We start from the raw sequence: 139,274 nt of genomic DNA, 5'->3' as shown, positions 1-139,274 counted from the left end.
GAATTTACAACATTCTAAAGTGGTCCAACCTCCACATGAAGATCTTCAGTGAAGGGAGAACTCAACCTCCAGAGAAAGTCCATTCCACTTAGGGAGAATTCAATCATTAAGAGAATTTTTAGGGGGCGGCTAGGTGGCGCAGTGAATAGTGCACCGGCCTTGGAGTCAGGTGTACTTGGTTCAAATCCAACCTCAGACATTAATAATTACCTAGCCATGTGGCCTTGGACAAGCCACTTAACCCCATTGCCTTGAAAAAATCTTTAAAAAAAAATAATTTTTATATTTAGACTAAAATAGGGGGTGGGAACTTCCATATAAGGCCTACAAAATCATTTGGTCTGATGCTGCCATAGCAACTGCAGATGGGATTTGAGATTCAATAAATCTAGGAGCTTTTTAGGGGTGAATCAATTAAATGTTTGACCAAATATAGCAGCTAATTTTTAAACTGATAATTTCATATGGCCTGTGAATGATGTTATAAATATACAAATGACTCTTGCAGAAAAAAGGTTCCCCACCCCTGGTCTAAAGAAATAAGGTATAGAAGTTAGGGGACAAGGTGAGGTATGGGAGGTATGAGGTATGGACTTAGTTTTAGAAACTAATAAAGGTTCAAAAAATGAAAGGAGATAAAAAGAAGTAGGACTTAATTGGCTCATGTAAGTAGCATGACAGTGGAAAAAATATTTGAAAGTCCTACATTTGAATCCCAGTTACTTGACCAACTCTATGACTTTGGGCAAGTCATTTCACCTCTTGGAAGCCTCTGTTAACAACCTCATATATAAAAATGGTCGTGTGAAACAATATGATCTCTAAATGCTGTTTGTTTTGTTCCATGGATGTCTTGTTCTCTACATCAAAGTCTCTTCCCAGTACACTCCATTCCCCATGGAACTTTCTTTTGAAACAGAAAAAAATTAATGAACACTAGATCTGACACAATAGGCAACATTTTCCACTCATAATTTCCAATCTCTACCATTGAATAAGGAAATAAATTTCATCATCTGTGCTCTAAGCAAAATTGCTCATAACATTTAATCTGAGTTTAACTGTCTTTTAGAGTGATTCTTGTCTGTAGTGTAGCCATGATGATAGTACTTTTGGTCCTTTTCAATTCACTCTACAACAGTCGATATACAAGTCTTCCCTTTTTTTTTTTTGAATTCCTCATATTTGTCATTTCTTTTGGTACAGTAGTGTTCCATTATATTCACATGCCAACATTGGTTCATCCCTTCCCCAATTAACAGCCACTTTGTTTTCAGTTTTTCATTATATTTTCATTATAGCAAAACAATGCTATAAATATTTTGGTACCAGGTGCAGGAATTCTCTTCACAGGTGCACTTGCTTTACATAAGCAATAAAGATGGAACTACAAATGGGGGGGGGGACTAGAATAGCTTTTCAGAATGCAATCCATGATCTCTGAGTTGAAGCTGCCCTAGTTGCCAGACCCCCTTTTAGCCCTTTTCACATGCATTGTAGGAACTGTATATATTCCCACCACTTCCAGTTCAAGTTGTTTCTGTCCTTGTGCATATATAAAAGAACAAGGACCTAAATTTCCCACAGATCTCAGCCTTAGAAAACAGACCAGGTTCTATTTTATCAAGTTAAAAAGAAAATTAGTATTATAATTTATTTTATAACTATAGAAATAACTGATCCCAACAAGAGTCTTATCTTCTTCACAACTTCATATGATTCAAAGGTCATATTATAGACTAGATTCTAGTTTTGGAAAAGAATGTTTAAAAGATACCCTATTAAAGTGAACTAAGTACAACTATTCTGAGACTACCACTCATCAGGGCTGGTATTCAATTTACCAAGGGAACAGCCTAGTCCATAAATTTATTAGAGAAGAAGGCTATCAATCCTGTCCCCCAATATCAAAGTTTTAAAAATAAAAAGGAAACCATCTCACTACATATTAAATAGAAATTCCCATCCAAACTTCTGTAGAGATGTTGCTTCTCAGCTAATCTCCAGCTAATACCTGGAAGCTCTCTAATATCATCTTGTAGTGCCTTTCTCAAGTACATCCCCAGGCTCTTCTGATGTGTCTCTTATAAAGCAATCAACTGCCTTTATTTTAAATTCTCTTCATAAAGTATAATATTACATGACCTTTTAGAAAATTCCATTTAGGTTAATCTCCTGAATTTATTTAAGCCACATACATCATTTTAGACATCTTCAGACTGAAAATAATGCAAGAAGACAAAAAAACTAAAACAAACAAAATTTGCTTTAACCATGGAGTTTTTGTTGCTATTGAGTCATTTCAGTTGTGTCCACCTCTCTGTGACCACATTTGAGATTTTCTTAGCATAAATACTGGAGTGATTTGCCACTGTCTTCTTCAGCTCATTTTACAGATGAAGAAACTGAGGCAAAGTGAAGTGACATCCCAGAGTCAGTAAGTATCAGAGGTCAGTTTTTGAATCCAAGTTCTCCTGTCTCCATGGTCCTCTTTCCACTGCACCATCTAGCTGCCCAAATATGGGATACAATGGTACAAATAAAACTCTGTTTTTTTTCCTTTGGGGTATATGTCCAATAGTTGCATCACTAGGTCAAAGAATATGAATAGTTTAGTGACTTTTCTTGCCCCATTCTAAATTTTTTTTTCAGAATGTTTGAACTAATTCACAGTTTCACCATCAGAGATTAGTTTGTCTGTCTTCCCACAATTCCCCTTTGGATTACTCTTCATCTTCAGGTCTGCTGCCCCATTGATTGTCCATTCTATATATTGTTTTCTTTAATAATAACAAACCATTACTGGGCTGAGGCAAGGTAGGGAAGGACTAGAGATGCCCTCTCCTACCTCTGCCTCTACCTCTGGGTTCAGCCTGATCTCTTACTTATACCTCTACCTCAAAGCCCCAAAGGACAATGCTTCAAGCTAGTTGAAGCTCATGTCTAATATCTCAAATTAGTTTAGCTCATGTCTAATATCTCCCCAAAGGGAAACATCAGTTATAGGATAACCATTTATTTCTTCCACACAAAAAGACACAGAAGACTACAAAGCTTACATTGATGGACTGAAAATATGAAAGTTTTAATGGGACTTTTGAGAACCATCTTGGCTCTGCATTGTCTATACCAGTCACTCAAGATCTACGTTATCTGGATAACCAAGACATGGATGGGCTTATCCAGCTGTCAGTGATCATCTTTAAGAAAGGTATTGTGGGAAACTCTTCCTGCTTCTAATCATCTCCAGATGAGAGATGCAGAAGCTCTCCAAAACTCAAATTTACCAGATTACCTCCAAAGCTGGATAGATCCATGCTAGTATCTCTATTCGGTGGCCTACATTCAAGGGATGAAACATAAAGAGAGATTCATAAAGGAGTTGAAATCCAGGCTCAAGTTTGCCTGGGTAGCATTTGAGCTCATTAAAAAGTGCAAGCAGGGGTGGCTAGGTGGCGCAGTGGATAAAGCATCGGCCCTGGAGTCAGGTGTACCTGGGTTCAAATCCAGTCTCAGACACTTAATAATTACCTAGCTGTGTGGCCTTGGGCAAGTCACTTAACCCCGTTTGCCTTGCAAAACCTAAAAAAAATAATTAAAAGTAAAAGCAACTCTATAATTGCCTTGGGGGTTACCCTCATCCCCAAGGAAGTCACAAAGGAGTGCCATTCCACACATTCAGAAGAGAGATAGAAGAAATCTAGAGCAGGATTTGTTCTTCTCTGGCTCATTGGCTAATCCTTTTTGATGCAGCCCCCCTCCCCCAGCAGCTGTCATAAGGACCAAGGTATTACTAGCATCCCAGAGTCCTCCCACACTAAGCATATGTGTCTTCAGAAGCAGCCAAGGGGATCTCAGTTTACCTTCACTTATGTTCTAATATTTTTCAATCATTTTTCACTTGTGTCCAGTTCTTAGATGGGAAAGTATATTTTGTTTCTTTGTTTTTTGTTTTTTTAGCAAAGACACTAGAGCAGTTTGCCATTTTCTTCTCTAGCTCATTTTACTGATAAGGAAACTGAAGCAAAAAGGGTTAAGTGACTTGCCCAGTGTCACATAACTATTAAGTGTCTGAGAGGCTGGTGTTGAACTTAGATCTTCCTGACTCCAAGGTCATTGCTCTATCTAGCTGTACCATTTGGTTGACCCAATGAACCCAATATTTGGTTCTAAATATATGGACAGGTAGGTAACAAGCATTTATTAAGTTCTTACTATGGGACAAATACAAGGAAAAAGACATTCTGTGGCCTCAAGCTTACATCCTTTTTTTTTTCAAGTTTATATTCTAAAGGCAGAACATAATCTATAAAAGGGGGGGGGGTGAAAAGGGAGTAGGTGGTTTTAAGGTAGGCCATGGAGGGAGTCTTTAGAACATTGCTGTGAAGGGGACTGAAGCCTGGCTGCTTTGGGCCAGTTCCCCAGATGGAGACCCTGGAAAGAAATCACCATTGGCAGAAGGGGGGCAGGTCAGATTCCTTAAATGAGCAAGCTCCCTGAAGCTAAGGGAAGTTCTAGGAAGTCCCTAGAGCAGAAGTATAACCAGAGAGAAGACTCTAAATTGGGCTTCTGCTCATTCTACTTTTCAGTTCTAGAAGTAAGGCAAGGAACATGTAGCCTGGTGAGGTTTTTCGGGGGGGCCACATGAGCCAAGAGGAATGAATCCTAAATCTTCTTCACTTGGCAAAAGCATCAACAGCAGATTTTCTATCCATGTAGTAGCATCCTTTACATTTTATATTTTCTAACTACTTATCCATGTGTATGTATATTGTTTCTGCCAATCAAATAAGAAACTTGCTTGTCGATTGTATTTATTTCAAGTTCCTTGGTTGGGATAGGGGAAGAGAGTTTCCACAGCTTAGTAAAAAGCAGCAAGTTGGGGACTTATCTAGACCCCAGATCAAGAAATATTTTAGCCAAATCACACAAAGACTCCTTGCTCTCTCCCTTAGAGTATAAATTTCTCCCTATTCAGCTTTTTTCCCAATTTGGGCCTCCAGGCTACTGGCTACGTACTCTCTGTCCCAAAATGACCGGCAGTAATCAATACTGATCATCAAACACCAAGGGGGAGAGACAAAACAGAGATCTTCTCCCCTCCTCCTCAAAAGAAGTCTGACCAGTGTTCCTGAGGTCATCTCTGGTAGCCGTCAAGAACGAGAAGATTAAAATACAGAGTAAAATACCAAAACATTTATTCCTTCCAAAATTGCTCTCCTAGCAATTATAAGGCACCCCCTCCCTACTTAGTGCAGATCTGTTCTTGTTCACATTGTGGTCTTATTGCTATTCTGGAAACTCCCTTCCCAGTCATTCTGCTCGTCCAGGCATGAATAAGTAAGCCAAAATAATGGTGCTAAGAAAAGGCCTATAATAAGGGGAGGACACACCCTGCCAAGGGAAGGGAGGTTGCTCCAAGGTTTGGGTTTCAACAAGGTGGGCTGCTGGGCTCCAGCACCCTTGCTGGGACCTAAGGCCAAAAAATTCAAAACTTGTCACAGCTTGTATCAAATTGTAGAAGGAGCATATTGATGTGTAAGTTTAGGATTGCTCTGGTTTTGTTTTTTTCTCCTCAGCATCTAACACATTTTACACAGGAGGTGCTCAGTAAAAATGTATTAAAGCAACAAATATAGATAGATAGAAGTATAGAATGAGACAAAGAATAAGACAGTTTCTCATTCTCAAAGAGTTCTTATAATATGACCAGGGAAATGAGAGACACACACGGTAAATGCCAACTGAGCATCTAACATTAAGATTACATTCCTTAACTAGTTATCTTGGCTATCCTGGGACCCTAGGGAAAAACAAATTGCTTAAGGATCATTGGGAAGTAAATTGGGGGGTAAAAATGTACTTTATCTAAAATATGAATTAGGATTTCCTACACACAAAGATGATAAAAGATAAAAAAAAGACTAACCACCATACATAACAACACTTAGACTAAACAAACAGCAGTATTATTATTATTACACTCTGTCTGGAAGCTAATACTTAAAACCATCTAAACATGGAGTTGTTGACAGGGCTGCCAATTAGTCATTTGATATTTCACCTCACCTCAGTTCTGCTCTAGCCACCTAAAAGTCTTTAACTTTAGAAAAGTGAGTCAGAGATTTGAATTTTGTCATCTTCTCCAAGAAGGATGAGTCATTGTATACCTTTTGTCACTAGGTAATTCCAACCAAAGTATCTAGGACCACACTTTTTTTTTTAATTTAAAAATTTTTTCAGTTATATATAAAGATAGTTTCAAAATTCTTTTTTTTTTTTTTGGTTCTTGCAAGGCAATGGGGTTAAGTGAGTTGCCCAAGGTCCCACAAATGGTTGAGTATTAAGTGTCTGAGGTTACATTTGAACTCAGATCCTGCTGACTCCAGGTTAAGTTCTCTATCCATTGTGCCACCCTATTGCCCCACAATATTCATTTTTGTAAGATTTTGAGTTCCACATTTGTCTCTCTCTTCCCTCCCTATCCCCTTGACATTGAGTAATCTGAAATAAATGTACAGCTATGTTAAACATATTTCCATATTAATCATGTTCTGAAAGAAGAATCAAGACAAAAGGAGAGGAAAAACAATGAGAAGGAAAAAAACATAAAACCAATTTTTAAAATGAAACTTGTATGCTTTGGTCTGTATTCATACTCCATGGTTCTTTCTCCAGAAGAAGATGGTATTTTCTTTCTTTCTTTTTTTTGCTTGTACATAATTTTTTTTAAAGATTTCATTTGAGTTTTGAGTTCTACAATTTTTCTCCCAAACTTAATTCCCTCCCCCCACCCCACCCCACAGAAAGCAATCTGTCAGTCTTTATTTTGTTTCCATGTTGTACATTGATCCAAATTGAGTATGATAAGGATGGTGTTTTCTATCATAAATAGGACCACTCTTAAACTCACAAGATGACCTCTAATCTAGGACACATCCATTTCATGGATACTCATTCACTCAAAATTCAGACTTGGCTAATCAGGACATAGGATTTAACTGATATTAGCTCATTCAGAAATTTGCCCCAAAGATCTATGATGCCACATTAAAGACAGAGAGAGAAATACAGAGGTAGAGTCACAACCTTGTGAATGATCTACTGAATTGTCAACTTTTCCCTTTCAGTACCCATTAAAGGGGGTTGCTATGTTATCTCCAAACACATCTCTTGAGCACTGGTTCATACATACCAAAAGGCAATGGATTTTTTTACCCCAAAGGGTCAAACCCCTACAGCAATGAATGGATCATGCATATGTCTAGAAGCAAGTAGAGAATATCCATAAGTTCTCCATACAAACCAAATCATGAGTAGTATAGACAATAACTGTGTGTAATGATGTAGGACCTAGGATATAGGAATTCAAGGAGACTGCGTGGTATGGATTACATTGACCAAAGAAAGTTGTTTTGGAAAACCCAAGCCTTGCTGGGTAGATAGGATCTGAAGGGGTGGAGGAGTTCCAGGAAAGAGGAAATAGGTAAGAAAAAAAAACACATTGGAAGGGATGAGGTGGCTATAGGGGAGGAATTGGATGTAGGGGGTGACAAAAAAGTGTAAGATCAGGAAGAACACAGTAAAATGAACCTAATTATATCAGAGGTATGCACACCATATCTCTGTATATATGCTTGAGTATGTGAACACATATATATCTACAATATATGTGCACACACACATATAGATATATAGATGATAGAGATAGAGATAAGAGATAGAGACAGAGAGATAGATAGAGATAGAGATAGATGGAGACGGAGGTGGAGATGGAGATGGAGATGGATATGGATATGGATATGGATTAGAGATAGAGATAGGGATAGGGATAGGGATATATAAAGATATAGATATAGATATAGATATAGATATAGATATAGATATAGATATAGATATAGATATAGATATAGATATAGATATAGATACAGATACAGATATAGATATAGATACAGATACAGATATAGATATAGATGATATAGATATAGATATAGACATAGACATAGACATAGACATAGATATAGACATAGATATAGATATAGATATAGATATAGATATAGATATAGATATAGATATAGATATAGATATAGATATAGATTATATAGATATAGATAGATATAGATATATATATATACACATACAACCTGGAGGAAAAAGTCTGGAAGAGCACAGTAAGCCTAATCTGGCAGTGTCTTAGGTATACCTATATTTATTTTGTACAAATTCATGTGGGTGTGTGTGTGTGTGTGTGTGTGTGTGTGTGTGTGTGTGTAAAATGAGGAAGGCCTGGACTAGGGCAGTGGTGGCAACAGGAATAGAGAGAAGATATATGGGAGAGATTTTAAGAAAAAAGGATGGACAAAAATCTGGTGAAGAGGAACTGTAAGATCCAAGCATTCCTGCCAGCCCATAGGGGCCTGAATTGTGGGGAGAGGGTCTTGCACCAGGTGGGTTTGAAGGATGGCCCAAGGGAGAGGCTCTCTGATTCCTGTGTAAAGGCCTGAGGTAATTTGTCTGATGTTATCCATACCATAAAGCCCATGATAATGGAGAGTCATTGCTCGTGGCCAGTTGAGTCAGTTCCTAATGTGACCAGTAGGTGGCAGTCTGCCCCAACAGAGTTGACAGTCCTAGGTTTAAGGATGCTTACCCTTTTTCTCCCTCATCCCTCCTGCCTTTTCCCAGGCCCCTCAGGAGCCAGCCTTTTACTAGGTCTGTTCGGGAAGCCTGGAAGATTAGAGTGACGGTGTTTGAGGGAAGTGAAGGAAGAATGAGGGGAAAATCAGGAAGACACCTGCGGGCAGGTAGACACGCCAAATGACCCTGAACCTGCAAGAGGAACCTAGAAGAGACTGAATGGCCTATATCCCTTGAAGGATCAGTCTTGAGGCCCCATGTTGTGGTCCAGAAAGTTGACAATGAGGCTTGAAAGACACGAAGAATAATGGGGAGCAGGGACAAGGTGGCTAAGAGATAGGCATAGGGGAATGGATTTGGAAACAGGAATGACTTGTATTCAAATTCTGGGTTATACAACCTTGGGCAGACAAGTAATTTTTTTTTTTAGGTTTCTGCAAGGCAGTGGGGTTGATTGGCTTGCCCAAGGCCACACAGCTAGGTAATTATTAAGTGTCTGAGGCCGGATTTGCACCACCTAGCCGCCCCGAATAAAATCTTTCTTAAAAAAAAGGGGGGGTGGCTAGGTGGTGCAGTAGATAGAACACCGACCCTGGAATCAGGAGTACCTGGGTTCAAATCCGGCCTCAGACACTTAATAATTACCTAGCTGTGTGGCCTTGGGCAAGCCAATCAACCCCACTGCCTTGAAAAATCTCAAAAAGAAAGAAAGATTTTATTTATTTTGAGTTTTACAATTTTTCCCCTATTCTTGCTCTCCCATCCCCCACAGAAGTAGTCTGTTAGTCCTTACATTGTTTCCATGGTATACATTGATCTAAGTTGAATATGATGAGAGAGAAATCATATCCTTAAGGAAAAAACATAAAGTATAAGAAATAGCAAAATTGCATAATAAGATGATGGCTTTTTCCCAAAATTGAAGATAATAGTCTTTGGTCTTTGTTTAAACTCCACAGTTCTTTCTCTGGATACAGATGGTATTCTCCATCAAAGACAGCCCCAAATTGTCCCTGATTGTTGCACTGATGGAATAAGTAAGTCCATCAAGGTTGATCATCACCCCCATGTTGCTGTTAGAGTGTATAATGTTTTTCTGGTTCTGCTCATCTCACTCAGCATCAGTTCATGCAAATCCCTCCAGGCTTCCCTGAATTCCCATCCCTCCTGGTTTCTAATAGAACAATAGTGTTCCATCACATACATATACCACAGTTTGTTAAGAACATTCACTTAATTTCCAATTCTTTGCCACCACAAACAGGGCTGCTATGAATATTTTTGTACAAGTGATATTTTTAACCTTTTTATCATCTCTTCAGGGTATAGACCCAGTAGTGGTATTGCTGGATCAAAAAGTACACACATTTTTGTTGCCCTTTGGGCACAATTCCAAATTGCTCTCCAGAAAGGTTGGGTGAGTTCACAGTTCCACCAACAATGTATTAGTGTCCCAGATTTCCCACATCCCTTCCAACATTGATCATTGTCCTTTCTGGTTATATTGTCCAGTTTGAGAAGTGTGAGATGGTACCTCAGAGATGCTTTTAGACAAGTCATTTTCCCTCTTCAATTTTCCCATTTGTCAACAAAGACGATGAGCTCCATGGGCAGCTCTGTGCACCACTATTTTAGGAAAGTTCATTGATAAACTAAAGCACATTCAGAGGAGCTTAGAAGTAGGACATACCAATAACAGTTGAAAGATCTGAAGATCTTTATCTCATTTTTTATTATCTCAATAAATTATCTCAATTTTTTTTTAGAAAGATTGCATCCTATTCAAACCAAAGAGCTCTGAAACTGAGATCGGAAGGCACAGTATGAGCCTTTTGCTTGGGGATAGAGGATAGGTAATTCTTGATAAGAGGCAATCAAATATCCTGGGAAAAACAGCTTGGTATAATGGAGACAAGCTAACTTTGAAGCCAAGAGTGATACTATTCTTATTTAAATATGGGGAAACAGAGGCTGACTTGAAGCAGCTGATTTGACCAGGACCTCACAGTTACTAAGCATTGGAGTTGGATTAGAAATGAACTTCAAATTCATTGCTATTTCTGTTGCACTAAACTGCCTTCTCTCAAGGAATTCCAGGCTGAGAAAAACTGTAGATAAAGCTGAGCATTAATTACTAAGGGTGGAGGCCTCAATCGTTCCAACTCTCCTAGTTCTCCATGGTCCTGCCTTCTCTCCTATGGGTTTTTTCCTCTCCTGAGAGGACACTGTACAAGCTCCATGTCAACATTATGTGAAGATACAAACAGTTCTCAAAGCCAAGACACCTGGCTCCTGGGATTGTCATGTGATGCCATTTGTGTGGTGAATTACCTGAATACAGAGAGGATTCCTTTGACCAGGAACTGACCCTCCTTTCTGTACCTGAAGGTCTGTGGGCAAAGCCCAGGCCTAAACTTCATGGGACAAGATATTCAGGTGCAAGAAAAAATCCCTAGTCAGAGCATGGAGTTAATTTATACACATATATAAACACAACAAATTAGAGAAATACAAGAGGTTAAAAAAAAACACATCCACAGCATTCTGCAGCTGCAACCATTGTGGGTACCACAATTCTTAGTAGTTGTAATTACCAGGTCCGGTCCCTTTATTAGAGATCATCTAATCCACTGCCTTCATTCTACTGAGGGAGAAAACTGATGCCTAGAGAGGGGAAAGGGCTGTCAGCCACTTTCCAAGGTAAAGTCTTCTAGCTGTATCCAGTGGCATCTCCATTCATCCTGATCCACATCTGGCCACTGGACCCAGATGGCTCTGGAGGAGAAAGTGAAGCTGGTGACTTAGCACAGCTCCCCTCACTCAAATCCAATTCATGTGCTTGTCATGGCTCACCTCCCTGATGTTATGGTGTGAGATGGTACCTCAGAGACACTTTCAGATAAGTCACTTTCCCTCTTCAATTTTCCCATTTGTCAACAAAGGCAATGAGTTCCATGGGCAGTTCTATTTTAGGAAAGTTCATTGATAAACTAAAGCACATTCAGAGGAGCTTGGAAGTAGGACATAGCAATAACAAGTCCACACAGTGGACTGTGATCATTGTCATGGGGTATAAAGTAGTAGATCCAGACTCTAACACAGATTTACCTCCAATTTTTTTTAACTCTACAACTGTTTATACCTAAGGCCATGTCTGCCACTGAGATGATTTATACTAGTGACCTCAAGGTGGCTTTTTTCCCCAACCTTCCTTGAATTTCAGGTTATGTTGTTAATCCTTTGTTTTCTAAGAGGCACAATGACATCACCGAGTAAAGAGCTAGCTAGTAAAATTGGATTTAAGTGAGGCAGCGTTACACCTGCTCCAGCCACTTCCATGGCCACTAGAACCATTTGTTCTCACCTGCCCATTCCACCAATAGATATCTTCATGGGCTAAACCTGCTTTAGTGGTAGTTTTACCAGGTTGCGGCTACTGCTCACAGCTTCAGCCTCTTGGATAGCAGATAGACACCTAAGGTGGATGAGTATCTCTGCTCTCACTATTCACCCTCACCTCAGCTGACACTTCTTATCCCTCTTCTCCACTTCATTTGTCAATTGTTAATCTAAGTTTGTCCTCCCTCTCTCTGTCTTTGTCTCTGTCTCTCTGTCTCTCTCTCTTTGTCTCTGTCTCTGTCTCTCTGTCTCTCTCTCTCTGTCTCTCTCTCTCTGTCTCTTGCCTATCTCTGTGTGTATGAGGGTGTGTAAATGTGTATCAGCCCCAAAATCTGTGTGTATCACATATATGTCCAGTGCCCAGCCCCATAATATAAAAGAACCCCCCCAAAAATAGAGCTACCCTTTTGGAATAAACGGAAAAATGGAGAAAAGATAGAGTCATTCAATTTGTTTTGTTTCTGTTTTCTTAGCCTTAGAAAAAAAAACAAGAAGAAAAATGACTAATAGTTGATAACCAAGAAAAGAAATTGCTAACTTAAACTTCCCAATGAGTTCACCTCCAGTTCAGAATTATATCCTAGATGTCATAGGACAGGCCTGCTTCAGCCCAGTCTAGTAATGCAGGTTGGAGATCAGAATGCAATGAGTCACTAATAGTACATCTAACAGTTTAACCCCAGCAGACTTAGCCACAACATGGAAAAGATACTCAACAAAGATATAGCACTAGTTGAGATAGATATACTCCTCTATCCCCTTTTCACCATACAGTGTCAAGTCTAGTCTGCAGGGTAGGATATGGTGGCTCAAATCACAGTGGTCTACCCACCAAATCTGAGGGGCACTAGCTCCTCATAAATCAATTTTTCTCTTTTTAAATTTTTTAAAAACTAAATTTAATTAATTTTAATACATTTTCAGTTCTGAAGTCTCCCTCCCTCCTTCCCCTCCCATTAAAGAAGGACACCATTTCAGTCAGACATACAAACATATGTGTATGAGTGTGTGTGTGTCTGTGTGTATGTCTGTGTGTGTGTGTACTATGCCTATCAGTCTTTTCTTTGGAAGTAGATCATATCTATTTCCATTATCAGTTCTTTCTTGGAGGTGAATAGTATTTTTTATAGGTTCTTTGTAATTGGTTTGAGTAGTTACAATACTCAGAGTAATTTAATCAATCACAGTTATTCTTCTAACAATATTTCTGTGACTGTATAAAAGTTCTCTTGTTCCATTCATTACATTCTTCATTATTTCACCCAAGTCTAAGATCTGGCACTCCTTTAACCCTCCTTCCCTTATATTTTCTTCATTAATTCCTTTGCTATGCTTGATCTTTTTCAAATGAAGTTTTTTTTAGTGCAATAAAATAATATTTAGTAACTTAAGATGGCACTCAATAAGTAGAATAGTTTAGGTAGAATTGTCATTTTTATTATATTGACTCTGCCCACCCATGAACAATTAATATTTTTCCAATAATTTAAGTTTGACTTTATTTGCATAAGAGATATCTAGATAGAACAGTTGAAAGAATGCCAGTCCTGGTCAGGAGGGCCTGAGTTCAAATGTGACCTCAGATATCTGATATATATCAGTGTGACTCTGAGCAAGTCATTTAACTTCAATTACTTTGAAAACAAACAAACAAAAACCAAAATAAAAGGTATTTTAAAATTATGTTCATCTAGTTTTCTGGTTTTTTTAATGCCATCTATGACTATTTTAAATGGAGTTATCTCTTACGATCTCTTTTTGCAGGATTTCATTGATGATATATAAAAATGCTGATGATCTATGTGGGTTTATTTTAAATATTGGTACTTTGCTAAAATCATTAATTGCTTCAACTAACTTTTTAGTTGAATCTCTAGAATTTTCCAAGTATATAATCATATCATCTGCAAAAAGTTTTATTACCTCATTGCCCATTCTAATTCCTTCAATTTCTTTTTCTTCCCTTATTGCTATAGCTAGCATTTCTAATATTGGAAATATTAGAGATGATGAGCATCCTTATTTCACTTCTGATTTTATTGGGAAGGTTTCTAGCTTATCCCCATTATAGAAAATGCTTACTGATGGTTTGAGGTAGATTCTTCTTATCATTTTAAGGAAAGATTCATTTATCCCAATATTTTCAAGTGTTCATAATAGGAATGAGTGTTGTAGTTTGTCAAAAATGTTCTCCATCTATTGATATACTCATAAGATTTTTATTACTTTTGTTTTTGATGTAATCAATTATATTAATAGTTTTCCTTATATTAAACCATTCCTGCCTTCCTGGTATAAAGCCCTTTTGGTCAGAATGTGTAATCTTTGGCTATATTGTAGTCTCCAAACTAGTATTTTATTTAGAATTTTGAGATTCATAGTTATTGGTCTAGGTTTTCTATAGTCTATAGACTAGTTTTCTTTCTCTGTTTTTACTCTTTCTGGTTTATGTATGTACACCATATTTGTTTCATAAAAGCAGCCTAAGATTCCAATAATTTGTTTAATATTGGAATTAGTTAATCTTTAAATATTTACTAAAATTCACTTGTGAATCCATCTGGTCCTGATGCCATTTTCTTAGGAAGATCATTTAATGGTCTGTTCAATTTCTTTTTCTAAAAAAAAGGATTTATTTCTAAAAAAGAGTTCTGTTCATCTAAGCAGTTTATGTTTTTGTAAGTATTCTTCCATTTCTCTCAAATTGTTAAATTTATTGCATATAATTGGGCAAAATAACTCCTAATAATTGCTTTGATTTCATCTTCAATAGGAATATATTTGTCCAAAATTTTCATTTTTAATACTAAAGATTTGATTTTTCTCTTTCTCTTTCTTTTTAACTCATATTAACCAATGATTTATCTGTTTTATTGATTTTTTCACAAGATCAATTCTTAATTTTATTTAGTAATTAAATGTAAGAAAACATTCAATTTTATTAATCTCACTTTTAATTTTTAGCATTTCCAATTTAGTATTTAATTGGGGATTTTAAAAATTTGTTCTTTTTCTAGTTTCTTAAATTGTATAACAAATTTATTGGTTTATTCTTTCTCTATTTTATTAGTATAAGCATTTAGAGATATATATTTTCCTCTGATTGCTACTTCTATTGCCTCCCACAAATTTTGGTATGTTGTCTCATTGTTATCATTCTCTTTAATAAAATTATTTATTTCTGTGACTTTTCTTTAACCTATTCATTCTTTATGAATTAGGTTACTTAGTCTCCAATTAATTTTTTTATTTTTTTTAGGTTTTTGCAAGGCAAACGGGGTTAAGTGGCTTGCCCAAGGCCACACAGCTAGGTAATTATTAAGTGTCTGAGACCGGATTGGAACCCAGGTACTCCTGACTCCAAGGTCGGTGCTTTATCCACTATGCCACCTAGCTGCCCCTCCAATTAATTTTTAATCTGTTTCCATAGTCCCTAATTAAACATATATTTTTTATTGCATTAAGATCTGAAAAGAATGCATTTAACTATAAAGTTTTATGCCCTAATATATGGTCAATTTGTGTAATTTTGTACCACTAAGGAAAATGTACATTCCTTTCTTTTCCCATTCATTTCTCTTCAGATATTGAGTATATCTAGCTAATCTAAAATTTTATTCATCTCCTTGATTTCTTCCTTATTTTTTTGAGGGGGAGTGGGTTTATCTAGTTCTGAGAGAGGTTAAGCTCTCTCAATCTTATTGTGTTGCTATCTATTTCTACTTGTAATTTATTTAGCTTTTCTTTTTAAAATGTAGATGCTATATAGCATTTGGCGCATAGAGAATTAGTAACACTATTACTTCATTATCTATGATACCTTTTATCATAATGCAGTTTCCCTATTTATCTCTTTTCATTAAATCTATTTTAGCTTTAACATTGTCTGAGATCATGATTGTTACTTTTGCCTTTTTTGCATCAGCTGAAGCATAATTCCACTCTAGCCTAGCTTTTCTCTTTTTTAACACCCTTTGGGATCTGGGAAACCATGTCAATAGCTCTAGCTTTAGTCCCCTGGGCCAATTAAAGTTTCAAGGATAGTTTCAATGCCTTTTAAGGAAAAATTTAGGCTGCACAGGATAAGAGTCCTAGAAAAGGGAGTTCAATCCATATGACATAAGAGCCCTAGTGTTATGATGTTAGACTTTAGTCTAATGAAGTAGATTTTTTTAATGACCCTAATTTGAAGCAATTCTGTCCTTGAAAATGTCATTGTGAAACAGTTTGTGATTATGTATACAGTTGGAGAACAAAAACTATCTAACAATCCAGTGGGGGGTTGAGCTCCCAACCCTTCCCAGGAAGGGTTATTCCCTTTTATGTGGCTCCCACAGCTATTCCACACCCTTATACTCCAAACAAAGGGAATCAGGGACAGAATTAATCACAGCAATTTATGAGAAATAAAATTAAATCTTTCAGTTGTAGTCTCTAACAGAATAAAAAAAGATAGCCTTAGAAACCGGTGAATACAAGTCATAGAGGAAATTGATATAACCATGAAACCAAAAGTCTGACAAATCCCAATGGATCAGTGGCTAATGGATTTTTTAAAAATATTTTCAGAAGAAATTCTTAATTATCAATTACTACTAAAAACATGTTCCAAGTTAATATTAACAAAAGATATGTATTTTTAATTATCTCTCAGCTTCGTCTATAAGCTGGAAAACATAAACAACAAACTGAAAGTAGAAAAAATAGCCTATTAATAATTCATAATCTCCTTGTTGGTAGAGCTAAGATTTGGTCTCTTTTTTTTTGTTAAAAAATTTAGAAAACAGTGGAATTTTATAGGAACAATGATGATGCCACGGTTCGTATCTTTAACGCATTGATGCCACTCATTTGCACTCATTTTAGTGTGGTCAAAAATAGAAAAGAAAATCGATTATAAACTAAAATATTTATAGATGCAGTTTGGGTGGTAGCAAAGAACTGTAAACAAAGGGAGCATATAACTTTTTAGTCTTAATATTCATTATTCACTATTATATGTACCTACAGTTTAACCAAACTAATCTTTCTGCTTTTCCTTGAAGATAATATTACATCTCCAATCTTTGCAATTTTGCCCAAGTTGTTTCCCAAATCTAGAAGGTATTTCCTCCTTATCTCTACTTTTTCGATACAAGAATTCTCTTGATGCCTACCCCCCCCCAATTGTGAGTCTCTCCCCCAGAATTTACTTGTATCTTTGTTTTTTTTTAATAGACTAGAAGTTCCTTATAAACAATAACTTGTTCATTTTTATCTTGGTATTCTTCCCCCCCCTTCCCCTTCCTCCTCCCTCCCCCTCAGATCCTAGAATCAATAAATGCTTGCTAAAGCAGCTAGATAGTATAGTGGATAGAGGGCCAGGATGGAGTCAGAATGAATTCAAATCTGGCCTAAGACTCTTACTAGCTATGTGACCCTCAACTAGTCACTTAACCCTCTTTGCCTCAGTTGTCACATCTGTAAAATGAGCTGGAGAAGAAAATGGCAAACTACTACTCTAGTATCTTTGCCAAGAAAATCCCAAATGGGGTCACAAAGAGTTGAACTTGACTGAAAAGAATGACAACAACAGATTGAGTAAATGAATGAACAAACTGCAGCTTATTAATGTGAATTATTTATTATAATTATGCAGGAGGAAATGTTGGACATGAGGAATTCAGAGAAACATTGGAAAATTCATATGAACTGATACAGAGGAAATAAATAGGTGTAGCAGAACAATATTTATGGAATTGCCCTTGCTCAAGGATTTGTGTCTAACTTATCCAGTCCTATGGTAAGCCAGACATGCTGTCTTTAAATTGCCAGAATGTGGCAAGAATTCAGAGACCAGTATTGCTCTTCCCTTTTTCCCCCTTATGCTTCTTATGGAATAAAGAACTGGGGAAGATTTCTCTCTCACACTCTTTTATAAGTTGCTTGAGCAGAACCTGAAATTCAACAAATGCTTTCTAAACTCAGTCTTCCATACAAAGGATGGGGGTTTTTGAGAGAGTTCAGCAAATCCAATGTTGGAGTCAAATCAAGAAAGTTGATAAGTTGAGTCAGTCTGAGGCCTGGATCCATCTCTGGATTTGGGGATACTCAGATATGAGACTCCAGATGGCTTTAAATGTGTAGGTTCTGGTTCTTTCTAAAAGGGGAGAGCAGTCCCTATTCTATTTTGTCATTTGAATGAACTCAAGGATTAAAGTTAACAATTAAGTAGCTTCCACTAGAGCAACATCAGACAGTCCTATAAGACCAAAGTCAATGGGATCAAGACAAAGATATCAGTAGGCCTGAAACCCTACATCAGAGGTGTGTTACCCCTATTGGTATGTGTCTTGGTTACACATCTTCCCAATGATGTTTGTGAAAGAGACTATTCCAAGTCTATAGGGGACTTGCCACTGCTGCCATTTTAATAAAGGCCTTTGCCTTGAGCTTAATTTTATCTTCTTACTAACTAAATATGATGATGATGTTTCTCCTTCAATCTCAAAGAAGACCAGGCTGGATCTCTCCAATCAGATGTGTTTATCACATTATAAATTCCTTAGAGGCCCTATCTTCACATTTCAATATTGTATTTTCCACTTCATGAAGCCAAATTCTTCTCCCTATGCACCTCAACATGTAGGGTCTATTTTGTTTATTTATTAAACAGGAGAAAAGATTGGAGGGCAGAACTAGGAGTACCCTTTTACCTCCAGGCTATGTTTGGGGATCCTGAGCCTTCTCTGTCTTCCCTCAGCAAACATATTTACCACAATCACATCGAAATCATGCTATTTAAACACAACTCAGGATGTAGAGCATGTTGTAACTCTCAGGTCCTTCTGGGTCAGATTTCTCCCTATTCTGCTAACCCTGGCTCTACTTCCAAATCATATGATGATGTTGATGTTTGTCCTTCATTCTCAAAAAGACCCGGGTATCAGGGAGGCGATGCCAGTACAAGCATGTGAAATGGATTTGAGTGAGAGGGTGCTGTGCTAAATCACAAGTCTCACTTTCACCTCCAGAGCCATCTGGGTCCAGGTATGAATTAGGGTGATTAGAGATAGCCCTGGATTTGAGGCAATCAGGTTAAGTGACTTGTCCAAGGTCACAATGTTAGTGTCTGAGACTGGATTTGGACTTAGGTTGTCCTGACTTTAGGGCCAGTGCTCTACCCACTATGCCCAGCTGCCCTAAATCATAAGACCTAGAAAGGATCTCTGAAATCACGTAGTCCTTTATCAGAGGAAACTGAGCTCAGGAGAGGTTGTGATTTACCTAGGGTCATATAGGTAATGAAAAGAAAAAATAGACTTCAGACTCAAAGGTGTGGCTCCAGATTCAGTGCTCTTTCCAACATACGTGGTTTGCTCTCCCTCATTCGCACTCTGTCCCTCAGGAAACATTGGTAGATCTTTCCAAAGCTCCTGGACACTCCTCATGGACCTAAGCCCTAGATTCTGATTTGGAATTGGAAAATGCTGGGTCACCAGAAGGTCAGTGCCCTATGGATAGTCAATGCCCTTAGCTGCCCCGGGGATCACACAGGGACATGAGTAGGCTTGTGGCCATGTAGGAGCCTGCAGCTTAACCTGTATGGGAGGCCATCCATGTTCAGGATCCCAACGGGAGTCACGTGTAAACTGCTTGTGTGACTTAGGAGATTTGCTTAAGCATGGGTCCCTTAGAAATCTAACCTGTGTCCTCTTTATTTCTTTCTTTTGTGGTTTAATTATTACCTCAATTAGACACATGATTCTTAGGTCTATAGGTCCAGCTCAAATCTCTTAAAATCACAGAATCTCAGAGTTAAAAGAGAACTCCAAAATAATTTAGTCTATCCTATACCTGAACCAAGACACTTTTATATCACTCTCCAAAAGTTGTTATCTAGTTTTTGCTTGAAGGACCTCATGTGAAGAAGTTGACCCAAGGCAACCTGTTTCACTTCAGCATAGCTCTATAATTAGTGGCAGGTTTTTCCTGCTATGCCTCCTTTTATCTCTCTGGAACTTTTGTTCTGCACTTCATCTCATCAGCTGCCTGTTAAAAAACCCCATGTTGGATCTCAAATTCAATCTCTTGAAAACATTTCTCATTATTATCTTTCCCCCAAATCTGCCCTGACCCCAAACTTCTGTATTTCCTTTAGGACATTCCTATCTTTCCAATAATAGATTCAGCCTTGATTCTTTTCTTTCCCCCATTTCAGAATCCAATAAGGTTAATTATAGCATTCAATAATTATGTTAAACATTCTTAACATTTCTCACCTTAGTCTCCTCTCTATTCTCACAGTCACCACCCTAAAAGTTATCATCACTTCTTAGCCTAATTCCTGCCAGTCTCTCCTCCCTCTCCAATCCATCTTCCACACAACTTCAAAAACAAACTCCCCCTCTCACTTCTGGATTCATAGAACATTATTAGTACTTGCCTTTTGTCTCTTGGACAAAATAGAAGCCCCTCATTTTTTCATTTCAAGTTTTTCACATTCCGGTTTCATTGATAGAAAATCTCTCTCTAAATCAGTCTAAAGGTAACTTGTTTTGGTTTTGCATCCAAAGTCATCTCTGGTCTTCCTAATTTATATCTGGTCATTGAACCCAGATGGTTCTGGAGGAGAAAATGAAGCTGGTGACTTAGCACAGCATCCCCCCCTCAATTCAGTTCACCAGCATGTCATAACATCACCTCCCTGATGTCATAGTCATCTTCTGGAACAAGGACAAACATGTAGTCTGTGTGTGGTCACTCAACTTCTCTGTTATAGTCAACTTTCTAAGACTCTGAGTGTCAAAGTGATGCAATTTGGGGCCCTCATGGTGAGCCAGGGTTCCAATAGTGAACGGATTTTACAAAAACCTCTGACTCAAGAGTGCTAAGGGAGAGATAAGTTTTATTTTTGAGGGTGCAAAGTTATTGCATGCAGGCTCTTCCCCTTAAAAGCTAGAGTTTATACATGCCAAAGGTCGGTGGTAGTTTAAGTATTATATCAGTGTTCAGGGTAACAAAGGCTCATTTAAGGTAACAAAAAGCTAATAGTTTGTTATCATGCTGGGCTTCTGCCCATGTTTGTTATCATGCTGGGCTTCTGCCCATGTTTCCCTGTCCTTGTAGGATCCTTCCAGTAGGGTATCCCATATAGTTGGTAAGATACAGGGTGACAGAGCTTTTATTAGTTCAAGGTTGGGTAGAGGGAGGCAAGTTTCTCAGAGAGGATGGTAAGTTTTTCCCATGGAGGTAACATCATTTTTCTATAATCCATTTTTTACAAGGTCAGCATAGCTCATGATGAGATCTGCTATAGGAAGGCACAGAATTTACCTATTTGCTTTCTACCTAGCATTTCTGTGGTAACAAAAGGGGTGGCCAACCTATAGTGGTAGAGGGAGCTTCCTCACCTGGCAGTTGCCAAGACACCAGAGTCCCCAAGTTCAGTTCCTAACCCTCCCACACCTTACATTTAAGGTTGCCCCCCCCACACCTAGATCACATTCCCCCCACTTCTGCTTTTTGTAATACTTAACCTCATTCACCAGCTCTATACAGATATCCTTTCTTTTGAATTCTTTTCCTGATCCACCTAATAGTCATTGCTATCTCCCTCGACACCCTCCCAAAAAATTAGTTAATATTGTAGTATTACATTTATTTAGAGTCCAAAACTTAAAAATTAGACTGCTACATTTGGTCAAACATTTATTAATTTCCCCCTAAAAAGCTCCTAGGTTTATTGAATATTGAATCCCCCCCCCCCCCAATGCCTTGGTAACAGCAGACCAAATGATTTGGAGGACTTTAGAGCTAGATGTTCCCTACTGAGTTTTAGTGAGTCTGTAAAATCCCCCATAGAAAGACTCAAGTTCCTTTGGGTCAGGGTTTATTTCGTATGTGTCTATGTGTATGTGTCTATTGTGTCCAAATACTCCTGCTAAACTGAATTTTAATAAATTGTTTCTAGATGGTGGGAGGGCCAGGAGGGGCTAAAGGGCACTCTTGAATATTTATCAAATAGAGGGCAGCTTCCAACTGAGAGAGATGTTGTTTTCTTTCTTTTTTCTTTTTTTTTTTTAACATTCTTTAGAAAATATTTTTGAGTTCTAAATTCTTAACACTCTATTTACCCATCTATTGAGAGTCAAGTGCCTCTCAATATCAATTATACATGTGGAATCATGCAAGAATATTTCCCTTATTAGCCTTCTCAAAAAAGAAAAGTAAGAAAAATAAAGTGAAAAAAAAATAAGACTTCCATTTGCCTCACTCCTCCCAGATTGGTCAACATGACCAGAAAAGATAATGGTCAATGTTGGAGGGGACGTGAGAAATTTGGGACACTAATGCATTGTTGGTGGAGCTATGAACTAATCCAACCATTCTGGAGAGAAATTTGGAATTATGCCCAAAGGGCAATAAAACTTTGATCCAACAATACCACTAACTGGATCTGTATCCTGAAGAGATGATGGAAACGGGTAAAAAATGTCACTTGTACAAAAATATTCATAGCAGGTCTGTTTGTGGTGGCAAAGGATTGGAAATTGAGTGAATGTCCATCAATTGGGGAATGGCTGAAAAAACTGTGGTGTATGTATGTCATGGAACACTATTGTTCTATTTGAAGTCATGATTTTGGAGAGGTTTGGAAAGACTTGAATGAACTGATGCTGAGCAAGATGGAGCAGAACCAGAACTGTACAGCCCCACTTCAACATGGGGTGATGATCAACCTTAATGGAGTTGTTCATTCCATCAATGCAACAATCAGGAACAATTTTAGGGGGATCTGTGATGGAGAGTGCCATCTGCATCCAGAGAAGGAACGTGGAGTTTAAATGTAGACCCAAGATTATTATCTTCAATTTTTAAAAAAGTCCTCTTATGTATTACATAATTTTGCTATCTCTAATATTTTCTTTCTTCCTTGAGGACATGTCTTTTTCTCCCAACACATTCAATTTTTTTTAGGAAGGTTTTATTTATTTTGAATTTTACAATTTTCCCTCTAATCTTGCTGTTAGTCTTTACATTGTTTCCATGTATACACTGATCTCAGTTGAATGATGAGAGAGAAATCATATCTTTAAGGAAGAAAAATAAGGTATAAGAGACAGCAGCAGAATTACATTTAATTAAAGGCAACTCCCCAGTTCTTTCCCTGGATACAGACGGCATTCTCCATCGCAGACACCCCAAAATAGCACATTCAGTGTTGACCCCTGCCCATCATGGCAACGAATGTAAAGACTCAGACTGCCTTCTTTGGGGGAGGGGGGTGTAAAATCCAAAGCCTTCCCCAATCTAGCCGGATGGGGCATTTTTAAAGGGGGCCGGGGCGCTCCCGAGGGGGGGGCGGCCTCCCTCAGGGCCGCCCCGGGCCGCCGCGGCCCAGATGCGCTTGTTTTCTTCCGCCTCCCGAGGCCGGGGGCGGGGCCTGGGGCGGGGGCGGGGCCGCCCCCGCGGGGCCGCGGCCGGGACGCGATGTTCCCGCTCCGGCCCCGCCCCGGCTGCGGTCAGCAGGTCCCGGGCGGGGCCGCGGGGGGGCACGGGGGGGGGTGGAACACTCTCCCGCCCCTCCCTCTTCCCGGCGGCCTCGCGGACACTAAAAATAGCCCGGAGGGGGCGGGGAGGCGGGGAGACGTGCGGAGGGGGAGGGGCGGGGACAGAGTCCTCGCGGGCTGGGCCCCGAGGCGCCGCGGCACCCAGGATGCGCCGCGGCACCCAGGATGCACCGCGCCGCTTCCGGCCTGCCTCGCTTTCCTCAGCTGCTTTAATGGAGATAAATAACGACTGTTTCCGTTCCAGCAGCTAAGAACCCCCGGGGCTTCCTCCGTTGTAGCATCCGCCCGTTTTAGAGACGGGGAAACTGAGGCAGCGAGCGCGCACAACCTGCCCAAAGCCCGGCAGTTTAGTGACGGGGCCTGGGGAGGGCACTGGACGCCGCAACGCCCCCCTACTCCGCATCCACTGCGATGTGAGAAAGGCTCACCCTTAGGGACGGTTCTAGCACTTTCCCTTCCCAGACCGAGCCTACCGCGGCTCCTCCACGCGTGGGGCCTCTTGGGCGAGGCAGGCTTGGCATCCCCGGCCATGATTCTCCTCCTCTAGAAGAGTCAGGTGTCATCTCCTCCAGGTCAACTCCCTCAACCCCCAGGGCCCGGGAAAGTGAACTCTGTCTCCTCAAGTCCTCACAAGTTCTGGTCTTTCTCCTTGGCTCCGGTCTGAATATTTGTTTTTTAAGTGTTTGCAAGGCAATAGAGTTAAGTGACTTGCCCAAGGTCACACAGCTAGGTCATTATTAAGTGTCTGAGGCTGGACTTGAAGTCAGGTACTCAACCCAGTAGCATAGGGAAAAGAAATATACCTGAAAACTCTTAAGAGCAACGATTGGTTCATGGGCTTAACGAATTAACCTGAACACTTTATAGAAACAATCATTCATGGTTTTATGACGGACCAAGGCATCCTTGTTGAGATGGCAGCCAAGGTGGAAGGAGGTCATCCTCTGGTTTTGTCAGCAAAGTTGAACACAAGTCCAGTCTGGGGTGGAATCTGACTCCTTTGTCATGTGGTCCTGATGCTCATGAAGTGATTGGTGAGAATGCTGCCTTCACACTGATGAGCCATAGTGACTCTCCTTTCCTGGGGTGGTCATGGAGATAGAGCACCCTCTGGAAGCCTGGAGCAGCTTCTGCGTCAGATGGATGCAAGTAGCTTGCCCCAGGTTAGAAGAGACCAGCCAGGATTTCTTTCATTTCTTACTTGTGAAGCCAAAATGAAGCACCCCTGAATATTCCCAAACCCTAATACCTTCTTTGGTTCTTTCCACAGTAACCTGGGATTCTGTAATTTTGATAGAGAGGAGTTGAGGATAGTTGCAGTTGCTACTCTTTACCCAGCACCCCTTCTTGATAACTGCAGTTCATCTGTAGGTGACAGAGACACAAAATGAGGCATAAAAAGGGCAAATGAATAAATCCAATGGGAAGATAGATCTCCCTTAGACTAAAGGTTGACAACTGTGGAAAAACTAGAGATGATTAATTTTTTGCCCCCCCCCCCAAGGCAAAGAGGTTAAATGACTTGCCCAAGTTCACACATTAAATATCTGAGACTGGATTTGAAGACATTATTGATTACTACCCCAAACCAATCCATTCTCTGAGGAAATGGTGACTTCTTTTCAAGATCAACCCCTTTGTCTTTAATACCATTTCCCCAGCCCCTTGGTTATTGCCCCATCCTTTATTCATTCCATATTTCTCCTATCCAATTTCCCCTTATCTATTGGCTCCTTCTCTTTGACCTACAGGAATGTTGATTTCTTCTCATTTTTATTTATTTATTTATTTTTTTGCAAGGCAAATGGGGTTAAATGGCTTGCCCAAGGCCACACAGCTAGGTAATTATTGTGTCTGAGACCAGATTTGAACTCAGGTACTCCTGACTCCAAGGCTGGTGCTTTATCCACTACTCTTCTTATATATTAAAAGGAAAAAAAAAACCCAACCCTTTTATTTAGCTCTGCCTAAAACTATCATCTTCCTCTTTTGTTAAAGAAAAAAAACCCTACTGTTTCTCCCCATTTATTCCATTAATTAATTCTTTCACAATCTGACTCATGACCCCATCCACTCTCTCCAAGGTTACCAACTGCTAAACCCATTGGATTTTATAATCCTTTTTGGCCTCTATTCACATTACTCTATCCTGAATCCTCTCTCTTCTCTCCCCACTGATCTAAATAGCTCCCAAAGGCTCAATTATAATCTCTGTGAAGATGACTCCCAAATCTATATATAGAGAACCCTAACCTTCTCCTACATCATCTTTCATATCTTAAACTTTCTGTTGGATATCTTTAATCAGATATTTTAATATATTTCAAATTCCTCTTTTGTCTATACCTTAGAGGCTCTATCTTCATATTTCATAATTATATCTTCCCTTCATGAAAATTCTTCTCCCCACCTTAATATTCACTCCCTCTTTGTATTTATTTAAACATATGTTATCCCCCTGTACTACATAGCCTGGTGACTTAGCACAGCACCCTATCACTCAAATCTAATTAATGAATTTATTTTGGCTTCATCTCCCTGATGTCCTCTTTGAGAATGAAGAACAAATAACACCAACTCTTTAAACTTAGAACTGTTTTGTTTTGCCAGCACAAATTATTAAATAGCAAATATTAAATTGAATAATCTCCAAGTTTGGAGTCATTACCTCTATGAATCTAGAGGGTAATCTAAGATGAGATGTCTCTTTTCTCAACTCCGACTAAAGTTTAGATAACTGACAGCCCTTTCTTCCCTGCCCTATCAGATCCGACAAAATTTAGGGGCTTATAGATCAAGTACTACACTAATTTACAGATGAGAAAACTGAGACTCAGGTAACTTACAGAATCTCAGAACAAGGAGAGACTTCAAACAGCACATTAGTCAACTCAAATTTATGTAGACTGGATTGGGGTGGTGGTGCCTATGTATGTTATGTGTGTCCACATGGGTCTGTTTAGATGTGGCTTGAAAGGAGGTTCCACCCCCTTCCTACTGGAAAGAGATTAGGGCCAGAGAATGACCATTTTGCTCTTTTCAGAAGGGAGGAGTATCAGGCTGGATTTTATCTGCTTCTTTAAATATTGATAGACTAGGGGAAGTAATTTTTAGGTTCAAACTCTATTGCTGATTGCTATCCCTTAATGAGAAAAGAAGCCCTCAAGTTTTATATCCAAAGCTCCCATCAGATGCCTGTTGCATAATGAACAAGCAAAGCAACTGCCAAATTAATTCATTAAAAAAAAATTGCACTTCTCAGAGTGCATGAGCTCTCTCCCATTGGGGAAAGAAGAGGGGAGGGAGAGACAGAGGGAGAGAGAGAGAGAGAGAGAGAGAGAAGAGAAGAGACAGACACAAAGAGACAGAAAGAAAGGGAGGAGGAGGAGGAGGAGGAGGAGGAGGAGGAGGAGGATAGAACACCAAGGTTTCACCCAAGGAAAAACTCTCTGAAGTCTAGTGCAGTTAAACTCAGAATAGTCATGTGATGTACATGTCAGTTGGTCCCTCTAGGGACCTGAAGAGAACAAAGAATGGTGAATCTTCTTTCTGGAAACTGGAAGACAGAAATTGAGGATCTCTCCTCCCTAGTTCTCTCAACCAGGAGGGGAAAGCATTGCGTAATCTGTCTTCACTGATGAGGAGAGTTCCATAAAAATTAAATTGAGGGGGTATACCTCAATAAGATGTTTCTTAGTGGCAGGCATTATTTTGTATCCTTAGTGCTAAGTATAATACCTCACATATAGTAGGTGCTTAACATTTGCATTGAATCCCTTTTACAACATTCCTAACAAGTTGTCTGATTTTTTTAGCATTTTACAATTGTGGTGAACTCCCTCGTCTTCCCTCTTACTTATCTCATCACTGAGATGCCTTCAGTCTTGTCTCACTGGAGGAGGTAGCCTTACCAAAGTTAATCTCTCAACTATTTAAATGACCCCATTCCATCTCATCTCCAACAGATTGCTCCCTATGTCATCCCCACTTTTATCATTTATTTTTAATTCCTTCCTGCCTCCTGGTTCCTTCCCTACTTTCTAATAACATGCTCATCTTTTCCCCATCTTGAAAAAAGGCACTTGATCCTTCCATTTCTGATTTTGTCCTCTATCCTTTCTGCCCTTTGTGGTTAACCTCCTTTAAAAGGCTGTCTATAACAGATACCTCTATTTTCTCTCCTCTCACTCTCTTTATTCTTTACAGTCTAGCTTCTTCTTTTTTTTTTTTTTTTTAGGTTTTTTGCAAAGCAAATGGGGTTAAGTGGCTTGCCCAAGGCCACACAGCTAGGTAATTATTAAGTGTCTGAGACCAAATTTGAACCCAGGTACTCCTGACTCCAAGGCCGGTGCTTTATCCATTACGCCACCTAGTCGCCCCTAGTCTAGCTTCTTAACTCATCATTCCTCTCCATAACTATTAATGATCTCATTATTGCCAAATGAAGTGACTTTTTTTCAACTTTTATTCTCTTTAGACTTTTTTGCAGCTGTTGATAGAGGATTACCCCCTCTTCTTGATACTTTCTTCTATGTTTTCAGGACACTGTTTACTTTCTCTTGATTCTCCTACATATCTGACTACCTGTTTAGTTCCTTTTGCTGGGATCTTCATCCAAATAGTGTTCTCTAACTCCCACGGTGTTCTGTTCTGGGCTTTCTTTTTTCAGTTTTATTTGGTGATCTCATCAGCTTCTGTCTCTATGCTGATGAATCTCCATTCTACTACCTCGAACTTCTTTGCTAACCTCTAATCTCAAATTCTAATGGCCTCTGAAGCATCTTACACTAGATTTTTTTTAAACCCAACATGTCCAAAAGGAAGCTCATTATTTTCCCTCCTAAACTCTCCTGGCTCCTACCTTCCCTTTTTAAGGACAACATTTTCCCAGTCCCTCAGGTCCCCAACCTAGGTCCAATCTCTGTTTCCAAGGCCTATTTCACCCTTGCCACATCATTATCACCTTTGTAAAATCTCTTGAATATACCCTCTTCTGTCCTCTGACACTGCCACAACTCTGTTGGAAGCCCCTCATCACCTCACACCTGGACCCTTACAATAGCAGGCTGGTGGGTCTATATGAGTAGTCTCTCCCCATTCCAATCTATTCTCCAGCCACCAAAATAATTTTCCAAAAACTCAGGTCCAACCATGTCTCCCCTCTACTCAATAAATTACAGTAATTTCCTATTGCTTCCAGAATCAAAGACAAAATTCTTCTATTTTGACCTTCAAAGAATTTCATACTGTAGCCCTGTCCTACCTTTCCAGGCATCTTACATCTTAGTCCCAGTCAGAGAACATAACATCTGTCTTTTTCCTGTTCCAAGAACAAGATACTCCATCCCTGAGCCCTGGGCATTTTCTCTGATTGTCCCTTTTGCCTGGAATGTTCTCCTTCCTAATTTTGGTCTCAGAATTCCCTAACTTAAGAGTCCTAATAAAAATCTAACTACAGGAAACCTTTCACAACTTCTCTTTTTAATTTATTAATGATTTATTTAGCCTATATAAATATCTTGCTTTGTTTATATTTGTTGGCATAGTTGAGATTGTTGACTCCTTGAGGGCAGGGACTATCTTTTACCTCTTCCCCAGCTCTTAGCTCAGTGCTTGAACATCATAGGTTAATAAATATTTACTGACTGATTGAGGGCTTTCCTGATTCTTATTTCTAGTAATACCCCTCTCTTAATTACTTTCCATTACCATACATATGGATGTTTGTATATATTTGTATAATTATTGATTCTATTGTATTGTCAGCTCCCAGAGAGCAGAGACTGTGTTTTTCTTCTTTTTGTGTCCCTTAACATACTATTTGGCAAATAGTAGATAAGAATGATTATTGAGTACCTCCAAAAGCCGGGAACCTGATTAACAAAACATTTTACTTTGGAATAGCCCTATTTGAGCCAAAATCTGCCTCCAGGCAAGCTGCCAAGAAGATCAAATCAAACCCTTGCTCCCCTTGTGAAAACTTCAAATATCTGAAAACGAATCATGTACTCCTAACATCTTTTCTTTCTGGTCTAAAATTCCCAATTTCTCCCAAAGATCATTGATAGTATTCTCTAGTTCTCTCCTGATTGCTCTGGACATTCTACAGTTGGTCATGTCCTTCCTAGAACATGAAACCCAGACCAAACAGAATAATCCATATGGCTGCCACTATAGTGTTCATTCAACCTTGAAGGAGTTTATACTCTAATAGAGAAATACAATATTTGTATTAAACTATTACAAGGAGAATTGATGTAGGAAGTCTACTGGAAGGATTCAATTTGGTTTATTTTCTGGGTGGTGGGCCTTTGTTTTGGAACAGTTGATAAACACTTTCCCTCCAGCCCTAATAAAAACATGAGATGGTCATTGGCATTTTGTGGGGAGGCACGGAGTAGGTGTGTAGTTTCATTGCTGAAGGAAATTCCTGGTGTGGAAATCCCTTCTAGCAAAAAAGATGAGCAACTGTTCTCTAACTTATAATCTAGGGAACTGAGAGGTGACTTTCCCATTCATGTAATAAGAATTTACTGGTATGTTTTAGGAGAGGGACTTGGAACCATGTTTTCTTAAATTATTTATTTTTATTTTGTACAAATAATTTTTTATACATTACTAAAATATTCCTGTTTAAGAGTAAACATAATACCCCCTCACCCCCAAAAATATAGACCCGCATGAGTGATGAAGACCATGTTTTCTGACTGATTTTCAGCTATTCAATATTTTGTCAGAAAGACAAAACTCAAACCTTTATTCATACCAAAGTGATTTGGTAGACCTAGATGAATTCTCATCTAAAGGTCTAGCCTATAATAGGTGCTTAATGTTTATTGACCTAGAACTTTCAATGACAGGAAACTGATTACCTAACAACTCATTTTACTTTGGAACAGCTCTAATTGTTTAGAAATTTTACTTTCACCACTTTTCCTACTCCAGGCAATTAAATAGAATTTCAACACTTCCACTCCCTCCAACCTCTCCAACCACCTCTCCCTTTTTAATAAATTTCATTTTCTCTTTTAATTTCTATTTTTTTCTCCGGGTGTGTAAAAGTGGCCCTAGGCAAGAGGATTTCCTATTAGATTGATCTCATTTGATCTGATCTCGTTCTATTCTGGTAAAATTCGGAATCCTATTTCTCTTATCTTTGTACAAAGTAAATATGTTAAGAAATTATCCATGAGTTTACTTACAAAATAAAAAAAAGATAATGGGGACCAAGGATGGAAGGCAAGGAAACCCTTCCTGCTGACATGGATACTCCAGTTTGGGTCTGGTCGGTGTTGTTCTAATTGTTAGAACTAGGACAAGGGGAAGCCCTGGATTCAGGAGGACCCGAGTTCAAATCCAGCCTCTGACATTTACTAACTGCCTGTGACCTTGGACAAGTCACTGAACCCCACTGCCTTGCAAAAACAAAACAAAAGAAGTAGGGCTCGGGTCTTCTGGCTCCGGGGCCCGGGCTCTCTGCCTCCCCGTCAGCAGCGAGGGATCTCCGAGGACGGGTGCTCCGGGGCGGTTAGGGAGAACACCGCCACTGCCGCGGTCACGCCGTGGGAGGACCGGGGTGCGCCTGCGGGAGTGGCCGGGAAGACAATGTGGGGTGACGTCTGTGGGCCCCGGGGCGGGGGACCCTGGGGGCGGCGGGCCTGCGCCTTCAGCGTGGAGGATGGAACGTTCGGTGTTGGCGGGGGATGGGGGCCACCGGAGTGCGGGGCGCTCACCGCAAGGAGGGGGGACCTGAGGAGCGTGGGGGGCCGCGGGAGCGGGCGGGCACCGGGTGACGTCACCAGCCGGCCTCAGGCTCCGCCTCCGCCTTCCCCTCCCCCTCCACTCCAGCTTCCCTTCCCCCGGCCTCGAAGCCTCCCAGCCCGGTCACCAGGCACCTTAGCAACAGCGTATTTTGGGCTATCCAATCAGCGAGCGTCTCTCTCGCCCAGAGCCAATGAGGCCCTTCGCTGAGAGCGAGGGTACCCGGCGGGGGGAGCCCGCGGCGGCGGTGGCCGCCATCTTGGCTCCGGAGAAACAATAGAGCCGGAGCCGCCACCGGGGACCGCACGGGTCTGAGCCGCAGGTAAAGTAACGTCCCTCGCCGCGGCCTCGCCTTCCGCCCGGGCGGCCGCCGGGCCTCCCCGCACCCGAACGCTGCCCCCCCGCGCTCCCCGCTTCGGCCCGGGCCCCGGGTCCCGGCAGCGCCTTGGAGGGCCCCCGGCGCCCCTCACCGTCCCCCGGAAGCCACCCCCGGCCCGGCCCTGTCGGCCCCGCCCCGGGCCGGCCGCGCTGGGCTCGGCCCCGCGCTCCCTCCCCTCCCCTCCCCTCCCCTCCCCCGGGGCCGCTCGCTCTGCCCCTCCTCCCCCTCCTTCCGCGCGGCCCCGCCCCCGCGCGGCCCCCCGCCCCCGCGCGTCCGCGCCCGGGAGCGGGCCGGCGGCTGGTGTCCCCGCGGTGGGGTGAATGAAGCGCCCACTGTGTGCCAGGCGGGACCCCAGCCTGCCCCGCCCGCGGTGCGCGTGCCCCCGGGGCCCTTCCGGAACCGATGAGAAGGGTCGGCAGTGCCAGCCGGGGCGGCCCTGCGCCCCTCGCCAGGGCCGCCCCCTCCGGTGCTCGCGTTGCATTCCTGCGCTGGTCTCCCTATGCCCAGCGAGCCTGGACGCGTTTCTGATGGCATTCATGGCCTATTTTCCCAATGGGGAGGCGCCACACAGCGCTCCGAACCTGGGACTTGCCCTCCCCCGGGGCCTTAGGGGCCGCAGAGTTCATGAAATGTCAAATTGTAGAGTCCCTCATCTCAGGAACAAAGCCTCCGTTTCACATGGCTGAAAATGGAAATGTCATGGCTATTTTATTTTTTTCGGGTACAGAATAACAGCTTCATAAACTATTCAGTGTGTACAAGCTTTTCGCATTTTTCGGGTTCTCCCCTTTCATTAAGTACTTTCTCTAAGCCTTTGCAGTAGTTTAAGGGCTGTGATTGGTCAGATAAAACATAAATAAGGCTCACACCTCACAGTACTCATTGTGGGAGAATAAGATAATTATGATACTATCATAATTTAGGGCAGAGTGACCTTATCTGTGAAATGATGAAATTAGACAAAATTATCTCAAGGTTTTTTCAGCTTTGATAAATTCTCTAATTGTGAGGTTTATGCTTTAGAAAGTAGAGAGGAGAGGCCTCTCTTTATTCTTGCTCATAAATACACTCACTGTTAAAACTGAAAAATATTATTTTGCATTTATTAATTATATATTATGTGCCAGACATAGCATCTTTATCAGTAAAAAATTTTTTGGCATATATCATTATGCATATTATTTTAAAACTATGTTCATATTGTACTAACAAATTATATATTTTGTAAAAATCTATTAAAATGAGGTGTACAGATAAGCTAATTTTATTAATACTTACAAACACCATTTTGTTCTCATTAAAGTAACACTTTTAGTGTGAACATTAGTTTGAGCATATTTCCTCATATTTTGAAATACTTTGTGATATAGCACATTTCTTAGTTCATTTTTATTTTGTATTTTGTATTTGCTTGTCTCTTTTCATTAGTTCAGGGATAGTCCAACCCCTTTTGACAGAGGAGGAAACCTAAGACCAATAGGGGAATTTCTGTTGAATTCTTATAAAATCACATCTCTGTCATCCTTTTCACCTCACACCTTTAAACAGTTTTTATAGCTTCCTAACTTTTGCTGGTAAGCTTGGGGGCAATAGAACAAATTTAAGCTTGGAAGTTTTTTATCTGAGGTGAATGCAAATTGTTATTCAGAGATGATTTTTGATAGTTTTTTTGAATGGCCTTTCTGGGATAGCTCTGTGATGTCACCCAGTCAGTGCTAAAGGACAGTGCAATGTAAGGTTCTTCCCCAATCCCCCCTTAGCTAAAGTCACTTGAAAAGTTTGCAGGTTACGTTTGAAAACTGGAAGGTATAAATTTTAGAATCCGCTAATGTAATTTGTATTTGTGATATGGATCCCTTTGGTGGTGAATCTGGCCTTTTGGTGAATCTGTGGATCCCTTCTCAGAAAGTTTTTTGTTTGTTTGTTTTTTAGTTTTTTGCAAGGCAATGGGGTTAAGTGGCTTGCCCAAGGCCACACAGCTAGATAACTTTTAAAATTTATTTTTATTAAAGATTCTAGGTAACTATTAAGTGTCTGAGGTCACATTTGAACTCAGGTACTCCTGACTCCAGGGCCTGTGCTATATCTCTGCGCCACCTAGACGCCCCCAGAATGGTTTTTTTTTTTTAAATTTTTTTATTATTTTAATTTTTTTAGGTTTTTGCAAGGCAAACGGGGTTAAGTGGCTTGCCCAAGGCCACACAGCTAGGTAATTATTAAGTGTCTGAGACAGGATTTGAACCCAGGTACTCCTGACTCCAGAGCTGGTGCTTTATCCACTACACCACCTAGCCTCCCCTCAGAATGTTTTTAAATGTATAAAAGAATACCTAAAATTATAAAGGAAGCCCATTCTATAAAAGTTACAAGTTAATGTGTTCTTGCTTTAAAGATAATAAAAGATTTCCTTATGGACCTAATTGTGAAAATACTGGTATTAGTCTTCTTTTTATGGTGTTAAAATAACTTCACAGTACCTCTGGAAAGTACTTTGCACTTAGGGAAGTCAGTAGGCCTGAGTTCAATTGAATTCTAGTTCTTTGACTATATGGCTTAAAACCTGAGTCTCAGTTTTTCATTTGTAAAATGATAGAATAAACCTGCTACAACCTATCCTGAGAAATTGTCCTGGAAGGAACTTTGTAAATCTTACTAGGTACACAGATGCAAGGAAATTTTTTGCAGATGTGCACAATGTACAAGATGAGATTTTATAATATTTAAAAGTAGAAGGGATCTTGGTGATCACCTAGTATTTTATTCTCAGACTCAGTTTTATAAATTCGATAATTGAAGTCCAAAAGTTAATTGTCATTCTCAAGTTTAAAAAAAGGTAATCAGTATTAGGCTTTTACAGTAGTTTACTCCCAGATAAATGTATGTAAATCTTTCATCAAAGCACCTTCTAAAACAATAATGGCAGTGGTAGTGCCCACTACAGTACAATTTCTTAAAAGGATATCCCTTTCACATTGAGACTTTCCCTATTGAGGGTTGGCATAAGAAATTCCGTGGGAATTTTGGGGGAGTTTTGTGGAAGTTGCAGATGACATACAAAGGCCAACAGATGAAGAAAAAGTTTAAAAATTCAGAAGAGTATCATATATCAACCCAAATTTCACAGTTTTAGGGTACTGTAAACATCCCATAAAAGAAAAAAAGAAAAAAATTCAGACTTCTTAGGTTTGAATGGAGGGTCAAGAGATTTTATGTGGATTTTCCAGATTGCTGGGGTGCTGCACCCTTAACTCTCTCAACGTGGAAGGGATAGCTTTAATAGGAAAATAATCACATATACTGCCTGATATGGTTTTGTGAACTGCCTTAATTTAAAGCATTTGTCATTTCATAGATCTAGATGGTCCCTTCATTGGTATCCCTTGTACGCCTTAGTATATAGTGATCTAAAAAAAAACCATTTTGACCCTGCACCTTTTTTATCAGTAAAAATATTTTGAACTTGCATCCCTTGTATAAACATATTAATCTATTTTAAAATTATGTATACCTAATATATTAGGAACATTTTAAAAGAAATTTAAGAGGATGAGGTAAGGATGACAAATTGTTTTATTCATTAATGGTACAAAGCTCATCTTATTTGCATGAGAACCATATGACTTACTTCCTTCTTCTTAAAAATGACATGAAACATTGTGATTCAGCATTTGGAAGATGTAATTCTGAATTTACTTTTTTTCCCTCTCTGTTCATCTCTCCATAGAATGTAAATTACTTGAGGGCAGAGATTGTTTCTCTTGTCTTATATCGCCAGTACCGAGTATATACATACTGGTACTTGGAAAGTTCTTAGTGATTGCTATCTAATGGCTGTTGCATGGTGGAAAAATGAAGACCTCACAAACATTATCAGTAGATCCAAACGGAAGAAGTATCATTCACTGGCTTTACTTTGTAAATCAGAAAACTTATTTTTCAGTTCAACCAGTTATCTAAAAGTGAATTTCTTCTAGTTAATTTCCATCTAATATCAACCAATTTTTGCAATTTCAATGGAGGTATTTCATTTTTACATTTTTAATAAATGAGTCCATTGAAACTCTTAGTTTGAAAGATTTTAAACAGATGAGAAAATTTTGTTACCAATTTTAAGGTAGTTTTTTTGGTCAGTAACTGAGTTTTAAAATATTTAATTATGATGGTTTTATAAGCTAATAAAGCACAGTATGCATTTAGGATAAAGTTTTTTAAGTACTCTGGTTGCATCTAAATTGCTATTTCAAATCATTTTGATAATTTCAAAATATTTTGGGATTTATTTTTTAAGATAAAAATAAGTAAAAATAGAAATTTCGATATTTTCATGTCATAAATGTTAGACCCTTTGGAAAAGAGTATTTTAATAGACTGTGTTCATAAGTTGTGGTGGTTAGTGGTTACCTGGGGATCAGTTTGTGGTGTTCCATTTGCCTCTCCACTTTTCAGTGGACTGGTTCTACCAGAAGAGATGATTCATACAATTGTTGACACATAAACAATTGTTTCCAAGTTCATAAGATGTATCAGAACTCAAGCTTTCCAGACATCAATTTCAGAAGCCTATTATCAAAGCTTCGTGGCTCAGTCAGGCAACAGAAGAGGATTGTCAATGGATTGTTATATCAGGTAATAAGAGAAAACATTTGGTTATGCCTTCAAAACCTAAAATTTGATAAGAGGAAAAAGGAGCTAGTAGTAATGGTAAATTTGCTTCCATTGTATTTACTGTCACCAAAGGCATAGTTTTGGTGGAAATTTAATTTAATATCACACTTAAAAGTTTTATTCTGCATCCCCATACTCTTTTGAATGATTGGTAACAAAGTTTTATTCATGTTGACAAGGAAGATAGAATCAAGGAAACTAAGGACATTTAGCATCTGAAATTGTAAATTAAATATAACTGGTTGATTCTATAACACGCTCCTTTTTTATTAGCAAAATGTAGAGCCAGTGGAAAGCAATGAATTAGGTTTTATAGAAAGCAAGCTAACAAAAGTTTATGGAAAATTGTAAAAACTTTCAAATTCCTTCCTGTTTGGGAATTTTCAAAGACTTGCTAAGATATTTTTAACATAAAACCCTATTATGACCATTTTGGTGTAATATTTTAACAGTTATATTCCATTTATTATTTTCCATTCATTTCATCTAAGTGCCTGCTTACTGTGCCCAACACAGTGTGCCAGACTCTGAAGGTTATTTCAAGATATAAAAGATTCTTTTCTTTGCTCTCAAGGAGCTTGCACCCTGTAAATAGAATTGTAAATTGTTAATTAACATAAAGTCTAGTGTTTAATTTGACACACAGGACAAAGTCGACTTTTGGATAACTTTGGCCTTTAAACCTTAATCTTAATCAGAAGTTAGATTTTGTTTTGACATGAGTCCACTTGGGTATTGGAAATTCAGCAAAATATGAAACAAAGTAGTCTTCCTCTGGTTTTCTTAAGACTGTTAGAGATGCTTTAAGACTGTTAACTGTCATTCTAACTGGATTAACAGTTGTTCTGACTGATACAGAATTCACAGAATGTATTTTATAAGCAGAATTTTTATTATGGACAATAATATTATGGGCCATGACCATACAATTCATCACCATTACTAAACTAGACTGGTCCTTAGAGAGCAGGTATATCTGAGAGCAGATATCACTGAGATAATTTTCAAGGCTTGAAATCTGCCATCCTTGTTCCACTCTGCTGGTATAGTTGTAGAGAACCACTCCTTGACACAAACCCCATTTTTTATTCTTCATGCTCTATTACTGTGAGTCATGGAACACACTAAAATCCATGAAGCATCACAATTTCAAATGATTCAAAGGCCAGTGGAAGGATCTATGGTAGGTAGAGGGCTATACTGTGATTGTCTGCATATAAAAAAATTATAAAACTTGGACGTTAAGAAATGTAAATGTATAAAACTGAAGTAGTGGATAATGAAGGAACAATCTGAATGATGCACTGCTATCCACAAAATGTACAAAAGACTTACATGAAAGGTTTTGGTGCTTTGAATAGATTTTGTTTTTAATAGATATGAACCAGAATCATACAGTTTGGAAAAAGGTGTGATTAGATTGCAATTTTTGCCATTGGAGGGATGTAACTCCTGAGAAGTGTTGAAATTTATTTTTTAATTATAAACATGTATCTCTCAAAAATGTAATAGAAATAGACAAAAGCCAAAATTAAAGCAAAAAATGCAGAATATGCAAAAATAAAACTATAACAGTTTGAGATTGAAAGAGTAATAAAGGTAAACAAAATGGTTGATAATTTTCTTGTTTCTTTAATATAATTTTCCCTCTATGCAATTATAAAGTTTTGTTGCTATTTGTTGCATGTGTGTATAAATATATGTGCATATAAGTGTATGTATATAGTAGCCTGTGAATGTTTTACAGCATGTTATCAGAAATATGATTTGGATGTTAGATTTATCACATTATGCTGTAAACCTATTGATGTAAATATTCTCTTTGGTGATGCATATTACAAACCATTTATGCCTACCTATCCTGTGATGGGCTGCCTAACAGACTAGGGTCGTCTTCACTTTCTCATGAATTCCAGAGCACACCAGTCAAGCCCTTTGGCTCTCTGTCACAACATGACCTGGTTGTCTTCCTTTTCCTGTCCATTTCTCTGATGGCATCCTTCACACAGCTTATTTATAATTCTTTGTAATGTTATGGTTCGTACCTATGGAGCTCTGAAGTGGCAAAGGTAACAAAGTTTAGAATATAAACTTATTTATAAAATACTGTAGGGAAGGATGGCTAAAGGTATTGAGTAGTGTGTTTCAAATAACATTGAGCAGTGCAAGGAAAAACAGGTTCAAAGAAAGTTTGTCAAAAGACCTTGCTAAGTAAAGTAATTCTAAGATAATTTAAGGATGAAACTTAAAGAAGGATAACAGGTTGACAGTTGTGCTCTGAAGTATGCAAAACACTTTACATATATTATCTCATTTGAACCTCATAACAGTTCTTTGTGATAGTTATTTACAAAGCATTATCTCCATTTTACAGATGTGGAAATAGGCTCAGAGGTCAAATGACTTGCCCAAAGTCACACATCTAATAAGTGCCAAAGGTAGGATTTGAACCTATATCTTTTTTATTTTTTTTTATTTTTATTTTTTTTAGGTTTTTGCAAGGCAATGGGGTTTAAGTGGCTTGCCCCATTGCTAGGTAATTATTAAGTGTCTGAAGCCAGATTTGAATTCAGGTACTCCTGACTCCAGGGCCAGTGCTCTATCCACTGTGCTACCTAGCCACTCTGAACCTATATCTTCTTGACTGTCTAGCCCTCTATCCATTCTATTTTTATGTTAAAGTTATTTCTCAGTATACTCCCATCTTCCCTTCTAAATTAAACCCTTTCTTAAAAAAACAAAAGTTGAGCAAAAATAACCAATAAGGTAACAACATGGCAGTATATGCAACATTCTGCTCTCAGGCTCTTCTCTTCCAAGTGGAGGGAAGTCAAGCTTTTTTCACCAACAAGGGCAATGCATTCAGACTTTAAATATCAGAAGTCCAAGATATTTGGAGAGGAGGTGAACATGACATTGAAGGAAACAAAGATGGAAAAAGCAGTTAGACTAGATCAGATTTAAACAGAGAAAAATGTTTGTTGACGTAATTCTGAAGCCTTTGAGGAGTCAATTCTCAAAGTATATGAAGGTGGAGAGGAAATTGTGAAAAATGTAGAAAAAATCTTGAATGTTATTACCACTAAAAGGACAATAGAATGACAACTAGTGATGCATGTGCCTATTTTATAAAAAAAATTAAAATAAAATTAATCTATGCATAACAAAGATACCCTTGATGAGGATATTAGAAGAAAACTGGAAAGCTTTCACAAGTCATATTCTGTAGTAGACTATCTTTATTATCGTGTAGTTGACTGAAAGTAGAGAATTGTACAAGGATCTATTGTGTATTGTTTGGGCACTAGAGAGAGTCATTTGATTCAGTAGAATAGTGGTTTTCAGAATGTGGTCTGGGAATTTCTGATGGTCTCCAGGCCTTCTCAAGGGGTCCACAAGGTCAAAGCTATTTTCATAATATTAAGATATTTTATTCTCTAATAAGGTAAATATCATGTAACCTGCACAAACACAAATTCTTGGGGAACTTCTTAATAATCTTAAGAGTATAAAGGCGGGGAGGCTAGGTGGTGCAGTGAATAGAGAACCAGCCTTGGGAGTCAGGAGTACCTGGGTTCAAATCTGACCTCAGACACTTAATAATTACCTAGCCGTGTGGCTTTGGACAAGCTACTTAACCCCATTGCCTTGAAAAAGAAAAATCTAAAAAAAAAAAGTATAAAGGGATTGTGAGCCTAAAAAGTTTGAGAACTTTTATATATGATGTGTATCATATGTCTTGCCTTCTCTGTGGGTTGGGGAGGGAATGGAGGAGGGAGATATTGTAATTGAATACGAAAAATTAAAAAGTTTGAGAACTGCTGCAGTAGAGAAATTGCCTTTAAGGTTCTCCATCAGGGATTTCCCATGCACTTGGGAGAATTATATCAGACTCCTTGGTTGAAAAAGCAAGTGAATGTAATTATTTAATGATGCTTGATCATTAACATCAGGCAAGAGATAGAAGGCGTTAGATAAATGCTAACCAAGTCTCTTTGTAAATGTTAGAGGAAATGCCCTACAAAATTCTTAACTGGAGGTCTAGGAATTTGAATGGGAAAAAAATTACATCTTTATTTGCATTTCCTTCAGTTATGAATGTTAACAAACATTCTTAAAAAAGGGGGTCCCTAAGACTGTCAAAAGGGATTCAGGACACAGAAAAGTTCACCTCTGTAGACTTGATGAGGTTGTCCAGATATTCTTTGTTTATGGATTATTAATTGGTACCTATTTGAACTAGAAGAACAGTGGAATTAGAACTTTAAATTGTCACCCACTAGTTTATTTCATCTCCTTGTCAGTATATTTCTATGCTGAAGCTGAAATCTTTATTAGCCATAGGATGTCATTGGTATCTAGGCAACACAGGTTTTGCTAAGCATCTCTGCTCCCTACATACAGAACTGAAAATTTTCCATTGTGTAGTTTAGTTTATTGAGACTACAAGAGGAGGATTTTTCCTTTGATTTTTCTGTTACACTCCACTAAAGGTTAATAGTTTAATTTTAGTGAGCTTCTCAGCTATTCATGAAATATATAGTGATGTATTTGGATAGCCCAGCAAATTACCTGTCAGTCAGTAAACATTATGTGCCTACTGTGTGCTGGGCCTGTGCTTAGTACTGAGGACACAAAGAAAGGCAAAAACCAGTCTGATCTAAAGGAGTTCATTGTCTAATAGGCACATAATTACATATAAACAAGCTACACACAACAGTGATGTCAAACTCAAATAGAACTAGGCATAACAGTATATAAGGATCCCATGGGCCACATAGTAACTTAGAAAACCACAAATTTACATTGTTTTTTATTTTACTAAGTATTAAAGTTTTTTCTAATTACACCATAGATGGAAGGCACTAAAATTCAGGGAGATTAAGAAAGTCTTCCTATAGAAGGTGGAATTTTAACTGAGACTTGAAGTCAGTAGGCAGAGGTGAAGAAATTACATTTAGATTTTTTTTCTGTCCTAAAAAATTCATCCAAATAGTTCCTTCATTGTTCAGTTAGAATAATATCTAAATATTTAAATGAGAGAAAATTGTGTCCTATATTTAGTATCAGAGCTATTTTTAATATTTTTTCCCCAATTATATATAAAGAATTTTTAACATTAATTTAAAATTTTTTAAGTTCAAATTTTCCCTCTCTCTCTCTCTCTTGAAACTGTAAGCAATTTTATATAGATTATATCTGTGCAATCATGTAAAATACATTTTCATATTAGTCATGTTGTGAAAGAAGAAACAGACCAAAAAAGTTCTTAGGCTATGGAGAACATTTTCAGCAAGAGTCCTTTTGAATTGACACAGCAATTTTTTTTTCCAAAGACAGCTGTATCTTAGAACCTACCTCAAAAGTTTTTAGGTAGAGATGCTTCATTCACCCAGCTCTTTGTTCCTTTTGAAGAATGAGAAAGTTAGAAAATCACTTCTGGTCCCCACTCTGCAGTGAAATCTCTGGGATAGATGATGACCCAGAGAGCCCCACAGGTAGCCAGGGATTTTTCTTCTCCTTGGGTATTGTTTAAGGACAAAACCTAGCTTTCTGGGTGACTGACCACTTGAGCACTCGCTCTTTTTATTGGAAAATTACCTTAACAGTGGGAAGTTTGGAGTGCCTTTTTCATACAGCACACATGTCCTAGTTCTGTAAAGGGGGAGGGAGTGTGGTGTCATAATAGCAGCTAACATTTATAGGACCCTTGACTATGTGCCAGGCACTTTGTTCAAGGTTTTACAATTATTAACTCATTTGATCCAGACAGTAACCCTGGAAGTAGGTGCTGATGCAGATGGCAAACAAAGGTGATGTGATTTGCCCAGGGCCACAGGGTTGTAAGTGTCTGAGGTCCCATTGGAACACAGGTCTTCCTAATTCCAGACTAGCACACTATCCACCTAGCTTTTCCTAGTGCAGTGTGAAAAGGAGTACTGGTTTTAGTCTGAGAAGACCTAGGTTTGAGGCCCAGTTCTGACACTAATTGTTACCTTGGGCAAATTGCAGAATTTTAGAGATAGAAAGGACATCAGAGATAAATAGAATTCAGTTTTTTGAGTGCAGGGACCAGCACACCCTCTTCACTTGTATCCCCAGTACCTAGCGCAATATCTGGCCCATAGTTGGTATTTGATCAGTGATTGTTGATTATTTAGACCAGGGATAAGGAACTTTTTTTCTGCCAAGGGCCATTTGGATATTTATAACATCATTCACCTGCCATATTTGGTTAAACATTTAATTTAACCCTAAAAAAGCTTCTAGATTTATTGGATTTTGAGACCTACCTGAGGTTTCTGAGACAGATCAAACTTCTTGCAGACCTGGTCTAGACCAATCCCCTTATTTTATAGAAGACTGGAGCCCTGATATTTACTGTAATTATTACCCAAGGCTATCCACTTTGGAATGTGGTTCAGTTAGGACTTGGACCCCAGGGCTTGTCACTCTTTAAGACTAGTACAGGATTCCTGTGCATAGATGACCTCTATGGTCTCTCTAGCCTTGAATCCTTAAAATCTTATTTGGTTTCCTTGAGTTAGGTCTCTCCCTGTTCCCACCCTTTGATCCTGTACATAGCCAAGAATAAACTTCTTAAATCACTTGTAAATAACTAGACATTATATTGGACAAAGAATACATTTTCTTCTATAGCTGTTAAATTGACAGTGAACAAATGATTCTCCATAGGATGAGACTAGCACCTAGCACCAGGCCTTCAGAAGCCCCAGCATCACTGGTTGGCTGCTAACCTATTAGGACAGACTCTGGGGCCAGCATTATGACTTCAGTCTCATCACAGTGGCTTTGGCATCTGCCTCCTCTCTTGATATATACAACCTACAGGTGAAAGAATTTCCTGCTTCTGAATTGGTTGTGATGGGCATTATCAGTGACATGTTGGCAATGGCAAATGCTAACCTTAAGAATGAAATATACCAGGGTCATCCAGGGGGTGAGCTAGAATAGCCTTATGCATGTCCATATGGATGCATAAGAATTTTCTTTACTTGGTAAACTTGAAAATGCTTTATACATGTGATTGGTTATTTTTATAACTTGCCTTTTAAAAAGAGTAATTTTTTTCATAAATAATGATGGTTGGCATGATTATTATCCATATGGAGTGCATAAAGATTTTCTTTTGGTAAACTTGAAAGTGCTTTGTAAATGTGATTGATTATTTTTATAACTTCCCTTCTAAAAAGAGTATTTTTTTTTCATAAATGATTACGGTTAGTATAATACTAAGAAGTTCCTTTAATTTAAAGTTCCATTTTTAGGAGTCCCCTCATTTAGTTTTGACTAAGTTACAGTTGCAAAAGGCAATTGGCATTGTGGGTAGAGAGGGCTGACTTTTGAAACAGAAAGACCTGGTTCAAATCGTGTTTTGACGCAAGTAGAAATATGAGACATATGGACATGGACAAAATAACTCAATCGAGCTCTCAAAGGTAAGAGATTGGGTTAAATGATCAGTAAAGTCTTTTCTAGCACAAATATTTCCAAATAGCTATGATTCTATTGCTCTTTAAGATTTACTTACTGCTTATGTGGCCTTGGGCAAGACAACATATCTAGGCTCCAGTTCTAATTTGTAAAAGGAAGAGATTGGACTTAATGATCTCTCAGGTCCCTTTAACTCTAAATCCTTGATCCTGTACTTATAAGAAACCTGTGAAATAGGTAGTATAATTCTCATTTTATCATCAAACCTATGTTCAGTGAAATTGAGGGTCATAGTCACAACTCCTGACTTCAAGTCCTGCTCCCTTTCCATTATGCTAAGATTATCTTCTTGAGTTAATTTCTCCAAGTGTTTTGTATTCTGTGAAGCTGATCTGAATTCAGATACTGTTTTAGTCTGGTGCTGATTTGTAGTACTATAATTTTCTTAAACTATTATGTGCAATAGGCTTAACTCAAGAAAAAAATAACTGATAATAGACACTTAAGTGGAAGGCTTTCTTTAACTTCCATCTTGTAAAAGTTGAATAGAAAACAAGTAATGTCACCTGGTAAGAGATGGTTTGATATTGGATTGACTTGAAACCATCTTGAGGGGAGCAAAGAGAATAGGCATTAAATAATTTATTATACACATTCAAAATGTATATTAAGGTTTTAGTATTGCCTTGACAATATGTTTAGCATTGGTTCCTCTCAAGACATTTCAGAGAAGAGAGATTTTGCTGAGATTGGTTGAAACCATCCTCATTTACCTATCTTTTGCCAGAACAGGGAAACCACACTTTGGGAGACAGATAGGTTTTGGTTGGCTCCACTTTTGTTTATTTTTGATCTAATTGGTGGAAGTTGTTAGTATCTATAAAATGCTTTGTACTCAAGGGAACCAGAGCCTCAGCCTCCACTGGTTCAATTCACTTAGGAGAATCAGAATAGAATTCCCTTGCATCATCCCCTATAATAACCCTTTCCCCTTTTTTTAACTTTCATTGTGAGCAAGTGTTTCCTTAAACTGAAATTGGTCTTTCTTTCACTTCCACCTTTTGCTTCCATTTTTGTCCTTTAGATCAGGTGGAACAATTCAGTTCTCCCTTCCATATGATAACACTTAAATTACATGGAGAGACCTCTTGTGTCCAGCCCAATGAACCTCAATTTCTTCAACTGATTTGCATGATGTTAACAGATCTCTTGTAAGGCTGCTTCCTTTTTCTTCTTTCCAAAAGGAAGACTTATTATTGACCTCTTTTCATTTTTTCCCTTCAGTTCATAAACATCAATTAAACTTCTCTGTGTAATATTTCATCTTTATGTAAAAGGCACCCAAATTACTTCTTCATTAGCTGCCCTGCCACCTATCAAGGTGACAGCTGACATAGTCACAAGGGGGCACAGAATCCGTTTTATAGCTAAAATTAACTTGATTTTCCTGCCTTGCTTTGTGAATATTATAGCTCTTAGTAAGTAATATATTTCATGACAGGAAGTCCATTTGGCTAAGAAAAGTCTTTTATATAAAACTTTAGTTTGGTGAGTTTGCTCAGTGTATATAGAACATTATGGAAAATATTGAGATGACTTAACATTAAGGTGCCCACCTTCTGTTCTAGTCAAGGACATGAGTCATATACACAGATAAATACAGAATACAAGATAGTATTTATACTATTAGAAAAGTAGAGGTGAAGTGTCATGGAAACTTAAGACAGAGATAATGTTATGACAGGTAGTAGTCTTAATTTGACTATTTCCCCAATGAAACAAGACAACCTATTGGGGCTATAAATGTGAACTGCCAAAGTATCTGGCAAAGCAGTTGTAAAGAAAGAAAAGGTATTCAAAAGTTATCCTTTGAGTTTTTTCATCAATGACCAAAGTGTATTGAAGACTCAGATTTTCAGCATATAGGGGTTGAATATAATAAATGAACCCGAACCTTTAAGTGAATGTAAAGTGGAGTGGGTAGGGTATGCTGGCAAGTTGTGGTGGGAGACATGGAAAAGGAGAGGAATTATCTAGTATGGTTCCTTAAAATGTGGTATCATATTTAAAATTGTTTGGAGGTAGAAACTGGTTTGAATTTGATTATAAAGTGATATGGTTGATTTTTTTTTTATGCCTCTAGTGGAGTTTAGAAGCTCTGGGTGGAATGGTAAACTCTATACTTAGGGATAAGAGTAAGGGCACCTTTCACCTCCCCTGCCCTCTAGCCTTGCCCACCCACTTTGGGTAATTAACATTCTGGTCATTTGAATTTGCTGCAGTCTGCACTTCTACCCATAAAGTGTTAGGACATGCTCCAGGGAAAAGAGTAAACTGCATGACCAAGGAGACTTGTTTGTGTTAAGCTGCACCTTATTATTGTGGCTGGGGTGGGGCTGCGTTTCCTCTGGAGCTGAACTTTTATTTTAAGAAGAGCTTGTATGGTTCAGTGAAAAAGTACTTCAGTTTATAATTAAGAGAGGCCTGGGGAGAATAATACTAACATCATTGGATTGTGAGAAAAGGGCTCTGCAGAGATGAAAATTGTGAGTGTGAATTATTAGTACCTTACTTCAGCATGAAATCGACTCCTGAAAATGAAACTTGAAGAGAACTTATGAGAATAATGATATAACAATAACAAGCTCATCTTTACATGTACCGTGCATGGTGTTAAGTGCTTTACAGTTATTGACTTATTTGTTCTTCACAACTCAAGGAAGTGAGCACTGTTATCATTTTTGTTTACAGATGAGGAAACTGAGGCAAACAGGTTGTCATTTTTTGAAGATGGGTCACAGCTAAGTGAATATCTGTGGTCACATTTGAACTCAGGTCTTTCTACTCTGAAACCTGCTCTTTATCCATTGGGCCAGAAACTCCCAACTGTCTCCCTGCCCTCACTTCACAGTTCACTCAAGGATCATCCCTTCCAAAAGAAATTGACTATAGATTATTTAGCCCAGCAAGCTGATTTTAAAGATGAGCCAACTGAGTCCAAGAGAGTTGCAACTTGCCCAAGGTTAAAAAGCTTTAATAAGTATTAATCTGGGATTTGGCATAAGCCTCTCTGACTCTATAATGAATACTCTTTCCACTAAACTGAACTGTCTTTTTTGTTCCCTTGACATGAAAAGTATTTTTTTTTATTTGTGGTTCTTCCATTTTAGTTTATATACTTTGTTTTATTGTTTGTGTTATTAACCAAGTCAAGATTTTTTTTATTTTTAATGTTTTTTATTTTCATGTAAAAATGATTTTCAAAATTCATCTTTTTGTAAGCTTTTGAGTTCCACATTTTTCCCTCCTCTCCCCTCCTCCCAAGGCAGCCTGATAAGAGATTTTACATGTACAATTGTGTTTGACATTTTTATATTATGTTGTGAAAGAATTAGAACTAGAGGGGGAAAAAACAATGAGAGAAAAAAACATAAAAGGAATTTTAAAAAGTGAACTTAATATGCTTTGAGCTGCATTCAGAGTCTATAGTTTTCTCCCTGGATGTGGATGGCATTTTCCATCATCATACTTTTAGGATTGTCCTTGATCATTGAACTGATGGGTCCATTGTAGTTGATCTCATGTTGTTGTTACCATGTATATGTTTTCTTGGTTCTTTCTCTTCACTCACTAAGTATCAGTTCATCAAATCAGATTTTAAAATAGCAAAACTGGCCTTCATTGAGTGCCTACCATGTACTCAGTAATAGATACTATAAAGGGGGATGTATAGCAATGTTTTATTGCTTAGTTTGCACCACATAGTCTCTAGGAGAATGTAAGCAAACCCCTTGAGGATACTTTGCTGTATAGTACCTAGTTGAAAAGTATGTTGTTATACTTGATTCATTGTCTCTAAAAGTATCTTTCTTGTCTCTCTAGCCATCTTGCAAAATCTTCTCATTTGGTAAATTGATTCTTTTTGTTTTTTTTACATAGGCTGTCAGTACATTCATAGTGTTTTTCTTTGAAAAACTGCTTCATATTTCAGTAAGCACAAAATTGTGTTTACTTAATATTTTCCTAGGTGGCACATAAAATAATTTTGGGGAAAGGATTGGGCAAAGAGTCAGGATAACATTGGACCTGTTCTCACTTTTCTACCCTGTACTGACTGTTGCATGGGTGGATGGGTGGGAGTGGAACAGGAACTGGGTTTCTGCCCTTGAAGAAGAGCCAGTAACAAAGTAGCTGTGAAAAGAGAATATCTTGATAATACAGGAGAACAATTTGGGCTATAGAATTTTGAATGGAAAGATTTTAGAGGTTATCTAGTTAAACCCACATTTATGGAGGAGGAAACTTAAGTCCCAGAGAAAATAAATGACCTTGGCTAAGGTCACACAGCTTGTCACTTGTAAAGCTGGGATTTGAACCCTGGTTTTCTGACTTTAAATTAGTGATTTTTTTAACCTAGTCAGCTCCAAGAACTTAATATGTCATTGATCAGCAGGTAAAAACTGAGAGTGGGGTATTTCCCATCATGCTTTTGAGCCGAGTGATATGAAAAGAGGTCATTTTGTTGGGAACATTTTTTTTCTTGCTACAATTTAGAGGCTCTCGATCAAATGAATTGTTTGATGCTAATGTGAACATTGCTTATTAACATCCTCAATTCTCTGAATTGTGGTAGCACCATCCTTATCAAAGTTAAAGCATCTGAATAATTTGGATCACATTCTGGCATTTTTTTAGTTCTGTTTGTTCTTTTCCCATGGGTTGCACATATAGTTGTTACAGTAATACAACTCAGAGAGCTGAGAATAAAGATGGAGCCCACATAACTGTGAGTGTTGAAGTTTCTTGCCTTAAGTTAGGCCCCAGTTCAGGCATTTGGAACCATCAACTCTGGGACAGGTTGCAATGTCTCCTGGAATTCCTTCCATGTTCCCAGCCATCTGAAGTGGGGAATGTTGCCCCATTCTCTGTAAGAGCAGGATTTAGGTACATCAGTAACTCCTGCCTCAATGTGGGACCCCAGAACTAGGTGAAGAAGATTGGCATGGGTCCGCTACAAGATCTTGAATTGCTAAGTGGAGAGAAACCAACTTTGTCCATGTTAATTCCTCTGCTAATAACTGATCATGCAGTTTATCACTACCCTGGAGCCTTGGGAAGAAATAACCTTCCATTGTAATTGATGCAGTAAGGCTTACTCCTGTTCTTGTTATAGAAATGAGAGGAAATGGAGACTCAGACTAGTCAGGCTTAGTAATAGCGGTGGGGCGGGGGGGCAGGGAGAATAGCATGGTACCTACACCAGTTTTCCACCACTTAGGTACCTCAGGGATAAAGAATGTCTCCTACAGAGAGAACAGCACCAGGTTTAAAGAACACCAGATTGGAAACCAAAGATGAAGACACTGAGGAAGAATGGGAAGATGAAGTAACTGCATTTGGAGACACTTCATGGTTCTCTCCTCCAGAGAGTTTGAGCTGGGGAGGCCAAAAGATTGGTTGGCATCTGCTACTATTGTGATAGAATGAGGAGAATCAACTAAGAGCCCTTTATTTCTTTTACAGAACAGTTTGTACAGGACTTGAGAGTTTAAAATACCATTTCATATTATTTTTCTTGAGACAAGGGGTCCCTTCAACATGAATGATTTTGTGTGTGGGGGGGTATTTAGAAGGATGATCCCAATTCCTAAAGCTACACTAGTTTGGGGGAGGTTTTCTTCCTTTTCCTTTGTTAAAATTGGAATGAAATGTTACTAAATTGATAAAAGTGAATTACTGATGTATCTATAGCTAATCTTTTTGAAATATGTTGCAATTTTTCTTGCTTATTGTCTTCCCCTATATCTAGAGTATTAAAATCACATATCTAGCAAGGTATTGTATCTTGGACTTAAACCTCCAAACCTTCTGGCTCTGATGTACTTCTTTCCAGTATGACAGGTGTATCTGTTTTAAGTACACTCTTTAAACTTTTTATTTTCTCTGAGTCCTGAGTGATTTCTTACTCTACCGTTCTTTGAAGGAGTCAACTTCAATGTTTAAATAGTGAATAGAATTATTCAGATGACCATAACATAATATTCACTCTATACTTTTTAGTCAAATTTTACATTAAAATTTTGCATAAATTTGCATAATTTTGATAATATTCTCAATGTTAGTTCTTATGAGTTTAGAACTTGAGGATAGTAGCATAGCTTTAGTAACTGTTAAACAAATTAGCAAAACTAAGGAGAAAAACATTCAGGCATTTAATTGGGTATATTTTTCAGTAGTGGTTTTTCTTTGGATAGATTTAAAATTATAAAATTGACTGAATTGTATAGCTAAAATACTCTAAAAGACCATTTAAAGTTGTGTTACTATTTATATTTACTGTGATTGCTGGTCTGGGTTGATTTTGAAAAGTCAGTTGGTTTTGCTCTTATCATAATGAATATGATTTGGGGAGAGGCCTTTAAAGAAGCTTTCAATTTTTAGGGCAGCTAGGTGTTTGTTTTTTTCTCCTAGCCTCAAGGAATTCCTTCATTTCTAGAAAAAAGCAAACTCTTCCTGTCTAAATAATAGCTTAGTGCCCCTGAAGTGTGTGTGTGTGTGTGTGTGTGTGTGTGTGTGTGAGAGAGAGAGAGAGAGAGAGAGAGAGAGAGAGAGAGCGAGCTTTTTTTAATATGAAGCCTCTGTACTTACATTCACAGTATTTTCTTTATCTCTTCTCCCTGGTGTTTGGTAAACTCATTCTCACTAAGAACTTTATAACTGTTCTTGCTTGGTTTGTTAAAGATGTTATTTCTCTTCAGCAGCTCTAGGTTTTCAGTAAGGTAATGAGCTAGTTTCTCCCTGAGTGAGCATAGGATGTAGAACTGGAATGGATCTTAAGAGACATGAAGCCTAGGTCACTCGTTTTACACTTGGACTCGGATTTTGAAAGGAATTTCTCCCCCAAAATAGTAGAAGCCAAGGACCCAAACCTAGGGCAGAACTGAGACCTTGCATTCCACAGTTAGTTGATGTACAAGAGAAATTAATACAGATTATGATTATCTAGTTTAATGAATGTAAATTGCAAACTTAACTGCAATAATATATTTGAAAACAACTTGAAAATCTTGTGTGGTTTAAATTATCTGGAAAAAATGTGAAGTGACTCCTAAGTGATTTTTTTTCACTGCATAGCTGATCCTTGCACAGAGCCTTGAATTTCCCAGGACTTTATGATGAGGATGTGCTTTAAATATATCCATAGCCATCATCTCATTTGATCTTGACAATAGCCTTTTGAAGCAGTCTGACCAGACATAAAAACACTGTGGCTGAGAGGGAAAGTCATTTGTATGACCTGTGTGAAGGTCACACAGAACATGGTAGAGGTGGGATTCAAACCTAGGTCTCTTGTTTGGTGCTATTTTTACTATGCCATATTGTCTTTCCATGATAACAGTAAGTACTCAGGAAATATTTTTGGATTTGGTTTTTATTTGACTCCTGCTGAGATTTTAGGGAAAGTACAATTGGATTTAAAAACTTCTATTTGTTTATACGTAAGTAATATATGTTAGCTTCAGTAGTATTAAAACCTGGGAGCCACTCAAAGCAAACTTGTGATGTTTGGAAAGTAATAAGGTTTTTCTGCAGTATTTAAAAAGTTTTTAAAAAATATTAGATGTTACAGTTTTATTTCTGTCCCATTCTGTCTCTATTATTTTTTTTCCCACCTAGGTATATAGCAGTTGGAGTTAATTTTTTCCATCAAGGTATATAACAGTTGGTACTATTAGCATGAACATTTCTGTGCTCAGATCAGATTATATCAGCATGGAGATGGACCAGAGGGAAACTAGAGATTGACTCAAGCTTTACATGCATATTTTGGATCTCTTTTTAAAGTTAGATACAGAACTAAATTTTTTTTTTTTAGGTTTTTGCAAACGGGGTTAAGTGGCTTGCCCAAGGCCACACTGCTAGGTAATTATTAAGTGTCTGAGATCGGATTTGAACCCGCTACTCCTGAACTCCAGGGCCGGTGCTCTATCCACTGCACCACCTAGCCACTCCCAGATACAGAACTAAATTAACATTAACTTTTACCTTTTTTAAAGATTCTGTTAATGCTGCCAGTGAATTAAATATAATGTGTTAATAGAACTATTCTCAAAGATTAGTGAGTCATTAATATGAAGGTATAAGAAATGTGGGATAGATACTGAAGTGTATAAAGATTATGTCGGGAGAGAACAGTGTACAGGTGAAGACCAATGGTTTTAGTAGTAGTAGTAATAGTAATAGTTTATTCTTTAGAGATCACTTCTTTGTCTCTTAACTTTTGTCCTTCTTGATCCGCAAGGGTACCTTCCAGAAGGGTTTTAAACCTTTTTTATTTTTAACTTAAATGATCCCATTTACTTCATGATATTCATTTATAATTTCTGTGCATAGGATTCTATGTGTGTGTGTTTGTCTATGCCTGTGTGTATGTGTATGTAATTTTTCCCCCCACCCTGATTGTACTTCCTGTTCAGTCTTTTTTCTTCTCCAGCTACTTGTTGCAACAAAATAATTTTAGTAAGATAAAAGCAGGGATGATATTGAAGGCAACTGCCAATCTTCATTTTAGAAGGCTATCTGAGACCTCAGTGCAATTAGAACCTGCTAGTGGTTAACTATAATTTTGTATCTCTTCAGTATCTCAAGGGAACTCTTTATTATATGTCAAAAACTGAATTCATCTCCCTTTCCCAAACGCCCCCACCTATCAGCATTCCTTTTCTGGAATAATTTTTTTTTCTTATTAGCTCAATAAATTTTACCACAAACATTTAATATATAAAGAACAGAAAATAAAATGGTATGATAAAAATTTTTATATACAGTTTAGGTCTTTTTAAATGCATGTTAAGTTTAACTTGGTAATAACAAGACTGTCCTTTTTATTATCTTTGTCCCATTTTGAACTTCCCTATGCTCTTTTCTGTGTTTTATCAACATTTTTCTTAAATTTTTTGCATCTCTGACAATTGACATCTTTTCCCTCCCCGCAACTAGCCCTTCCTTGTAAGTAAACAAATTATTAACACTTTGACTTTTCCCCCAAGATGTGTCTCATTCTGCAACTCTAGTTTATTACCTTTTGCCAATAGATGGGAAATATGCTTCATTGTCAGACTTCTGAATCAGTTTAATCCATTGAAGAGAGATCTGAAATCTTTTGCAGAAGAACAATTTATTATATTAATAGTATTAAAAAACAACTTTGAAAGATAGACTATCTGATACAACTCCTTCATTTTACAGATGAGAAAACTGAAACCTGGAGAGGTTAAAATCAGTGGTAAAGTTGAGCCTGGATTAGACCTTTGTGACACTTAGAGTTTACCACTATATGTTAATTGCTTTAATTTCTAAAAGTTTGAAATAGCTTGAAATCACTTTAGTCTTTTAGTACTTCAGTGAGTCTGTGATCTTACTGATGTGGGTCCTCTTTCCAAGGATACATCTTTTTATGCTTGTTACTGGTCCTTTCTAGAAATCTTTCCTGGGAATCAGTATATGTGCTGGAGGCTTTACATCTCCCTGAAACCTCCCTCAACTTTTAGTGGGGCTTTTTTAATGAAAATTTTTTTTTTTTTTTAGGTTTTTGCAAGGCAGTGGGGTTAAGTGGCTTGTCCAAGGTCACTCCTGATGCCAGGGCTGGTGCTCTATCCCCGCTGCACCACCTAACTGCCCCCATTAGTATTTTTAATCTTATATGAGTGCCAGGGTAATATGAAGACTGTCCCTTTGTCAACTTACTGACCCAATTCTTTTTTTCGATCACATGCTTCTTTGATATCTTTTATGCTACTACTTGCCAGCACTCTGTCTATGGTAATAATATTACATCTGTTTATTTCTAGCATAAGTTTCTCCTTTGACCTCAGATTGTTGGTAGCCACAATTTTGATTCTTTGGAGATTTTGACATTCCATTTTTGTTACCATATGGCATTACCATAAGAATAGTTGGGTTAAAAAGATAGGGTTTTTTTATATGAAGGAAAAGCTTGGCATTATAGGAAAATATATAATTTCTCAACAATAATCTACCCTGGGGCGGCTAGGTGGTGCAGTGGATAAAGCACCAACCCTGGAGTCAGGAGTACCTGGGTTCAAATCTGGTCTCAAGACACTTAATAATTAATCTAGCTGTATGGCCTTGGGCAAGCCACTTAACCCCATTTGCCTTGTAAAAATCTAAAAAAAAGGGAAAAAAAGGAATACCCTGTTTTCTTTTCTCCACTTCGGGATTCTGCATTATTGTTGGTGTCTCTCCAAGATAAGTGTATTGATTGCTCAGCTAACTGAAATCTCTGATTATCTTAAGCAGAACCATAGGCATCTTTAATCTATATGACTTTGTAGATTGATTGAATTTTTAAAATTTTGTGGAATTTTAAATGAACACCACAACTTATTATCTTCAATTTTAAAAAAAAGTGATAAGATTTCATTTAGGAAACTTCTTGGTGTTGTAGGGCTTGATGCAGTCAGCACAATGTCACTGGTTCATTTAAAGACTTTGTACGAAGAGATCAAAAAATGAAGAAAGGAGACCACATATATTCACAAATATGACTTTATTTTGTGGTAATCAAAGATCTGGAAAATGAAAGGGTTGCCTATAAATTGGGGAATCACTGAATGTAGATGTGAATGCTATGGAATACGTTTGTGCTATAAGAAATGTGGAAGGGGGGGTGGTTTCAGAAAAACCTGGGAAGCCAATGCAAAGTTAGTGAGCCAAACTAGGAGAATAATTTATATTATAATAATAGTGTTAAAAACAAATAACTTTATCTACATTATATTTCAGAAAATGGTTAAATTTAAATTTGCTTTTTACATCTGGTTTGGTTTTTTTTTTTTTGCAAAGCATTGGGGGTGCTAAGTGATTTACCCATGGTCACTCAAACTAGGTAATTATTGTCAGGCTGGATTTGAACTCAGGTCCTTTTGACTCCAGGATCACTGCTCTCTCTATCCATTGCACTATCTAGCTCCCCCTACTTTTAACTTCTAGTTCATCTGAAGCTAAGTAAAATGTCAAAGTTGATGTCAGAAACTAAGTTTATTTTTTAAATTGGGGTGGTCAAGGAAGGAATATAATATAGTAAGTAAGAAAAATGACCAATATAGAAAGTATTATAAAGTTGTCTAGTTGACTATGATTAAGATAAGAATGGGAAAGATTGTCTTAAGTTGTAAATGGTGGCTGATTGCTGTGTAACTGTGTAAATGTTCTGTGGGATTGCTTAGCAGTCCTATATTTTTTATATTGGAGCAAAAATTTCTAAAGTATCTTTAAAGGGTGAATATCCTTGAGTCATATGGCCTCTGTCTTTTAATTCTTATTTTTGAAAGATGACTGGAGGCATGTGAGCTTGGGAGACAGGGACCTTTAGGAGCTGTATTCATATGTACCTCATTTCTTCATTTCCTCCGATTCTCAATTTGTTTTTTTTTATGTCCTTGATGACAACAGTACAAAGATTTCACTTTCAAAATATACTACTTTTGATTCATTGTTTAATGAACAGATTCTGAATCAGCCTGTTCTTCAGCATATCAATTGTGACCTTGGGCAAGTCACATAATCTCTCTGCTTCATTCTTCCTATCTGTAAAATGGGACCTGTCCCTATTTACCTACCTCACAGGGTTGTGATGGGGAATAATTAGATTTAAGGTCTGTAAAACATTTCAGCTCCTTGGAGAATGGTTTGGTATAAATACAAAATAATCTATTGAAGTTGGTTTATTTATACTGAAGAAAAAAAGACAAAAGAAAAAAACATAAACTTTGAAAGATCGAAGAACTCTGATCAGTAACAAGACTCCAGACGGATTCCAGAGGATTAATGATGAAACACTCTTTCCCTTCCTGATAGCTAGGTGATAGGTAATAGGGATTAAAACTTTTTTTTTATGATCGATGTGGAAATTTTGTTTTGTTTGGCTAATACACATTTGTTAGAAGGACTTCATTACAAGCTGGGATGGGGTAGGAGGAAGAGAAGATAAATGAATTTTGATTAGGAAGAGAAGATAATAGATTTTGATTAATTGAAAAAAATTCAATTAAAAAATAAAAATCCTCACCACCTTTAAGGAATCTCTTTTCCATTTGAATGCTGTGATAGGCATATCTTTCCTTGACAGTGGCAAACATGTTTGGTGAGCCTAATTTTCCTGTTTTATGACTTGCGAGATATTAATATTTAAGTAAATATTGAATAAAGTATGTTAATGAATTTATCTAAGAATCTTCTGTATCCATAGCATCAGTCAGTTAATCCATGTTTTTATTTATTTATTTGCTATGTGTTAGGCTCAGTGCTAGGCACTAGGTATCCAAGTACAAAAACTGAATAATCCCTACTCCCTGTGAGCTGACAGTCTAATGGGAGAGGCTGAAAGTAAGTACATATAGAAATATAGACAACGTCAGTACATTATATTACCAGAAAAAGTTAATTCAAATTATATACACACAAAATAGTTTTATGCAAGATACTCTGAAGGAACATGTGCAAAGGAAAGTTTTCTGAAGAAGGTGACATTTGAGGTAGGCCTTAAAAATGAATAGAGCATGAGCCCTGGAGTCAGAGTACCTGAGTTAAAATCCAGCTTCAGACACTTAATAATCACCTAGTTGTGTGGCCTTGGGCAAGTCACTTAACCCTATTTGCCTTACCAAAAAAACCCTAAAAAAAATACTTAGTTTGAAATTACTTTTAATACCATCAATCAGTGAAAGGCAGTTTAGCTAGATAGGCCAGTGACTAGAGTATTGGACCTGGAATCAGGAGGACTTAGTTCCAATTCAGCCTCAGATACTTGCTAGTAGTACAGTGCTGGACAAGTCACCTAACCTCTCTATCTCCTGCTATTTTCATTCTAAAATGGGGATGGTCATAGCATTTCCCTTACGTGCTGGTTGTGAAGGCCAAATGAGATCATATTTGAAGCCCATGGCAGGCCATTAACAAGTGCTTGTTTCTTTCCTTCTTCTGTCAGCAGACTTAACTCTAAGCAGAGTTAGACATATTTTTTTTTTTTTACCTATAACTTTAGATTCATTTGACTCTAGTGGCCTGTTACACAGGTAACAAATGCCCCACAGACTTGAAGTGTTGTGTTGTCCCTGGAACTGAGCCAGCTGCTGAGTGATTAATGAGCACATTGGGGATGTGGAAATGTGTGATCAGACATCCTCTGCTAGGATAGAGTCACTCCCCAAATCTTAGAAATGAGACAAACTTCAGAAGTCCCGAGGCATCATCCTCCATGAACAGGAATCCCTCTTTAAACATTGCTGACAAGTGGGCAGATAATCTTGCTGGCAGGTCACCATAGTTAATTATACTAGGTAGAATAATAGTAAGAGCTAGCATTTATATAAACTGCTTTAAGGTTTGCATAATATTTTATTTGATCCTCAACAAAAACTCAATGATGGTAATTTTGTTATCATTCCTAAAGGACCAGGTATTGGAGGACTAAACAGGCAGGATTCAAAATCAGTTCTTTTTGACTCATTGAACTTTCTATTATATCATCTGGTTGCCTCAAACATGAAGTACTCTTTAGTGTCGATGCAAAGGTTTATTGCTTCACATTTCGGTGGGTGGGTAGGGATGAACTTAGGAGGAAAAAGTTGAGGTAAATTTATGTCTGTAGGTCAGAAACAATTTTGTGGTATTGAAAAAACTTAATTAATGGATTTTTTTTAGGGTATTTGAAAGAATCAGTTTTACAGCAAGAAGAGGCACAGTTGGGGCGGCTAGGTGGTGCAGTGGATAAAGCAGTGGATAAAGCACCAGCCCTGGAGTCAGGAGTACCCGAGTTTAAATCCAGTCTCAGACACTTAATAATTACCTAGCTGTGTGGCCTTGGGCAAGCCACTTAACCCCATTGCCTTGAAAAATCCAAAAAAAAAAAAGGCACAGGCCCTCCATTTTTTATAGATCAGAAAAATGAGTTGGAAGTGGGGAGGGAGGATTTGGAAAGAATTGGAGCTGTTTCTGAATCTATCTTTGATGGAAAACTATTTTAAGTGGTGTAAAACTTATAAAATAGAACTCTCATTTCAGGTTTTAGTAATTACTTTAGGTCATTATCAAAGTGATTCCTGACTGAGAATGAGTAGGCAAGTGGCTTTCCATGGACTGATCTTTACAGTAGATCCATGTAAATCACATGTAGATAAACAAGAAAAAGGGACAAGGGATCTGGCATCACGTCCCCTGATGGAATTCAAAATGAGTTGTACTGCCATCTTCTGGACAGTTGGGCATGGTATTGATTTGCTGCTCCCTTAGGGCTGCAGACTCCTTCAGTGACTCTGGCTCTTCATGCCTGAATCAACTCTTTGGAGTAACTGAGAGATAACTTCTAAAATACTTAAAAATATACCTGTGAGGAAGGGAATTCAGTTCTTGCCAGTGTTTCTAGACCCTTCCCTTAAAATACAGCATAGTTATCACAGTGTGATGCCCAGAGGTTCTAAGGTAAGAGCATCCAGACCCCTAGCAATTTGAGATAAAGGGAAATTCAGATGACTGGCATTTTTCTGATTGATGTTCTTTTTAGTTTTTGCAAGGCAATGGGGTTAAGTGGCTTGCCCAAGGCCACACAGCTAGGTGTAGTAATTATTAAGTGTTTGAGGCCGGATTTAAACTCGGATACTCCTGACTCCAGGGCCGGTGCTTTAATCCACTGCGCCACCTAGACACCCCCCCACACACACACACTTTCATGTTCTATTGTTAACAGGGAGTAGAAGATATAGAGGTTAGTGAAACACTTAAGGGAAGAATATGCAGCTGATTTTAATTAGGTTCGTAAGTCTTGAATCCTTTGAAGAAAAAACATCTTTTATAAAAGAATAGGGGTGGCTAGGTGGCACAGTGGATAGAGCACCGGCCCTGGAGTCAGGAGTACCCGAGTTCAAATACGGTCTCAGATACTTGATAATTACCTAGCTGTGTGGCAAAAAAACAACAACCCAACCTAAATCTAAAAAAAAAATCACATTTGATAATCGGGTCATTTGTTAGGTTTAATGGATATTGATTGGTGTAGGTTATAATTTATTTATTCCAATCTACCCTCTTTTATTAGATTAAAAAACAGGTCCCATTGCAAGTTTAGTGGTAGATTGTCTCTCGTATTTTCCAAATAGAGCAGCCAGTGGGTATACCTGTACCTTGAAAGGTAGAGATTATTTTTCCTCTGGGGAGGTATTCATGTCTTCCTTGTTCTTCCTTATCTTTACTTACATAATGAGAACGATCAGACAGATTCACCCTTAGGGCTGTAGAAATGCAGAGAAAGACTTGTATGTGGCTCTTCTAACAGCCCTAGAGAGTTACATCATATCATTGTCAAAAATCTTTTGCCTGGAATTTGGGACACTTATGAGAATTTCAGCTATGTCTAAGAATGAAGTTAAATTAAAGGATTTAGATTGGGCATGTAAAGTGCTTAATCAGGTATGGAAATGAAATGGGATCAGATCTGTATTAAACACTAAATAGCTTACCATTCTCATGTACAAAGTGTTCTGTGCTCATTTATAGTGCTCTTGCCATCATTGCAGATCAGCACTCTTCTGCACTAGACCCTGTCAGGTTTTAATGCTATGCTAAAGCTTTTGTCCATCAGGATAGACTGATTAAAAATAGTCCACTGACCTAGAACACTTTATCTTTTTAAATCAAGCACCTTATTTTGCAGGCAACCTTCTTTCAGATGGAGCAGGGGGTTCAAGTTGTTTTTAGATACAGAAGTTAATGATTGAAGTGATTCAGTTTCATCACCAGTAAAGCAATTTCATTTTGGTTTTGGGCTTCTGTAGCCAGGGGTGTTGCTGTCAGCCAAAGTAGCACACTTGGGGAAAAGATGGAGAGCTTTCCGGGGTTGTGGCACCCCAGGGCTTTGGGAGAGGAGAGCTACACTATATCTTAGGTGGCCTCCATCTGTGTAGTGGTTATGAGTACAGGTTTTCTTGTGTTGAAATTACTTTTATACCATCAATCAATGAAAACCAGGAGAAATTGTCACTTGATTTCTTCATTCCTCTTTAAATAATGGCATGGATTTAAGCAGAATTTAATTTTAAAATTTTATAATTTGACTTTGAGGGAGAGAAATTGGGGGGGATGGACCATGGCTTTGACTCTTAATAGATGAATTCTAAACTCTCATCTTTTTCTCCAGATTAGCTCCCAGTTCTTTTGTTTACCTTTGTACAAGCTACGAAGCAGTACTTAATTCTAAAATTTTAGGTACTTTTCCTTTATGAAAATATCTTGATAATCACATATATCTATTGTTTATTATGTGTCTGACAAGGATGAGAATCTGGCCTCTTTTAAAAAATTTTATGAAAAAGAGTTACAAGATAAGTTATATACTTTATTATTCTTTAATATCAATGTCTAGTATATACTCTCAAAGCCACATGTACTGAAAAATAATGACATAAAATTATAACAATATTTATTTCAATTTGAGTTAAAGATATTTTATTCACTTCCATTCTTTGTTTTTCTCCTGGAATATTAGATTGAAGTTAGAAAATCTGAAACAGATTCCTGGCTCTGTTACTTCCTAGCTTGGTCAACCCTGGCCAACTGACTGTCCAGGGCTTCAGTTTCCATCTATGAAATGGAAAGTTGAGCTTCAGTGAGACTCTTGCTCAGCTGTAGATTTGGTTCCTAGAAGAACCCTTCTAGCTTTAAATCTTATGATCTTCTTAAATCTTTCTGGTTGTGCATTAAGTGAGATTTGAGGGTAAAAGTACAAGCTGTATTTGGACCAAGATGATAATCCATTGGGATATGGAAGGAGTGTGGGGTAGATCCTGAAGTGTTGCTCCAAGTTCAGGGAAGGGTGAGGCTGCCAGGAGATGCTGTAGCCAAAATCAACTGGGAGTAGCAGGTTATGTTTTTCTGTGTTATATTTCTCCTAGACCTTGCCTTGTTTTCTCCTCCGCCTCTGCCTCTGAAGTGGTACAGCCAGCCCAGCAGCTAGCTAGCTGCAGCCGAGCTAGCTCCCTGGCCTCTAGTTGGCTGCTTCTTTGGAGGGGAGGAGCCTTTGGCATTGTTTGTCTTCCCTTGCATGAGCTCATTCTTGTTTGTCTTCGTGCTGGAGACTCTTAAGAACCATTTCAGTTTCTGCTTCCCAGAGAGAAGGGTGGAGCCGACTTTTTCCCTGGCTTGAACTTTGCCTAGGATTCTTGACTGGCATTTTTACTCCAAGTCCTGGATTTCATTGTGTTTATTTCTAACAGAACTTCTTGACTGCAATCAGTAGCTTTGGAGGCACGGAATTGGGGGATCCGTCTGCTTTTGAGCTGCCTTTCTTCACACTGCCGCATTGTTCTGTCTAATGTGCTACAAGGATGAGCCCAGCATTCGGAGCTATGGAAGTGGAGCACTATGCCAAGGGAGTTCTGCTGGAACCTTTTGTTCACCAGGTGGGAGGTCACTCCTGTGTCCTCCGATTTAATGAATCAACCATCTGTAAGCCCCTCATCCAGAGGGAACACCAGTTCTATGAAACCCTCCCGACAGAAATGCGTAAATTTACTCCTCAGTATAAAGGTAAGCATCCAGCTGGTGAGAGGTGTTGGCTTTCCATTTTGTGCTTCATTCTGCTGTTGTCTTATCCTCCTTAAAGCCTCCTCAGCCTGGAGGAGGTTTTAGGGGGTTTCTCTTCCCATATTTTGCTGTTGCTAGAGCCGGGCTGTGGTGATGCAAGGGTGGACATGGCTTGCTAACAGCATTAGAGCTGAGCAGTTCTGTTGGGTAGTCATATCTTCCTTAGGCGGGGCCAGGTAAGTATTTGCTGGGAAATGTTCCCAGTCATAGACTGCTTTTATTTGACTCTCAGAGTTTGTTCTCTCTACTTTCCCTCTCCCTACTCCCCTTTCCAAGTATTGGGTAAGATTGCTCAATTGTTTTGTTGTGGAGGGTTGGGGGAGGGTTGGCTTGTTTTCTGTCTGGTACTGTTAGAAGCTGAGCTTTTTTCTTTATATTCTGGGATTCTTTTGAATTGTATCTTAAATATTTTATCACAGTGTTGGGAATAACAGGGAAGATTTTGAAAGTATTTTTTTCTTAAATATTAGCAGCCTATATTTGCCCTTGAGACTCAAATGCAAGAGTGCTAGGTAGGCAAGGATCAATAGAAATTGGGCTAAGGCTGAGTCAGAGAACTGTGGAAATGGAAATTCCCATTCTGCAAGGTGAGAGCTAGATGGCTACAGCCTGCTGCAGTTCCCAAATATTCCAGAAGCTGCTATCCAGTGGCACTCCATTGAATCAGACACACCGAGTTGTTTCTTCATTTTTATAAAGCGTTACTTTGGAGACTTTAATAGTCGCCATTATTGTGTGATCTTAGAGAAAACATTTGTAAAGGAGGAGTGTGCTAAGACTGTCAAAATTTGTGTTCTCTTATGTATGAAAGACAGTGGAACACCTCAAAGTCTTCTGGAGATGTTGAAAATGTTGCTCTTAAAAGCAAAATTGTACTAGACATCTGTACTACAATGTGTAAATGACGGTTCTTTTTCAGTGAAGGGGGAAGAATTAGGGGACTTCACTTGGTCCTTCCTTTTGTGTTGTTTTTTTCCAGGACAAAGCCAAAGGCCTATGTTAGCTGGCTCTTCCCCGCCCGGCCCTTTCCCTCTGTAGTTCTTTCTTATGTGGCAGCAAGCCTGTCAGGCCAGGATTCTGAACTCCCTACCCCAGCTAATCCCTAACCCAGGTCCCTGAATCGCCTGCCCACCTCAGAAGTCTCTCCCTGAAAACTCTTTCCCCTCCGGCCAATTGAGAGAGCACACGACAAGGACTGAGCAGATTGAGTCATTGATGGGGGGCAAAGAGAGAGGACTGTGAGAAAAAGCATTCAGCCAGTTGTAACGACGCTCACTCTTCGGTAACTGCTGAAACTTTCTCATCGGGCACTGGGGGCAGCCCAGTCAGCACTTTGCTCAAAGACTTATGACCCCCTCCCCTTGCAGTGCTCTAGAGACTCAGAGGAGAAAAAAATGCTTTCACCATGTTTCTGTGTATCCCAATACAATTTGCTGTGTATTGCATTTTGTTCTTTATTTCATGGGACTTCAACCTCAATAAAATCAGTCATTGCTGGACAAAAAGGCTTGTCCAGTTCGTCGTAGACATAGGGTGCCCAAAGATGCTCAGGGCAACCTTTGCAGAGGAGGATCTGTTGTACTGTGTAATTTGTTTCCAATCACCCAACCCTTTGTTTTGCTCTTGTAAGTCTTTGCTTCTCTCTAAAACTCTTTAACCCTCAGTCAAATCTTTGTCCTGGTGGATGCTTTGGGTTTTGCTGTCATGCAAAACTTAAAAGCTTTTGGTGTTTCTCAACAGGATACTTATTTTTTCCATAACAGGATACAAATAAAATAATAAAAATGTTTTTACATCTTGCCAAGGGTTAGACCAGTCACTTTTTTCTTCTTTAAATTAATAAACATTTTTAATAATGTAAAAACGTCTCCTGTAATTATTTGGTCCTTATATTGTTCAGTGCATCACCAAGAAAAGACTGATCCAATGTTTGGTCCATGATAAATTGTCTTCTCTGTGAGGTGTCATTTTGTCAAGATGTTTTGATATTTGTTAGGTTGGCAGATGAGTTTTGGGCCTCTGGCAACATAGAAACTAAGGAACAGGGTAAGAAAAAAAAAACAACGTTAAACTCATGTTATATAAACTGTGTTTTTCCTATTATGTTAAATTATTTTCTTCTCCTCCTCCTCCTCCCTTACAGGTGTTGTATCAGTAAGCTTTGAAGAGGATGAAGATGGAAACTTATGTTTAATAGCATATCCATTAAAAGGGGACCATGGTAATTTAGACAGTATAGATAATTCAGACTGCGAACCCAAAAATAAGCTCTTAAGGTGGGCTAACAAAAAGACTCATTTACTAGAAACGGAGAAGATCACCAAGGAGTGGGTCCGACAGCACAGAAAAGAGGAAAAAATTAAAAGGTTAGTATTAAAAAGTACCCTAAATTCAGCTATCACACCTGCAGAATGAAGTTGATTTTTTGAGTTTTATATTTTGCTCTCACAGGTTACAAAGTGGGATACTTAAGGAATCTGGTTCAGTTTCTAAAGTTCTCTATCATGAAAGGAGGACATTGCTACTTAGAAGGCCAAATTATGTCCCCGCTGTTTATCAGCAAGTGATTGAAACTTAGAATCATATATATTTTTAACATAGTAATATTTTAATAGATAACACTTTGTAGAAGGAATGTGGCTATCTAAATAATGCAATATAAGTAACCTTGAGATGCTAGTTCTAGTTTAATTCCTTTGTGCTAGAACACCATCATTTGGAACAATACCATGGGATCAGTTGTTCCTGGGTGTACCTTATGATAAATGTTCTTCCTTATTGGGAAACATTTAATGTAGGGAATTTAATTTATAGGGAATTTTCATAATGGATTTGCTGAGCAATAAAACATGATAGTTAATTGTCTGCTGGCAAAATTATTGTGAAATGTGGCAAGGGAGACTACTTAGATGATGAATTTTAAAAATGGAAAGTATCTCAGTGGATCATCTAGTCCAGGTATCCTTAACCTGAAGTCCATGGATAGATTTTAGGAAGTTCATAATCTTGAAAGGGGGAAAAAAATTAAATTTTGATTTCCATACAATTGGTTTCCTTTGTAATGCTAGATATTTTACACATTTAAAAAAATAGGGATCCATAGTCCTCACTAGACTGCCAGAGGGGGTCCTTGACACAAAAAAAGTTAAGAACGCTTGATGTAGTCCCATCCTCTCATTTTATAGATGAGAAAATTGAGGCCCGGAGAAGTTAAGTGGCTTCCAAGGTCACCCAGCTGGTAAGCAGCAGCAGAGCTAAGACTTCAGGGGACTTGGGGCTTCTATTGGGGTCAGGGCTTAAATGGGCTCAGCCTGTGAAATCAGGAAGGACTCAATAGCCTGGTGTTCTCCTAAGTTTATAACCTTCACCAACATCCTTAAGGAGAAGGGGGACCTACATGTGTAGTCCAACCCTCTCGATTTAGAGATGAGGCCCAGAAAGGGAAAGACCACATAACAGCTGGTATTTGAATTCAGATACCCTGGCTCCAAACCAAGAGGTGATTATATTAGTATCTTGACTGTTTTAGTCACTTTTTTTTTAGTCAGAAGCCACTCCTTTCCTCTAGTTTTTTTTGCCTTAAAAATGGTGTGATATAGTTTTGTTTTAATAGGACATTGCCTTTGGTGGAATGCCTTAATGCTTAATGCTAATTGTCTGTTTTCTAGTCATAAGTTAGAAGAAGAATTTGAGTGGTTAAAAAGCTCAGAAGTCTTATACTACAATTTAGAGAAAAAGGGGAATGTGAGCTCACAGATGAAACACCATAACCCTTGGAGTATGAAATGTCACCAGCAGCAGCTACAGCGCATGAAAGAAAATGCCAAACATCGGAACCAGCACAGTATCCTTTGCCAGAGATAACAGAACTGCATGTGTTCTATTCAGGCATTGTTCAAAAGTTGATTGGTCTTGAGACTCATGGAATGACTCTGATGTGAACATGAGACTTATTGCAGTTGTCTGTTAGGCTTTTTATCAAAGTACTGATAACTTATCTTATTCTAATGGAGGAGCTTTCTTAGTTTTGAATTCAGGCTTTTGACCACTATGTATATAGAAAAATTGGTTATTTTTTATTTCAAATGATCATTCTCCCACAACATCCCCCCCCGCCCCCATCCAAAACAAATCAAAAAACTCCTACAATTTCTAGAGTTTTTAAGGCAAGGACTAGTAGTTGTGGGTAGGAACCCATAATAACAATAACAGTAACTTGCATTTGTGCAGTGATTTAAGGTTTGCAAAGTGCTTAACATGTATTATGTTATTTTATTGTTGTCCTTACTCCTATGAGATCAGAAGCATTATATCTTAATAGGATTTTGAAATGAAAGTCATCTAGAGACAACTGGTTATAGGAATTGTTTTTTTTAATTTAGTTTTATTTTACAGTTTCTTATTCTCTTTCTCATCTCATTCATTGAGAAAGCAAGAAAAACAAAACTCATTACATATATGTATAGTTCATTTCTAACTCATTACATATGTGTATAGTTCATTCTAAGTCTCTGGAATTGAAATAGCCTCATACTTCATCATGAGCTCCCTGGAATTGTAGTTGGTCAGCTTTACTAAATCTTTCAAAGTTGTTTATCTTTATAAACAAATCGTTATAATATAAATTGTTTTCTTGATCATTTAACATCTGCTTATTATAAGTCTTCACAGTTTTCTCTGATACTATCTCCATATCATTTCTTACAGCACAATAGTATTCTGTTGCTTTTATTTATCACAATTTGTTCAGCCATTACCCATTTTAAGGTTACCATCTTAGTTTGCTACTGTAAATATTTTTGTAGTATAGATCGGTAACCTGGGGTTTGTGATCTTGTTTTATTTTTAAAAATATTTTGATAATTGTATTTCATCATAATTGTTTTTTTATAGTTGTTTTGCAACATATTTAGTTTTCTTTGCAGTCCTATGGATGTTATACTTTTAAAAACATTACTTTTAAGAATTGGTTCACAAGAGGTGAAGTACCTCTAATCTTGTACAATACTGCAGGATTTTGTTGTGCCTTTTTTTTTAATTTTGGTTTATTTTTATCATTATTTTCACCCATTATCTCTTTTGAGCCTTACATATACTCGAGAAATTGTCTCCATTTTGCAGAGTGAGGAAATGGACTGAAGTGGGATTTGGTGATTTATTGATGGTTAAATAGTTAGGAAGTGTCAGACCTTGTTACTCCTGACTCTTAAGCATGGGAATATACCCATAACACTAAATAAAAAATGGGACCAACCAAATCATACATCAGAATCCTTTTGAGTGTATGTTGACTAAGAAAACTATATGTTAATATCTATATTTTAATATATTTTTATTTATTTTAACTATTTCCTAATTATATTTTAATCTAGGCTTCACTTGGGAATGTTGTGGGTCACATGCAGACATGCAAACTCTGCGGTTGACACTTCTGCACTGTACCAGGCTGCCTCCTTTGCTCCTTATTTTAAATAAAGGGAAACAAGCTCCACAGAGAAGTGACTTGCCTAGGGTCATACAGACATTAGTAACAGAACCAGAATTCAAACCCTAATCTTTTGAATCCAAATCTATTGATGATGAAAAATTCATAATTGGATTTGGACTCTCATTTCACTCTCAGGAGACCAGACCATTTATTTATTTATTTATCTATCTATCTATCTATCTATCTATCTATTTATCTATTTATTTATTTATTTTGGGAAAAGAAGTCAATGGTACAAGCCTTTGTTCTAAAATAAGGTTATATATTGAATGCCCATTAAATGAGTCATATTTCTTTCCATTTCTGCTTTGAATATAGTAGCTCATTTAGAACAATTCCTTATTCTCTGCACTCGACATTTTGTTTCACTGGGCCTCAGTAACCTTATTTGTAAAGTGAATCATAACTGAGGGCAAAAAACTAGATCTGTTGACCTTTTGAGATTTCTTTCATTTTGTGACTAGATCACTCATTCATAATCCTAAAGCTTTATTGACTCCTTGTTGCCTCTCGTATAAAATATACTGTCCCCCTCTGTCATTTAAAGTTCTTCCCTATTTGACTATAGTCCATCTTTCTAGTTTTCCTTTTACTCACCCCTGTGTTTAGCCAAATTGGGCTTTTTACTAGTGTCCACACAGAACCTTCCCCTCATTTGTACTATCTTTGGAAGAAATGGACTTATGTTTTGTATTTACTGATTTCTGGATCATGGTGCCAAGAAGATATCTGTCATAGCTCCTTGAAATTAGGGCCTGACTGCAAATAGAAAATTCTGTTGGAATTAATTTTTTCTGATTTTATTTTTACCAGATCTTGATTGATTGATGTAGAGAACTCCTAGGGTGTTCTATCTAGCATTGCTGATTGGCAAATTAGATCTGAGAAAGCCATCTGGTCTTCACTGAGCAGCTGAGGGACTAGCCCAGAATCACAGAGACAGCATAGGGCAGAATTGATGCTTGAGCCCAGGTCTTCCTCTGTCTTCTATACCACACTAATATCTTTCTCTTTAAATGACTTGCTATGTAGAAAATACTTTTTTTTAAGTATTGAGGGAAAAGGTAATCTCTCTAGAGGGCAGTGACTGTTTTCTGTCCTTAGAATTTATTAAGTTGCCTTGAATATGAATTGAATTGATATGCTCTGTTCTTTCTCATGAAGCTTACAGTTTAACATAGGATTACAAATGACACATAGGATGATATACACAAATCCATGTCCTGCTGTACAGTAAACATAGTAACTGCCATGATTTTGTATGCCTGTCACAGAGTTGTTGAAGTTATGCTAAATATGCTCTTTCAGGGCCGTGTTTGATAGTCTGAAGGACAAGTTTGGGAGATACATATAAGCTATCAGAAATGCCAACCTTATTGAGAAGTTGCCCTTTAAAACAGCAGAGTAGCATTAGGGGATAAGATCTCTGGTTTTGTATTGTGTTTAGTCCCTCAAACTCCAGCCCCCAAGGGAACTTGCTGGTGTCCCATGTTCATTTCAGAATAAGTCACCAAGCCCTTCTGTAACACCTTGTTATTTTAAGTGTTTATTTCTTGAGATTTTTCCCTTAACTATCTAGAATTTATCTTACTGGAAAATTTAACCTCTCGCTACCAAGTACCCTGTGTCCTGGACCTGAAGATGGGAACCCGGCAACATGGGGATGATGCATCAGAGGAGAAGAAAGCTAACCAGATCCGGAAATGCCAGCAGAGCACATCTGCAGTCATTGGGGTTCGCGTATGTGGGATGCAGGTAAGATTCCCAATGCTTTAATGCTCCAGGTAAAAAGGAAGAGGCATCAGGATGTCATAGAACTTAAGTCTGAATCCAAGCTCTGCTATGTGATGCCTGAGATTTCAGGCAAATCACTCTCCTTCTCTGGCCCTCAGTTACCCATATGTAAAATGTAGAGGATAAACTATAATAATCTCTTAAAGCTTCATCTTAAATCCTGTTAGCTTATCACCTCTACCTTGGTCAGTATCCTCACTGACTTTTTGTTCCTATCCTGGGATCTTCTATCAATGAGGTAATTGGGTTTTAGTTTTAGAATAGGTCAACAAATACTGAATTATATTATGATACTCCATTTCCTGGAAGCCAAAGTGTTTACAAAGCACTTTCCTCACATTCATGCTTTGAAGTAATGTTAAATGTTATATTTCTGTTTTACAAATAAGTACCTGAGACAGAGAGACAATATGATTTGCTGGTGTCACATAACTAGTGAATGCCAGAACTAGCATTTGTACTCTCTTGTCTCCTAATTTCAAGTTTAGCTCTCTTTCCCACTCCACTGAAAAAAGACCTATGTGAGATTGCGTGCTTCCTAGTTTTTGCATCCTAGGGTTAGAGCCCCTTCAGCTATTTGCACACTGGTGACAAGTAAACTGGTAAGAGGGCAGAACTGAAAAGAGTTCTCTTAACAGAGATCTGGAGGACCTGCTCTGAAGAATTAAGCAGTTGTCTCTTCTTCTCCCCACACCCTTTGGCCAGTATCTTTTATCTGCCAAAGAGTGATTTTCCTACTTGGGTTCTTCCAACTCTGCCTAGAGACAGAAAAGAAATTGATCAGTAACAGGTAATTGTGCTTGGAATAAAATTAGAATCATTCATGATTTCAGTGAGAAATTTTTACAACAGGGAGATGGTCTCTATAAAGAAGAAATGAGCTGCTCATTCATTTGTTTTTTGTTTTGTTTTGTTTTTGCAAGGCAACCGGGGTTAAGTGGCTTGCCCAAGGCCACACAGCTAGGTAATTATTAGTGTCTGAGACCGGATTTGAACCCAGGTACTCCTGACTCCAGGGCCAGTGCTTTATCCACTATGCCAACTAGCCGCCCCTGCTCATTCATTTGTTAAGTCATCATACATATATAGACTAGCTCCTCATTTGTACAGAAACCTGAATTGGATTCTGGTAGAAATAGAAATGATAAAATTTCTCCCATCTTAGACTACCTCACAATCTAGTAGTAGAATAGATCATATAGCTATAATACATTAATAAATTCATTCAAGAGGAACATAGTATTATATGAGGCGGTATTTGAATTAATAGGAAGATAAGGGCAGAAGGAGGGCATCCCAAATAGCTTAGGTTAATTTAGGGCCTGTGATAGCCTACACAGGCTATCACATAGGGTACACAGGCTTATAAAATTTTCGTGGTCTCTGTACCATGTTGCCTCTTGAAGACCATGGCTTTGCCCTTGGGCCTCCATATTCTCTGATGTCTGGACATTACTTGGGAAAGATTGATATTTCTTCCCATGTCCCTATTCACTTCCATTATACATTTGTGAATTATTTCTGTCATTTATGACAGCTTAAAAAGCACTTTTCCTCTCAGGAACTTTGGGAAGAGAGTTATGATCATCATTTTATAAGGGACACAGCAGACTTGCTCACAAATATCAGAAACAGGATTCAAACTCAAGACTCAGATCCATAACCAGTAGTGTGAGTAGATAAGTGTTTGCTTAGTTCAGTTGAACCTGTAAAAGACAGGCCAGAGAAGGGACCCAAGGATTCAGGGCAGTTGAGAGGCTAGAAAAATAACTGCCTCATTTAGGTTGGGAATTTGAGGACTCCATGTCTCCTTCCACAGTCTGAAATTTCCTTACCTAATATTCCTACAGTCTACATTTTCCAGTAAAAAGACTACTCTCTGACACTAATCTTGTTCTTAAGTTTTCTACTACTTTCCTGTTTTTGTTCCTATTTTCTTGTGCCTGGAATATTTTCCCTTCTTTCTTCCACTATTGTATTTCTTCTATTTAGTTGCTACCTCCAGAAAGTTGTTCCTGATCCCCTCAGTAGTGACATTTTCTTCTTGAGCCTCAACATGGAACTTTGAACTTCTCTAATATATTTTTCATGTAATGTGTATTATAATTATCTTTGTTCATGTTATCCCCTTAGTAAACATAAGCTCTGTGAGGACACAGTATCTTTATCTAAAATATCACATTTCCCCTGGCACCTAACAAGATGCTCTGCACAAAGCTGGTGTTTAATGGTTGGTATGTTGTCTTGCTAGGATGCAGAACAAGAGAAGAGATGTAGTTCTTAAAAAAGAGGTTATAGTCATTCCTTTGCCTTTTCTTTGGATCACATATAGGTAGATCATCCACTGTCACATTCCCATTGCCTGCCTCCTTGATGTCTGCCTCTGCAAGAGGAGGGGTTTTCTGGTCATCTGGCTAGTTTGTGGAGCAAGCCCATGGGTCCTTGCACAAGTCTAGGGTTCTAAGTTCTCTCTTCCAATGGAAAAGGCCAAGGCCAGAAAGTCTTTTAAGTAATTAAGATTCAAAACTCAGGGAGGGGTAATGTGTCTCAGGACACCTGCCCTCCCTTGTGCAAGACTTTTCTCAGGGAGGGGTAATGTGTCTCAGGACACCTGCCCTCCCTTGTGCAAGACTTTTCTTTAATCTGGGGGGGGGCTTGACATTTTTTCTCCTTTGCAGGTTTACCAGACAGGGAGCGGCCAGCTCATGTTCATGAACAAGTACCACGGGAGAAAGCTCTCTGTCCAGGGGTTCAAGGAAGCCCTCTACCAGTTTTTTCATAATGGCAGGTACCTACGCCGAGAACTCTTTGAGCCTATCATAAAGAAACTGAAGGAGCTGAAATCAGTGTTAGAAACCCAGGAGTCCTACCGATTCTACTCCAGCTCCCTGCTTATCATCTATGATGGCAAGGAGTTGCCAGAGGTGGCTGTGGACTCGGACCCTGAGGACCTGGAGGATCTCTCTGAGGAATCATCAGATGAATCGGCAGGTGCTTATGCCTACAAACCAGCCGTCAGCACGGTGGATATCCGCATGATAGACTTTGCCCATACTACCTGCAGGCACTATGGAGAGGACAGCATTGTGCATGAAGGCCAGGACACAGGCTACATTTTTGGACTTCAAAGCTTAATAGATATTATTACAGAAATAAGTGATGAGAGTGGGGAATAAACCATTTGAACGCATACCTGTTTGCAGAGAGCACTGTTGCGACTCTTTGTATTCCAGAGTATTGACTGCTCTGGGTTGGGGAGGAGCCCCAGGGAGTGTAGGGGAGGGGCCACTGGAGCTCACAAACCTTGGAGTCTTTATTTATTTTACCTATTTCTTAAACATTCCATATTTGATGATGCAGATACCTCTTTTCTTCCCTGTGTGTATATGTTCCAATAAAACATTTTTGTTCATTGTAAATAAGCGGCTGTCATTCCTGATGGGGTTTGTATTATTAGCAGCTCCCCAGAAACTCTGGATTATGGTTCTGAGCTACATCAAGGTTAAGAGCAAACATCTCTCATCAACAGAGATTACTCTGGTATAAGACTCAAAGAACACAATAGCAGCAGTCCCCAAATCCTGGGCCCACCAAGGGGAGCTCAGCTTGGATCCTGAAAGACCTAGAACAGGCATGTGTAGTTAGTGCCTGAACTATTATTCCATATTTCCATTTCTTTGCCCCTGCTTGTTCTCTTGGACTCTCTCAGCCTGCAAAGTTTTGTACAGTAGGGCTGATGAAAGATGTCAAAAACAGGTGCCCCATGTAATTCAAAACATTCCCAGCCCAAACAAATATTGAAATAGAATAATTTACATTTTAAATAAATTAAAAAAATAAAAACAATTTACATTTTAAAACTTAAGTCACTGGTCCACAGGGATCCTGATGTAGTTTAGTGGCCCTGGTTTGTTTCTAGTTTTGACATTCCTAGTCTTAAGGACTGTGGGTGGCTGTAATCTGAAATGATGGTTTTAACTCTTAGGTAATTTGCCTGTTTGGGGCCTCCTAGCAGAAACAGGTCAGTGCTGATGGGGAGGGAATACTAAGGGGTTGAGGAGGTGTGCCAGAGGGTTAAGCCAGGAATGGTATGTCACTTTGTTCATTGTTATTATTTCTCTGAGTCACTTGTGGTATCCACCTAATGATAAAAGCAAATATTTCTCTGGAACTTGCTAATGAACTGATAAGCACTTTCCTCTCAACCCTGTGAGGTAGACAGTGCCAGTATTAATAGTTTCATTTTACAAAGAAGACCCAGAATAGGGCAAGTTTCTCAGGTTATTTAAGTGATGCAGCCAAGGCTCAATCCCTTAAGTTTTCTGTCTCCAAGTCAAATACTCTTATTCCTACACCATGTTCCTACCTTGCAGGAAGTCTGAGGGTAGGGACCTGAGAGTATTAATGAAATCTGGTCCCAGCATATATAAACTGGGTATCCTATGAATCTTACCCAGGGGAGCCTTTTTCACAGAACCCAAATTATCCTACACTTGGAAGAATTATCCTTTTCTTGGACAATCCAGGCACCAGAAATCTTAGGGAGAGTTCAATATCTTTTTTGAATCTCATTCTTGAACCAAAGTACTGGAATTGGGCCTATGACATTAGGCTAACTCAAAAGATTTATATATAGTTGGAAGGAACCTGAGAGATCACCCAACTTTTTTGAGGATACACCTCATCAACAAAACATTTTTAATAATTGCTGCTAATAAATGTATGCTTAAAATGTACTGACCATCTAACATTTATATAAGATGTGCACAAAAAAAGAAACCAAATGAGATAAAAATATTTTAATTATTTTATTAATACAATAAAATACTTGCTTTTGCCAAATATTTTTAATATTACTTCATTGTTTAAAATCTTTGTTTAATACCACAATAGTCACATAACTACTTTTTTTTTTAAATCTTAGTTTAATACTATGATAGTCATTTAAAGGTCTAGTTCAAAGTTTGACCTATTTTTGATTCTTGGTTGTAATGTCATGTTTGAGGAGAAAAACATGGACATACATAGATCCAGATGGAGCAAGTATATTGCCTATGATTATGCCTACTAATTCATGGATATACAGAGATTTTTGGTAAAGCTTAGTAAATCCCCTTCTTCTCCTGTGTCCATCCTTTGGTTCTTTCAAACTGGCCAGAAGAAGGAATTGCATTTTTTTTTTATTTTTAACAAAGAAGCTCAGAACTCACTAACTCTTCATTTAAAAGATTCTGAAATAGCTTATAAAATTCTAATAGGTTTTTCATTGGCAGATGAGAGTGTAGGTAACAAACATACTTAGTATGTTAATAACAAAAACTTAGTTTAAAAACATCTTACTAATTAAGATGGTTTCATGTTATTAGCCAATACCTCAAGGTATGATAAACATTTAGGGCAATGATTCATTTTTAATGAGAGTGGAGGTAAATACATTTTTCTAATCTTGATAATTTTAATTTGGGGTGTTAGATCTGATGAAATATTTTTAACCTCATAATATGGCAGAGAGAAATATTAGAAGTGTCAGCTCTGTCCTTTTGTTATCTTCAATCTGCAATTTCTTAGGAAACTCAAGACATTTGTTGAAAGTTCATTCAGTTAAAACTACATAATTGATTTGTTAACATGCCCACTTAAACTGCTCAAATATAAATTATAATTTTGAATTACTTTGTAAGGTTTTGAATTCCACATTTTTCTACCTCCCCTCTCCCCAAGACAGCAAGTATTCTGTTATAGGTTAAACATATCCAACCTTATTTATTTCCAAATTAGTTATTATGTAAGAAGAATCAGAACTAAATGGGGTAAAAGGAAAAAGGAAAAAACCCATAAAACAAGCTTTAAAAAATGAAAATAAAATGCTTTAGTCTCCAGATTCCATTTAGATTTTTCACATGGGAGTGGATGGTATTTTCTATCCACAGGTCTTTTACAATTATCCTTGGAAAATAACATTTAAAAAAATATATAAGCTCCTAATAAATACTGTGATCTTTAAAAAAAATTGTACTTGTTCAACAAGCTGCTGAGAGGAGCTAAGTCATCATAGTTGATGTGTACAATGTTCTGGTTCTGTTCATTTCAATCAGTCTCACAAACTATAATGTACTGCAATACAGTGAAAGTGTATTCCAACTCAACCTTTTCCTCTTATGAAATTCCCAACTCTCTTCAGCATACCTCACTTACCTCATGTATCATGGGACTGAGGCCATCATGACTAAGCTATATTAGTAAAGACTAGTTTCTGATTTCTTAGCCAAAAATAGAAATAGTTTTAATATTTTCTTCCCATGCCCTAATTGATCATCTTGTGATACACATCCACATATTTTGGAGACCAGTGAGCCAATGAAATTCCCTTATTTTACAGATAGGAAAACTATCTGTTAAGACCAGAGAGGTATTATATAGTATTGGGAAATTTCACTTTGGATTCCTGCTAGCTATGTGAACCTGGACAAGTCAGTCTTTCAGAACCTTGGTTTTCTAATCTGCAATGAAATTATACCTATACTACCATACTACCTACTTCATGGAATTATGGGAAAAATTCTGAAAACTTTATAGTTCTATAAGAAAATAAATGACAGAAGTGGGAGTTATTATTATTACCCCAGGTACAGAACCCAATTTTGAGCCCAAGTCTTTCGCCTCTTCTATACTGAATCTTCTACATTAGATATTCCCTTATTCCAGGAGATGAGTTGGTCTAGACATTTGATCATTGACACAATTGGCATTGTAGGTCTAGGACAGATACCAGCCTGTATTTGTCCTTCCTTGGAACAGTTAACTTTATGCTTGTCCATTTCTGGTACTCTTTACCAATCTGTCCATCCGTCTACTTACAGGGAATCATATCTGTCCAATTCTATAAGTATCTAGAACATAGAATGCTTGGGCCTGCTGAGACTGGCATGACACTTATGGGGTCTGGTGGGGAAGGAACCTGGGGAAATAAAAGGAACCTTGAGGTCAGATCTAAGACTTGGCCTCATTATTGGAGGATTTGACAGAACCACAGAGGTCACTCAGATCTAGGTGTTTAGATGCCTACCACATTAATTAGATGCTGGCAAAAGGCAGCATTGAATCATTAAAGTATTTCTTTGGGATTAAACTGAACAGTTGAGAAATCTTAACACTGATAACCTATTCTCTAAGTAGTTTTGGAAACAAACTCCATGGAGACACATGACCTGAAGGGTTGGGGCCTTTGGTACCAATAGCTGCTGCCACTACTTTTAAATTGCTCCCAATGGGGTCTGCCCACTCACCAGCACTTGTGTTCATAGTTCTTGAATTCAAGCATTATTTAATATCCTGGTGATGGTCATCACTATAATGTCTCAGCTAATTTTTCTCTCCCCTTGGAATTACAGACTGCAGTAGGAACCACCATTATTCCTCATTGATCTCACACTTTGAGGAAGATTGATACACTGGAGAGTTCCAAAGGAGGGCAAATAGAATAACGAGGGACCTCAAAGTCATGCCATATTGTGAATTGGTTTAAATAAACAAGAATATTTAGCCTGGAGAAGTGTGTAAAAGTCATCTTTAAGTATTTGGTGGGAGAGGGGAAGTTACATGAAATGAGCAATGGATGGATAAAGCACCGGCCCTGGAGTCAGGAGTACCTGGGTTCAAATCCGGTCTCAGACACTTAATAATTACCTGAGTGGCCTTGGGCAAGCCACTTAACTCCATTTGCCTTGGAAAAACCTGAAATGAGCAATGGATAACTTGTTCTGATTGGTTCCAAAGGGCCAAACTTAAACCAATAAGGTAGAAGTTCCAAATATGGCATCAAGATTCTAGGCCCATTTTCTTGCACTTTTAGAGAGCTTGATATTACTGCAAAGGACTATGTATGGGCTAGATATTAATATCCTGAAGGACTTATAAGGTACTGTTCCTTAGAGAAACATTTCTACTGAAAAACACCCATGCTTGACTGATAATCAATTACCAGTTATTTGGAACCTTTTCTCAGGAAATTCCAAGAAACCACATCCAGTTGTTTAGCCTCAGTGACTTCATTTTGTTTTTCTTTGTAATACTTTCATTTAATTTTATTATTTCCTCACAGATTTTTTTAAAAATTTGAGTGCTTTCTCCATTTGACTTCAAATTTATCTAAAGAGAAAATTGAGAATACTGACTCCATTTTTCAACAGTTCTGGCTCCCTGATTTGGATTATTGCTCTCTGATTTTGAGTTTGGTTTGAGATATCTTGAAATCTTGGAATGCAGAAAAAAATGTTAATTATATGGGTCCTGAATCAGAGAAAATGAAGACCTAAAGTAAACAGAAAGATTACATGATTAATAAAGAGATATTTTTTGGAAAATCACCCCCCCCAACAAAATTTTTTTTAAACTAATGAACAGATAGCCGAAGGGGAGAAGAGGAAAGGAGAATCTACTTGACTGAGAGGAAAAAAAAAGGGGGAAGAATTATGTAACCAGATAAAAGCAGGAGAGAATAAAGGAACAAATAAATATGCCTCATTCAGTACTCTGAGTCCATTATCTCTTCATCTGTTCTCCACCCCCCTCCCCCATGATTATTTGATTTTTATTCAATTGAACAGATTTTTTTAAAGAAACGGTTTTTAATTTAATATTTTATTTTCCCAATTACATGCAAAAACAATTTAAACATTCTTTTTCAAATTTGTAGTTCCAAATTTTCTCTCCCTCCCATAACCCCCCCACATTGAGAATGCAAGCAATTTGACAATTTTGTAATCATGCAAAATATATTTCCATGTATGTCATGCTATGAAATAGAAAACACCAAAAAAAAAACCCCAAAGTCCATCAATTATGTATTCATGCTTTTTTTTTCCTTCTTCTAGGTTTTCCTTTGCTTATTTTGCATTCCCAATCTATAGTTCTCTTTTGTTTCTTGGTTGAAGCTTGCCATTGCAGATATAAATTTTTCTATTCTGCTCCTTATTTTGTTATTCAGGACATACATCCTGCTCTCATAATTCTCATTTTTCTTTTAAATAACTCTGGCATAGTATGTTGTGGTTCCTCATTCTCCTCAAATTCTACAAGACCTCTGGCCTCAAGTGTTGGATCATTTTCCTTTTTTGTTTTGCAGCAATTATTCATAGATGTCTGAACTAATTTATTAGATCTAGAGGTCGTATTTCCTTTGGTTGTTAATATTTTCCTATTGATTTATCTATCTCTTTATGTTCAAGGATCTTTGGTATTTCCACTCTTTCTTCTCCCTTATTTTATTATTCACTTCCTGACTCTCTCCCCTCTTGTTTCTTTGTCAGTTGGATGACAAGTATCTCAGCCTTTTTTATACATGGGGCACTCCATAGTTCACCAGACTATATTTCTGACTCAACTGACTTTTGGGCTCATTCCCTCAGACTTGGTGGAGTGCTACACAGCCTCTCCCTCCCACATTTTACCCAGTCTGGGTGATTTGTTCCACTCCTTCTGTTCCTTGGATCTCTGGCCTGGCACTGGTACTTCAGAGCCGGCTGTTTTCTCTGGTACTGCCAGTTTGCTTGTAACACTGGTGCTTTTGGGTTGCAGTCTCTGGCAGACTTACTTCTGAAGGGCTGTGGTCAAATTGGCTATTGAGGCCTGAGCAAACTTGGGCAACTTAAAGCCAACATCTTTAAGGGGTTGGAAAGGAGGTGGGGAGGAATACAGGGCAGTTGTTGTGGCCTTGGTCCTACTAATGCAGACTTGAGACATGGGGGGGAGCAATGCTGAGTAAGATCAAGGTTAGTGATGTCAGATCCTGGGTTTGAATTTTTTTCTTTTAGATTCTAGGTGTCCTAGGTCTTGGAGACAGTTGAAGTTGTTTTATCTTTGGTGCATAATTTCTGTTTAGGAAAAGTTTGAGAAGCCAAGAGAATAAAAAAAAATGTCCAGTCAACCATCTTGTTGATCACATACCCTCTGGTAGTGTCCATTTTATTTTGTGATCCTCTCTTTGTACTACTTAGTCATGAGCCTTTCTCTCTCTATAAATCTGAAAGGTAATTTCTTCCTCTCCTCTAATTTGTTTATGATGTGACCTCCTTCTATAGCTAGATCATGTATCCAGGTGCAGTGGATAGAGCACTAGCCTTGGAGTCAGGAGGACAGGAGTTCAAATCTTGCCTCATTTGCTAGCTGTGTGACCTTGGGCAAGTCACTTAACCCTCATTGTCTCCTTATGCAGTCATCCTGATTCATATCTGGCCATTGGACCCAGATGGCTCTGGAGGAGAAATTGAGGCTGGTGACTTAGCATGCCTCCCCCAACCCACCCACCCAAATTCAATTCACATGCTTGTCATGGCATCATCTCCCTTGATGTCATGGTCTTCTCCAAGAATGAAGGACAAACATTATTATCTTAGCATATGGCCTGAGGTATTGTTCTAAACCTATTTTCTGCCAGATTACTGTCTTGTTTTCACAGAATTTTTTGTCAAATAGTGAGTTCTTATCCAAGTGGCTTGGGTCTTTGAGTTTATTGAATTCTGTCTTTATGTGTTTGTTTTCTTCTGTATATTGTGTACCTAATCTGATCCACTGAATAACTTCTCCAATTTTTAATCAAAACCAAATTGTTTTAATGATTAGAAAGATAGGGTACTCATAGATTCCACCACATCCTTCCTATTTTTTCATTATTTCTCTTGAGATTTATGACCTATTGCACCTCCAGATGCATTTTTAGAATAATTTTTCTAACTCTATAACACAATTTATAGTTTGATTGGTATGATATTTTACAAAAAGTAAATTTTTTTTAGATAGGATTGTTATTTTTATTATATTGATTCAACCTATCCATGAGAAATTGCTAGTACTCTTCTTTAGTTCTATTTCTACAAAGAATGTTTTGTAGTTGAATTTATATAGTTCTTGGGTTAATTTTTTTTTAGTTTTTTTTTTTTTTTTTGGCAAGGCAAATGGGGTTAAGTGGCTTGCCCAAGGCCACACATCTAGGTAATTTTTAAGTGTCTGAGACTGGATTTGAACCCAGGTACTCTTGACTCCAGGGCCGGTGCTTTATCCACTGCGCCACCTAGCCACCCCATCTTGGGTTCATTTTGATATAATCACAGATACTTTATGACTTCTCTAATTATGTTCTAGATAGATTTGGGGGGGTAACATTAAGGAATGTTCCTAATTTATGTGGATTTATTTTATATCCTGTAACTTTACTGAATATGTTTTTTTTTTTTGTTTGACTTTGGAGTTTCTAAGTAAATTAGTGTAACATCTGACAAAAAAAGGTGATTATCTTCTTTTTTCTTTGTCATTGCTTATTCCTTCATTCAGCCAGAATTTCTGGCCCAAGATAAATAGGAGTCATGTTGTTTTACCTCAATCTGATTTTTTTTTAAAGTTTTTGCAAGGCAATGGGGTGAAGTGGCTTGCTCAAGGCCATACAGCTAGGTAATTATTAAGTGTCTGAGACCGGATTTGATCTCAGGTACTCCTGACTCCAGCACTGGTGCTCTATCCACTGCGCCACCTAGCTGCCCCTCAGTCTGATTTGAAAGGGTTCTAACTTTTTTTTCCATTATATATAATGTTTGAATTTAAATTAATAGTTATTTGTTATGTTGAGAAATGGTCCATCCAATATCATTTCTTTTTTATTGATCTTATTTTATTTTTCCAATTACATGTTATGAACGTATTTCCGTATTCATCCACTTGCAAATATATGTTACACAATTTTCTTCCACCCTCCCTTCCTACCTCCATTTCCTCAGTGAACAGTCCAGTGAATGTTATACATGTACATTTATGTTTAACATACTTACATATTAGTCGTTTTGTGTACGAAAAATTAGGATTAAGGGAAAAGAAAGAAAACCGTGGGATAGGAAGCAAAAACATAAGAGAAGTTTTTTAAAAGTTAACATAGTATTCATTCAGATTCTGAAGTTTTGTTTTTTTTTTTCTGGCTGGATGTTATCCATAACAGGTTTCCTAGGTTGTCTTAGATCTCTGTACTGCTGAGAGGAGCTGCATATATATAGTTGATTAACTCACAATGTTGTTGTTAATGTGGACAATGTTCTCTTGGTTCTGCTCCCTTTGCTCAGCATCAGTTCCTGTAACTCATTCCATGCTTCTCTAGAGTTCCATAACATTCACATACCATAACTTGTTCAGTCGTTTCCTAATTGATGGGTGTCCCCTTAATGTTCAATTCTTTGCCACTACAAAAAGAGCTCTATAAATATTTTTGAAATGTAGTATTTTTTCAATTTTTATGATTTCTTTTGGATATTAACCTTGAGTCAAAGGGTATGATCAGTTTTATTGTTCTTTGGACATAGTTCCATATTGTGTTCAAGAATGGTTGGATCAGTTCACAACTCCACCAACAATGCATTAATGTCCCAGTCTTCCCACAACCTCTTCAGCATTGATCATTTTCCCTTTTTTGTCATCTTAGCCAATATGGTAATTCATAATTGTTTTAATTTGCATTTCTCTAATCAATAATGATTTGGAAAATTTTTATATGATTTTATATATAGCTTTAATGTCTTTGTTGAAAATTGCCTGTTCAATTATATACACCACCAGCAAAATGAGGTGGTGATCAATTATGATGGATCTGTTCATTTCAGCTATACAATATTCAAAGACAATTTTAAAAGACTTGTGGTGGAAAATACCATCCATATCTAGAGAAGGAATTGTGGATTTAAATGAGAAGTCAAAGCTTATTATCTTCAATTTTTAAAGTTGTCTTATGAAGTATGTCATTGTTTTTTTCTCTAATGTTTTCTTTCTTCTGTTTGGATTTGATTCAGATTGTTTTCTGTCAGGGGAGGGGGGAGGAAGGGAGGTAGGGAGAAAAATGTAAACTCAAAACCTTGAAAAAAAGTGATTGTCAAAAAAATTACCATTGCATGTAGTTGGAAAAACAAATAAATAAAATGTAAAAAAAAGAAAAGAAAACTGCTTATTCATATCCTTTGACCATTTATCAATTCGGGGGTGATTTGTAAGCTTATAAATTTGATTCAGGTCTCTATATATTTTAGAAATGAGACCTTTATCAGAATACCAGTTGTGAAAATTGTTTCCCAGCTTTCTCTTTTCCTTTTAATCTTGGCTGCATTGGTTTTATTAGTGCAAATTTTAATTTAATAGTCAAAATCATTCATTTTGCAATTTATAATGTACTCTGTTTCTTGTCTAGTTTTAAATTTCTCCTCTCTCCTTAGTTCTGACAGATAGATTATTTCTAAATTTTTTTTTTTTTTAACAAGGCAGTGGGGTTAAGTGACTTGCCTAAGGTTACACAGCTAGACAATTGTTATGTGTCTGAGAGCAAATCTGAACTCCGATCCTCCTGACTCCAGGGTTCTCTATCCACTGCACCACCTGGCCTAATCCACTAGTCCATTACTCTGTTTTTTTAATTACATTTTTTTAAAGTTTTTACAAGGCAAATGAGGTTAAGTAGCTTGCCCAAAGCCACACAGCTAGGTAATTATTAAGTGTCTGAGGCTGGATTTGAACTCAGGTACTCCTGATTCCAGGGCCGGTGCTCTATCCACTGCACCACCTAGCCGCCCCCATTACTCTGTTTCTTAACCAGTATCAGGCAGTTTTTGATGATGGCTATTTTATAATATAGTTTTAGATCTGGCACAACTAGGCTACCTTCCTTTATATTTTTTATTAGTTCCCTTGATATTCTTGCCCTTTTGTTCCTCCAGATGACTTTTGTTACTATATTTTCTAGCTCTGTAAAATAGTTATTTGGTAGTTTAATTAGTATAGCATTGAATAAGTAATTTAATTTGGGTAGAATTGTCATTTTTATTATATTAGCTCATCCTAACCATAAGCAATTGACATTTTCCAATTATTTAGATCTGACATTATTTGTGTGAAAAGTGTTTTGTAATTCTGTTCATACAATTTCTGGGTTTGTCTTGGGAGGTAGATTCCTAAGCAATACCTATTATTTTTATAGTTTTTCAAAATGTTTTTATTAATGTCTTTTTTATGTTAACATAGTTCCTTTCCCCCAGCATCCCACCCTTCCTTTATCTAGAGTACCATCCATCCTATATAAAAGTATTTTTAAGTCAAAAAAGAAAAAGAGGAAAAAAATGAGAACAACTGACCAGTATATTGAAAAAGTCTGAAAACATTTTCAGTATGCAACATTTGTTGATCTCCCAGCTCTGCCAAGGTTTATTGTGGGTGTGTCTTTTCATATCTTCTCTTTCAAGCCATACTTGTTTTTTTATGATATTGTCACTTTGAAGCTATCTCTATTTGCTGATGTTATGGTGTTATATTTGACTTTTTTTTTTTGGTAAGGCAATGGGATTAAGTGACTTGCCTAAGGTCACACAGGCAATTATTAAGTGTCTAAGGTCAGATTTGAACTCAGGTCCTCCTGACTCCAGGGCTGGTGCTTTACCCACTGGACCACCTAGCTGCCCTTATGGTGTTATATTTGGAAAATTCTAGAAAATAAGCAAAACTACCAATTGAGACAATAACCTTGGGTTGTAAAATAAACCCTTAAATATTGATAGCATTTCTAGTTGATGATGATGATAAGAAAACCAGAGAAGCAAAAATAGAAAGGGAAATCCCATTCCATATCACTAAAAATACAGAAAATATCAGGAGATAGGTCTACCAAAGCCCACAAAATACTGGTATAGATTTCATTACAAAGTGCTCCTTAAAAGAATAAAGAACAACTTAAATACCTGGAGGAATATTCAGTGCACATGGCTGGGTCAGGTCAGTATGATAAAAATGTTAATACTAACAAAGTTAATTTATACTTTTAATGATATTGCAATCAAATTACCAAGTTGGAGAAACAAAAGGTCTGGGAATATCAAGGGAAATGATGAAATGAAATAGGGATGGGGGAATAGCTCTTCCAGACTTCAGACTACTTTATGAAGCAGCAGTCCTCAAAACTATCTGATAGTGGGTAAAAAAACAGAGATAGATAAATGGAAAAGACTAGACAAGGGAGAATCAGAAATATTGGAACTCAATAACCTGGATTCTGCTAAAGAGAAAAACATGCATTACCTATGAAAAAACTATTTGATAAAAACTAATGAGAAAATTAGAAAGCAGTCTGGCAGTTATTTAATTTAAATCAACAATACCTAACTTTCATTACATGAAGCTGAAAATTTTCTGCATAGATAAAATTAATGCATCTAAAATAAGGAAAGTGTTCAAATGGAAAAAACTTTGATCCAAATTTCTCTTGTAAATACATACATATGTATATGTATGTATGTGTGTATGTATGTGTGTATATGCATATTGATAAGCACTAATAGCTATTCCCCAGTAAATAAGTGATCAAAGAAAAGGAAGGAGTTCTCAAAAAAATTACAAAGTATTCACAATCACATGAAAAAAATCTTCCAATTCATTAATAATAAGATAAATTAAAATCAAAATAACTCTGCGTCTTACCTCAAAACATGCAGATTGGCAAAAATGACCAAAAAGACCAACAATTAATGTTGGAAGGGTCTAGCATGATAGACACTTTGGTACAATCATTGTAGAAAGTAATTTGGAATTATACAAAGAAAGTGATTAAAATATCCATCTCCTTTGATACCATATTAGCCATCATTACAGGAAGTAATTGATAAAAAAAAGTTTTCATATTCCAAATCTAGACAGTATCATTTTTTTGGTAGCTAAGAATTAGAAACAAAGTAGCACCTATAAATTGAAGAATTAATAAATAATTGTGGTATAAATGTAATGGAATATTACTGTGCAGTAATAAATGATTTGTGTGATGAATATAAAAAGGGAAGGAAAGAGCTACATGAACTCAGGTAGAGAGAAGTAAATATAGTCAAGAAAATATACATCACAACTACAACAAAAGTAAATGGAAAAAACAACCACATTCCAAAAAATCCAAAGTAAATGTAGCAAAATTATAAACAATCAAGTAGGACTTGAATAAGGAGAGACAAGATGTCCTCAACCTATCACTTCATGGAAGATTCACAGGTGTTATTCAATGCACATGTTTATAGACTTTTTTAATTTATCTATTAGTTATGCTCATTTTTTTCTTCCTCAAAGGTACTATATTATAACTCATAGAAATATGTTAAACATGATTGTACATTTACAACTTTTAACAGATTGCTTGCTGCCATGGGAAGTAGGAAGGGAAGGGTGGGTGGTAGAAAAATGTGGAAATCATAAACTTGCAAATAGATGAATATTGAAAATAACCTTTGCATATAATTGCAGAGGAAGAGGAAGGATCCTGGTAATGGAAGACATCAATAAAAACTTATTTTAAAAAATTTGCAGCTTTCACTTTTGATTTTTGTGTTCATGCTAGATTGTTCTTTTTGTTTACATTGTTTTAGTCATTGTATATATTATCTTCTTGGCTCTGCTTACTGGTACACGGATATGAACCTTCCAAATAACATCAGATTTTTTTGATATGTAAATTGGCTTTTTGAAATTTTTTCTTTTTTTTTAATAAGAGATAGTTCTCTGAGAGAAGGTTGAAGGAGGAGATATACTAAAAATGGGGATGACATAAAAAGGTATCAAACATTTATAACAAAGAGGAAGATTTACAATGGACTATGGAGAATTTCTGGAACAATTTTGAATAAGAATTGTACAGGATAAGAAGTCGTGAATAGAGGTGTCAATTTATACCTATGGGGAAAATACCCAAACAAATGAGATATCAGATTCAGTGAAGTATCTTAGTATTTTTATTAATTAAATAATTCACCCAGGAAATGATCAATTAGAGAATACAGTGTCCTGGAGAAAGAAGTTATGGAGGGGGAGTAACTCTCTCATTAGAAAGGACACAAGATACCAGGGGACAGCAGCATGATTAAGCATGAGGGTGGGAAATGATCCCAGTAAATAACTGGAAGGGAAGCCACAGAAAGGGAACACAGAAACAAATGATACACAGAGAAGAAAAACAGAATGTTGGCAGGACATATAGTAAAGAGAAATAGAGGACTAGATTACTATTTTATAATATTCTGTCGGGTATTCTAGGTCCTCTTCAGTCTAGCACCATTTTATCTGTAAAACTGGGATTCAAAATGCCAGTAGTGACAATATCAAGAAAAGTATGGGCCATGTCATCTGTTTCTAGGCTACAAATAATGCTGAAAGGTATTTTCAGGGATAGCCATGTCCTCTTTTGGTTTTTTTTTTTTTAGGTTTTTGCAAGGCAAATGGGGTCAAGTGGCTTGCCCAAGGCCACACAGCTAGGTAATTATTAAGTGTCTGAGACCGGATTTGAACCCAGGTACTCCTGACTCCAGGGCCGGTGCTTTATCCACTACGCCACCTAGCCACCCCATAGCCATGTCCTCTTAAAGGGTTCATCTCCTTGTTAACGTTCTCTCAGGGTCAAAAGTCAGGCTATTATCAGTGCTCAGGAATATACTCAGAAATTACCTCCTCCCAAATTGAAATTTCTCTAATTGGATCAGGTCAGATTGGCTGATTTTTTTCCCCTTCTCAAATTCCTAGATTTGTGATACAATGTTATTGGGTGTATAATTTTTTGGTATCACGTAGCATAGAATAATTAATGATGATGATGATTATAATTATAATAATAGTTAACATTTGTGCTAGGGATATTGAGTTTTCACTCATTTGATCCTCACAATAACCCTGGGAATCAGGTCTTTCTGACTCCATGTACAGTGCTCAATCCTCTTCACAACCTAGCTGTATATGCAAATAGACATTAAAATAAATAGCAAGTTCCTATCATGTTATGACTTGGTTGTTATCTCTGTCTTTTGTATCTCCACCTTTCCTCAACTATTAGAAGGAGAAAGAGAAAGAAAGAAATTGGGCAAATAAAGGGAATAGGGCTTCCCTTAGTCAAGCAGTTTTGGGAAATAAAGGAAAAAGAATCCACAGTTTTGATTTGATTCACTCTCATCAAATGAAATTGCTAATTTATCCCAGTCTGCTCTTGCCCTTCTGTTTGACTCTAATCTGTTCCTATGTATGTATGCTCTTATTTACTCTCACCTCCTTGCCTCCATGTCTGTTTTATAAAGAGTTGTCAGTTTGCTACTTGGCTTTCCCCTCCTTTCAGGCACAAGGGACATAGTGCATCAAAAATTCCTTGCCAGGTTCATCTAAAGAATCATGAAAATTGAAGTAATATATAGTCTTTTCCTTTCTCTCTGTCTTATCTCTTCATCTATGTAGCCCCCAAAAGTTTGGATGGAAATTCCTTTCCAGGACAATGAAACTAGGAACCTGTATCTCTCCCATGTGCGTGGCACATTCTAATCCAGTAAATTTCTTAGCTCTGTGGTTTTCCTTTGTATCTATGAAATGTCTCTGGGATCCATGGGTGCATTTTGGAGGGTAGAGGTAGGAGAGGGAAAGAAGCATAATCAGGGATAAAAATATAAACAAAACAATAAAAAGACTGAATGATATGTCATTATAATGACCAAACTTGGCCCCAGAAAAGAGTTGAGAAAATAAATGTTCCTTTTACTCTTGTTACGTTGGTGGATATAAATAAGACCACCAAAGTAGCAACAAGAGTCTTTAATCAAGCCTAGAGAATTGTATTTCATGAAGCTGCACAGCACTAGAAAACAGGAGAGCCATATATATATATAGATATAGATATAGATATAGATATAGATATAGATATAGATATAGATATATATATCAATTAGGAGGGACAGCAAAAGGGGGCAGTTAAGTTGTTTTGCAAAAGAAATAAAAGCTGGTGGGGGGGAGTGATTGCCATCTGGTCAGAACAACAGGTTCCAGGTGGGATGAGTTTCCAGCAATATTTCTAGTCCTTATCCAACTGTGAGTCCAAGGAAGTCCAGGCAGCTCTTTGAGATCAATAGACTTCTCTAGGTTTTGGAGATTATTGTTGCAAATTGATTAAGAACCTTGCTGTTAAAGAAAGAACAGTCAAAATGACAAAGCAGAAAAAGCAGTGGTGTTTAGCTCTCCTGACAACTACACAATGATCAGAAATGTAAAAGAAACAACAGTAGGTCATCTCTCCCACACAGTCACAAATTTGAACTGAGGCAAGGGACTTGGGTTTGAACTGAGAAATAAGGATTGGATAGGATTGGGGAGCTAGAATCTAGTAGCAGAATCTTTGCCTCAGCATTGGATCAACCAGACAACAGATAAGTCAGAATAGGGTCACAGAAGGCCATAACAGCCCTGTCAGAAATTCAGAGTCAAGCCTTTATATCCTTACTAGCTGTGTGACCCTAGAAAAGTCATTTTTCCTTGTTTGCCTCAGTTTCATCACCTTTAAAATGAGCTGGAGAAGGAAATGGCAAACCATTCTGGTATCACTGCCAAGAAAATCCTAAACGGGATAATGAAGAATCAGACACAACTGAAATGACTGAACAACAATCCTAATATAAAGTCCCAATCCAGAAAGTAGAGCTGGGGAGCAGCTAGGTGGCACAGTGGATAGAGCACTGGCCCTGAAGACAGGAGGACCTGAGTTCAAATGTGGTCTCAGACACTTAAAAATTACCTAGCTGTATGACCTTGGGCACTGCCTTGCAAAAAAAAAATCTAAACTCAGAAAGTAGAGTTGGAAGAGTAAGCAAACAATACCCCAAACCCAATTTAGAAGAGAATGACTCGGGGGCAGCTAGGTGGTGCAGTTGATAGAATATGGGCCCTGGAGTCAGGAGTACCTGAGTTCAAATGCGACCTCAGACACTTAATGATTACCTAGCTGTGTGGCCTTGGGCAAGTCACTTAACCCCATTGCCTTGCAAAAACCTAAAAAAAAAAAAAAGAGAATGACTCCAAAATGTCTACAAGCAAAGCCTCAAAATAAAATATAGCTTGACCACATGACCAATTAGAATTCCTAGAAGAAATGAAATAAGAATTTTGTAAAGCTTTAAAATTACGTTTTAAATGAAATTGGTAGAAGAGTGAGGAAGAATTAGAAAAGAAATGGAAGCACTGAAGAGACTTGCAAAGAGAATTAATAGCTTAATATGAGGTATAAAATCCTATATAAGAGATTCCCTAAAAATTAAAGAGGACCATCAGAAGTCAATGACATAACAATATATATTAAAACAGAGTCAAAAAAAAGTGGGAGAATAGAAGAAAATGAAGGTATCTTTCATAAAAAAAAATAACTGACCTGGAAAACAGATCAAAGAGAGATAATTTAAAATCCTTAGATTATTTGGAAAGTATGATTTTAAAAAGTGCCTCAATATCAGTTTTTAAGAAATCATGAAAGGAAACTACCTAGACATACTAGAATAAGAGGGCAAAATGACAATAAAAAGAATCCACCAATCAATCACCTACTGAAAGAAACCTCCAAATGAAAACTGGATTTTTCACCAAAATTCAGAACTTCCAAGTCAAAGAAAAAATACTCCAAGCAGTCGTCATAAAGAAGAAATTCAAGCACCAAAGAATCATAGTTGGATTAGCAACTACTAATATAAGGTAGCAGAGATCACGGCACACAGAAGACAAGATATAGGCCTGCTATCAAGAATAATTTAACAGTAAAATTGAATATAATAGTACTGAGGAATATTGGACCTGCAGTGAAATAGATGATTTCCAAACATTCTTGATGAAAAGACAAGAGCTGAATAGATACTTTTTAAATATAAACTCAAGGAAAGGAAATATTAATTCAAGTGAGCAATCAGAAGAGATTTTTTTTAGGTTTGGTTTTTTTTTTTTGCAAGGCAAGGAAATATTAATTCAAGTGAGCAATCAGAAGAGATTTTTTTTAGTTAGTTTTTTTTTTTTGCAAGGCAAATGGGGTTAAGTGGCTTGCCCAAGGTCACATAGCTAGGTAATTATTAAGTGTCTGAGACTGAATTTGAACCCAGGTACTCCTGACTCCAGGGCCGGTGCTTTATCCACTACACCACCTAGCTGCCCCCAGAAGAGATTTTATAAGGAAGAATTGTTGACATTTTAGTGGAGGGGAAGGCTAAAACTGGGATCCCTAATCTTATCAGGAGTCATAGAGCAAGTTAGATTAGACAAAGGATCTAGTAGTTGTTTTGTTGATCCTGAATGAAGAAATAAAAGAGAGGAGAGAAGGGGAAAAGGGTTTAGGAACTTATTTCACATAATTAGGATGGACAAGCAGAAGATTATATAAAAGTGGAAGCTTTGGAAAGAGTAAATATGTCACTTGAATTCCATTTTTATCTGAAGTAGTCAAAAGGAGGATAGAATATGTATACATACATACATACATACATGCACACAAAAAAGTTTAGTATAAAAATATATCCAACTCAATAAGAGAACAAGAAGTTAACAGGGAGAGGAAAAGGGGAGAAATAAGAAGGGTAGATTCAGGGTTGGATTAGTTATAAACAAAACAAACCTTAAGCTTGGAGGGGTGATTGTGAAGAGAGATCTAAAAGGAAATAGAGAAAAGTTGAGGAGAAGGTACAGTATAAAAAGGGAGTAGGAGAGAAAGAAACATATTTGATAATAACTGAATGTGAAAGGGATGAATTTATGAAAAGAGAAAATATGTTATTTATAAGAAATGAAGTCTAAACATAAAAATAAACTCATAGAGTTGTAAAGTATTCTGGAAAGATGGCAGAGTACATCAGAAAATTCCAAGCTCTCCAGATTTCCTCCACAAAGAAGTCAAAAAAACTACTCAGGATGTAAATTAAACAACCAAATAAAATAGCAAAATAAACAAGTTGTGGCAGAACAGTGATTCTCCTGGGATAACCAATCAAAGATCTAAGAAAGATCCCAGGACTAGATTTGGACTCAGTGAAGTATAAACACTTCCAGGCTAGCTCCCTGAAACAGCAAAAGAGGCATCCCTAGGGGCTACTAGGGTGAGAGGGTAAAAGGAAATACACATTTGATAATAACTGAATGTGAATGGTATGAATTCATCCATAAAATGTTGCTTAGAGGAGAGTGCAGAGGTTGGGCCAAGGACAAAGCTTCTAAAGCCAAACTTACCATCCCCCATAACCCAGTACTGGAGGTGAATATAACAATAAGCTGCTATAAAACTTTTGTTTTTTAAATGAGCAGGCAAAAAAGAGAAAAAACCCAGTCATAGGCAGTTACTATGATAATAGAGAAGACCAGGATTTGTCTTCAAAGAAAGATATGAAGCAAAAAAAGTATTTCCTACCCCAAATAGTAACTTCAATTGGCTACCTGTTCAAAAAAGAATTCATTGAAGAATTCAAAAAAAGACTTTAAAAAAAATCAAATGAGAGACCGAGGAAAACTAAAAAAGAAAAGAACAATCCAGGAAAAATCAAAAAGATTATGAAAAGAAGGTAAACCAATTAGAAAAGGAGATCCAGGATCTCAAAGAAGAAAATGACTTTTTTGAAAATTAGAATTGGACAAGGGGAAGTCAGTGAAGTTATGGGGTCAAGAAATAATAAAATATAAAGAACAAAAAAATAGAAGAGAATGTAAAACAATTCACAAGAAAAACAATTGATATGGAGAAAAGATCAGTAAGAGAAAATAGAAGAAGAAGAATTGCACTATGTGAAAACTAAAATCAAAAAAAGAATCAACACAATTATATAAGAAATACTTCAAAAAATTATCCTGAACTGTTAGAAAAAGAGGGAAAAGTAGAAATAGAAAACATTCAATGATCACCACTTAAAAAGGATCCTAAGAGGAAAATTCACAGGAATATCATAACTAAATTCCAAAACCCCTGGTTTAGGAGGAAATATTAAGAACAAGAAAAACAAATTCAAATATGGCAGAGTCACAACTGGAATTACTTAAGACCTAGTAGCAGCCACTGCAAAAAATCACAGGTCTTGTAACACTATTTATTGAAGAACAAAAGAACTGGAGTTGGGGCTGAAAATATACCTAGCAAAATTAAGTATAATCCTGAATGGAAAAATAATGTATTTCAGTGAATTACCAAACTTTCAGGATTTTGTTGCAAAAATATCTGAACTTAATAAAAATGTCACCTACAAGAACCATGAGAAATATAAGACAAACATCAAAGACTAAATAGAAGGGACTCAGTAAGGACAAATTATTTACTATCCATACATGGAAATGTAAACTATATGTTCCAAAAATTGGGATAGAACTGAGCAGGACTGGGGGTGGGGGGGGACTCTTAAGAGTAAAATGGTATAAGAAAAGAAAAAAGAGTTATCATCTTACACAAATGAAGAGAGAGAAAGAATTGATACAGAGGAATTAGAAGGGAAAGAACAGCTGGTAGTTATGGAAACCTACTCTCATCGAGAATAGTTTAAAGAGGGAAAAATACTTAGATATATGTAACTATACATGTGTGTATGTGTGTGTTTGTGTGTGTGTGTGTGTGTGTGTGTATAAAAGTCTTTTAAATTTAGAAAGAAATAAGAGGAGGGGATAGAGAGGGTACTGAGTTACAGGATGAAGGAATAGGGCAAGAAAGTAGAAGGATGTATGGATCAAAGGGGGTGGCAGGGGTAATAGTAAGGGAGGGATTTTGGAAGAGCATTAGGTTAAGAAAGGACAAGGTAGTGAGTAGAAGTAAAGTAGAGTAGTGAGGAGGGGTTATTGCTTTTAGGAAATGTTATAAAAATGAGATATACACACAAACCAAATATGTATGTGTATATGTATCTATAAATAAATGAATATATATGTGTATTTATAAATAAAAATCACAGAATTAATGTAAAGAGTTGAAGGAAAAACTATTTTGCCTTAGTAGAACCCAAAAAAGCAAGGTAGCTACCATGATTTCAGATAAGGTTACAGCAAAAATATACCTAAAATAAATAGGGAAAATATATTTTGATGAAAAAAATATTAATTAATCTAAACACTTAACATATACTTAAAGAAAAAAGCTGGGACAGTTATGAGGTGCAGTTGATAGAACACTAGTCCTGAAGGATCTGAGTTCAAATTCAGCCTCAGACATGAATAGCTTGGTGACCCTTGGGCAAGTCATTTAGCTCCAATTGCCTCAAAAAATAAAAAGGAAGAGAGAAAGAAGGAAAGAAAGAAAGAAAGAAAGAAAGAAAGAAAGAAAGAAAGAACTAAATAACAGGAAGAAATAAAAAAATTATAATAGCAGGGAATTTGAATGTACCTCTTTCAGACAAATATAACAACAATAAAACAAACAAAACAAATTGTGGCCCTGAATAGAACTGTAGAAAAATTAGATATGATAAATCTCTGATAATAATTTAATAGGAATGTAAAGAGGGTCATATATCCTTAGTTATACATGACATCTTTCCAAAAATTGACCATGAATTAGGGCATAGAAACCTCACAAATACAAACAAGCAGTGATATTAAATATGTTCTGTATTGACCACAATAAAATAAAAACTATATTAGAGAGATATTGAAGAAAATCTTTAAAAATAAGTAACTAAGTAACTGATTTCTTCAGGAGATTAAAGAACAAAGCACAGAAATGATAATTTCACTAGCAATAATGACGAGATAATATAGCAAAATTTTGAAGTTTCAGTCAAAGCTTGTCTAAATACCTTCATCAACAAAGGAGAAAAAGAACAAATAAATGAATTGAGCATGCAACTAAAAAAATAGAGAACCAACAAATTAAAAACTTCAATTAAATACCAAAAATAGAAATCCTGAGATTAAAGAGATTAATGAAATTAAAAATAAAAAATGGAATTAATAAATAAAACTAAGGACTGGTTTAAAACTATTAGTCATTTTTATTAAAAAGAAAGAAGAAAACCAATTTATTAATATTTTCTTTCAAAAAGACCAACAAATGAAGAATAATTAAGGATATTATCAAAGTTATTTTATCCAACCACATGCCAAGAAAACTGACAACTTAAATGAAATTGATTTGTAATGAATATTTACAAAAATATCAAATAGTTGGATTAAAAGAACAAGTAGACAATTTAGACAACCTAATATCAGAAGTAATTGAACAAATATTGAACAAATTAAACAAATAAATTAACTCTTAGAGGAAAAAAAATCCAATCCTGATGGATTCACAAGTAAATTCCATCAAACATTCAAAAAATTTATACCAATATTATAGAAGCCATTTATAAAAATAGTGAAAGAAGAAATACTACTAATTTTTTATATGATACAACTATATGATAGTTAAACAGGGAATATCAAAAATGAGAAAGAAAATTAGAGAACAAAATCTCTAATGAATAATGATACAAAAATTTTAAATGGAATATTAGCAAAGAGGTTATAAAGATTATACACCATGATCAGGCTCTATTTATACAAGAATTCAGGGTTGGTTTAAGATTATGAAAACTTAACTATGATTGACCATATTGATAATAAAAATAACAAAAATCATATTGTATCAATATATGCAAAAACGTTTTTGATGAAACACTCATTTCCATTTAAAACTACTAGAAAATGAAAGTAAATTGGACCTTTCCTTAAAATTTTAAATAGTCTCTATATAAAACCAAATCCCAGCATTACGTGTATCAGTAATCAACTGTAATCCTTTCCAGTAAGATCAGGGGAGAAGCAAAGATATCCATTGTCACATTACTATTTAATAAGAGTACTAGAAATGCTAGCTATATCAATAAAGGAAGAAAATGGAATTGAGGGAATAAGCACAGGCAAGAAGAAACAAAATGATCACTTTTTGTAAATTATATGATTCTGTACCTAGAAAACACTAGAAAGTTAATTAAAAGTGAATTGAAACAATAACTACAGCAAAATTGCCTTTATTGTAAATTAAAAATCACATAAATCATCAGCAACAGGGAGAAATATGGAAATTCCATTTAAAATAACTACAGAATACTTCAGAATTTACCTACCAAAATGTATATGGAAAATATGTGATACAAAACTAGTCTTCTAGGGTGAGATAAATCCAAAGGCCACAGCCACACTTTACAAGATCATTATTTGGAAAAAAAATCTGGGAAAAGTCTAGAAGAAATTAGATTTAGATTAATACCTCACATCCTATATCAAAAAAACTCGAAACTGATAAATTTAAAAGATCACATCAAAACAAATTAGATGAGCAAGGAAGAAATTATTATTCAGATTTATGGATGAGGAAGAGTTAATGACTAAACAGAAATAGAGGACCAAAGAAAGTAAAATGAACAATTTTGATTACATAAGTTAAAAAAGTCATGTACAAACATAACAAATAAAGCTAAGATCAAAAGGAAAATGTTAACTAGAAGAAAATTCATTGTTGCAAATTTTTATGATAAAGGTCTCATTTCCATTTAATTAAGGAATTTATTCATATTTAAAGGAATAAAAAGCATTCCCTAATTGATAAAACAAAAAATATGGACTCAAAAGAAGAAATTCATACTATCTATAGCCAGATGAAAAAATTCACCAAATCAGTAATAATGAGAAAAGTATAAATTAAAGCAATGCAGAGGTTCAACTTCACACCTATCTGATTAGCAAAGTTGATAAAAGGAAGGCAGCCACATTGCTGCATTGTTTTTAAGGCTAGGATTGTTCCTTCTGTAAAGTCATTTGGAACTATGCCCCCAAAGTTACTAAACTGTGCATAGTAGATGGTATTATGTAACCAGGAATTCAACTATAACCTCAGACATTTATTAGCTATGTGATCCTAGACAAATCACTTTGCCTACATTTCCTCACCTGTAAAAATAATAGTACCTTTTTGCCCCCCTGGGTTTTTGTGAGGATCAAAACAGATAATATTTGTAAAAAAAAAAAAAAAAGTCTTTAGCACAGGATCTGGTACCTCGAAGGCATTTTAGCATATACTTAATTATCTTTCTTCTCCTTATTGTCCCAGTGATATCATTACTAAATTCAATACCATGATGAGATCAAAAAAAAGGAAAAGGACATATATGTGTGTGTGTGTGTGTGTGTGTGTGTGTGTGTACAAAAATATTTACTGCAACTTTTTATAGTAGGAAAATATTGAACAACTATATAAATTTGTGTCCATCAGTTGGGTAATGGATGAATGAATTGTGGTGTATGTGTATGTGTATAATGGACTACTGTTGTAGTATAAGAAAGGAAGATAAATAATTTCAGAGAAACATGGGAAGACTTGTATGAACTGATCCAGAATGAAATGTGTAGAAAGGAGAACAATTTATTCTATAATATTAATATTGCAAAATAGAACTCTTTTGAGAGATTTAAGCATTCTGATCAGTACAATGACTAATTATGATACCAGAGAACCAATGATTAAGGATGCTACACATCTTATGACAGAGAAGTGATGGACTAAATGAACTAACATGTAGACTGAGAGACAGATATTTAAATATGGCTAATATGAGAATTTGTTTTGTTTGACTATGTTGGGTTTGTTTTATCAAGGAGGCTAGGTTAGAGGAAGAAAAGAATTATTTACCCCATACCTGATTCATATTGTGCAAAGAATATTTTCTTTTTTTAAAATTTCCTGCTCCATCCCCCTAGGGATATTTAGATATGAGCTAAAACCTAAGCTTTAAATAATAGCATCTGAATGGAGGTTGAAGAAACGAGAGAGGGTGATAACAAGTTTGCTCTCATCTCATTAGAGGTCATGGCTCTCCAGGACTGGACACAATTTTGACTGTGTAGAAAATTCCTTTTTTTTAAGGGTTTTTTTTTTGCAAGGCAAACGGGGTTAAGTGGCTTGCCCAAGGCCACACAGCTAGGTAATTATTAAGCGTCTGAGACCGGATTTGAATCCAGGTACTCCTGACTCCAGGGCGGGTGCTTTATCCACTATGCCACCTAGCTGCTCTAGAAAATTCCTTTTTAAGTTGGAGTGGGTCCATGGTCCTAGCAGCAGGAGTGGACCCTGTTTGATTTTAGATAGTATACATGGAGGTAGAATGTGGCTTCCAAGACACAGAAATGTCCCTAGTGATAATAATAATAATAATAATAATAATAATAATAATAACAATAATGGCTAACCTTTATATAGTGCTTACTCTGTGGAGGGCATTATGCTAAGTACTTTACAATTATTTCATTGGATCCTCACAGTCATCCTAGGAAGTAGGAGTGATTATTTCCCATTTTACAGATAAGGGCACTGAGGCAAACAAAAGTAAATGACTTGTCCAGAGTCACACAGCTAGTAAATGTCAGAGGTTGAATTTCAGCTCAGGTCTTCCTGACTTCAGAGACAAAAAGAAGTTAAGTAACTAGTCCAGAGTCACATAGTAATTTTCTGAGGCTGGATTTGAACTCAGGTCTTCCTGACTCCAGGTCCACTCTATTCGCTGCCCCATCCACTGATTTCTTGGGATGTAATTGCCAGCACCCCCAGATCTGGACTTCTATTTAAAATGATGAACATGCTCTTTCAGAGGGTGTGTGAGAAATAGGGTTGCTAGACCAAGGAACTCATTTGCACCACAGATTATTTTTTCTACCCTGGCTCAGTCATACCCAAACATAACCAATCACTGGGCATGTTCCCAGGGTGATATGTGCAGAAATTACCATACTCTCAACCCATGCCTAATTTCACTATAATGCTCCTTTTCTTAACCCTACTATTTCTGTTAAAGGCACCACTTTCTGTTCAGTCATAACCTCAGAATCATCTTTAATGCTGCCTTACCCCTCACCAGATCCATCCAAACATTTCTATTTTCACATCCTTCATGTCCATTGCCCTCATTCTACTCACTTAACTCACAACTTTAATTCAATTTGTGTGGAATTAAAAATCCACTTAAAAAATATAGAGACTCCTCTAAGCAAAAGAAAAAAAAGTTTATTTTGGATTTTCTTGAGAAAAAAGGCACACTCCAAGTCTCACAGAGGTAGTGAAGATCAAGCAGTTGCCCTGAACTGAGTCAAGCAGGTTTATATGGCTTAACATGATCCCCGCCCCTTCCCTATCCTCTCTCTCTCTGTTGAATCATTGGTTAGTCTTCAGAGTTACATTCTACTTGTGAAAATCTACCCCAGCAACAAAGAAAAGAATGAAAAGTTTTCATAAAATATTACCTTACCATCCAGATGGTGAGAATAAACTTCAGGATTATAACTATCTTATTGAAGTAATGTGACCGGTCTTGGAAAGCAAGGTCTAGGAAAAGTCTACTATACCCTAAGAGGACTTCACTAGGAATATTAACCCTAAGAAGGTTTTATTGGGAAATATTCCATTCAATCCCTCCTCTTATTTTTTTTTTTAACAATTGAAGTCCTGTCACATTATCCTTGATATCCCCTCATGTTCTATTCTCTTGTCCTGTCCACTTGGGACTCATCTTCTTCTTGGAACCCCCTGACCAAACAACCTATACACACACACACATAGTCACAATGGAGGAAGATGAACTCGTCTGGTCTCTCTCTTTCCCCCCTGGAGATATTCAATATTTTTCTGTATCTCCTGAGTCCATTCCAATTTCCAAGTCAGATGACTTGTTGAGATGTCTTCTGGTAAAGGAACTTCTTAAAATCTTATCAAACAGACTCCTATTTTCATTATTAGACCATAAAATTCTAGTGCTATTACAATTCACATTTTGACTTACTGTCACATTGATATACATACTTTAACAAAAATACAACTTCCATTATTGTTCACTTCATAAATGAATGTGTTAAAAATTGTCATTAACTTGAGTTTATAACATTTACATTAGATGATCCTCTTAGTGTCTAGCAAGTTATATACAAACAGTCTTAACCTCTTGTTCTTTATCAAAAATAATAACTCTGGGGCAGCTAGGTGGCAATAGTGGATAGGGCACCAGCCCTGGAGTCAGGAGGGCCTGAGTTCAAATCTGGCCTCAGACACGTAATAACTATCTAGCTGTGTGACCTTGGGAAAGTCACTTAAAACCCAATGCCTTAAATAGAAATTTAAAAAATAATAATAACTCAAGCATCCTTAACTATAATAATTTCCTTCTTTCCCACAATGTTTCTAACTAAACTATAGGTGATTCTTCTCCTGATATACTCAACTGATTTATATTCCTTTCCTAAAATAGAACTTGCTACTGCCACTGCACAGAAGAGTATCTTGAGATTATATAAACCTTTTTATTCTTTTTTACCTAAATATCCTTTTTCCTAGCATTAAATAAAATGAAGGAATCTTAATTCTTCTCAAAACATTTAGCTAACAGCAGAGGTTAAAACCACATGCTGGCCCATCTAGCTATTAAACTCCAATTGACCTAAATTTTCTATATTAGATTGACTTTTAGCAATTTACTATAAAGATCCAGGACATCAAAGGAAAATTCCTTTACAGATATAATTTTGAGTGTCAGTTTCCAGGCAGAGGTCATGTGGATAGTCAAATGCCTTAAGTTAAATTTTAGATTTATCAGGTGAGACATTATTCAAATGTCACATTTGGGAAAGTCAAGTCAAAAGGGTTCAACCTCAGGTTGCACTGAAAAGCTGCTCCTTCAGCTTTTTATCCCAATAAAATGGCACTCTCTTTGCTGGTCATACCTGATATCACTCAAAAAAGTCAATTAAATGTCCCATGATTTAAAAAACATTATTCCATCTAATTAGATCTCCAAGTGAATCCACTTCACAAGGACTACTGGATGAGGGGGGGTTCACAATCAATCAGCCCCCTTTCCTACACATATATCACATATACCTACTCTGAGTATCCCTGTCATCAGAATACATTAAATAGGATTACTTTCTAAACATTCAAAAAGCAGTCAAGTTCCCTCAGCATCTGAAGTATTCCTTGACATACAAAAATACTTTTCATGGTTGTGTTCCATAGTTTAATTGCATGGGCTGTCCTGGTGGCACTAACTTCTAATCTCTGGACCCACATCCCTTTGTTTGAAATTATATCTGGTTTATTTCTGGATAAAGATGTTATGTTAGAGGCCTCTTGGCTAGCATGCTGTATTACAATAAATAAACACTTCCTTTGGCTAGGAGATTATTCTCAGAATTGTCACATAACAATTAGTCAGAGATTGTCACCAAAACACCCCACAAATTATTATAATTATTGTCTTTCCCCATGTTGCTCAGTACTTTTACTTCAAAGCAAACAACCACAACTTTTATATATACATATATATATATATATATATATATATATATATAGATAGATAGATAGATAGACACACACATACACACACAAATATATAAATATATCTATATATATATGCACAAAAGTTTATCCCAGCAACAAAGAAAATAATGAAAAGCTTTCATAAAATATTAACTTGTCATGCAGATGGTGAGAATAGCCTTCAGGATTATAACTATCTTATTAAAGTAATGTAACTAGTCTTCGAATGTAAGGTCTAGGAACAGTCCACTATCCTCCCAGTTAGTTCCTCATTGAGAAAACAGGTGGTATTACAGATCTCATTTGGAATGCAAGGTCTTTCTTCTAAGAATAATGGTTTGGTTTTCTTAATATTTCTTAACCCTGAGAGGACTTCACTAAGAATATTAACTTAAGTTTTTATTGGGGAATATTCCACTCAATTCCTTACCTGCATTATTGTAATAACCTCTTTCTGCTTCAGTTCATCATTTGATGATGATGATGTTTGTCCTTCATTCTCAAAGAAGACCTTGACATCAGGGAGGTGATGCCATGACAAGCATATGAGTTGGATTTGAGCTGGGGGGAGGGACTGTGATAAGTCACCAGCCTCATGTTCTCCTTCAGAGCCATCTGGGTCCAGTGGCTAGATATGAATCAGGAGAATTGGAAAAGGTCCTGGATTCAAGGCAATCAGGGTTAAGTGACTTGACCAAGGTCTCATAGCTGAGGCTGGATTTGAACTCAGGTCCAGGGGTAATGCTCTATCCACTATAGAACTTCTAAAATAATCTTCCCAGTATATGTGTCTGAATATGACACTTGCTTTGGAATCCCCATTGCCACTAGGAATAAACTATGAATTCCTTAGATTGGCTTTCAAGGCCTTCCATTATCTACTCCAACATTATTTCCATATTATTTACCTGTTCAACTACACTACTTCAAATTCTCACAATCCATTTCTTCTTGTCTTGACTCCATATATCTGCCATGCTTGGAAACCACTGTTTCCTCCTCTCCTCAATTGAACAAGCATTTATTAAGGATACACTATATGAAAAACATTGTATAAATAACAAGGATTTTTTAAAAAAGTCTCTTCCTTCAAGAAGCTTATATTCTGGTGGCAGAATGTAACATGTTGAGAGATGAGTTTAAAAAAGTCCTTATGTAGGAGGTAACATTTGAGGATTGGAGAAAGCTAGGGATTCCAAGAAGCAAAAGTGAGGAAGGAAAATGTTCTAGGCATGGGAGATAGCAAGGGCACAGGAAATGTATTCAGAGTATATTCAATAGGTTCTTTCTGGAAAGATAGTAGGTGAAGGGCTTAAAGTGTATCCTTTCCTAGAAGCAATAATGAGTCACTGAAGCTTGTCAAGTAAGGATGACACAGTCAAACCTATGTTTAAGAATACCAATGTGGGGTGGCTAGGTGGCAGAGTGACTAGAGCACCAGCCAGGAGGACCTGAGTTCAAATTTAGCCTCAGACACTTAATAATTACCTAGCTGTGTGGCCTTGGGCAAGCCACTTAACCCCATTGCCTTGCAAAAACTAAAATAATAATAAAATAATAATAATAATAATAATACCAATGAGTTGATTGTGTACATATAACCCATACCAGATTACTTGCTACCTAACAAAAGGGGTAAGAAAAGGTGGGAGGAAGGAAATTTTACAAAGATGAATGTTAAAAATTATACATATAATTGGAAAAATAAGTAAATAAATGGGAAAATAAAAACAAAATAAAAATACCAGTGTACTTTTTGAATCTGCTCTTAAAATCTTTTCAAGATTCAGTTTTGGGGGCAGCCAGGTGGTGCAGTGGAGAGCACCAGCCCTGGAGTCAGGAGGACCTGAGCTCAAATCCATCCTCAGATACTTAATAATTACCTAGCTCTGTGACCTCAGGCAAATCATTTAATCCCATTGCCCCAAATAAATTTTTAAAAATTCAGTTTTGGTGCCATGTCCCTGTGAAGCCTTGTGGGTATAAATTGGATTTTACCTTGTTCTTAAGAGTCAAAAAGACCTAAATTAGAATCCTGTCTCTTATTAGCTTGTGTTGTGTTTTTGTTCAATCATAGCATGTCAATATGTGGCAAAATTACTGGAGTGGCTTGAATTAAAACAAACAGAGGTTAAGTGACTTGCCTAGGGTTACACATATAGTGTCTGAAGACCCTTGGAAACTCTTCTGGAGCAATCTAGCTTTCTCACCAGCTGTGTAGCCTTGGGCAAATTCCTTAATCTCTCAAATTCAGATTCTGTCTGCAAAATGGGGGTGATAAATTTACAGTCTGTGGTAAGGATTTAATGAACTAATATTTGTAAAATACTTTGCAAACCTTAAAAGTGTTATATAACATTCTGGAACTATGCCCAAAGAACACCAAAACTAATCATATCCTTTGACCCAGCAGTACCAATACTAGGTTGATATCCAAAAGAAATCATAAAAATTGGGGAAAGTCCCACATTTCAAAAGTATTTATAGCAGCTCTTTTTGTAGTGGCAAAGAATTGGACATAGAGGGGACACTTATCAATTAGGGAATGACTGAACAAGTTATGGGATATGAATGTTATGGCTACTTGAGTTTGGTTTTGCCTATGAGGAATCATTATTCAGACTCGGGAAAGCAAAGGTGGAAATAAAACAAAAATTTATTAAAAGAAGTTACAACACATAAGGAAATGGTAGGTAAAGTTAAGAAGAGGTTAAGGAAAAGTTCGTGGATTTGGCAGGTCTGTTGGCAGGCTCAAATGAAGTTTGGAAAGAGAGAGAGACAAGCAGGCAGCTATGAGGCTTGGGTTAACCAGGCCACATGGTGAAGCCCATGGAGCTCCATGTGGCTTAATGAAGAGCCAGAGGAAGGCACATTCTTCTGGATGGGAGGCCAGAAGAAGCAAGAGAGAGCTGGAAGGGTCAGCTTTTTCTGTTAAATACACTTCCATTGTAGGCTGGACAGAGGTGGTGCTTGGGGTGTGGCCTTTCACCTCGGAGTCAGGTAACTTCCAAAGGCAATCTATGTGCTTGTCCTTCCTGTCTCAGGGTACTTGAGGTCTAATTCTAACACATTATTTCCTGTCCACCAGTGTCCAGGTCAAAGATAAATCAAGGTGGAAATGGAGGATAAGATACAACAGGGTCAAGGGGAGACAGGATACAATCAACAGCATCCAAGGGAAGGCAGAATCTCAAGAGTAGGGACCTGCACACATCTAAAAGATCTTTTGGGGCAGCTAGGTGGTGCAGTGGATAAGCACTGGCCCTGGAGTCAGGAGTACCTAGGTTCAAATCTGGTCTCAGACACTTAATAATTATCTACCTGTGTGGCCTTGTACAAACTACTTAACTCCATTTGCCTTGCAAAAAAAACTAAAAAAATAGATTTTGTTTCTGCTAGTTCACAATTCTCATTATTTCCTCTGCCTCACTATTGTCCTATAAGAAACCAGGAGTGATGGGGGCAATGATCAACCTTTGATGGACTCAATCATTCCCTCAGTGCAACAATCAGGGACAATTTGGGGCTATCTACAATGGAGAATACCATTTGTATCCAAAGAAAGGAGTTTAAACAAAGACCAAGGACTATTAACTTTCATTTAGAAAAAAAAAAAAACTGATATCTTGTTGTCTGATCTTGCTATCTCTTATACTTTATGTTTCTTAAGGATATGATCTCTCTCTCATCACATTCAATTTGGATCAATATGCCATGGGAACAATGTAAAGACTGGCAGATTGCCTTCTGTGGGGGGTGGGGGGAGGGTGTAAGATTGGGGGAAAATTGTAAAACTCAAAATAAATAAAATCTTTAATAACAAATTATTTTTAAAAAAAACCAGGATGGTTGGACTTTAGAGAAGCAAGGAAAGAATTATAAGAACTAATGCTGAGTGAAGGGAGCAGAACCAAGAGAACATTAACAAACATTGTGTGTGGCCTTGGGCAAGCCACTTAACCCCATTGCCTTGCAAAAACATAAAATAATAATAATAATAATAATAATAACAACAAGAAACATTGTGTGATGATCAACTATGATGGTCCTCTCAGAGATCAGGGACAAGCCTGGGTAACCCCTATGGACAATGCCAATCACATCCAGAGGAAAAAGAGACCCATGGAATCTGAATGCATATACTATATTCAGTTTAAAAACTTCTCAAATTTTTTTCCTTTTTATCTTATGGTTTTCTTTCTTTCCCATTAGTCCTAATTCTTCTTACCCAAAATGACCAATATGTAAATATGTTAAACACACTTTGACCCACTGTTAGCTAACAGGGTGGGGGGGAGGAAGGGAAGGTGGTATAAAAAAGTGAAACATAAAATTTGCAAATAGAAGAATGCAGAATTGAAAAAATAAAACAAAATATCAGTTTTAAAAAAGTGTTACATAAGTAAACGATTATTATGTTGCTCTTTGCCTAGCGGGAGGCGGAAAGTTGGGTTCAGATTCTGTCAATTTTGATACTTGGATGGCTGTGTGTGCTTGTCCAGTCCTGGCCGGACTCTCCGTGACCCCGCTTGGGGTGTTCTCCGCGGTGATGCTGGATGGTTTGCCATTGCCTCCTTCGGCTCATGTTCCATGTGAGGAAGCCGAGGCGGGCAGGGTGAGGTGACTTGGCCAGGGTGGCACAGCCGCCAGCCCCCGGAGGCGAGCAGGGTGAGGTGACTTGGCCAGGGTGGCACAGCCGCCAGCCCCCGAGAGGCGGCGGCCTAGGAGTCAGTCACAGGCTCCCGCGGTGTTCCATCGCGGGATGTGTCGAGGAGGCCTCGGAGGGGCTCACGCTGCGTTACCCGGATGGGGAGACCCGGATGAGGAGACCCCGGGGCCGCTCTCCGGAACCATGGGGGCGGGGCTATGAGGGAGAGTGACGTTTCAGCTCTGGCCGGGAGCGCGCGCGGCGGCCGGCCTCAGGCCCGCGCCGGGGGGCGGGGCTCCGCGGCGGGGGCGCGCACGCGGCTGCGTCACGGGGCGGAGCAGGCGCGCGGCAGCCCCCGGACCCCGGCGTCCCTGGCACCCGGCTCCCGGCTCCCGGACCCTGCGGCCCGCGGCGGCGGCGGCGGCCAGGCCTCATGTACCGCTCGGTGTACCCCTTCCGCTCGACGGAGCCCAACTCGCTGCCCTTCGGCGAGGGGGAGACCTTCCTGATCCTGGAGCACAGCAGCCCGCACTGGTGGCTGGCGACCCGGGCCCGCAGCGGGGAGACGGGCTACGTGCCCCCGGCCTACCTGCGGCGCCTGCAGGTCAGAACTGCCCCGGGGCCCGGCCCCGCTTCCCGGCCAGGCTCGGCCCGGCCCCCGCCTCACCCCCCTGGGCGCTCTCCGGAGCCGCGCGTCCTCCTCCTCCTCCTCCTCAGAGCCCCGCCCCCTGCGACCCCCCCCGCCCCCTGCGACCACCCCCTGCCCCCTGCGACCCCCCCTGCCCCCTGCGACCCCCCCCCCCTGCCCCCTGCGACCCCCCCCTGCCCCCTGCGACCCCCCCTGCCACCACCCCTGCAGCCGCCCGGCTGCCCCAGCCCGCTCTCCCTTGTCGGGCCGGGGGGGAGGGCCCGGGGCATCCGATCTCCTGCCTCTCTCCTAGGTACCTCCGCTCTCTCTGCACTGGCAGTGGCTGGCTTCACCGAATTGTGGGGAGGGGGAGACTAGCCTAGCGGGGCTTCACACTCTCACCCTAGCCCTGCTCCCTCGTTCCCCTCCCCCAATCCCTTAGGAAAGTGATGATGGCAGCCCCCCCACCCCCTTCCACACCCCCAGTCTTGTAAGGCTTCAGTTCCCCGAATCCGAGGTAGGGTCAGGAAAAGGGTGCTGGTATTTGAGGCGGCTTGTGAATAGACCCGGGAATGCCCCTTGTCTGTAGCAGACATCATCTTATTCCCAAATCAGCCCCCAAGACAGAAATAACCCTTTACATTTAGAGAAATAGCAGCTGTGGCTGGCTGTAACTCCAGCCTCCAGTCTGAGGAACAAACCTTTCTCCATTGGGAAGGCTCAAGTCTGGGTGGGAGACACAAGCCCTGGTTTGAGGAGGAAGATGATTCTGGCTTTGGGAAAGCCTGGGCCTTGAACCTTTAAGATTAAGCTTGAACCTGTGTGGGTGGGAAGAAGTAAATGAATGGGGCTGTTTGTGTGTGTGTGTGTGTGTGTGTGTGTGTGTAATCAGGGAAGGCTTCCTAGAAGAATGTTGATGTTTGGCTTTATAGTGACAGCGACAGAAGTAATCAGTAAGTTACCTCTGATTGAGAACAGTCTTGGCATTCTGTCTGACCTATTCTTCATTTGGGGCTTCTCATTAACAGTTATTAGGGTCACCCCCTTCATGTAGCTCCATGGGTTGTGAAGGGAGGAGGAACTTTTCACTCTGGCCTCCTGTAGTATACTTTTGGGTATATCATATCTTATCTCTAGGCCTCAGTTTCTTCATTTTGTGAAATGAAAGACTAGATGATCTCTAAGGTCCTTCCAGTTGTAACAGCTCCCCATAACTGTCAGTGGCTACATGCAAAGTCCCTCTCATGATTGACATGTCGTATTTGTGAGATCCTCTTAGTTCATTTCATATTTCTGAGTGTGGCTTTGCTTAAATGCGACAGAGTCCCAAAGCAGCTCTGGCAAAGGAATGTCACACAGCAGCCCCTCCCTGGTTAGGGATTTGGAGTTCTTCTGTTTGTCTGTGTGGGTCTTGGTCCATGAGTCCATTTGGCGCCATCTGGGGAAAGCTGGGGTGGGTGGGGAAGGTCAGGATATTCTCAGAGAGCTCAGAAAACAAGCAGACACCCAGATCAGTGGTGATGAGGTCAAAATAGCTGGGAAAAGGAGTGAAGTTGGCCAAGAAGGTCCAAATTACAAGACCCTGGTGCTTGTGCTTCCTACTTATGTGGCTCCCTGGGGGAGGTCAGGGCAGAGGTCCAATACACCTGGTGACTTTCTTTCCCTTCCTCTCCATCTCTTATTCTCTGTGTCTCTGCCTCTTTGGGTATTGACAGCCTTTAATTGTAGGTAAAATTTTGAGGCTTGCCTTGGAAGGAGGGGAGTGGATAGAGGAAGAACAAAAACCACTTTTTATTGACATCATTTAATTTGAGTGTGTGTGTGTGTGTGTGTGTAAGAAACCAGGTTTGATTAGTAATGGGGATAGAGTTATTAGAAACTGTAATGGAGGACTAAGAGTGGGATATAAGAACCTCAAAGGGGTGATAGAAAGTGGCATCATGGAGGAGGTCTTTTTTTTCCAGGGCTCATCTGTCTTCCTATTGGCAGTATCTCCTGGGGGGTCCTAGGGAGCCTTTTAGGAGGACTTCAACCTGGTCATTGCTCTGGGTGTGGCAAGAAAGAGGATTTCTGCATGTTTTTTTCTGACATTGGTTCTAGCCTTCTGCACTCCTGCAGACCTGACGTGTGCTGTCGCATTCAAGGCTCTGCTCTGTAACATTTTAATAATCATGATGATGATAAATGCTCTAAAAATGTGATTTAACATTAACAAAGCATTTTCTTCTCAACAATCCTAGCCATAAGAATGTGCCTAGTGATGTTAACCTTTCCGGACTCTGTGCTGTGAGCCTGCTCTGGTCTTGTTCTGAGAGATGGGCAAGACTCAGCACTCTCCTCTGTCCCTGGCTCTCCCCATCCTAGTTTTGCCCCTCCTCTACCAACCTTAGCTCCTTGGAGTCTTCCAGGGCTTCTTACTGTTTTAAGCTGGATCAGCCACTAATTCCACTGTCCCAACTTTCCTCAGGATCTATCTGACCAGATCTGTTCTTCTCCCCTCAGTATGACCAGGGCAAGACTGTCATAACCTTTAGAAGGCAGCTTCTTAGAATGTAATAGATGTAATAGAAAGAACCCTCAGCATGGGAGTTAAAAGGAATCAAGCTCTGTTACTTAATATTACTTACTAATAGAGTGACTTTACTAAATTACTTCCCCTCTCTGGGCCTCAGTTTTTTCCTCTGTAGAATGGTAGAGATGAACTTTGGGCTAGATGGTCTCTAAGGTCTGTTCCCCTTGAAATCCTGTGATCCCATGAAGAAGTTCCAAGATAATGAAACATAAACTAAAGTCCAAAGATGATAGGCTGCTAGACCCAGGAGAGGCCTTTGTCCTATTTCCTGCCAGCCCCTGGGTCCCAACCTCATTCCAGCCTTGCTTTAACTTTGTCTGGGTGAAGGCCTCTTAGAAAGTGATTATGGTGCTGTGAATAAGGGAGGGGTACTTGCCTTCATCCCTCTCTGACCCATACTGATTCTACAGTCACTCTGGCCCTTCCTGGATGATGAAGGTCCATTTATATTTGGCTATAAAGACTTCTCCCCTGGGTTTCAGACCATCTTTTCTTGACCTTAGAGTCACTTCCATTTTCCTGTGACTATGGCTCTTCCCAGGACTCTAAAAGGATCATCCTTTACCCTTGTCTCAGTCAGTTTGCTTGATATGCATTTATCAGCCCATAATGGAAAGATGATTGGACTTAGAATCAAGAGCTGGGAGGGACCTCACAAATCACCTACAAGAAGAAGATCCTGATAATCTCCCTGACAAGCAGTCATCCAACTTCCACTTGAAGGCCTCCAGTGATGAAGTGATCACTATTTCCTGAGATCACCCATCCCACTTTTAGAAATCCCTATTAGAAATTTTTTCCTTATAGTGGACCTCTATTTGGAGACCTTTCTACCAATTGCTAGTAGTTCTATTCTCTGGGGTCTGGTAGAAGAAATCTAATTCCTTTTCACTATGTAATCTCTTCTGATACTTGATAGTAGATATCCTGTTGTCCCTAAGTCTTCTCTTTCCAGGCTAAACATCTCCATTTCCTTCAAGTCATCTAGAAGGCCCAAGTTCAAGTTCTTAGTAGGTGTGTGACTTTAAGCAAGTCATTTAACTATTCTTTGCTTTATAGGTGTCCTCACCTATAAAAAAATAAGAATAATGCTTGCAATCTGTTTTTAAAATGTTTTATTGATGCTTAATAAAACAACAATATTATAACCGACACTTGTTTGGAGCCTCTCTTGTAACAATTATAATGAAATTGAACATGAATGAATGAATGTCTATCATTCTTCACCACTCTACTGAAAGTGGGGAGCCATGCTTCACCATGAGTGCTCTGAAGTCATGATTGGACATGCATAGATCTGAGTTCTTCAATCTGTCAGTATTGTTTTTCTTTACATGATTATTATTATACAATAAATTGTTCTCCCAGGTCTGTTTAGTTCCTTTCAATCAATTCATGTAAATCTTCCTAGTTTTTATGAATTCTTCATATTTGTCATTTCTTTTTTTGTTTTGTTTTTTATTTTTAGCTTTTTGCAAGGCAAATGGGGTTAAGTGGCTTGCCCATGGCCACACAGCTAGGTATATTTGTCATTTCTTATACCATGATATGCTCTATTATTGGTGAGCCCATCTCACCATTCTTTATCTTCTTTCCTTTCAAAACTTGCCTCTCATATCACCTTGAACTCCCCCCCCCACTCAGAGTCTAGTCAGAAAGAAGGCCTTGAACTCTTAGAGGTAACTTGACAGGTCCTGAACCTCAGCTCTGGTCACCAGGGACTACCTACTTTCCTAAGTCCTCTTCAGTGACTCCCATTCATTTCTCCAACCACTTCAGATCGAAAGCATCGAAGTTCATTTCTCATCAAGGGCCACAACAGGTGAATTCCATCAACAGCACTTAGATTTAAATTGAAGGAATTTAAATTGAAGGAATTTAATACATTACCCTCCTTTTTTTGGAGGGGGAAACTGAAGCCCACAAAGAGGAAGGAACTTGCCCAAGCTCACACAATGAATTGACAACAGACCTGCCACTAACAACCAGGATTCCCAACTCCCAGATCAGGCTTCTTTATGCATTATGTCACACTACATCCTTGGGTCCCTAACTAGTTTTGGTCTATGACCTTGAATGTCAAGGACATTATCTCCTCATCTAAGTACCATTTAAAGGCTACCTCCAAATAACAGGCTAATTCTAGAAGTAGCAGGACCACTTCATGCTGCTTCATCCATCTTGGAAGTCATCAAGCAGATGACCACCCCTTGTGAGCCATCTCCAATTGTCCTGATCTATATCTGGCCATTGGACCTATGTGGCTCCAGTGGAGAGAGTGAGGCTGGTGACTTTGCACTGGCCCTGCCTCACTTAGATCCAATTCACTTGCAAATTAAGTCATCTCCTTCCTGATGTCTATGGTGCTCTTTGAGAGTGAAGGAGAAACAATAACAAGATAACCTTTTATTGAGTGCATTGTAGTGTGGGGCTCTTTCTTGTATGGGCTGGAATTGATGGTCATTGAAAATTCCTTTCAAACCTTTTATAACTCCTTCAGGAATATCTGACTGTTTCCAGGCAGTTTGTAAAATTGAGGGCCTTCTTGGACTCACTGGAAGGGTGAAGAGAAAGGGACATGGGGAGAAGTCAATATTGAACCTTCTGTAGAATCAGCTAGACGTTACACAGCACATAAAATGTAGAAGCTAGAAGGGATCTTAGAGATCATCCAGACTGATATCTTCATTTCACATGGAAAAAAACCTGAGATCGAAAGAGGAAGAGGGTCTGAGGATACATAATGAACCAGTGATAAAGCTGGGACTTGAACCCATGATCATTCAAGGGCATGACCATACTTATTTCTTCTGAGGCAGAGCTACCCTTCTCTTCATTATACAGCAGAGATTATATGGAAGAGACCTTGCAATATCAAATATCCTATCTATGAGGCATCTTCCACAAAACATCAAATACCAGAGTTGGGAAGGATTTAGAATGTAGAATACCCTATATTCTGAAACTTGAAATAAAAAAAAAACCTAAGAGCCTAGACTAGATAATCTCTTCTATCACCTTTGTTTTTCAATTTATTTTATTGATATTTTTGTCTTTACTACATATTTTAAAATCTATTCCTATCCCCTCCCCACCTAATGAGCCAACTATTGAATAAAGATGTAAAAAGAAAAAGGAAGAAAAGACCTTTATAAATACCAATCCTCTGATTATCAGCTGTACCCAAGAGTAGATGTAATATTCCAAAGTCATAGTCCCTTATGTCCACATAGAAGGGGGTGGGGGTAAGGGCAGTGCATATCTTTCCAGAAGCAGAAGGGTAGTTAGGTGGTACAGTGGTTAGAATATCAGACCTGGAGTCAGGAAAACTTGATTTCAAATTCAGCCTCAGATACATTAGCTGTATGACTTTGGGAAAGTCGCTTCACCCTGTTTGTCTTAGGTTCCTTATGAACTAAAGAAGGAAATGACAAATCACTTTTCTTTATCAAGAAAACCCCCAGGGTGGCTAGGTGGCTTAGTAGATAAAGCACCAGCTCTGGAGTCAGGAGTACCTGGGTTCAAATCCAGTCTCAGACACTTAATAATTACCTAGCTGTGTGACCACTTAACTCCCGTTTGCCTTGCAAAAACCTAAAAGAGAAAACAAAAACAAAAAAAAAGAAAACCCTAAATGGGGACACAAAGAATTTGACTGAAATAAACTGAATAACAACCAGGAACACTTGGTCATTAAATTATAGAGTTTTTTTTTTTTATTCTTTTCATTCACATTGTTATGGTATATATAATTGTCCTGGTTTTCCTTACTCTCTACTCTTCATTTTATAAAAATCTCAAAAATTATCTGAATTTTTTGTGTGCATTTTTTCTTCTGACACAGTAATTCTCTTACAAGTGACTTGGCCATTCTCCAATGTATTCATTTTATAAATGATGAAATTGAAGCCCACAAAAAAATGCTTTGCCTAAAATCATATACTGAGCTAAGACGCAAATCCAGTTCTGTTCCTTTCATTGGACCCTTTCTATTACTTCTGGTATTAGATTCTAGTAGGACCAAGAGTCCACAGCTCAGGCTACCTTTTTCAAGGGGAAATTTAACAGCATATATGATTCCCTGGACCTGGGCTTAGGTTTACCACATCTCTTTTCCCTTCCCCCAGGGCTTAGAGCAAGATGTTGTACTCCAGTCCATTGACCGGGCCATTGAAGCTGTGCACAATGCAGCCATGAAGAATGGGGGCAAGTACAACCTGGAACAGCGAGATGTCCTGCAGTGAGTGGGGGCCCAACCAGCACTGAGGAGGGAGGGAAGGAATTCTGGAAGTGTCTTATTTTCTTTTTCTTTGTTCCCGATTCCTTCCTTCCTCTTTTCTTTTCCTTTCCCTCTTTTCTTCCTTCCTTTTCTTTCTTTTTTTGGGGGGGATTGGTCTTGGTTTATTCTCTTTCCTAGTATCAGTCACTAAAGGGTTTGATTGGCACAGGAGCTTTGATCTGCTCCATTTTTCCTACTTGGGCTGGTTTGTCCCTCCTTAGGTAGCCTGGTGAATCTTCTGATTGGTTTAGTCCACTATGGCCCAGAACTCTTGAGCTCAGACAGTCCACTAACCTCATGCTCTCTAGCTGTGGGGGTTACACCACACCTAGTATATATCTATTTCTTTAATATTTTCAGGGTTATGGGTCATTTATTAGGCACATGCTGTCTTCAAGGACCCCGTGAGGCAGGCAAAACACATATCATTAGTCTTATTTTACTAATGAGGAAGTAGAAGCTTTCAGAGCAGGGAAATAACTTTCTTGAGGAGATACAGCAAACTACCAGCAGAGCCAGGATTTATATTCTTTTTTGCAAAATTTCACTTCAGTCCAGAAAACATTTGTTAAATACCAGGCCCTGCCCTGGAGATGAAAGCTGATTTAAAAAAAAAAAAGAACATAGTGTCTACCCTCTTTGGGGGAGGGGAAATGACATACACTATATACAAATAACCATGGAAGTGGGATACAAGATAAATTCAGACAAAATAATTTGAGAAAGGAGAGATCACTAAGTGGGAGAAAACAAGGATAGCTTCATGGAAGAGATGTCCTTTGATCCCTGGATCCTTAAGAGAGCAAAGAACTTCAGCAGGTGTACATAAATGTGGCAGACATTTCTGTCCTTTAGGAATGCTTAGAGGTGGGGGCGGTGAAGAGGGGAGGAAGAAGAAGGAAGGGTGAGCTCAGAAAATATCTAAGTTTCAGTTAAATGGGAGATTAATTTGAAGGGGAGATATGTGAAGAAAGACTGGAAACTGATTTGGAGGAAAGTATTGATGCACTTGTATTATGTACAGTGGGGAAGCCTGGCAGTTATTTGAGCAAAGGTGTGGCACCCTTGGATATTGTGCTTCAGGAAGAGTTTTCAAAGGATAGGTTGAGGCTGAGAGAGCTTCCAGGCAAGGAGTCAAATGAAGGAGCTATTACAGGTATTATAAAACAGCAGGTAGACAGTGCTCCAACCCCATTCCTGAATGTCTAGTTTCTTTCAAGACTAAACTCAAGCATCATCTTTTCTTCTAAATGATGTTATCTGGAGGCTTTTGGGTGGTGCAGTGGATAGAGCACTGACCCTGGAGTCAGGAGTACCTGAGTTCAAATCTGACCTCAGACACTTAATAATTACCTAGTTGTGTGACCTTGAGCAAGCCACTTAACCCCATTTGCCTTGCAAAAAACCTAAAAAAAATAGTAATAAATGATGGTTTCTGGTTCCCTCCAACTGTTAGCGTCATTCCTTTTGAACCTGCCTACCTTTCACTTGTTTTGTATATACCCCAATCTCCCCACACACACACTCACTCTTTCCCCAGGAACTATTTTACTTTGATCTCTATATCCTTAGTGTCTACTGGCATGTGGTATAGATGCTTAAGAAATTCTGATGATTAATTGATTCAAGCAAGAAATAACAAGGACCTGAATTTGGGTGGTGTTGATAGTTGCAAAGCAGAAGAATTAGGAGCAGGAAGTCTTGTGGAAATTTATGAGATAGATCAAGAAGCATATGGGCTGTAACTGTAGTCATAGGATTAGTTTTGCCCTCCTGTAAAGACCCTGACCAAAACCTCTGCTTGTGCATATGGGCTGTCCATAGGCATCCTCACTGTAGAACAAGAGGAGCATAACTGTTCACAACCCTGAGCTACCTGGTTAGTGACAGTTGTCATGTTACCTAGTCCCAGAGACTGGTGCAAGGCCTGGAAGGGGTGGGGGCACAGCAGCAGGGAGAGGCACAGGATTTGGAGTCAGAGCCTTGGTTCATTCATTCATTTTAGTCTACAAGCATTTATTATTACCTATTAGATACTCAAGGCTCTTTGCAAAGAGATACAATAGTAAAAATAAACCCTGTCCTTGAGGAAGTTACATGTACACCAAGCTGTCACAAGTATATACAAAGTAAATAAAAACAGAATTGTATCAGGAAGAAGAGAAGGTTGATAATGGAGGGAATCTTAGAAAGGCTTTATTTATGGGAAAGAAGGCACCACCATGTGACCCTTGAAGGAAATGAGATTCTGGGAGGAGGAGAAGGAAGTAGATTTGGGGATTGGGTGCCAGCTTATGCAAAGGGATAGAGCTGAAAGATGAATTGTTCTTTGGGGAACAGCTGGGAGGCCAGTTTGACTCATGGAGAATTTGTGTTATAGGAAGGGTTCCTATCCCAGCTATGCCATTTTTTTAGTTATGTGACCTGGAGTAGATGTCTTCACTTGCCTTAACCTCAGTTTTCTTATCTGTTTTTTAAAATATTATTATTATTATTTAAATTATCTTCCTTTCAATCCTAAATGCTAGGATTCTGTGACTCTCAATCATGCAGAAGGTATGAGAAATAAGGTGCTGTGTTTTAGGGACACACTATTAGAAGACCTGACATAACTGAGGTGGGATCAAGTCCCATGATATATTAGAAGGAATTCTAGTCTTGCCATCAGAAAATACCAGGGTCCCAGCTTTAGTGCTTAAGAGTTCTATAACTTGGGGCAGCTAGGTGGCGCAATGGATAAAGCACCAGCCTTGGAGTCAGGAGTACCTGGGTTCAAATCCAGTCTCAGACACTTAATAATTAAGCCACTTAACCCTGTTTGCCTTGCAAAAAACCTAAAAAAAAAAGAGTTCTATGACCCTAAACAAGTCACTTTCCTTCTTGGAGTCTTAGTTTATTTTTCAGCAAAATGGGGAGACAGTACCTACATATGTATCTGAAATATGTATTTCAGAAGGTTGGTATGCAGGAAGTAGTTTGTAAAACTAAAGTGTTAGAAAAACAGGAACTGCTGTTAATAGTAAAAAAAAAATAGTGCTGATGAGCATATTCCTGTTGGGAAACATAAAATAAAGGACTCTATGTTTTAAAAATCCTCCCATGATATTTCTCCACTCATTTTGGAGCTGACTCCTCCAGTTACTCCTCCTGTTCCTTTCCTTCTTTCCTACAACCTCCATACATTTATTTTGAATTGCTTGTTCCCCAACTCTCTTGCTGAATGAAATACAGTTTCTGAGTTTCTTTGTCATCCCAGTAATCCCTGAATTAAGTTGGATCCTTTTTTATTTTATTTTATTTTTTTATTTTTTCCATCTATATGCACATGCATATTTTTAAGTTATAAAATTTCCTTCCAACTCTCCCTTCCCATGCCCCTCCCCTCAGCAGCAAACAGGTTGGCACTATACATACATATTTTTGATAAACATGTTTACAGATTATTCATTTTTGGTGTGAGGAATTAGAATTAAGGGAAAAAGAAACATAAAAGATGATTTTTATAAAGTGTCCATCAGATTCTGAAGGCTTGTTGTTTGTTTTGTTTTGTTTTGTTTTGTTTTGTTTTGTTTTGTTTTGTTTTTCTTCCTCTGGATTGGGAGAACATTGTCCATAGCCAGTCTAAAACGGTTGTCCTGGCTCACTGAACTGCTGAGAAGAGCTGCTTCCATCAAGGTTGATCATCTCACAATGTTGTTGTTAATGTGTACATTGTCCTCTTGGTTCTGGTCCCTTCGCTCAGCATCAGATCCTGTAAGTCATTCCATGCTTCTCTAGAGTCCGACCATTTATGGTTTCTTATTGAACAAAAATATTCCATATTATTCATGTACCATAATATGGTTAGCCATTCCCCAATTAATGAGCAATAAGTCGGATCCTAAGAGATTTACTGCTGGTTGCTTTAGGAACCACATTCCTCTTCTGTCCATCCTGTCTTCCCCCCCATACACTTCCCCTCCAACTCTCTTCTCTCCTTCTGTTTCAAAGCTAGCTGCAACTCTGTTCCCACCCACCTAGCTTTTCATTTCAGTTGGAGAGACAGTGGCCGGACCTAGCCCTGGATACTAAGCTTCACCAAAATGAGTGTGCTTTCTGGAATCTGATTGGATTCAGGAGACCCAAGGCTTTTTCTTCTTCCTTCCCTGACATCTCACTTCCAATAAGAGACTTTATTTTCTGGCTGCTATACTGGGACAGTAGACTGGAAGAATAATTCTGCTGGATTCTCATGTCTGGCATCCGATTCTCCTGCCCCTTCTCACCTTTGTCTCCACGTGGATCCTCTTCACCAGAATGTATTCCTAGGTTTTGCTGACAAACCTGAACTATGGATACAGGATCTGACTTCATGTCCCAGCTTGGCCACTTAGTATCTGAGTGACCTTGACCAGTCATGAACTTCTCTTGGGTATCCATTTCGTGGGTCTCACATCCTCATCTGTAAAATGAAAGAATTGAATGAGATTCTTTCTAAAGTTTTTCTTAGCTCTAAATCATACAATCTTGTGATATATAAATTCAGCATGAGCAGGTTAAGGTTTGAATCTGGACTCTTCCTTTTTTTGTTTTTGTTTTTGCAAGTTAATGAGGTTAAATTGACTTATCCAAGATCACACAGCTAAGTATTAAATGTTTGAGGTTGGATTTGAACTCAGATCCTCTTGACTGACTGATGTTCTGTCTACTGCATCACCTAGCTGCTCTCCTGGCACTTTTTTTTTTAGCATTTATAATCTTTAGAGTAAACCATTTAAATTTTTTTTTGGGCCTGTTTCCTGATCTATAATTGGAATAGGGATTAGACTTAGAATTTCATTGGTATAGAGTCTTTCCTGGTGAGGAATCTCCCTCTGCCAGTGCAGCTTGGTGCCTTCTCTGTCACTTATATACTTAGAGTTGCCTCCCTCAATAATAAGTGATTTGCCCAAAGTCAGCAGTCATTGTTTGTCAGAGGCAAGACCTGAACTTGGGTCTTCTGACTTTAAGACTGGCCAGCTTTGCTGTCCACTCTGCCAAAGGGATATTATTCCTTGCACTTCTGGCCTTAGAATTGTGGGGAATATACCCAGTGATCCTTAAAACACTATAGAAAAAAATTATGGTGTTATTATTATTGTTTTAATTAATAATAATAATAATAATAATAATAATAATAAGAACCATAGATTAAGAGAAAATGATCCATTCTCAGACTAGGTAGTGTCTTGACTCTAGGTTTGTTAGTTAAGCTATGATTTTTCCCACCTAGCCTGGAGCTTAGCATGTGGTTCTTGCCAAGGCCTGGAACATCCCTCCAAGTTTCCACAAAGATTGCTACAGAACCCCTAGGTTGATTTGGGATTTATGTACCTGGACACTGTGAATTAAGCTCATTAGATCCTTTCTATAATTTCTACAAGACTGGCCTCTCAGCCAGCCAGGAATCTACTATTTTGCACTTTATTCCATTTTATTCCAGAAGTATTTCCTTCCTTTGGTATAGTGTAGGGATAGGAATAAATTTTTCCTATCACTTCAAAAATAGGATCCAAACAGCTCAGAGAAGTGCATAAAGAGAAGTTTTAAATCATTGGGAAATTTCAGCTCATTAGCAGAGCAAAGTTGACTTATAGGTTCTGAGCCCCATGAGAGTCTCTAATTCCTGTCACTAAAGAATACTGGAGCACATGGGCTTTTCCTCCACCAAAACAGATTCCAGCCCCTGTGTAACTTGGTAGGTACTTTTTCTTTAGACAAAAAAAAAATGCATCACCCTATAGCAATTTGGTGATGAAGCTCTCTAAACCATGGTCCACAGTTGACAGATACCCACTCCATCACAAGGTCTGTACCTGAAACCTTCGTAGCTAAGTAGTAGCTGCCAGAACTTGTGTCTCACTGGCCTAGCCTTGGAGATCCCAAGATCCTCTTCCCCCTATGCCATTTAGGAGCTATCAGGCCAGGACTTTAATGGAAGATTAACAATATTTTGAAATATGATTTTTTATTTTAAAGGCATGCTAAGGTTTGTGAAAACACTTTTCCTCATAACCCTCTTTTGAGGTAGAGAGGATGTTTATTATCATCCCAGTTTTCCAAAGGAGGAAACAGACTCAGAGGCTGAATAGCTTACTCAAGGTTTTGCAGCCAATTAATGGCAAAACTGAAATTAAATCCCAGCATCTCAGATCCCAAATCCAGGGTTCTTTCCAGCTCTAATAGGTGTAGTGACAGAAAATTTTCACTACTATGAAGAGCTTCATCTCACTTCTTTTTCCTTCAGCCAACCCTATCAGCTCAATGTGGAGTTTCTCAAAAGTTGGAACCTGGATCCCAGCTATCTTTTCTCTCCCTACAGGAAGCTGATCCACCACAGGAAGGAAACATTGTTCCGTAAAAGTCACACAGCCTCAAGTCCAGTGACTATGACCCCTTCATCTAGTGATCACCACCTGGACACTGCTACCACTAGGCAACCCAATGGGGTTTGCAGAACTGGCTATGAGAGACAGCACAGCCTACCCACTGCTGAGTTCTTGGGAGAGGATAGTGCTTCCTACCAGGTATTGGGGAGTGGACTAGGAATGGCTAAATAGTAATCAGCAGATCCCAGAAGTTTAGGTGTTAACCTGGGGTCTGCATCAAGGGTTTCTACGGATAGATTTTATGGGGACTATAACTTCATGGGAAAAAAAAATTACATCTTTACTTTCACCAATCTCTAAGTGAAAGTTAGCATTATCTTACATTATTTAAAAATATTATTCTTGAAAGGAGACCATGATTCTTCAGTAGACTGCCAAAGGTACCCATGACACAAAAAAAAGTGTTAAGAATCTTTGAATTAGGGGCAGCTACGTGGCGTAGTGGATAGAGCACCAGTCCTGGAGTCAGGAGTACCTGAGTTCAAATCTGGCCTCAGACACTTACTAATTACCTAGCTGTGTGGCCTTAGACAAGCCACTTAACCCCACTGCCTTGCAAAAACTAAAAAAAAAAAAAAAAAAAAAAAAATCTTTGAATTAAAGGATCTAGGCTGCCCATTCCCCAATCAGCAAGACCTGGACTTGGATCTAACTGGAAACTGCAGTTTAGTGTCTATCATTGACAGGATTCTAAACTAGATCATTTGTTAGCTCTTAGAAAGGTAAGAGGATCTCTGGTAGCTGGCAGGTAGAGACAGATTAGACCAGACTAGTCTGGTGTTCTCTTTGGCCAGGATTCTTAGACTAATAAGTCTGATGCAGCTTGCATCATGCATATACTTAGAAGTCATTAAAACCTTTGAAATACCTTTCATGATGCCCTCATGGACAAGATGGAGCTAAGTGTATTTGAAACTGGTAGAATGACTGGACCCAAGGAGTAGGACACTAGTGATGTCAGCCAGGTGTGTCTTTAGGATGCTAGGATAGAGGCATAGATGGCAAGTTTCCAGATTACTTAGGAGAGACAGAACTCCAGGTGAATGACAAAATCAGCGTCTAAAAAGAACTCTGCAGACTAGAATAATGGAGTGAAGTGAATAAAATGAAACTTAATGGAGACAAGCATAAAGCTTATGCTTGAATTTCTTAAAAATCAGCTGTACCAGTAGAGGATGAAGGAGATGAGGCAAGAGGCAACCAGGTGACCCAGTAGATAGAGCAGGACCTGAAGTCAGGTAGATGTAAGTTCAAATCCACCCTTGGGCATTTACAGGCTAGGTGATCCTGGGCAAGTCATGCCTTGCCTCAGCTTTCTCAACTAGAAAATGGAAATTATAATAGTGCCTATCTCCAATGCTATTTAACAACCTCAAAAAGAAGGTGCCAGCATTTCCCCAAAGCCTCCTTCTTTCTAGTTTTGTCTTGATGATCAATCTTAGTTCCCTTCCCATTACCATTCCCACCACAACTTCCCAGCCAGGCCTCAGTAAGAACAGAATCCTAAAATCTCAGAGCTGGAAACATCTTGGGGGTCATCCAGGCCATCCTCCCAATCAGGACAGGTCTCCCTCCTTCAAAATAACAGGTAACAGGATTGGGGCTAAGATTGGTCATCAGGGCAGAATTGGAAAGGAGGCTTTCGGGAATGGCTGGAACCTTCTTTTTTAGGTTGTTGAGCAGCTTTGGAATATTGCTGCACCAGACTCACTCTTCTTCCTACAGGTCCCACCGTATCCACGCCGAGTGGCCTCTATCACACCTCCCCCACCAGGGAAACGGAGACCTGTTCCAGTGGGCTCTGTGAGAGGTAAAGGGGCCTTTGACCAGGCTGGGAGGGGATACTGGAAAAGGACAGTGAAAGGCAGGGTAATTCAGCATCTCCTTGTCAGGTCCCTTCATCTTGACTGGGGGCAGGGGGTTGAGTCTCCTAGGTACTCTGCCTGGTGCCACTGGGTTGACTGAGGGTTAGATTCAAGAATTTACCCCTATTCTGGATCAACATTTTCTTAGCTAAGTACACTATAAGCCATGTCTTGAGATCTCTGTGATTTGAATTGGAGGAGTTGAGAGGGGGGTTAGCTGCCATGTATGCATATGTGGAGGTAGTGGTATACTCAGTGTGGTTTAGGAGGGAAGGCATTGATAGATTCAAACCCTGGCTATAACATTCACCTGTATGACCATGGGCAAGTCATTTTATATCCCTAATATCAGTTTCCTTATTCATAAAATGGGATAAAAATTATCTTTCCTAACTACTCCACAGAGTTGTGGTAAGTGACGTAGCTCATCTAGCTTAAATCTCTATAGAATTGTGAACTGTTGCTGCTACTACTAATAATAATTTATCATTATTTTCCATCATCTCCCTGCTGTGGACCAAGTGTCTGTATTCTTATGCATGTGACCGAACTTGAGCCAGGGAACCTTTGTATGATTGACATGTCTGGGGCAACTGTTGCCTTAGTCCTCCCATTTACTATCCACCATCCCTCTTCCTGCCTCAGGGAGGGAAGGGAGAGAAGATGGGGACAGAGACAGGGAAAATTAGAAGAGCAAGAGACAGAAAGGGAGATAATGATAGGAGCTAACTTTATTTGGCCCTTTGAAGTTTGCACATGACTTTAGAGAGAACTATTTGCGCTCAGAAATTTAGGATCCAGGCAGAAGAGCAGACAGCTGCAAGGTGGAGAAAGAACTGGGGAGGGTAATGTGTCAGAGTCCCCATTTGGAGTGTCAGGGTTCCCATCCCCTTTCTGTAGGGAGTCCAGATGCTCGTCCAGATGCTCCAGCTCGGGGCAGCTCCCTGTCTAGCAGCTCCTCAGTCAGCACCACATCCCTGGACACACTGAACACTGGACCCAGCCCTGTGGAGCCAGCCCCCCCTACAGCTGCTTCGAGCCCTAGCCACACACCTCCTCCTATTCCTAGCCGAAGCAGCGCTCGGGGTGCTGTTCCCAAAGCCCCCACGCTACAGAACCAGAGCACTACTCCTCAGCCTCCTGAGACCACGGAAGGCCCTCCTGAGAAGGATGAGCAGGAGGTGGCTGCAGCCCCTGCCCCAGCCCCAGCCCCAGTTCCAGCCCCAGCTCCAGCTCCTGATCTGGAGTCCCTTAGCAACTTAACTCTAGAGGAGCCAGAAAAGAAGGAAGAGGATCCTACGGCCCCAGTAGCTGTGCCTTCAACAATTGGTGCAGAACTGATGGAATTGGTCCGAAGAAATACCAGCCTGAGTCATGACCTGTGCCGTGTGGCCATAGGTGTTGTTGTTGGGCATATCCAGAGTTCAGTCCCAGCTGTTGCAAGTGTTATGGAGCAGATCCTCATCTCCTTGGTGGAGAGCAAGGTATGGGGAGGAGGGTTGTAAAAGAGCAGAAATGGGGAACAGAATGGGTATCCAATCAACCAGAATTTACTAGGGGAGGAAGTCCAGAGGAAGACTAGGATTTGCCCTTAAGGAACAGGTCCAGGTCCTGCCCTCAGGTAGCTTCTAGTTTGGGCAAGACAAAAGAATAGCAAACTAGAGCCCCAGAACATAGGGGTTGGTATCAGGACCAAGAACAGATGATGATGAAGGGACCCTTCTCTCCCCATCTCTTCAACAATGCACAAGCTAATTCTTGACAATGCCACACTCAGCTTGATAAGATAGTAGATTTATTATTTTGGGGGATCAATCAGTGAAAAAAATATGCTAGTTGATTGGGGGGCTGGTCATGGTGAAGGATTGATACCATTTTTTTTCCTTCTTTTCCTGGGGTATATGAGCTGCTGTTTCTGTATCAGTAAGAATTCTGGAGTCAAAGGTCAATTTTAAGGTCAAACCTGGAGGTTGAGGTTATGGACCATATGAATAGGGAGACAAGGTTGAGAGTCCTTGGTCTGAGGGGAGAGACAGATTCCTATTCAACAGAATCCAGTTTATATACAACAATTGCAAAAGTTGAAGGATAAATGGTGGATGAGAGAGTGATTCTGGTTAATTCTAGAAGGCTGTATGAAGGCTCTCAAACCTGAGGCAGTGGCTGGACCTGGAGGGTGAGAACCAGCTGAGACTGCTGTTACTAATGTTCTTATGTCTGGGTCCCGGGGATGGGGAAACTTCAGGATTTGAGCTCAGCCTTGCCCTCTGGTCAAGTGTGTCACGACCAGCATCGGCTAGAGGTGATTTTCGCAGACTTAGCTCGGAGGAAGGATGATGCCCAACAGCGCAGCTGGGCCCTCTATGAGGATGAGAACGTCATCTGCTGCTATCTGGAGGAATTGCTTCGAATTTTGGTGGGTAGCCTGGTAGCGGAGATGTTGGGGGTGGGGTGGGGAATCCAAGGGCAGGGATGCTTTTGTATCACAGAGCCACAAGTCTTTGAAGTCAGATATTTTCATGCTTCCTTTCTAGGATTAAGTGTGAGCTTGAAAGTGTTATATTGTTATATTCCTTTTAGGAATCTCAGTTTTCTTAGCAGTGAAATCTTGCCCTGGCAGCTTCACACTTAGGGCATGGAGATGGGGTGGAGAGGAGAAAATCAGGAAAAAAAAAATCAAATCAACAGGTGTGTTTTGTGGCTAATCTAGGCCAAGTACATGCTAAGTATTGAGGTCACAAAACAAAAACGATGGTTCCCACCTTTAAGAATATGTTGATTAGGGGTAGCTAGGTGGCACAGTGAATAGAACATTGGCCCTGGAGTTAGGAGGACCTGAGTTCAAATGTGGCCTCAGACACTTAGTAAGTTCTTAGCTGTGTGACCTTGGACAAGTCATTTAACCCCATTGCCTTAAATTTTAAAAAAATGTTGATTAGGGAGATACACTTGCTTCCCAGATGACTCTATAGAAATTAAAGGTAAAAATAAACGGGGGGGAGAGGCTCTGAAGTAGGTGGCACCCTAACTGAGAACTGGGGGCTTCTAAATACAGATATGAAGGGGCGGCTAGGTGGCCAGCCTTGGAGTCAGGAGTACCTGGGTTCAAATTTGACCTCAGACACTTAATAATTACCTAGCTGTATGGCCTTGGGCAAGCCACTTAACCCCATTTGCCTTGCAAAAACCTAAATAAATAAATAAATAGATAAATAAATAAGTAAATAAATAAATAAACAAACAAACAAACAAACAAATAAATAAATACAGATATGAAGAGGGAGATCATTCTGGTTATGTGGAAGTGTCTATGGGGACCAGCACATAGTCCAGTTTTGCTGGAATATAAAGTGTGTGATGGCAAGTAATGGGAAATTAGTCAGTGAAGCTAGGCTGCAGCCAAACTGAGAATGACTTTAAATGACAGACAGAGGAGCTTGTGATCTAGCTTAGGGATATTCCTATGTAGCCAGCTAAGTAACCTTGTCAGATGTGAGTTTTAGGAAGATGATTTGGGCCAATTATTTGGTCAGAAAGGGGAGAAATGACTGTTACAACAACTTTACAGAAGAAGTGATGAGAGATTGCTGATGGCAGCAATATTTAGTCATTTTCTGTGTCTTACATATGATTATCGACCTGGAAAGTACTTTAGTATTTAGACTATCCAAGGTGGGAGGGATGCTGCATTTAGTGATCTCTCTTTAGTGATCTCTTCATGTCTGAGTGTTTGCTTAAGCATACCTGTATTGCACTGTGTCCACAGCTTCATCTTTCTTATTCTTTTCTCCCTCCAAAGACCAGCTCAGGTAATATCTCGGGCCCAGAATCCCTCATCCCTATCTTTTGCAGTGATCTTCCACAAATTTTCCTAGAGCACTTTTCTAGAGACTTTCCTATCTCTTCCTTGCTCCTCTATTATTCTCCATTTTATGTCATATTTAATTGAGTATATTTTATATCTTATCAAAGAACATACCATGGTACCAAGGATTAGATGATTTTTATTTTGTACCCCCAATGTAGAGTATACTTAGTATATGATATGTTTTTCAAATTAATTTGAATTCTGACTCCAAATCTTTTACTATATTTGGAACCTTGTTACCAGTGTGATGGGTCTGCAGATATAAAAATGTACAGGTCTTGCCTTCTCGCAGCTTAGCATCTACTAGGGTGAGAGGGCTGTGAGGGAGGTAGATCAGAGATCTGTATGGGGGTTCTTGCCAGAGCTAACAAGGCAGATTGAAATGTTTTTTTTTGTTTGTTTTTTTTTTTTTTGCGAGGCAAATAGGGTTAAGTGGCTTGCCCAAGGCCACACAGCTAGGTAATTATTAAGTGTCTGAGACTGGATTTGAACCCAGGTACTCCTGACTCCAGGGCTGGTGCTTTATCCACTGCGCCACCTAGCCGCCCCAAGGCAGGTTGAAATGGGACAAAGAGAAGATCTAAACAAAATGCACTAGATTTTCATCTAGAGATGGGACATCTATAGGTCTGAGCATAAACATATTAGTGTATAGATGTGTATGTATGTATGTATATACATATATATGTACGTATACATATATACACATATATATACATATATATATATACACACACACATACACACACACACACACACACATATATATTTGGAAGGCAGGACTGGTCCTTCTGCCTATGACCAGAGGTCTAGGCTAACCCCAATTACCATTTCTGCCCTTCCGTTGTCTTTTCCAGACAGATGCAGACCCAGAAGTTTGCAGGAAGATGTGCCGGAAGAATGAGTTTGAGCCTGTCCTCTCTCTGGTGGCCTATTATCAGATGGTATGGGCTGAGGGGTTGACTTGTAAACTGTGGGCATAGAAGAAAACTTGCCTGAGAAGGGGAAGAACTTCCAGGGTTTCCTCTTCTGTTCTCTGCCAGTCCTGGGGTTCAGAGAAGAGTATGGTGTGTAGGGGAGGGGATGAGGTGAGTGGCAACTGATCAGGATTGGCCACTTCTTCCATCCTCAGGAGCATCGAGTTCCCCTCCGCCTGTTACTCCTGAAGTGTTTTGGGGCCATGTGTAGCCTTGATGCAGCTGTAATCTCTACACTGGTCACATCCATCTTGCCAATGGAGCTGGCTCGAGACATGCAGACGGATACACAGGGTGAGGACAAAGGGCCCTGAGGACTCCTCCTTCCCTTACTCTTTAGTGATAGGATTTTTCCTTTGCTACCTCCATCCCTTCTCATCCCCCAGAGCTCCCTCTAGCCCTTTCTGACTTCAAACCTGATTCTCCCTGCTTGAAGTCCAAGGCTTCCCCCCACTTAAGGTCAACCTGGCTTAGGTTGAGCTACAACATTCACTCTCTTCCTCCCCTAGACCACCAGAAGATGTGTTACTCGGCCTTGATCCTAACCATGGTGTTCTCCATGGGAGAGCCGCTCCCCTATCACCACTATGGTAAGGCTGAGGAACGTATGTGAAAGGGAATAGTGGAAGCTTTGGGCCTGATGGCAAATGGGGTAGGGAGCAGGTCTGGCTCAGTCCCAATAAGGTTTTTTTTTTCCTCTACTTATTCTGATCCAGCCTGGTGGCTCCCTTGCCTTCATGGTACTTTGAAAATTACATTGATTATAATGCTGAAGGTCAGAGTGAAAGTCCTGACTCTGCTGCTTATTCTCTGTGACTGCAGAGAAGACATTCCACTTTTACAGGCTAGGTTTCTTCATGTGTAAAATAACATGGTTAAACTAGATCAGAGATTCTCAACCTGGTTGTGTGTTATGGGCAATTTGGGCAATGTCAATTGAAATGTAGGGACTTCTCAGAATCATATTTTTAAATGCATAAAATAAAATACATAGGATCACAAAGGAGGTCAATTATATTGAAATACAGTTATCAGAATATTTTCAAAAAAAACAAGTTCACAAACCTCTGGCAGGAAAATCCCTAGGACCCATGGACCACTGAATCCTGAGGCTCTTTTCCTGTGTATGAACCCTTTGTCTTTTCACACTGTGTGTGAACCCTTTGTTTCTTGGTTAAGAATGTTTTTTTCTAATCACTGCATACTTTAAAGTGGTACCTTTCTGGGGGCAGCTAGATGGCACAGTGGATAGAGCACTGACCCTGGAGTCAGGAGGATCTGAATTCAAATCTGGTCTCAGACTCTTAATAATTACCTAGCTGTGTGACCTTGGGCAAGTCACTTAACCCCGATTGCCTTGTAAAACAAAACAAAACAAAAGTGGTGCCTTTCTTCATAACTGTGCATTTGGTGTTACTCATAGTGACATATCCAGTAAGTGGCTGTAGATTTTGAGCTAGAGTTCTCAAGAGTATTAGGGTAAATCCATGGATCTGGGGGTCATTTCTGTAAAGGTGATAATCAGACATCTGGAAATGGATGAGATAAACAGGAGAGAGTATAGAAAGAATAGAGGAGGCCTCAAGACAGACTCTTTAGGAACAGTTATATTTAAGGATTCAGCAAAAGATTGAGAAAAATCCAGTGAAACAGAATGAAAATCAAGAAAAAAGAGCAATGTCATGGGGAGGCATGAGAAGTGAAATACTGAGTAGGAAGGATGAATAAGTAATAACAATAAGAAGAAGGACCAAGTAAGTAAACAGTGAATACTTCAGAAAGGTCAAAAAGGATGACGCAAAACAAAACCAAACAAGCCATCAGATTTAGCAGTTAAGACCTCATCAGTCTTGGTCTTGGAGAGCAGGTCATGAAACGGAAATTTGCTTTTCTCTTCTTTGAAGAGAAGCAAGACACATCAGCAGTATAAAGTTGCATAATTGTTGTTTTGTTTGATTATTTTTCTTTGTAACAAGAGTTTGATATAGATATGGAACATAGCAGAAAATGAGTAGGATGCAAAAACCAAAAAGCATTGAAAAAACAAAAAAAGAGGTCATTGGATACCTTTACAAGGTTAGAAGCCAGATTGCAAGTTGGATTGAGGAGTGAGTTGGAGGATGTTAAAGAAGGGGGTATGTGGCCAGTTAAAGGCAGGGAGAGAGCAAAGTCAAAGGAATGGTTGAAGTCAGAGAGTGGGAAATATCAGTGGGGGGTAGACTTCTATATAAGATAAAGGGAGAAAGCCCACCAGCACAGTGGAAGAAATTAGCTTAGATTAAAAAAGGATCAACTTATCTTCTGAGATAAGATGAAGGAAGACAGATTTTGAAATATGGATACATTATTAGCTAAGTTGACAAACAAAAAATTTAACAAAAACAAAAATGAAAAGTAGGAATTCACAAATGGAGAGAAATTTTAAAATATTTTCTAGAATTATTATACCAAATCATAAGGGAACAAAACTGAAAACCTAACTGAAATGAGCGAACCTACCAACCCCCCCCCAAAAAAAAAACTAAAACTAGCAAAAGAGGAAACAAATAAATAACCAGACCCTGAGGGAAAAAAATTTAACAAAGTCATAAATTAACTCTCACAGTGGGGCAGGGGAATGGGAGATGAAACTTCGGATCCCAGTGAATTTATAAATGAATTCTACTAGCATTTAAAACCCTTCATAACTGTGCCCTCTAGCTGTTTTATATGTTACTACACCTTATGTACTTAAGAGTTCAGCCAAGCTGTCCTTCATGCTGTTCCTCAATCATGACTCGCTCCATCTCCTTGCACTACTCATCTAGAATGCACTCTATCCTATTCCAGCCTCTTCTTAGGAGCCCTGTTTCATTTAAAACTCAGATCAGGCACCACCTTCTACAAGAAATGCCTTTCTTCTTCACCCAGATTCCTTGTCTTTATTTTTAGGTATATAACATTGGTTGTTTGGGGTGTCACTGTTAAGGGTGCATTTGGCTGGGAGGTTTAAGTTACCTTCCTTTCCTCACACCATCTTTGTCTCTGGCAATTTAATTGGTCACCCTATTACAATAATTTACCCCTTTGTTTGGCCTGGGAGCAATCTAAAAGATCCTTCCGGTCCATATGATCTCTTCCTGATCCCCTTCTCTGTTGCTTTATGGAATTAAAAGTACAATCCCAGTAGTTAAGGACCCCACTTAGGAAAATTCAGGCAGATTTGTCTTTGCCCTAATTGGAATTTGTTTATTTCTAGCTGCCCCCTGACCTTATTATAGTTGTGGCAAAAATTCAGTTTGCCAGAAACATGAAGGGTAAAGTTAGTCAATAAACATTTATCAAGTATCAACTCTTCTGTATTGTACTAAACACGGTGGGACTTGAAAGAAACTGAAAAAACAGTCTTTGCTGGGGAGAGTGTGTTATGGGGAAGAAGACCTTTTCTTGGATCCTTCCTCAGACCTTGAAAAGGTATAGGTCCAACTGAGAGCTGCAGCCTGAGACACTTGCAAGAGCTAGTGACCCTCCTGAATCTTCTCCTTCTCTGTGGCAGCTCTCTTTTTCTTTCTCCTTTGACCTATTGCTTCTGTGCTGCAGATTCTTTCTGGCTCAACTCTCGATGTTTCCTTTCTTCCTCCGAGTCTGTCTTTCATGCTGTGTGTGTTTTTTTTTAAGAACTCCAGGTGTGACTCAAATCCTCCTGCTGGCTCAAATGTTTTGGTAGTCCCAAGTCTCTCTCAAGGCTCCAGAGGCCCAAGGCTAGGGCTGATTTCTAAGGCCAGGATGATACGCACACTTCTGTACAAAGCCATCCATACATCCTCCTCACCTCAGGTAGCTGTGGACTGGGTATAAGCTAGATCTGGACCCCACCTTTGGGCTCTTCCAAGTTTGAGACAGGACACATGCAGGGCAGGAAGGCTACACAGATGTGGATGTTGTCACCATTTTACAGATGGGAAGGTTTGAGACTCATGATGACTGAGTGGTTTGGCTAAAATTAACAGTTGTTGATTGTTGGAGCTAGAATCCAAATGTAGGTCGTCTGACTATCCAGGCATTCTTTCTTTTATACCTTCTGTTTTCCCCTTAGTAACACTAACTAAATATTAATAGTGATTGAAAGACTTAGGACCATAACATATTCAATGATTTGAAAGCAATTTTAACTCAAAAGAGCAATTGGATTTGTTCTGCTTGGGCCCAGAAGAAAGAATAGAAATGGTGGGCTGAGATTGCAGCAGAGGTGGGGAACCTTTTTCTGCCAAAGACCATTTGGATAAGTTATAACATCATAACATTTATAACATCATATTTATAACATTGAATATTTATAACACAACATTTATAACATCAATCAAGGGTCATACAAAATTATCAACTTAAAAATTAGGGATTTCTGCTCAGGTACAGTTGGACCAGATGTGGCCTCTGAGCTGAGAGTCCTGAGAGCCTGTCTTTCTACAAAAGGACAGAGATATATTTCACTTAGGACTCATTCAGGAGTCTGTGTTTGGGGTGGTGGGCTGTCAGACATTCCTGAGGTGGTTGGTTTGCCCAGTCAAAGTGGATTGAATGGATGCAATATGTGGGGCCTGGGGAGAGGCCAGGGACCCCATGTGACTTTCTGCCTTCCCCCTCCTTGTAGAGCACCTCAGTGCCCATTTTGTCCAGTTCCTTTTGGATGTTGTTGAAGATGGTCTGCCCTCAGACACTACTGACCAGTTGCCTGACCTCTTTGTCAATCTGCTTCTGGCCTTCAATCTACACATTCCAGGTGAGAGGAACCTCGATCACTCTCATTGATTTCTGATAGGAGGCCTTACACACTCAATGTAGACCTCAAGTTGGGAAGATAATCCCTGAGAGGGAGGAGTGAGGGCCCCAAGACGTGACCTCCCATCCCAGACCCCTCATGTCCAGGGTTGTCTGAATCTTGTCTGTTCTTCTTCAGACCCAGAAAACAATGTCATCATGACAACTGTTAGCAAACGTTCAAATGTCAAGATCTTTACAGAGAAGTTGTTGCTGCTGCTAAACAGAGGGGGTAAGGTGGAGAAGGACCTGGAAGCATCCTGGGAAGGGGAACTAGGGATATTCTGGAGGGAAATGTCTTTTCTCTGCCTTCACCCCCCTTCCTCTGGGGTTCTTGGGGCACTGGGGAAAGTAAAAGGGAGAAAGTATCTGGAAGGGCATGAAGACTTTGTGCTTGGGGGGTGGGGAGGAGGGAGGTTTTTACATGGATGTAAGGACCTGGAAAATGAGGAAGACAACACTCAGGACTTTGTCCTGCCCCCTTCCCATTGCTTTCTCCAGATGACCCTGTACGTATCTTTAAGCACCAGCCACAGCCAGCTCACTCAGTCCTCAAGTTCCTGCAGGACGTGTTTGCATCCCGGGAGACCGCTTCTATCTTTTATCACACTGACATGATGGCCTTGATTGACATCACTGTGCGGCATATCTCAGACCTATCACCTGGAGACAAGGTGGGCCAGAGGTTGCCCAACTCCTCCCTGTGAGGAGTTATATACATACATACTCTCACACACATAAATATACTCTAACACACAAACACACATGCATACAAGCACACATGTTGGGTGGAGGCTGGGGCGGGTTGCACTTTAAGACCATCTTGTACCCAGTACTTTAGGAGGGTAAATTTGTTGCCCCCAAATCCATCAAAATTTTTATTTCAAAGCCAGGCATGAGAGCTTTCATCCATACTTTGAAGGCAGGCACTGGTTTCTGGGTCCTTCTCTGTGGTGGGGTGGTCTCTCCTCCTCCCTGCTCTCCTACACCTATCACCCCTTGCCACAGACACTCAGACTGGCTTCCCTCCCCAGCTACGCATGCAGTATCTGACTCTGATGCACGGCCTCATCCGCTCCACCTCCTACCTGCAGCACGGCCACCGGCTGCCAGACCTGCGGGCCACCCTGAGGCGAATCCTGTCCGAAGAAGAGGGTGGACTGCAGAGCCATACTGACCAGACCATTGTCCGCCACATGTGCGAGGAATTCCCTGCCCTCCTCTGCCCCTCCACCAGCTAACCCTCAACCCCATATCTGCCTCTGCTCTCGGCCATTTCTCCTAGCCCCGAGCCCCAGACTCCTACCCCTCAACATACACTCAATATACCCCTCAACAGACCTGAAGACTTCTGGTGAGGTGGTTTGATGTCCTCACCCTAGGCCTTGGGGGCCCAGAACGTTTTGCACAGAGTTGTGAGATGGGGGGCATGAAGCTGAGCCGGTCTCAACCACCCCCTGTTCACCCCCCTCAAAAGCAAAAAACACTGGAAACACTGGGTATTCTTTGGTCCAAGGGAGAAAGGGGAGGCCAAGAGCAAGCACAAAACATTGGAAACATTGTGGGGTTGGGGAAGGTTCTGGGTGTTCCTTGGGGGGTGAGGGACTGACACTCCCCCAAGGCCTCTGTCTTTCCTATTTCTCCTCCCACTGCTGCTTATTTCCTAGCCCTGCCCACACTGCTCTTCTGGATTGCTAGGGAGCATACTTACCAAGCCCTGGCCTGACCTTATTGAGGCTGCCTCAGTTACTCCCTGCCTATTTTCTCACTTGCCTTCTTGCCTTAGCTTTGCCCCCCAGCCTTCAGGGCCCACCTGTCCTCCCACCCTCTCCCAGTACCCCTTGGGATTGGGGTTTAACCCCAAGTTGGGAAGGAGGCTAAGGAAGGGAGCCAACAGACCCTCTTGTGGGCTGGGAGGCTTTGTCCCCTGGCACTCAGGGGTCCATTGTAGCCCTGCTCCACTCTGGGATGACCTGAATCACATCAGGTTTTGTTTTCTCTGTAAAAAAAAAATGTATGAATGTTCAAAGGGACGTGTATTTTCTTAACTGCTTATAGCATAGCCAGACTGAAAAAAATAGATGAATAAAATACTCCAGATGCATCCCCAGGTTGTGCAACCTTCCTGCCGGTCTATATCTGGAGAATGAGAAGGAAGTGGGGGGAGGGGGAGAAGGACTTCTACCAGGACTGGAAAGCATAAAATCAGAATTTACAGTGAAAAGAAACTTATATGTTAGAAATAATTTATTCCACAAGGTTCATTTTATAGATGAAGTTGAGGCCTACAGAGGATACTTTTCCAAGGTCACATAGCAAGGAACAAAGCAAGAATGACTAAATCATTTGTTCTTTCTTTGCACCATCTTTGAAAGTCATAGATGCAATCCTTATGAGTCAGGAGAGCTATTCAGAGGCTGTAATAATTGTGTCTGTGGCAATGATCTTCTAAATCTTATGGAGCCTGTTTGAGAGAGGAGATTGTGTCTCCCCTTCACATTTCCTGCCACCTGTTTTGGAAGTATGGAGGAATAGGATAGCCTTGAACTTCCTCATTCAACCTGAGGGCGAGAGCTCTGGAGAGATTTGTTTTCTATGAACCTAGGGTCCACCCTTTCTCCCTTTCTGTTTAGGACAGGAGTAGGAAGCAACTTCATATTTTTTTTTTAGATTTTTTTCAAGGCAATGGGGTTAAGTGGCTTGCCCAAGGCCACACGGCTAGGTAATTATTAAGTGTCCGAGGCCAGATATGAATTCAGGTATGCCTGACTCCAAGGCCAGTGCTCTATCCAACTGTGCCACCTAGCTGCCCCAAGCAGCTTCATCTTTAAATTCCATTTTCCTCCTCTCATATCTACTTTCTATTTAGCCCTACCCTTTCTGGTCATTGGTATTGATGTCCTACCCTTGTGAGGTTATGTGAGGTATGGAATATCTTACATGCATAGGAGAGGAAGGTTTCTTCTTCTGTAAATTGCCTGATTCTAGTCTGCCTCTCAAATTGGAGCTGATGCCCTACCACTGGGATGTCAGATTATTTACTGGGAGACCAGTAAATATGCTTATAGTTTGTCCCCATCCTCAGGGCCCCAATAATTCTGGGGTCTAAAATAATAGAATTTTAGAATTGAATGGGATCTTAGGCATATGGACCAAACTTTTAATAATACAGGAAAAAAAAGCTTGTACAAATGATGTAACTTGTCCAGTTACATAGATGATAGAAAAATAAGTAAAACAGAGGTAATAAAAAAATAATCAAACAGACCCAAAATTTAAATCTGATTTCAAACTCAAGTTCCTTTCTACCAGACTAAATTTCTCTGTAAGAGGGTGGTATGAGTGGTATGATGGGAAGTAATATTTGAAGTAGAAGGTTCATTTTCTAGCAACCACTCTGCCTTCCCTAAGGTTATATGGGGAGCCAGCTCACCCTCTTTTTGTGCCTTAAAGGGAAAGGAAGATTGGACAGGAATGAATTGAGTCAGGGGCATGCTGCTTCCTTGCCTGTCGGCCTAAGCTTCCTGTCTCCAGAACAGTGTTCTCAAAGGGGTCCAGCTTCCTGAATTGCCAACAGAAGCCCACATGACCAGGCATGTATCGTATATCCTGATCATTTTTTTTTGCCTCAGTTTCCTCATCAATAAAATGAAGAGGTTGGATTTGGAGGTGTTTTGGGGAAGGCAGCTACCTATGACACAAAACAACACAATGAGGAACACTTTTCATAATTTTTACCAGTATACATATTTTTCCTCACTTTAAAATTTTAAAATGTGTATTGATTTTTTTTTTATTTTATAATATCAGCAACTTAATTTCTGAATATGTCCCTATTTAGGGAGTCATTCCTTATTTTTAGTTTTGGTTTTTTCTTTTTTTTTTCTTTTTGCCAGGCAAATGGGGTTAAGTGGCTTGCCCAAGGCCACACGGCTAGGTAATTATTAAGTGTCTGAGGTCGGATTTGAACTCAGGTACTCCTGACTTCAGGGCCGGTGCTCTATCCACTGTGCCACCTAACTGCCCCTATTCCTTATTTTTAAAAATATTTAGAGTTAAAAAAAAAAAGCAGTTTAGCAGAATTAACCAACTATCAATGGAGACTGATAATATGTGCAGAGTTCTACCCAGAGTTTCCTCCCAAAGAAGGGAAAGAGATAAGCACACATATCTGTAATCCCAGAAAAGCTCTCTTTTATCATGGCCCTAGGAAGGCAAGTGCCATGTGTCAATCATGAAGGCTCAAGATTCCTGGTGGATGGGAACACACAACCTGTGTATAAGGTCTTGTGTTTAGTATTAGAAAATAAAACTGAGTAGAGATGAAATAATATCCTTGTCCATAAAGATCTTAACTTTTACAGATCTGGGCCTAGGGAATGAGGAGAAAGGGAATATGACATGCAGAGAGATCAGTATGATACTGGATTGAGAGTGATGAAAGCACAGGAGATAGATGTAGGGAGAAAAGGTCCTAAAGGAAACTGATTAAGGTGAGAGAACATCTAGCTGGAGTGGATGGGAAAGACTTCATGGAGGAAGATAACTGAGCTGAGCCTTAAAGGAAGAGAGATTTCAAAAATCACCAGATGAAAGTGTTTCTCAGGTTTGGATGTTGATCGGCACAAAGTCAAGAGAAGCTAAGACATGGTTGGGGAACACTATTATCAAAACAACTGAACAACAAGTCATTTTGACTGAAGTAGATTGAATCAAAATAAGCAGTATCTGAGAATATGACACTATTTTAGGAGATCCTTGTGAAGGGAGGAGGGCAGGAGGAGTGCAGGGAATGATCAGTGGCCTAGTTAGGTTAGTGTGTGTGGTCTATGAAAGGGAATAATGGGAGCTGGAGCCAGGCTTTGGAGCTCCTTGAATTCTAGGCTAAGGAGTCTGGTTTTTATTCTAGATGCAATAGGGAGCCAAATATGTACAAATGCTTTGTCATGAATCTACTTGTCCTGACAACATATAAAAGTCCCTTTTAGCAATAAAATGTTATTCTATAACTTAGCATTTAAGCATTCCACAACTTCATGATGATAATAACTCCATTGTGAAATTAGGGAGGAGGGGTGGCTAAGTGTAGTAGTGGATAAAGCACCGGCCCTGGAGTCAGGGGTACCTGGGTTCAAATCCGGTCTCAGACACTTAATAATTACCAAGCCGTGTGGCCTTGGGCAAGCCACTTAACCCCGTTTGCCTTGCAAAAACCTAAAAAAAAAAAAAGAAATTAGGGAGGAATGCTCAAATGTTTAATAGTACATATACATATAGCCTACATCAAGATTCTGGGATTCTTCATCTGGCACTGTTTGGTTCCCTACAGTATGGTTAGCTACACCTCCCCTTCAGAGGCATAAGGTAACTTATGAAGGGGTTGTGAAGTTTTCTCTAATACTATTGACTAGAGCCTCCATGGTATGTATTCTCAGTATTAATTGTCTTCCTTGAACACAAAGGTTTTTTTTTTTGTTTGTTTGTTTTTTTAGGTTTTTGCAAGGCAAACGGGGTTAAGTGGCTTGCCCAAGGCCACACGGCTAGGTAATTATTAAGTGTCTGAGACCGGATTTGAACCCAGGTACCCCTGACTCCAGGGCCGGTGCTTTATCCACTAAGCCACCTAGCGGCCCCTGAACACAAAGTTGAGAGAGACTATTGTCCTCATTGCAGCAGCTAGGTGGTGCAATGTGTAGAGCACTGGACTGCTAATCAGAAGGATTTAAATTCCTGATTTCAAAACCAGCCTCAAATATTTATTAGTTGTGTGACTCTGGGCAAGTCATTTAATTCTGTTTGCCTCAATTTCCTCATCTATAAAATGAGCTAGAGAAGAAAATGGCAAGCCCCTACAGTATTTTTGCCCCCCAAAAAACCCAAATGGGGTTACAAAAGTTGGACATAACTAAACAACAACAACAACATGCTCAAATCTGCATTAAGGAGATGGCTTTGACAGGTAAGAGGAGGAATTGTGACAGGGAGCCCAACCAGCAGACTCTAGAGACAGTCCAGGCATAGGTGATTAGGGTTTTTGCCAGGATGATGGCAGTGTCATAGGAGAGAAGGGGACCATATATAGAAATGTTATGAAAATAGAATCAACAGGACTTGGCAAGATTGGATATGGGGGTGGTAAGAGAATGAGAACTTAAGGATGACAAGTTTCAAGTTTGATTGGGAGGATAGTGGGGTTCTCCATTGTAATAGTGAAATTTAGAATGGATTTTTTTTTTTTAGGTTTTTGCAAGGCAAATGGGGCTAAGTGGCCTGCCCAAGGCCACACAGCTAGGCAATTATTAAGTGTCTGAGACCGGACCTGAACCCAGGTACTCCTGACTCCAGGGCCGGTGCTTTATCCACTGCACCACCTAGCTGCCCCTAGAATAGAGAATGTTTTAAGAAAAGTTTTGGACATGTTGAGTTTAAGATGTCTTTGGGATCTCAGATCTGAGTTGTCTAGTGAGCAGTTTGAGATATGAGTATGAAATTTGGAGTTGGATAAATAGATCTACATCATTAGCATAGAGGTGATAATTCAAGCCATGGTGGTGTTGGGTTTTTGGAAAATGATGTCCATTCCTATTAGTGAAGGAATCATTACATCTAATCCTGGAGGGCAGATATAAAAAAGACAAACATTTATTAGGAAAAATTACAACGAACAAATAATAGATAAAATAACAGAGAAAGCTTATCCATTAAGGATCTTATAGAGATTTAAGAATTCTTCCAAAAAAAAACCCATGTAGAGTATAATGCACAGTAGTTTAAACTAGGCAGACCAGCTGATTAGGTAGCCTAGGAAAGGCAAGATTGCAAGGCATACCAGACTCTCTTTAAGTGCTTCTCTAGGATTGGTGGAAGGGGAGGCATATTGGGAGTGGTCAACATCTGATATTGGAAGGGCTTCTATTTGGTTTAAGGAAACATTTACCATGCCTGAATAATTAGCCTGGTCCACAGAAGAATGTATAGCTAAGGTCATTCAAAAGGGTTTGGAATTTACAAGGACATAGGGGTATCTTTTGCCAGGAATGGGGTTCACAAAAGTCAGAAAGGAAACACTTTCACAGTACAAAAAAGATGATTACAATATTTCTTTGTGCCCATAGTTCCCCTGCATCAGTGGTAGCCAATGAAATCACCAAGTAAAATAGTATAGAGGAAAAAAAGAAGAGGGCCCAGAGTCCAAAGATACCTAGCTTTATTTGTGTGTGTCCTGGATGAAGAACAGTCAGGCAGGTAGGAGGAGAACCAGGAGAGAGTGGTGTGGTGGAAACCTAGAGAAGACAGTGTCAAGAAGAGGGTGATCAATAGCAAAGGCTGCAGAGAGGTCCCAGTGCCTGGTACATAAATCAGCCTTAATAAGGACTTGATTTGATGTAACTAGTTAAGGCAACGATTTCCCTCCCCGGCAGTTTTTCTTTTCAATCTAGCTGCATTGCTGCTCTTTGTACCCAGGCTGCCTAATTTCATTTCCTTTGGTCATAGATAAGGGTAGGATTCCCTATGTGGACAGAGGAAGAGGAGAGAGAGAGAAAAGGGAGAGGAGGGACAGAGGGAGGAAGGAGCAGCATTGTCCAACTGGAACTGGTCAGTTGGGTCCCCAAGGGGGCAGCTGCTACTCTTCACAATTTGTTTTCAGAGAAGACCAATTGGATATCAGGAAATAAAATTTTGATTGTTTGACCTTCCTAAGATATTTTGGGGTTTAAAGGCTAGATTTTTTTCTCTCTTCCCTACTTATTCTCATTTTAAAATTGAGATAATTAACTCTTTTGTCCCATGTAGTTTCATTCATGATCTTTTGATATACAGCACTGGAAAATTAGACTTTGATAAAGTCCATTGGGATTCAAATGGAATTACTTGACCATACCTTAAATCCAAATCCCTCTGTCTCTCACTGGCAGTAAGTCCCAGCTGAAGTCTCACTTGGTCATTGCTTGAGTTATGATGGCTCACAGTGAGTGTAAATAGCAATTGTTTCTGATCTGGCTAGAAATGCTGAGGTTTTCCCTTTCCAGATTGAATTTTTAAATAGGTAAAAGAGGCCTTACTTTGCCTCATTTCTGACCTAACCTTAATCGCTGAATGGATGATGCCTCAGACAAACTGAGACCTGGGAAAGACCTTAGCTTAAAAAGGCCAAGGTCTTCTTCTGCATCCAAAGCCATCTCTAGTGGTCCTGATCATTATCTTGACCCTGTACCAAGAATGACTCCAGAGGAGAGAGTGAGGGTGGTGACATGTCACAGCCCTGCCTCACTTAAATTCAACTCACTTGCAAGGCAAGACATCACCTTCCTGATGTCATTGCTTCTCTTTGAGAATGAAGGACAAACAACACCGAATTTCTTTTCAAGATTGCAATTTTTATCTTTTATGCTCTCCACTATCCCTTATTTACTTAAAAATTCTCTAGCTTTAATTGAGAAAAGTATCTTTCTATTCTCTATTTTTCAGTGATGTAACCTTTGATATTTAGTCACCTGTGCAAAAGCAGAGGATGGAATATTGTTTATGAAAAACAGTAAATAGGTCAGTTTAATTGGAATCAAGAGCAAGGGAAGTTAGCATAGTATGCAATAACACTGAAAACTCTGTAACCATGCCTTCCTCATCTCTCTTGGGAAATTTATTTTTTGGACTCCAAAATAGGACTTTACTTTTATTGATATTAAATTTCACTTTATTAAATTCAGCCTGTTGGTATGTTTTTAGAAACTGTTCTTCAAATTTCATAGTTATGACATCTATGCCTTTTTCTAAGTCACTGTCATTGATAATAGTCCAGGGCTGAAAACAGTTCCTGGAAGCAGGCATGCTTTGATATCAAGCTACTAATTACTATGTAATCTTTTTCTTTCCCTAAGAAACTCCAGAAATTCCTCTTCCCTTGACAGAAAGTCACATCCTTGAATTCTTGGATTTGGGGTTAACTGCCTGGTCCTTAAAGTTAATCTGCCCAGGATAGTTCCTCCCCCCCCCCCCAACTAAATGATATTTTTCAGCAACTCTCTTTTAGGAGAAATGGGTAAACATGTTTCCCTTTGCTACTTTATTTATTTATTTATTTTGCAAGGCAAACAGGGTTAAATGGCTTGCCCAAGGCCGCACAGCTAGGTAATTATTAAATGTCTGAGGCCGGATTTGAACCCAGGTACTCCTGACTCCAGGGCTGGTGCTTTATCCACTATGCCACCTAGCCGCCCTCCCCCCTTGCTACTTTAGATAGCACTAATTGTTAGTAAGTTTTGATGATATCAAACCTAAATTGACGTTGGCAACTTTTATACAGTCAGGTGGTACACTG

The 139,274-nt window shown here is 38.8% G+C and overlaps 2 protein-coding genes and 1 long non-coding RNA gene across 12 annotated transcripts; 2 read left to right on the top strand and 1 right to left on the bottom strand.

Annotated features, from left to right (window-relative positions):
* The first annotated feature begins 31,401 nt into the window (after nt 1-31,401).
* Nucleotides 31,402-73,545, top strand: IP6K2 (inositol hexakisphosphate kinase 2). 7 transcript variants are annotated; one of them, XM_074197884.1, is made up of 8 exons: nt 38,838-42,206; nt 43,090-43,245; nt 43,671-43,853; nt 61,137-61,449; nt 63,650-63,872; nt 65,175-65,350; nt 68,574-68,749; nt 71,467-73,545. In XM_074197884.1, the coding sequence occupies exons 4-8, from the start codon at nt 61,248-61,250 to the stop codon at nt 71,962-71,964; spliced, it is 1,275 nt and encodes a 424-aa protein (XP_074053985.1). In that variant the 5' UTR covers nt 38,838-42,206; nt 43,090-43,245; nt 43,671-43,853; nt 61,137-61,247; the 3' UTR covers nt 71,965-73,545. The 7 variants fall into 7 exon arrangements, with proteins under 7 accessions (XP_074053984.1, XP_074053983.1, XP_074053989.1 ...); XM_074197885.1 differs by having other exon boundaries at nt 38,838-42,236; XM_074197883.1 differs by lacking the exons at nt 38,838-42,206; nt 43,090-43,245; nt 43,671-43,853 and adding exons at nt 31,402-31,671; nt 38,768-38,831.
* A 3,267-nt stretch (nt 73,546-76,812) lies between these two features.
* On the bottom strand, nt 76,813-107,709 carry LOC141495950 (uncharacterized). The gene is made up of 3 exons (XR_012470907.1): nt 107,576-107,709; nt 105,892-106,008; nt 76,813-77,099 (listed from the first exon to the last, which is right to left on the bottom strand). It is a non-coding gene; the product is annotated as an uncharacterized LOC141495950 (long non-coding RNA).
* NCKIPSD (NCK interacting protein with SH3 domain) lies at nt 104,895-135,045 on the top strand. 4 transcript variants are annotated; one of them, XM_074197879.1, is made up of 13 exons: nt 104,895-105,166; nt 111,890-112,002; nt 118,382-118,586; nt 120,174-120,258; nt 121,214-121,797; nt 122,559-122,729; nt 125,039-125,125; nt 125,314-125,452; nt 125,668-125,748; nt 129,789-129,917; nt 130,095-130,187; nt 130,457-130,629; nt 133,409-135,045. In XM_074197879.1, the coding sequence occupies exons 1-13, from the start codon at nt 104,996-104,998 to the stop codon at nt 133,436-133,438; spliced, it is 2,061 nt and encodes a 686-aa protein (XP_074053980.1). In that variant the 5' UTR covers nt 104,895-104,995; the 3' UTR covers nt 133,439-135,045. The 4 variants fall into 4 exon arrangements, with proteins under 4 accessions (XP_074053980.1, XP_074053979.1, XP_074053981.1 ...); XM_074197878.1 differs by lacking the exon at nt 133,409-135,045 and adding an exon at nt 130,990-132,060; XM_074197880.1 differs by lacking the exons at nt 104,895-105,166; nt 133,409-135,045 and adding exons at nt 106,686-108,776; nt 130,990-132,060.
* The last annotated feature ends 4,229 nt before the right edge of the window (nt 135,046-139,274 follow it).

The sequence above is a fragment of the Macrotis lagotis genome, chromosome 8 (assembly GCF_037893015.1).
Source record: "Macrotis lagotis isolate mMagLag1 chromosome 8, bilby.v1.9.chrom.fasta, whole genome shotgun sequence".
NCBI lineage: Eukaryota > Metazoa > Chordata > Mammalia > Peramelemorphia > Peramelidae > Macrotis > Macrotis lagotis.
This window is presented reverse-complemented; position numbering and strand designations above follow the sequence as displayed.

Excerpts from the sequence above, each read along its gene's own strand:
- NCKIPSD (XM_074197878.1), top strand. The coding sequence starts at position 104,996 with ATGTACCGCTCGGTGTACCCCTTCCGCTCGACGGAGCCCAACTCGCTG. Across the intron at positions 112,003-118,381 it reads GAACAGCGAGATGTCCTGCA|GAAGCTGATCCACCACAGGA; the intron begins GTGAGTGGGGGC and ends CTCTCCCTACAG. Across the intron at positions 125,126-125,313 it reads TGGTGGCCTATTATCAGATG|GAGCATCGAGTTCCCCTCCG; the intron begins GTATGGGCTGAG and ends TTCCATCCTCAG.
- IP6K2 (XM_074197882.1), top strand. The coding sequence starts at position 61,248 with ATGAGCCCAGCATTCGGAGCTATGGAAGTGGAGCACTATGCCAAGGGA. Across the intron at positions 61,450-63,649 it reads ATTTACTCCTCAGTATAAAG|GTGTTGTATCAGTAAGCTTT; the intron begins GTAAGCATCCAG and ends CCTCCCTTACAG. Across the intron at positions 65,351-68,573 it reads CAAACATCGGAACCAGCACA|AATTTATCTTACTGGAAAAT; the intron begins GTATCCTTTGCC and ends TTAACTATCTAG.